General features: G+C 40.1%; 2 protein-coding genes and 2 long non-coding RNA genes across 6 annotated transcripts; 1 reads left to right on the plus strand and 3 right to left on the minus strand.

Annotated features, from left to right (window-relative positions):
- Window positions 1-365: 365 nt before the first annotated feature.
- Window positions 366-53684, minus strand: niban2b (niban apoptosis regulator 2b). The gene is made up of 14 exons (XM_084729252.1): window positions 53435-53684; window positions 32822-32952; window positions 29832-29960; window positions 29627-29732; window positions 26849-27016; window positions 16381-16517; window positions 13113-13217; window positions 12260-12422; window positions 10437-10624; window positions 10135-10290; window positions 4252-4365; window positions 3962-4069; window positions 1468-1579; window positions 366-1383 (listed from the first exon to the last, which is right to left on the minus strand). Exons 1-14 carry the CDS (start codon window positions 53487-53489, stop codon window positions 494-496), a joined length of 2562 nt encoding a protein of 853 aa, XP_084585378.1. The 5' UTR covers window positions 53490-53684; the 3' UTR covers window positions 366-493.
- A 3811-nt stretch (window positions 53685-57495) lies between these two features.
- Window positions 57496-96472, plus strand: stxbp1b (syntaxin binding protein 1b). 3 transcript variants are annotated; one of them, XM_084729254.1, is made up of 20 exons: window positions 57496-57593; window positions 70480-70529; window positions 70646-70727; window positions 72793-72869; window positions 73168-73246; window positions 76456-76559; window positions 78935-79083; window positions 80359-80443; window positions 81509-81639; window positions 84673-84780; window positions 85014-85074; window positions 86250-86315; window positions 86966-87046; window positions 88145-88283; window positions 88563-88672; window positions 90131-90232; window positions 90937-91022; window positions 91236-91390; window positions 93228-93363; window positions 95486-96472. In XM_084729254.1, exons 1-19 carry the CDS (start codon window positions 57557-57559, stop codon window positions 93335-93337), a joined length of 1812 nt encoding a protein of 603 aa, XP_084585380.1. In that variant the 5' UTR covers window positions 57496-57556; the 3' UTR covers window positions 93338-93363; window positions 95486-96472. The 3 variants fall into 3 exon arrangements, with proteins under 3 accessions (XP_084585380.1, XP_084585379.1, XP_084585381.1); XM_084729253.1 differs by having other exon boundaries at window positions 93228-93351; XM_084729255.1 differs by lacking the exon at window positions 93228-93363.
- An 18467-nt stretch (window positions 96473-114939) lies between these two features.
- On the minus strand, window positions 114940-115521 carry LOC146320844 (uncharacterized). Its single transcript, XR_014771473.1, has 3 exons — window positions 115447-115521; window positions 115265-115330; window positions 114940-115089 (listed from the first exon to the last, which is right to left on the minus strand). It is a non-coding gene; the product is annotated as an uncharacterized LOC146320844 (long non-coding RNA).
- Window positions 115522-115620: 99 nt separating this feature from the next.
- LOC146320845 (uncharacterized) lies at window positions 115621-116716 on the minus strand. The gene is made up of 5 exons (XR_014771511.1): window positions 116658-116716; window positions 116347-116514; window positions 116116-116214; window positions 115871-116001; window positions 115621-115731 (listed from the first exon to the last, which is right to left on the minus strand). It is a non-coding gene; the product is annotated as an uncharacterized LOC146320845 (long non-coding RNA).
- Between the last annotated feature and the right edge of the window lie 27463 nt (window positions 116717-144179).

Consider the following 144179-nt stretch of genomic DNA (forward strand, 5'->3'; position numbering starts at 1 on the left):
CTCAGCTGTTATTGGAGCACAGAGCAAACTGGGGCGGGACTTAGGAAGCATCAATTAAGTCGAATGATAACCAGTAAGTGAGTATTGTATTTACACCAACAAATGTCATGAATAAATCAGATTACCGAGAGTCACTGAAGGTCACACAGTAGTTAATTTTAAGAGCTACAATTAATTTACGTGTTTCACCAAAGGCACCTCAACTGGGGTGTTCTCACAACCTCGTCACGTTTATAACACACCATTAGAAACTCCAGGTTGTCCACTGTGCTCACATTTAAACCAGGTGAAGAGAGAAGAATGTGTGGAACTTGTGTGTGTGTGGATCTGTCAGATGGAAAGATGTGAAAATCATACAAAGAAAAAAAAACCAAAAAATTTAAAAATGAGGACAGCACCTGAGCCCTGCTCGGTGAAAATGATCTGAATGAAACTGGAAACCGATGGTTACAACGGCACGAAAACAGGGCAGGATTCAGTTTAGGTCATTTAATCACTGCTCTCTGGTCTCAGAGTCACTGGTTTTGGTGTCAGCTTCTGGTGCTACGGCAGTGCTCTCCTCCTTCACCTCTGGGTGCTCCTCCGCGGGCTGTGGGGCCACCACCTCCTCTTCCTCCTCTGCCTCCGTCCCTTCACTGGTGGGAGACTGGAAGCCGCTGTCGTCGTGTGGAGGTGGGGGGAAGTCGGACGTCTCCTCTGGAGCGCTCTCTGGAGACGTTTCTGTAGCCCCAGATTGGATTTCCTCAGACGGAGGCGGCGGTAGCAACTCCTCCTCCGACGCCTCCTGTTTGGACGGTGGCTGTTCCTCCACCTTCGGCTGGGCATCCTCTTCCTTAACCTTCTCTTCTCCGGCTGGAGCACTTTCTAGAGCAGCTTCCACCGTCAGCGGGACTTTCTCTTCTTCTTCTTCTTCTTCTTTTTTCCCCTGCTCCTCTGGTTTGTCCTCCTCTTTTGGGACAGAACCATTGGACAGGTCTGGAGGGTTCTCCGCAGCTTTGGGACTTTCAGGAGAAGCTTTAGCATCTCCACCCTCCTCCTCTTCCTCCTCCTCTCCATCCTCCTCTGGGATGTCATTGACACCTGGCACCTCGATACATGATTCACTGGGCAGGACCGGAGAGCCCTCCACCTGGATCATGGACACCACCTGCTTCATTCTCCTCCTCTTCTGGGACTCCTCGCCTTCACCCTCAGCATCACCCTCAGCATCACCCTCGGCGTCCTCTCCTGCACCGTCCGCCTCATCCTGCGCTCCCCCGTACTCCCCAGCCCAGTCGATGGAAGGGTTTTCCCCCAGCAGATGCAGACTGGGGTCGCTGTTGCTGAGGACGATGCTGTCCCTGTACAGGTTGTGTCTCCTCTGGACCGCCGCCTCTTTCACAGCTGCAGACACAGAGGACAGGTCGACATGAGTGATAAAAAAAATGCATTGTCTAATGAACTGCTGTAGGACTGCAGAAGACTGACCCATCATGATGTCCTTCATGACAGAGTGCAGCACCACCTCCTCAAAGATGTTCTCCACCAGGATGAAACGGGAGAAGTCCTCAAAGATCAGCTCCTGGAAGCGCGGCAGCTCCTGGTGTTCACAACAGCAACAGTCAAAACTTTTCATCATCTCAACTCAACATATGTTTTCATGAATCATCTCTCTGAACATCCTCATTTCAGGATGTCTCACTCAGGGAGACAGTCATCCTTATATACAACCAGTGGTGGAAAAAGTACTGAAAATCTGTACTCAAGTACAAGTACTGTTGCATTGCTAAAATAATACTCAATTACAAGTAAAAGTACTGGTTTTAGAAAAGTACTGAAGTAAAAGTACAAAGTATTTATTGCAAAAACTAGTACAAAAGAAAAACTACTACTTTTAACCGCTGATGTCACCTCTGTAATAGGGCTGCAAATTTTGTGCGTTTTCCTGAACCAAAATGATTTTCTTACCCATGATTCATCAGTGTTAAAGTATGGGGATAAACAGTCTGGACAAGGCATTGCTGTATGCAGATAATCCTGTATTTTGTGAAACTTTGATTAGAAATTGCAGTATAATTTAGGCATCTGTTGCCCCAGTATTTGAAACTATAAATGACTGGCAAATTATAAAATTAACTCTGATACTTATAATTTCTTTGCAGCCTTTAAAATACATAATTTCTCATCCTTATCATTTTCAAACATATTGGAAAACTCTGTTTGATACTCCTCCTCCCTGGCAAACAGTTTTTAGGTTTATTTACCAATTCATCTGGTTCTATTTATTTATGGATTTTCCAACTAATAATTTTTTTTTACAAGATGTTGCCCACAATAAAAATGCTTAAATTACGGTGAATAACTGATGATGATGTGTGTAGATTTTTTGCTGAGGTGGTGGAGGATACAATGCTTTTATTTTGGTGTTGTCCTGTTGTTTCATGATTCTGGCAGCAGGAGGCAGAGTGGTTGGCTGAACGGGCAATTTTTATATATATATATATATATGTATATATATATATATATATATACACACATACATACATACATACATATATGTATATACATATATATATATATATATATATATATATACATATATATATATATATACATATACATATATATACATATATATATATATATATATATATATATATATATATATATATATATATATATATATATATATATATATATACATATATATATATATTTATATTATACACTCTCAACAGAATTTGGGGTTTTCAGTATGATCAGAATGTATTACATAACACTAATGAGCTGTTTGGCAAAATGTATATACTCAACAATTCAAAAACATTAGTTTTGAATTATTTTGTTACTTTTCTCACACATTATTATTTGAAAGGAAGAGTCAAACATTAGGTCTCCCATTGATTTATATGGGTGGGAGTTCCTGGCAACAACAAAGACATGTGATACTGAGCTGTAATTGTTCTTTGATATCGTGAGTTAATATTTGCAGACTTTTTCCTTTTCTTATGTTTTATTTGCTGCAATAGGTTGAAGTACTCAATCTGAACTTAGGTAGAAATGATTTCTTATATAGTGATTAAGATTTATGAACATCTAAGTATGTATATATGTGTTTAGTAATTTTGTGTTCAATATATGAAATAAAAAAAAATCCATTTGGTACAGTTTGACACTGCATAAGTACACTCACATACATACAGATAAATTGCACATTTTGGATATTTTTCCAATGACTTTCAAAGGATGGAACACATTGATGAATGTTTATATTTCCTTTAGCCCTTTAACAGGAATTTTAACTGCATGGTTTACCTTTTTCACAAGCAAACTGCTGTAATGAAAAGATTACAAAACCCATATTTGGGTGTTAATCATTATTCTCCTGACTGAATAGTGCACCTGATGCCAATTTCACTTTCCTCTGTGATTATTCACCAGTTTCTCCTGATTAAAAATGATCACTTTTTGTTGCTGGCATGATTGTTAGCCATCCACTTTCAGTCCCATGACACCTTTGGTTCAGTCTTGACCAGTCAGAGGCTTTCAGTAAAATCTATACTATTATTTATGGCAGCAAAATAACAAGTAAAACAGGGTAAATGTTATAAAATGTGTAGATTCTCCTTTTAGCATTTGGCTTGTTTTTTATTTCATTTACATTGACTATTTCACTTTTTACAATGATCATAAGAAACTGTTTTTTTTTAAATAAACTGTTGAATATTGTTATCAAATTCTACTCTGTAATGTTTTTACATGAAAAAAACCTTTAACTTTGGTTGCACAAATGAAAAAAAATCTAACACTTGTTAGATCATACCAAGATTAACCCTAAATGGGAAGCCTGAAAAGTTCCAAACTGTGGAGGCAGGAACATGATTTTACACCAAAAAATAACTTTTTGCAAATGTATTTCTTATTGTGTCTGTTAAAGGGTGAATCGAGCAGGTTTCTGGAGTCGGGATGCTCAGAGACTCACCGAGGCGCAGGAGGGGCTGAGCTGCTTCAGCATGTAGGGGATGAAGATCTGCAGGAGAGCCTCGCGGAAGAAACGCTTCCTCACTGTGCTGCTGTCGTAGTCAAATTTCTGAGAAAAAACAACAACAACAAACAACAATTAACAGGTGTAAATAATGAAATAAATGATGGGTGCTTCAGTTTCAGGCTCATGGTATTATGATTTACTGCGACACTTGGACAGAACAGAGCCACTGTTAATATATTCATTAAGACTGGAACTTTCCTACTATGACAAGTCGTGTGTTTTACCTTAATGACTCGGTCCTGGCACCGCTGGATGGTCTTGCACAGGTCCTCTGTACCCTGTGACTCCAAACTCTGGTGAAGGATCTGCTCAAACGTGTACACTGCATCGTCCATTTGCTGTGGACACACACACATACAGAGAGATAAAACAATGTATTACTGTGTTCAAATATATCAGTAAGTTAAGCATATTTTTGCACTGATATAGAGTGACCAGATTCCAACAAATCAAATGTGGGACAAAGAGTATGTTTGTATGGGACAATGTGGGACACATTACCCAGTGTGCAATTTTTTAAAAAAATAAATAAATATATTTTTTTTAAAAAGGCAGGGGGTTAGTTAGTTCCCAACTGCTGTAAAATGAAAAGAACATTCTCCAAAATAAAATTTAGGAAGAGGAAAATCTGAGATTTTTTCTGTGCATTTTCCAGCAGAAAAAAATACTTTCATACTAGTATTGACCTTAATCTAATCTTAATCTCTAGAATTGATGGTTGGGTTAATTTTCTTAGTCTGCAAAGCACTGCTGGAGTTTCACAGGAAAACAGCACAGCAGAATCTCCCCAACAGTTGAAGTGAATGGAAAAAACAACTGGGGAAAAAAAAAATCTAAAATACCTTCATACTGCTCGTCTGGCATAATCCAAGTCTCCTAAACATGCCCCTTGTTGACTGTCACACCACACACCCTCAGTTCAGACAGTGTGCATGTGAAGGTGGCTCAAAACTGGATTTACAGTGAAGATTCAGACTAAAAACATGGTGGAAATGACGTCTTTCAGGTCGACTTGGCATGTCAGGTTAGGAGATACCAGATAAGCAGTATGGAGGCATTTTATGTTTTTATTCTGTTGGGGTTTTTTTACATTTTAAAACTGGTCACCATTCACTTCTATTATTTGGGAGATTCTGCAACACTGTTTTCCTGTGAAACTCCAGCAGTGTTTTGTGGACTAAAAAACTAAACCTGACCTTCAATCAGCATGACGGTGAGGAGATAAGGGCTGAATTTTCATTTTTGGGTGAACTATCCCTTTAATGCTAAGCTAGTTTTTATTGTTTTGTAAGAGTTATGTCACAATGGCAGGGAAATGGATTTATTGGGTTGTTCCAAGTGCGAGGTTCAGTCATCATCGCCACTGTAAGATGAGAGTTTGATCCACTCATGACTGTTGCACTCTGGTTGATTCAGCAGCAACAACAGACAATAGATAAATAGTTTCCCAGTCTTTGTAGCAGCAGCATTTATTTTTCTTTGTTAGTTTCCATCATAGTCCCCTAAATCTGCACACTGTCTGAGACTTTGTGATCACAGTGATTGGACAGAAGCCAGATGTTAGAATTAAGCATCTGTCCAGCAGTGGTTTGACTTCTGAAAACTAGAGCCAATCAAAATGCGGGACATGGTCTCAATATGCTGTGCAGTCCCACATGAAGTGGGACAAATAAATACCAATAAATATGTTTTTTTAAGCATTAAGAGTATGTTCAGCTCAAGCAATATTATAATCTACAGCTCTGACTCTGTAACAGCCATGTCTCTTCTCTGAAATCATGACGGTGTTACTCACAAACCTTATTGTCTAGGAACTGTTTTGTTTCTAATTCTAAGAAAGTAGTTCCAGTAGACTCTACTGCAGAAAGAAAGTAGTTCCTACATGAAATTACTTGATTTGATTTAAAATCAAGGCAATCCAAGGCAAATCAAAGCACTGCCCCTCAATCTTGCTGTTTCTGTCCCATGCTGTGCCTGTGCACAAATATCCCCTGTATAAACTTCCCATTCATTCACCATTCTGAGTCACTGATCCACCATTAGAGGGCGCTCACCTTCCAACAGTTTTACTGTGGTGGCAGCTGAACACCAGCTGAGCTTCATGCAATCCCACCACAAGAGGAAGCCACAGTATAATATGTATACGATCTGTACATGACATCTGACACCGCTATAAATTCTTTTGTCTCAAGTTACATCAGCTTTAAAACTTGCCTGTTTAACAGACAGTCAGTATGATCATGTGTATATTCAGATCAGACGAGCAGCCTGGAAACCAGCTGTTCTTTTCAGTTCACACAAGGACAAGAAATAAATTCTCCACTGAGATTTTGCAGCATCATCAAGTGTTTGATAATAAATGCAACAAACTCAAATATTGACTTCATTATCTGCTGGATTTGCTCCACTCACTGCTCAGACAGTCATCCGCTGCACAAATACACAACATCACATGTATTTTGCAGTCAGGAGTGACAACAGTACTGAAAACTGTTGGCACAAACTGAAAGAGAGCAGTTTGTCAGACTGGCTCTAGCACTGTCATCATAGTAGAAATGTATTCTTAAAAAAAATCTCACTGTACTGACAAGAATTTTGACAGCATTTGAAGGCAGCATCTGTTCAGCACCATTACATGTCACTTAATGTCAGAAAAAAAATGGAGACAGCTGCTGCGCTGACTTTTATGAAGATGTACAAGCTAATTTATTTTACATTATTTTGAGATCCAACGTTCATCTGAATTTTGATGTTGATAATTTTGTTACTTTATGCTCATCTACTACAAAAGATAAAAGTTTTGAAGTTGAGAGTGAAAGTTTATTCTTGACTTTGGAAACTGGACTCTGTTGTTGATGTTGAAGAACAAGGACTTTTAAAGACTTACTAGAGCTCCAACAATCAGCTGACTGAAAGAAAATTAGAGCTGCAACAATTAGTCAAGTAATTGATTATCAAATGATTAACCAAGTACTATGACAATTGATTAATCTGAGTTATTTTTTAAAGAAAAAAAGTCCAAATTCTCTGATTTCAGCTTCTTAAATGTGAATATTTTCTGTTTTTTTCCTCTTCTCTGACAGTAAACTGAATATCTTTGAGTTGTGGACAAAACAAAACATCTGAGGACGTCATCGTAGGCTTTGAGAAACACTGGTCAAGATTGTTCACCATTTTTTCAAGAAAATAATCAACAGATAAATCAATAGTGAGAAATGTTGACATTTTATATATTAATTGATTAGTCCAGTCATTGTGAAAAAAAAATCAACAGATTAGTCAGTAATAAAAAAAAGATCATTAGTTACAGTTCTCTTATCTTCATTGACCACATAATGTATGTGGACCATTTATGAAGTGGATGTACCGTGGAATACATCTTTTTCCTCTTTTCCCTGGCTACACCTGACAACACACGTACTGCATAGGTTTGTGAGTCTCGGGCAAAACTTGTGTCTTCAGTTTTCAGACCCATGGCAGCGCTGTGAAACATCAACTTTTTTCAGACTGCTTGTACCTTAAAAATCAAGGCATTCTAAGAGTTTGAACATTTTACCTGTTTGCTGTTTTAGAGATTTTGAAGGACTTGGATCTTATTTATTATTGTTTTTCACAGTGTAGACGTTGAGTAAAGGCTTCACAGCTTGAGTGTTCGTAGTTTCTAAACAGTACTTAAACTCTGAATGACCTTGAGTTAAAGTGCAGACCCCCCCACTGGCCCCGGGGCCCCATTGAGGAGGTCATGATAAGTGATTTCTCTATGGGGGGGTTTAAATGCCAGAAAGCCTGGATCTCTTCCCTGACACTGAGTTCTTGTGCAAGTCTGGACACATGGCAGATTAATGCAATTATTTCACAGCCCTGGGCTTTAAACAAGAAGAATTATGTTGCTGTGGTTGGATTCACATAAAAACTACATTTCACAGAGCTGCATCTGCTTTTTTTTCTCAGTATTTACATCTTAAAGAAACATGCCAGATGATCATTTAAATTCGTTCCAATCTGGAAAGCATCATGTTTTAACCTGAATGGACATATGTTTTTGATTCTAGTGAACGATGTTATTGTGTGCTGTCTCAACACACAAAGTTTATTTGTATCTACAAGAGCAACAAAATAATATTATGAGCTGTTCTCAGGCCAAGACAGCAAAATAGTTTTAAACTGTTGGTTCTAGAGCTGTGGACTCGAGACAGATGACTTCTGCAGACTCAAGTCACATCTGTCAACAACTTCCGACTAACCGGCAAATGTTAGGACTTACTTAGGACTCAAAACTGAAAGTTTAGGACTTGGGACCTGAGAGCAAAGACTTGAGACTTATTTATAACTTGCAAAACAATGACTTGGTCCCACCTCAGGTCTGACTAAATGACCAAAAAAGGACTTTCTGGTTCTAATGGTGTCTGTTCATGTACACACTTGTGGTTCTGTTTTTCCAGGTTTGTTAAATAAATGTTTGTGAGATTTCTTCATTGACCCCAACACAGCGGTGGTAAATGGAATTGACTTTGTGGTGTCTCAGTATTTAAAAAGCACATTTACAGCACAAATTCGCAACGGCTGCAACCACACATGCGTGTATTAACACAAAAACACTTTTAAGGAAGTATAAAAATGTGATTAAGTCACACCAGAGGAAAAGGGAACTCTCTGTCAAGCCCAGGGATGCCTGCCACAAGGCTCTATGACAAACTGATCATGAGTTATGACAGGGGGGTGGGGCTAAAGTATAGGCTAACCTTCAGCGATGCCTCCTACGTGTCTACAACAAACGGTTCAGGAGTTATGGAAGGACGGACCATATATTATGGACCATAATATTACAAAATAATAATTATTATTATTATATAAATTGTATAGGTCAGATTATATACCACACTATTATACAACTGGAAAATCACACTTTTACTTTATATGTTATGGTGTGATGTAGTAGCTTGGGGGGGGCGGGGTCTAACTTGCAAAATTAAAAATAGGAACTCTGCTGAGACCAGTGATGTCTCCCACAAGGGTCAACAAGATACAGTTCAAGACTTATGAAAGGGGGCGTGACTGAAGTGTAAGGGGAGGAGCATAAGTTGCTAATGATAAATTACACATCCGACAAGAGAGTTCATTACTTTGGCCATGGTACGTGAATCCATTTAGAAGTTATGCACCTTTTTATTACAAGCCACACCCACTACCACGCCCCCTTTTTTGCCAGTTGGTGTGTATGGTAACAGATGTCATTTGGCTCATGACCAAGCTTTCCATTAGAGATTCACCGATTGCAATTTTCTTGGCCAATTCAAATTTTTTTTAAATGGGTCTGACCCGCCAACTCCAATTTTCAGTCTAAGAACTATAATTGACAGAAAATACGACCATGTAATTTTTTTTTTGTAATCGGTACAGAATCGATATGTGATGTCAGGGCCAGTCACACTGATAACCAGCCATTTCTTGTGCGTGTATCTGAAACCATTTACAAGTTATGTGTTTTTTTGTTACAGACCAGCTCCCATTGCCACACCCCCTTTTAGTCAATTGCCACAACACAAACACACATTTGAAATCCATGCCAGATTTCAGCCTACTGGGGTGAAAACTGTGGCTGTCAAAGCGTGGGAACCTGGAAAAAAATTCAACACTTTCCAGAGTCCGTGTTTTTCTGGATAATCCACTTCAGGTTTTTTTTAAGGGACCATTTCTTTGAAAGAAAATAGTTCCACTGAAATCTAAAAAGTGACAAACTTGTCTAAACAAGAGAGGAAAGGTTCTATGAATAGACATGTTTGTCAGTGAATAATGACGCTGACTGTACTACTACAAATCAGCAAGTGTTTACACTTCCAGCCACATCAGACAAGAATGCTCTTATTGTGAAGGACTGCAGTCAAAACAGTGGAGACACACAGTCCCGCACTGGCCTGAGGACAGCTTCTGAAATCTGTTCATGCTTTTATTTTCAGAGTGTTGCAAAATCTAACTCACAGTCAGACAGGTGGCTTCAGAGCAGTTCACCAAATGTCTTGCTCAAAGACAAAAAGTATTTTAAAACTTTTAAAACTAGACTGAACCCAGTAGTAAAAGCGAAATGATGTAAGTAGTGGCAGTATTACCTCTCTCATGAGGATCTGGGCCCTCTGGACAAACACTGACGGACTGGAGACGTCAAACCTCTGCTGCAGACCCTCCAGACTCAGCTGCTCCACCTTCTCATAGCAGCTCTGCATCTTCACAGGGTGGAAGGCCAGCATGGAGATCTTCTCCATGTGCTGAGGAGGAGGAGGAGAAGGAGGAGGAGGAGGAGATGTTATTTGCACAAAAAATATTTTAGACTCCAAATCACTGCACAGTTGGTGGTTCATGCACGTAACGTCTTGGCTCTTGAAAGGTCTGATCCTAACCTGAACCCCCTCACCTGTGCCACCGTCTCCTTGGTGCCCTCGTTGAGGGTGTTCTTGCTCATGTCCACCAGCTCTCGGAAGAAGACGTCGCGCACCTCAGCGAAGCCTCGGCTGGTCGGCTCCATCAGGGCGTCCAGGATGGAGCTGATGTAGGGCTGGATGCTCACCTTCAGCAGCTTCTCTGCTTTGTGGAGGACCACCGCTGTGAGGGAACGAGGAACACAGAGGTAAACATGGAGGGTCAATGTTTCAGACAAACCTCTTCCTCTTTGTTGTTGAATCACTTTGAAAAGGCTGGTAATTAAATCAAAACTGTTACTTTTGAAGGAGTAGCTCACACAGTAATTTACAAATGAAAAGTTGAATTTATGATCAATAAAATGCTATAGGTGAAAAAAAAACACTCTGCCTTGTTTGTATTACTTTAAACCAATCACAAGTGTCTTGGGCGGAGCTAAGGCCAGGATGCAGTGACGGTGCTGCTGCAAAAAACTGTTGAGGGGGAATTTGTGGTGGAACATCTGCATGCTGGGAGGTGAACTCTGGCATTAAAATGACCACATCACTGCAAAAGAAAAGCTTGTTTCCATTCGTACATTAGCATCCCAGGTATTGTTGCAGCCCTACTGACAAGCCTTTTTTATTTATTTGACAGGACTGTTTACTCGTCTTTCTCTGGGACTCTTTCCATACTGTCACTGCAGCACAGCAGCAGCAGAATTCTGTCATCAGACATAAACATTGTGAGGAATGCTGCAGGTCTGCCTGCTGTGTGACAACGATGGGAAGCTGTCAGACTGATAGTAAACACTTGTACAAACGCACAATGGAGGTTAAATCCAGTGTTATGTGTCGGTGGCTCACAGGCAGATGTTAGATAACTTTGTGTGGAAATCCTCTGCAGTACAGACGTGATCATCATTGGCCAGAATTTGCAGTGGTACCTCAGTTCCTGTTTTCACAGCAGCTTTTCTGAAAAATTGCGACGCATGTTGCAATGTTTTTAGGCATTTTTTGCAATTAAATTGTGAGACCAAGTGAAAATGGCAAAAAAAAAAACAGTTGCAATTTTTTTTTGTTCCAGGGAGAACAAAATGACTTGACTGTTCTAAGTAACCTTACTAAAAAGGCTCAGGATTACAAACTAAAAAACAAAAACGGCACAAAATTATAAAATATAAAAGTGTGCAGAGCATTTTCAAATGCTAACAACACTGACAGATGTTGTGCTCTTTTCAGTAAATGTGATAAAATAAAAGATATGTAAAAATGTGAAAATGACTGTGAATAATTAAACGAAACACTGAGTCAGTTCAAAAATTTGTACATGCATGATGTTTGCATTGTTGGGAGACTGCTATGATTGGTAGAACTCGCAGGGAGCAACAATGATTGGTCAAATTTGCGGAAAAGTTTGGACAAAATTGTCAGATCGTGCAGATTTCACAGGGGTTGGCTCAATTTGCAGGAACTGTTGCGATGGCAACATTTCAACTTCCTGGAGGGACTGAGTAACTAGAAATAATTATATGTACATGCAAGTCATTTCTATGGAGTCTGAAGTGATGTGCCACTGGAATCTTTTTGTTTTGTTGTGTTCTTAAATTGTAATTTATAATAAAATGACAGATTTAAACTAAATTAATTAGCCAATGAATTACATGTCCTCATTGACTAGTGATCTGAAGTATGTAATCAGTCTTCACTTCATTTAGCTGTGAAGAATAATCAACAGAGAAGTTAGAAACAATCAGAAAAGTAGGGACTGAAGGAAAAAAGGTGTGTTAATGTGTCCCACAGTGTGTCAGCAGGTGATCATGGCCGCTCGGTCTCTAACCTCTGATCTTGTTGGTGACGTGCTCCTTGGAGGTGATGATCTGGTCCATGTCTGTCCGGATGGAGGCCTCCAGGGAGGAGCGGGCCGCCTCGCACTTCTGCACCACCGCCTCGTACTGGGCCTGACACTGCCCCTGCACCAGGCTGTACACCGCGTCACTGATCTATACATATATAAGAAACACACAATTAAAAAAGGTACAACCTCCCACAACCTCCTCCACACTTTTCATTTTGAGGTGGACAGACTGGTCTCATCATCCTGGTCGTCTCTGCAGGGAGCAAACTTTGAAACAGTGACAAGGGATTGATATCAAGTTGGAGAACAGATCTGTATAAGAGCATAAAAATAAATGTGGAAATACAAAGAGAATAAAAAAATAATGACTAAGTAAATAAAAATGTGGAAACATCAAAATAAATAAATAAATGAGGAAATATAAAGAAAAATAAAATATAAGCTAATAATATATGCATTTTCATCTATTTCCACATTTATTTGTTCGTTTATTTCTTATATGCTTATTTTTTTAATCATACTTTTTGTTTTTGCATGTAAATATAATATATATATATATATATAAACATTATTATTTGATTTATCCAGGTGATTGGCAGCTTGGCCCTTGAGGAAATGACAAAACAAATTTTGATAAGACTCCACACAAATATGTATGGGTGTGTTTGTTTAAATTATTACTAGTATTATCTTTTTTTCCTGTGACCTAAATGCCGTTTCTTCCATGAAAACCACAAGTCTCCAGAAAAATGTCAGATTTTAGGAATTAATGTGATAAACATATCTGGAATATGAATCATCAGCTGCTGAGTGTTGGTGTGCAGTAGTTTCTCACCAGCATCCAGTTCCTCTGCCTCTCATGCAGTTTGCCTTTGAGGCGGGGGGAGATGAGCTCCCTCAGCTCAGGGAGGAGGCCCTCCATCACCAGATTAGACAGGATCTACAAGGAGAAGACACAACAAACGCAATCAGCTCCTTCTGGACACACAAGCAGCCTTATACAAGATTTTTTTTTTTTACATAATCAACACTTGTGATGAGATGTGTAAAACTGACATAACCCCTTCAAGTTTTGTGCAGACAGTGATGTGTAAATGACTGAGCTATATGACAGCCTAAAGGTAAAACTCTGAAATATTTTGTTGAAAAAGAAAAAGGACTCCCGCACATCGTTTCGATGCTAGACCTTCAATTTGTGTCAGTGAAAAGCCACCTTAAATAGGGAGCGGCTGTTAATCTGCAACCAATCACACTTGTCATTAATAAAACAAAGCCATATCACTTGAAGACAACACCTCTTGTTCCCCGAGACTCATGCAAAACATTGACTTCCACTCATTGAGTGGACTCCAAGGGAACCAATAGATCTCAATTTGTATCAGAAAGTCCAAAAGAGACGTCTTGGAAAAAGCAACACGACTCCTTTACGTAAAAAGTGTGGGATCCCTCATAAGAGATGAAATATTCCTTTATTAGTCCCACAGCAGGGAAATGTTCAGTGTCACAGCAGCAAAGCAGATGGCAAAAATATAAAGAAGCATCAATAAAAATATAAAATTAAAAATATAGCAAAATATGAATTTAAGCAGAGGAAATAAAAAAAATAGGAACAGTATATACAGTATAAGCAGACTCAGAAGTTGAATGAAAAGAAAAGATGACATTTGAAATATATTTAAACATACACTACTCACAAAAAGTTAGGAATATTCAACTTTTGGGTGAAATTTATGGAAAATGCAAAAAGTTTATGCTACAGTGATATTTTATCATGAAAGTAGGGCATTTAAGTAGAAGCATGCAAAGGTGATTTCTTCATCTCAAACAATTTATTGAAACAACACAACAAAAAATGTCAGTGTCTCAATAACTTGTCATATGTCCTTGAGCATCAATTACAGCTTGACAACGATGTCTCATGCTGTTCACAAGTCGACTTATTGTCTGCTGAGGCGTGACATTCCACTCTTCTTGAAGGGCTGCCCTCAGGTCATTGAGGTTCTGGCGTGCAGGGTTACGACCCTCAACACGATGACTCAGCTGATCCCATAGGTTTTCTATGGGATTCAGGTCTGGTGAAAGTGCAAGCTACTCCACTTGAGGTACCCCAGCCTCCAGCAGCCATGCCCTGATGATGCGACCTTGATGAGTTGAGTCCATGAAGATGAAATCAGGCCTGTGTTGCTCATGCAGAGGCACAATGACTGGATTAATGGTGTTATTCAAGTAGTATTGGCTTGTCATGGTACCATTCAAAAGATGTAGGGCAGTTCTATATTGACTAGACACACCTGCCCAGACTGTAACACCACCATCTCCAAAGACTCGTCTGATGACAACAGTGGCTGATTCACAGTGTTCTCCTTGATGCTATCATGTCTGCTCAATGTGAATGGACTTTCATCAGAGAACAGCACTGAGGCCCACTGGTTCCTCGTCCAGTGCAAATGCTCCCTGGCCCATGCAAGACGATGATGCCTGTGTCTGGTGGTGTGGTACCCTCGCAGGTCGTCTAGCACGCAGAACATGCTGATGTAAATGGTTTTGAATGTGCCCCTCACCTTCCTTAAACGTGCCTGGAGTTGAGTGGCATTCATCATCGGTTCCACAGGGCAGTGTTCACAATGAAGCGGTCATCAGCATGGGATGTGGTCAAAGGACGTCCACTTCTATGCCTTTCTGTGACTCTACCAGTCTCTCTGTGTCTCTGTTGCATCCTGCTGATGACGCTCAGTGACAGCTTCCCTCTGAGAACATCCCGTTTGAAGCCATGCAATGGCCAGGTACTCTTGATTGATTGTTAGGTGTCATCTTGGTCTCATGATGTCAAAATGTGAACAGAATGATGAAGAGGACTGTTTAAATACAAACTGTCATTAAACCAGAACATTTAATGGTCGACTGATGGATCAGACACACTCACCTTGTTAGAGAACAGCATGTTATGCAATAAGCACTGAAACACTGAATAGTTGGACACGTGCATTCAAACGTTTAGAGAAGGTCAAATTAAGTTCACCTGTAAAGGTTTTAGTGCATTTTAGGTGCTTTCTGAAATTTCATCCGAAAGCCGAATATCTCTAACTTTTTGTTGTTCAACTTCAAGAGGGAAAATCACAGAATACTTCTCCTCTCCTCAGTACATGTCTAATGTTAATAAATATATTCCCCTGTGACTTACAGGTACGTACCTTAGTGTTATCCATCACATCATGTCAGCCTGATTTTCAGGCAGCAGAAAAATTGAATTCAGGCTGATAGTTGAATAAACCTTTAAGATATCATCGTATCAATTTATTGCTTTACTATTGTATGAATACAAACTTGTGCAATTGATGAAATATTGATTATGTGCTCATAAAAACACTAGTCTTTGTCCATCAACTGCAGGATCAAACTTTACAGCACAGCTGAGATGGTGTAAAGGCTTCAGTCCATCACATGCCGGTTCAAAGAGAAGCTTGTTTTTTACCACAGTGAATGAACAGACAACAGAACACAGGTTCTGTTCAAAAGAAAAGTCACTTAACTGACCACAGGAGAGAAAATCTAGGGTGGGAAATTCACACCACTTAGATGTTACAGATTGCCATGTTAATTCTTAAGGCAGACCTGCACCCAAAACAATTCTTTTAGGGGGGGTTATAAAATATAAAGAGTTATAAAATCTCTCACGTCTATAAATCATGTTAATGATGGGATGACTGTGGGTTTGCAGCATCCAGATAAACCTGTTCAGTGCCAGAGGTATAGAAACCTGGTCCAGACCACGCCTGTGAGACGGGACGCACAGTCTTTTAATCACGCTTCAGGGCACACAAAGCACAAACAGGTCTGAAGTGGAAACACTTAGCAGACAGTAAACAGTCTCACTATGTTTAGATGCATACAAGAAATCAGGTTAAAGCAGGAATTTGGAGAATGTGTTTACAAGTGCTGATTTAACCTGATTTATGTTTGCACGAAGCGTGTCGGGAGTCAGATTTCTGCTTTATCCGCTACAGCCTGGAAACAAGAGATTTTATCAGAATGATGTCATTCTGTCTCGAAAAGAAAAGGCAGAGCCCAGAGGACAGGATAGATGTCACTGCTCTCATGCTTACCTGTGATGGAACGCCACACATCATCTCCCAGGTGCCGTAGCTCCCTTTAGACTGGCGGTAGAGTCGGACTGCATCAGTAAACGCTGGTGTTTGGACTTTATTCTCCTCTGACAGTCCTGCGGTGGAAAGATTAGAAGCTGTTAGCGTTTAACCACATCATTGATTTGGCAGTTTAGAAGAAACTTCCTCACTAAAATAGAAAAAAAAGACACACACCCACTTCATTAGGTACACCTGTTCAACTGCTTGTTAACGCAATTATCTAATCAGCCAATCACATGGCAGCATCTCAATACATTAAGTCATGTAGACATGGTCAAGACAACCTGCTGAAGTTCAAACCGAGCGTCAGAATGGGGAAGAAAGGTGATTTAAGTGACTTTGAACGTGGCATGGTTGCTGGTGTCAGACGGGCTGGTCTGAGTATTTCAGAAACTGCTGATCTACTGGGATTTTCACACACAACCATCTCTGGGGTTTACAGAGAATGTTCTGAAAAAGAGAAACTATCCAGTGAGCAGCAGTTCTCTGGGAGAAAATGCCTTGTTGATGACAGAGGTCAGAGGAGAACAGCCAGACTGGTTCAAGACAACAGAAAGGAAACAGTAACTAAAATAACCATTAGTTACAACCAAGGTGTGCAGAAGACCATCTCTGAACACACAACACGTTGAACCTTGAAGCAGATTGGCTACAGCAGCAGAAGACCACACCGGGTGTCACTCCTGTCAGCTAAGAACAGGAAACTGAGGCCACAATTCACACACACTCACCTAAAACTGGACAATAGAAGATTGGAAAAACGTTGCCTGATCTGATGAGTCTTGATTTCAGCTGTGACATTCAGATGGTCGGGTCAGAATTTGGTGTAAACAACATGAAAGCATGGATCCATCCTGCCTTGTATCAACGGTTCAGGATGCTGCTGGTGGTGTGATGGTGTGGGGGAGACTGGAAACTGGTTTCCTGAACTTGACAGTGAGTTCACTGTACTCCAGTGGCCTCCACATTCACCAGATCTCAGTCCACTATAACACCTTTGGCAGTGATTCAAATGATCAGGTTGTTGTCAGGCTTCTGCAGAGGCTTGATGATGAGCTGATCATTTGAATCAGGTGTGTTGGAGCAGGGAAACATATAAAATATGCAGGACAGTGGTCCCTGAGGACCAGGGTTGGGCACCACTGACCTTTGGGATGTGGTGGAACAGGAGATCCACATCATGGATGTGCAGTCGACAAATCTGCAGCAACTGTGTGATGCTGTCATGTCAATATGGTCCAATATCTCTGAGGAATGTTGCTGAATCTATGCCAGGAAGAATTATGGCAGTTCTGAAGCCAAAAGGGGGTCCAACCCAGTACGAGCAACATGTATCTTCAACTAAAAATCATGATTTTATTATTTAATCAGGCATAAAAAGGGTGAGCTATGCCCTAAGGACCCCTATCTCACTTCCTGGTTCAAAAAGGTCAGAATAAGGAGGACAAAGTCATTAAATAATATTGCTATCAGATGTGTCTCAACAAACTCCAACAAAAATAATGAATACTATTACATGTGTGTATGGACAGGAGGGTGTTTTATGGGTTTGTGCTCAGAACCCATGTTCATGATAATCAGTTCATTAGTGCAGCTGGACTACATTCTCTCACATGGCAGTGATCATATTGGCTACATCACGTCTAACGTCTCACCTTTCACACAAATGTTTCACTGTCAGATTTCAACATAACTCGATGAGTAACTGTGTTGCATTAGTCTCATGTATACTGTTCTTTGTTTTCCTAGTGTCTGTTACCATAGTGACATGTTAACAACTAAGCAGATTATGACAATTTCATTTATGGTTCAAGAACGGCTAATCACAGCCTGAAAACATGTGGCACATTCATCTTTACCTGAATGAAGCAAAGTGTGTGTGCATGTGCTGTTTAAAGAGATAGTTCACCCAAAACTGAAAATTCATTCACTATTTACTCACTTTCCTATTTTCAATAGGAGTGAGGGTGAGTAGATAATGATTGAATTTTCATTTTTGGGTGAGCTATCCCTTTAAGCTTAACTGGCAGAAGTCAACACCGGAGTCAAATGGTGCGTGAGAAAGACGGGGGCCTCTAAAAAAAAAAGTGGAACTTTTCTACATTCCTCAGGTTGTCTGACATCCAAAGAAAATAAAAATCTGCTCAGAGCCAGAAAAACACATTAACACAGAGCCCTGCTGTGATTAAAGAAACTCCGACAGGCTCTTCAGTCTAATTGGACAGTGGGAGAACTCCCAGCTATGACAATGCATGTTAGGGGGGAGGGGGTTCCCTGTAGTAGCAGGGACAGGAAGTGCCAGACCCTCTCAGAGAGGAGGGGGTTATTATTTTGACTGAGCCTCTGGTACATGAGGGGATTTCAAACAAACCAAAAATCAGGATTTCAGTCTCTTCTTCCATCTGAACAAGCCACAAAACTGTTTCTGCCTATATATACCACAAGACATCAGTCACACCTTCCACATTTAGCCTCTTCTTTCAACAGTGACTCAGACTGACGTTAAACTATTATTCAGTGCAGCTCAGACCAAATGACTGCTCTTAAGGAAATCCTGCTGATATTTTTGGCGTGTACAGTGAGAGATGGAGAAAAAAGAGAGACTCTCAGCATCTACTTAGTTCCACCTTTCTTAAAAAAGGTTAAAATATTCAGTGGATTCCCCTCTTTTTATGTGCATTTTCATTTTGCTCTAAGAACAGAAAGCTAAGGGAAAAGATGTCAAAACGTTCCTGGGGTGAGGTAGAAAAGTTGGCATGTTGAAAAGAAACAATAATGGTACTGTCGCCGGACTGCTGCGGCTCTTTCTGCTGAAAGTTCAACCTTTCTACAGAGAATATGCAGAAGAGTTTAAAAGAGAAAGAGAAAATAGCTGTTTTCTGAACGCAATCAGTGATTTCCCCCTCATTTAGACTGGGAGGGAGGGATGACACTGAGCGCCTGACACTGTGTGAGTCATGTTACTCAAGCTGGCTGTGCGGTTGCTCTAACTGGTTGATATGGGTGAGGATATGAAAACCAGCAGGTAAGACCACACACACACACGCACTGCTCAAATGTGTAGTGTGAACAACCCCTAAAAATTATTATTATAACATGTCAGAAAACGGGGAAAAATGTTAATCAAAGTCCAAGATAACATCCTCAAATATTTTGTCCACAACTCAAACATATTCAGTTTACTGTCAGAGGAGTGAAGAAACGCAAAAATATTCATATTTGAGAGGCTGAAATCAGAGATAGTGGACTTTTTTCTTTAAGAATTACTCAAACTGATTAATCAAGCATTAAAATAGTTAGAGATTAATTTAATAATTAATAAATAATCGATAATTCAGTTATTTTTGCAGCTCTTCAAGATTTAAAGGGATTTATTGGCAGAATATGGCAGAAATATAATATAATATGTTTTACCGTATAACCTGATCCTAAAATAAGAACTTTTTTTCTCTGACAAAATTCACTTAAAACTTGCACTTTTAAAGATTCACTAATCTACATTTTTATATTAAAAAGAGCAACTTTAAGCCATTGTGTGTGCAAAAATGAGAACAGCATCCAAACTGCAAGTTGGAGCCGCAGACTGTAGAATAAATGGGTTCAGATCCTCTTTAATACACATTCTATGGAGTCGTTTCCCCGTCCCCTACTCCTCAGACCTGAGGAAATCTCTGCAGGCTGCAGGAACACTGCAGGAATGCAGGATGATTAATGATTAACGAGGATGATTAATCCATTATCATAATAGTGAGTTTACCAGACCCAGGTGAGCGGGCAATCCTCATTGTTAAGGCCTAAATAACTGCAAACTGTGTGTCTGGGAGTCCAAAACCCCAAAGATATTTGAAAAAGAGAAATGAAGCAAAGCTTCACTTTTGATTAGATGGAGGCTGTGAATGATTAAAATTGTAGCTTCATGAATGACCTAAATGTTGAACAGATTATCAAATTTTATGTTAATTAAATTCTATTATCAACTCTCAGATTCAGAGCTACATATATTACTGGATACATTTGGGCTAAATTTGTTTAATTGAAGAAGGGATGATGGGGCAGGACTCATGAGGGGCAAACAGCTCATTTTTACTCCACATTCCAGCACTACACTGTGACAGGAACCTCTGTATGGACAAGAATGACTTGTTGACCCGGGGTGAGGCCGGTGCAGCCACACCTTGACTTTTTAACAGCTCTGTTAAAAAGTCGGCGCGGGTCTCTGAAGAGCTGCTCTGTGTGGCACAGAGAACATATGGAGTCATTCAGCCACTCATACGTCATGCAGCTGGCCTGTGTCACGGCTCAGGCATGTTAACTATTGGTGCCGTTTCCTCTTTCAGGTTCCTCACAGCTCACACAGGTTTTCAATCCACCATCTGTACTGCAGCAAATAGAAATTTGCTTCTTACTGTGTTTTTTTTTTTTTTTTAACCGCACATATTTATGTTTTCCTGCTTTTCATATTCAAGTTCAATGACTGAAATTACATCAAACAAAAGATCAGAATGATTATGATGTTTAAGAGACATGAAGAGAAATGCTGTGAAATAAACAGAAGGAGAAACAGTCAGAGGTAGAAAGGCTGAAGGGATTTAAAGAAATGAAATAGTGATAGAGAGCAGACTTGGACACAGTGCAGTCTAAACAATGTGCTGTTGTTAACCCTCCCTGTAAAAACCACCCACTGCCTCTGGCACTGCCATCAGATTTCTCAGTGACCGAGGAAGCTGTCCACGTCACCGTGAAGCCAGATGAAACGCCGCTCTGACTGTAGCTGTATTACACTCCGTGTAAACTGCTCGCTGATTCATGACATGAAAATGACAAGCTGTCAAAGCACTACACTGGTTTAAAGAGCGACTGTGATGGCGCTCAGGTCCAGTGGATCAGTTTCAGTCAGCTGGAGGAAAACCAAGCAGAGGTCTGAAGCTGAAGAAAACTCAGTGGTTTGGATACACCTTAGCGCTGGGCGATTGGATGAATATCTTGTCCATCGATGATGGGCTGAATCCATTGCCGGTTGGTTTTTTAGGCCGATTTTTGGGGCGATATTTGTGCGCTGAGCTGGGTGAGGAGTGAGAGGAAAACAACCTGCAGAGTCAGAGTCTTTGCACTCTTCACACCGTAAATTAAGGATTTAATTCGACTAAACCAGAGTTGGTGAAGTGTACGTGGAGTTAACAAGCCAATTAAGCTCATCTTGGTTCGGTAAAAGAGAGAAACTTGAATTCAGAAGGTGTAAGGTTGTATTTCTCTAACTCAAAAGGAAAACAGGTATGAGAACATGCAATTTCATGGCACTTTGTGAGTTTCAGTTCGTTTACTGGGCATAGTGAATGTATGTAACGTCCGTAACATAGCGAATTCACAGCTTGTGCACATCTCCCAGCTGAGACTCGAGCGGACGGGAGGTGGGAGGAGGGACGAAGATATTTGCCATCGCTGATAGATGGGCTGACGATAGTTGTCCAGAAAAATTTAACATATCACCCAACCCTAGCACACCTACTGCCATTTAATGAGCAATTCCCTTAACCATGCTGAACCATATTCTATGTTATGTTTTATTCTTAAACAAAGAAGCATTAACAATAAATGCTGTTGTATTAACAACTTACAAATGTTCTAGATGTTTACCCTAAACAGTATAGGGGTGGGGGTTGGGGGGTTCAACCTTTGTTGGTCACTCCCATTTTTCACGAGTTGAAGTAAATTGATCTTAAACTTATTCTGAGCACACAAAAGTTCACGTCTCTCAAATTTTGTTCTCAAACTTCTCCTTTGCAAAGATAATCTATCCACCTGACAGGTGTAGCACAGACATGCTGATTAATCAGTTTACATGTGTGTCTTGGACTGGTCACAGTAAAAGTACACTTGAAAATGTTTAGTTTGATCTTTTAAAAAAAAGGCATTTACTGGGCACTGAACTATGGCTATTTCACATTATAGATACCAATGTCACCCCTGTTTGTCAAAGTCATGACCCACCCTACTAAGGCCCTGATTGGCTAGTGCCCACTGACTTCATTGGCTGGGTTGATTAGGTTTAGGCATGAGGAGTGATTGGTTCAGGTTAGGGTAAGAATACCAGAATCAGCCAGTCAGAAGCAGAGTAGGGCGGGTCATGACTTTGTCCTCTTGGAAAAAAAATCATATCTGTTGCATTTATATTTTTGTTGAGTGTCTATTGTGTACATTGTTTTTCTTTGTTGGTGTCACATGACTCTAAATATAGTGATAACTTTGTCACTAAGGCATGGCAGCATATGTTTAAACTGGATCTCACGGTTTACATCCAATGCCAACATCCAGGCCTGTATTTGGTGCTGGCCTTTATTTGTTCATGGCAACCATGTTGCTGACTATTATTTGAAACCCAGCTTTTATTTGACTAGAAAATAATCATTTGTATGTCAAAATTTCATGACTGTGACAGCCTCTGGCCAGAGGAGAGTGCATATATAAATGAGATAACTCTTTTAATTAGTAGTAAAACTTCCAGTCACCAGTGGCAGCACGCCAGTTTGTGAGTGTTGAAGAAATCCTGTGAAATCTGTGATTACATGGTTTGTTTTGACTTTAATAGAAGAAGTCTGAAGCAGTCTCTGTCAGAATGAGGATTTTTTTCAGTTTTTGTTGCTTTAAACCCATCTTACATCCTTGAGTCGGTAAGAAGACTGCCTGTCATCTGGTCATATTTTCAACCCTGTTAGCTGTGACAAAAAATATGAAAACCTGAATGGCTTTAATGTCCAGGTTCTGGCTCTTCAGGACTGTGATCTGTAGTGTGACGGTCCTTGGATGTGTAGCTTCCTGTGTAATGTCAGGAAACAGAGCAGAATGCCACTCATGCAGTTCCACTGGCTTTGTCTGTGTGTAGCTCACATAAAAACACTGTTTGTACTGCTGCAGAGCTGTACCTGGTGATCTACACTGATTTATTAACACACACACATACGCACACACGCACACACACTACACTCAGTCCCAAACACCTATTTGTGTGTTTGTGTTTCCACCCTACAATAACTACAAACTGTGTGTCTGAGAATGTAAGTGCAGGTCTGCTGTATAAACTGCAGCACCTGTCAGTTAATAAAGCCTCTGCTAAAGTAAACAGCAGAGGTGAAGTTAGAACAAAGCTGCTGTTATACGTGACAGGTTCTTCCTGGGTCCTGCTTCTTGCACTATGTTAATCTGAGCTGAGCACCATGGTAACCAGGTAAATATGTCATGGCATGACGCCATGAAGTATTTACCTGGTATTAGTCAATTTCACATTTGCCTCTGACTGTGGCAGCTACACAGTCAGAGGCTAGATAAAGTACACCAAAACCAGGTCTGGAATTTTCTTTTATCTTTACTCCTTAACAGTAAGGTCACTGAGGGACTAAACTATTATGTCAGAGATTACATCAAGAATCAATTTTATTTTTTAGACTTTTACATGGCAGCCTGCTGCAGACATACAGCACCTTAGTGGACAGCAAACCACAGTGGAGCAGGCCAAATGAGAGTCATAAAGAGACACTGGTTGTTGTCCCCACCAGGTGTAAGCTGGGAGGGGACCATGCGATCACTTGCATTCGTGAGTGTGCGGGTGATCAACAGACCTACCGCTTGTCCACAGCTAAACTCACATGCCACTGAAACGATCAGCCTAATTTTTTTTGTGCACATTCATGGCTGTATGCTGAAGGACCTCTATTATCCAGAATTTTTTGAAAAACCTTGAAAACCTTATTTTTATTGCCACACAGGTGATAGCTGTGAACACAGGTTTTATGTTTGTTTTATCCCATTCTTGTGAACCTGGTATCTCAAGAACACCAGAGGGAATTTCTTCAAACTTGGCACTACTTAAACTTCTTCGACACAAGGATGAACTAATTTTGGTGGACCTTACTTAACACATTTTTAGCCATAACTCAAGAATTAATATGCTAATTATGACAAGATTACACACAAATATCTAACAGGATAAAATGATGAGGTGATGACATTTTATGTCCAAAAGGTCAAAGGTTAGCTTCACTGTGACATCATAATGTTCAGCTCTCTATCCTCCTCTGTAAGTGAAGACAGCATGTTTCTCAATGGAAATTATTCACTAGAATCACATGTATAGTGAGATCTTCAAATTTTCCAAAAAAATGCACTTAATAAAGTTTTTATTTAATTTCTCCAAAGTTATAGGTGAATATAGTGGTAAGTTCCATATTAAATTCCTTCACAGTCCAGTGTTTCCTCTAGGATTTTTTTCAGCAGCGGGGGCAGGCGTTCCGTTTCTCTTCTTAGAGAAATATTTCAATAAACTCATCTGAAAAATGCAGTCAGTTGTTACATAATGGTGTGTAGATATTAACATTAGCCTAATACTATCAATTAGTTTACTCACGTTAGCGACACTGAGTTGGCACCAGGCCAAATTAACTTAAACTACCGATAAGTTACGTAACGTTAGCTGGTCATCAACATATTGTGAACGTCTGTTTAACTTGTAAAATCTATGTTGAGTTATCTCAAGCTAATAACTTACGTCTACCTCTTCTCCGGCCGGTAATTCGCTGCTTTATTGTTTATTTGAAATTCGGGAATTCGCTGCTCTGACTCTGCCCTGTCGCCTAGGTGCTTGACGTGCTTGACGACCATGACGATCATGCAAATGAGCACGCGCAAGTATATTTCCATACTGAGCAAGATAGTTATCTGCAGTTTACCTTAGTGCTCGCAAGTACCCGACAGGACTCTGTTTTGAAGGTGGAGAGATGCGGCGGTGGTGTATTTGCATCAACAATAAAAAAAAAAAAAAAAAAAAAGAAACGAAATTTGAAGGAGTGGCGGCTAGGATTTAGGAGTGGCGGGTCGTCACTCCTAAATGAATGTAGCGGAAACACTGCAGTCTTCACTACATACATTATATGAGTGTGGACGGACATGGAACTAAACTGTAACTTGACTGGTTGGTGGAGACAAATAACTGTGAGGCAGTAATTCAGTTTTTCAACTGCTCTGTTTCATATTGTTGAACATTGACAGCTGGCTTCTCGCTCGTCTTTACCTGACCGCTAGGGGCTGCAAGTGATCAACAACTGCTTCAGTTTCAAATCTTGTTTCACCTCAGGACAGCGTATGTGGAGGTCATGTTAATGTTGTAGTGGCATTGCAGTAAGTGCTTCACTATCTGTTGCCTGGCAGGGGGTCTGCACTCTACTGAGTGACTTCCTCTAGTTTTCCTCTCTGTTCACTTTGTTGTTGAGCTCTGTGTTTACACCAGGGCTGTACTGAACTGAATGTCAGGGCACTGGGGAGCGCTGGGATGAAGTGCTTGTTAGTGAGAGGAAAAAAAAAAAAACTGCGCATGACAATAAGATCTTGACAATTTCTAATGCTTCACTCTTAGCAAAAAGACCTCCAGAAAAAGCAGGTGGAATCTCTTTTTTCCTTTCCCTCTGCCTCTGTCATGCTGTCTACTGTGTGTGTAGGAACTGCTTAGGAACTTCATTGCAACATATGCTCCAACAGTATGTACGATGCATGGAGTAGTCATCAAGTACACGTGAATGCATGGTTTTATAGAAAGCATATCAGCATATCTGGCAAACAGCTCTGACCTCTGATGGAGCAGATTGTATATGTTCAACAGGCTCCCACTCAGTAGGAGGATATCTGCAGTGTGGGTTCTTGCTTTCTAACCATGTTTGGTAAACACACTCAACTCATCAGTTCTGATGCAAGACAGAAAAGTGCATCCAAAATATCACTTTAGGAATGTTTCCCAAAACACATGGCTTCATGTTGCAGACATAGAGTGCTTGGACTGAGTCTCTCCACAATTCAGAGAAAAAAAGCAAACAAAACATGAAGAAATGATGCACTGAATAAAAGTGAATCCATGCTGGGTCAGAACTTGTATGACAAGATGAGACATGCTAATTCAAGGGGATGGTTGCATCATCAGGTATTATTTTGGAAACTGAGACAAACTTGTTGAAAGGTGACAATTTGATTTCCATGAACCGCAAATCGACTGCTTTTGAAGGAACCAATTCAGGATGAGAGCATTCTTGCTATAACTGCCATCTCCATTTTTCCAAAAAATGTCTCTGCATCAAATAAGGCAAGTAAACAGAGAGCAAATTGCCCAATATGTTAAAGCCACAGATATTCTGTCTCACGGACTGCTCCAGAGGCAACTTGTGGGGACGCTTTGATCCACTCCCTGCAGCGTGCAGCCCTGAGCAGCCACAGACTAAATCAAAGGACTCAAATCCGTATTTATCCCATAAACCTGCCCAGAGCATCAGGGTAGGCTGATGATGTGTCTTGGTGCCGCCTATCTTTACTTGTTTTAAGAAATTATAGCATTGCATGGCATCCACAAGAGTGCAGGAATGTGTGTTGATCATTAGTTGGCAGGACTCACCATCGTTGGTATGTCTGACACAGTCCTGGAGGACAGCGTGCCACTTCTGCTGCTCCTTCTCCGTCACCACACAGAAGTAGTAATGACGTCCGTACGGGTGCCAGAGGATCAGAGGGAACTGGGTGGCACACTTCAAGAAGGGGGAACTTCCTGTCTTGGCTTTCACGCCTTGAAAAAAATTGAGACAACGTAAACACACTGAGCAGTCAATTTGAACTTTTTGAAGGTCTTCTGAAACACACAGAATATTATAGCTCCTACAACAAATACAAAATGTCTTCACATGCATTTGGAGAGTTTTTTAATGTGGTCTTCAGCAGATTCAACATTATTCATGTGGGTTGTGCAGTCCAGCACTAATCAAACCCAAAGAACATTATTTTACTCTATTGTGGTCTCTTAGAATACTTTACTTTGGCATCTGTTCTGAAGGTTAAAGTTAGACCAGTGTCAATTGGAGTCTAACTGATCTTTAATTGTCGAGAAGGGAGTACCACAAGGTTCATCTCTAGGACCACTTCTTTTCCCCATTTTTATTAATGACCTTCCTAAAGTGTGTTTTCATTGTGAAGTGCACTCATATGCTGATAATACTGTAATCTATATATCTAATACTTGTAACAGAAAGATCCTACAACGTGAGTTTGCCTCTGTTCAGAAGTGGTTTTCATCCAACAAACTATCATTGAACAAAAGGAAATTGTGCAGTATGTTGTCTGGAACCAGACTGGGTCTAGAAGACTCCTCAGATCTATTTCTTTTAATGATGGAACACCCTTGAATAAGTGACTTACTTTAAATATCTGAGCCTGAAGTGCTTTCTTTTAAACAACACATCGAGTCTAACATAAACAGATTAAGTTGCAACCTACTACATAGTGAGTGTTGCAATTTCTCGGTGAGAAAAACAATTGTCACACAGTTATATCTAATAACATACCATCCTCATACTCTCTAAGATATACTTGCCAACCTTTCTTTTTTGTTCCCAAAACTAATAAAGAAATTGGCAGATGCACCTTTAAATTCAAAGCTCCTTCTGACTGGAACAATCTGCCCATTGACATAGGAACAGTTAACTTATTACACCTCTTTAAGAATTCATTATTACGCTCTCAAAACATCATGCTGCTTAATGATAATGTCTTCTCACTCTTTAATATTGTATGGCTTTTTGTTGTTGGTTTTCTTTGTATCATTATTGCACTAGAAAAAAAGTTTTGTGGTATCTACTCCCTACTTATTTTATGTGGCTGTTGTGGGTTTATGGGAATGATGTGTGGGTGGGCTGGTAGTGAGAGCGTTTATAGACGTGTTTTATGTGATTGTATCAGTTGTATTGCATGTTTTATCAGTTATATGTTTTGTGTTGGAGCACCACGAAAATAAGATGTTTCATCTCAAAGGGCATTCCATTGATAAACAGCAGTCAAGAACCAATCATTCACAGTGTTTAATGCTAATGATCGCTGTAACATTTTGTGATGAGAACACATACAATAACATCTTAAAACCCATGAGCAATGTTCAGCTGGCATTAAATGTGCAAACAGAATAGCCTGTTAGCATTTGGTACTGGCACATCTAACCCTAACGGTGGCACAACTCTGATCTTGCAGGTCACAGCAGTCCTTCAAATACTGTGAACTACCTCTTCGACTCTTAAAGTGGGGTTGTATGAAGTACTTATCCATAGTCAGTGTATTACCTACGGTACTCTTGCTGCCTGGGGACATGAACGGGAGCTAAGCAAAGGACTGCTGTGGACAGGGTCAGCAGCAAAATGTACTCTATAAGTTTAAGTTTAAGCTATATTTAGAATATTTTCAGCACTTCACCTTACTGTCAGACAGCCTTTTCTGATTAGAAACTGTACATACAAAACCAAAATATCGCTCTCTTAAAGCAACCAGACTCCATTGGCAAAATTAGTCATTTTATCTCACAGAACACAGGAGTTGCTGGTCTACCACTGCCTTGATCTGTTTGTGTTGCTGTGTGACATAGGGTTACTTCGGACTCCCAAAAGTACCACAATAATACCAACAAACTAACAGATCGAGGCAGCGGTAAACCAGCCAATCCTTCGTTCTCCTTGGTAAAATTACTGTTTTTGCGAAGGATGCCTGGTTGAGCAGGTGAAAGAGTGATATTTGGCTTATACAACAGATTTTTCCAAGGTAAAGATGGTGAAAATATTCTAAATATAGCGAACACTTAAACTGACAGTTTTTTTTTTCATGTCTAAAATGCGTTTTGCTGCTGACCCTGTCCACAGCAGTACATTGGTTAGCTTCCTGCACCGGTCCCCCTGCTCCTTCTCTAAACTAGGGGTGTGTCAACCGCTGTTTACTGTAGTGACCATGGAGCCAACCCACTTCAAAAAACCCAAATGATCCCTTTAAGGTAGGTTCTAAGCAGCTGCTGACAGGTTCAAACACAACCTGTTTGCTCTGTTGTTTAAAGGATTATATTTGACATTTAGGTGAACAACAGTCTGCCCTACAAACACTGTAGCTCTATCCCTCTTTCCATAAATAAACCCTTCAACCCCCAGCTCAACCAATGTGCAGCCTGTTACACATTTATAAACTAGTCAGGACTACACTGATGATCAGTAGAAAGGCTCCAGATGTGAGCATGTTTCTATCACCTTATCAACCTCATTATGAATAAATGTTTCTTATTACAACTCTGGGTTTTCCACGAGTACAACAGTTATTTAAAAAATATATATATTCATTTCATTTTTTTTTCCAAAATCCTCCTCCTCCTCACCAGGCAGGCTGTTGCTGATCAGATCCATGTACTGCTCCATAGATGTCAGCACTTTGTAGCCGGCACAGTTGATGGTTCCTTTGGGATGGAGGCGTCTGTCGTGGGACTGGTCGTGAAGACAGGGAGCAGAGTTAACACGTTAAACTGTGACTCTCAGCAGCAGCAGCAGCATCTCAAACGGACAGTTCGATTTCCCCTCACTCACCGCTTTGTTGTCGTAGTAGTTGATGTTGTAGGAGTCTGGGACAAAGAAGAAGCGGTTCCTCCATTTCTTGTTCTCCTCCAGGTACTGAAAGAGTGAGCCGGAGAAGATGGACTTGTTCTCCAGGGGAACCTGTGGGTGAAAACACATTTCAGCACAAACTTGACATGACAACATCACTTTTCATGCTAGAGAGGCAATGGAAAAAGCCAGGTTGAGCGTACATTTAGGAAAAATACACATCCCAGGTAAATTCATTAGCCCTGAGGTTCTCAAAGTAAAGCCCACGGCCCCAAGATGTGACATGAAATGCATGCATTATATCTTAGTTCTATCACTTTCAATCTGCACGAAATTTAATGTTAAATATCATGATGAGACAATCATAAATCCTTCAACAAGTTTCTTGGGTTTTCCTGTGAGGCTCTCAATTACATTCTGGTTCCCTAAATTAGAACTTTGAGAACCCAGTTTAGCTGCATCTTACTTCCCCGACACCCTGCTAGTATTGTTTTTCTAAGGAGACCTGCATTCCTCACTACCCTCTTAAAGCAGGATCCAGACCCAGCTTCCGTGTGTGTGTGTGTGTGTGTGTGTGTGTGTGTGTGTGTGTGTGTGTGTGTGTGTGTGTGCTAGCCGTGTCAATACAGTGTAAAAAGCAGACAAAGCTATTTACAAGCATGACACACTTTAATATGTTTGCCCTCTGACAAAACTGGCAATTCCCTTGTAGGTACATTTGTTGTATGCTTTTGCTATCCAGTCAAGTTTCAGTTTACATCAGTGTCTGTCCAGAATCATATAATATATGTACTGAAGACACTGAGGGAATTTAATGTTGAAGCTGACATGTCTGTGTCCAGTGAGAAACATGCTGTCTTCACTAGCAGACTTTTTTTTTTTTTTTTATAGAGGAGGACCTTGAGAGCTGAACATTATAATGTCACAGTGAAGGTGACCTTTGACCTTTTGGATAGAAAATGTCATCACCTCATCATTTTATCTTATTAGATATTTTTGTGAATAATTATCAAGTGAATGTTTGAGTTCTAGCCAAAAGCGGCTTTTGTGGTGTCCGAATTCTAATCAGTTCATCCTCCCAGTGAATGTTTATGACATTTTGGACCCACTGATTTTCTTTACAAGACCTGCCCTGCTCTTCCTCTGACTGGCTTGCTTCTGTTGCTTATGTTAAGGCATGAGGCATTTGGTTGGCATTGGGTAGTCTTCCTGCAAAAACTGTCAGGGTAAGCCAATCAGAGGCAGAGTCACAGGCGCATCACAGGTACAGCAGGATGGGTCATGCCAAGAAAAGCAGTGGGCTCCACAATAACGTGTTGCTGAGATATCATGTTCACGAGAATAGGACAGACTTGAGGTCACAGTGACCTTGACCTTTGACTAGGGCTGAATGATTCTTAAAAAATATCTATCTGCGATTATTTTGACTGCTATTACAGTATGATTTGCGATCATTCATTCATTCATTTTCTGTAACCGCTTATTCCGGGTCGCGGGGCTGCTGGAGCCTATCCCAGCTGTCATTGGGCAAGAGGCGGGGTTCACCCTGGACAAGTCGCCAGTTCATCGCAGGGCTATGATTTGCGATATCAGAGGTAATAAACAGTGTTACATCATCGTTCACATTTCCGTTGAAGAACATGTTAAAATGACTAGGGTGTGGTGTTTTTGCAGGACCAATTAAAGATATTTTATTTCAGTTTCCAGAATCTGATGTGTAGGCAAGGACATCTCTGACCACAATCATTCATTCAAGTAGAGGTTTTTCAACACACATGTTGCCTTTTACAAATATTGCATCTCCTGCGATGCAATTTGAAAATTGCAGAAAGCCAGAGATTCCAATAAAATTTCAATTCATTGTGCAGCCCTACCTTTTACAACCAAAATCTGATCTGTGGATGCTTGTTCCAAATGGGAAGAAACTCACTCAAAGCATTCTTGACATATCACATTAACTAGAAAGGGATGGACAGACAACCAGAAAACATAATGCCCCTGGTCACGGCTTTCACCACCGTCCATAGTCCAGCAGCTAAGGGGTACTTCATCTTCTCAAAAGGCTGTATTTGCAATCATGTTTAGATTTAGTGACTCAACTGAATTTGTGAGATGAACGTGAATATGATTGAAGGTCAGGTTTAGTCTTTTAGTCCACAAAACACTGCTGGAGTTTCACAGGATAACAGTGTTGCAGAATCTCCCAAACAAGAGAAGTTTTCAACCATTCAATAAATAAATAATAAAAACATATAATGCCTTCATACTGCTTGTCAGATATAATCCAAGTCACGTAAAGCCCCAACATGCCAAATTGACAAAAATGTTGTAAATGTTATTTACACCATGTTTTTAGCCTGAATCTTCACTGTAGATCCTTCAGCTTGGAGCCACGTTCACGTGCACACTGTGTGAACTGTGTGTGTGTGGTGTGCCAGTGTGCAAACAGCATGTTGGGACTTTAGGAAACTTGGATTATACCAGGCAAACAGTATGGAGGCGTTTTATGTTTTTTTCCAGTTGTGTTTTTACATTTGAAAACTGGCCACCATTCACTTCCATTGTTTGAGAGATTCTGCAACACTGTTTTCCTGTGAAACTCCAGCAGTGTCTTGCAGACCAACAAAATAAACCTGACCCTCAGTTGGCATGAGGGTGAGTAGATAGTGATTGAATTTTCATTTTTGGGTGAACTGTCCCTTTAAGTAAAAAAAAAATGAATTATTAAATCACATTATTGCCTAATCTTAAACAAAATGACTTATAGTTGCATAATTTTGACTTAGTATGTCTCAACATGTCAGAATTTTTGTATTCCATCCACTTTTTTCTTTTCCTGGCAGGACTGGCCTAACATACATCTGTGTATTTAGAAAAAGTTAGGAAATATTTTGGCAGGATGTTTGGGGGTTAATGCAGAGGATGGAATGTGTGCTCAGAGCCTTGCAGAGTGGAGGAGGAGGATATTTTACCTTGCGGTGTAGCAGCTGGGGTTGAGGGCCACCTCCTCCTTCTATGTCAAAGCGAACTTTGTTAAAGAGAGCCACTGCATACTGCTGCTCGTACAGACGCCCGAACTCCCCCATCACCTCCCCCGTCCGAGCTGAAACACACAAACACACACACACTGTTAGGACTGTACTGGCACTGTTCAACAAATGTTTACGTTGTGGGTTTTTTAGGCATTTTTTCATATTTACACAATGAACTTGCAGTGACTGTAATGCTCATTGTGTTTCATATTGTGTTTGAAACAGTGAATACAATGAGCATTTTGGCTAACAAACAGCAGAGTCTTATCAATCAACCCTGTAAGTTTGAAGCATGTGCACTGATTAGATCTTTTAAACTTTTCCTGGACCTTAGAAATGTTCTCATTTTGAGTCACTGTGTTTGTTGCCGTGTAATATGAAATTTACACACAACACACTTACCACACTAACACACACTCGATATTGAATTGGCTACCATTCATTGTGGTCAGCCTAACCTAAAACCTGTCCTTAACCAGAGGCTCATAAACAACATTTTTCCTCATTAGGACCAGGCTTTGGTCCCCATGAGGTCTACTGGTCCTGACAAGGCTGGTTTTTATAACGGAAAAAACTCCCAGTAAGTAACAAAAACACTTGACTAGGCCTGGGTGATACAGCTGAAAAGCTTATCATGAGAGTGAGGTTTCATATCAGTTGATATCACTAATTATTGATCATGCAGGTTGTGACTGAAAGCACGTTGTGTACTCTAAGGGAAGGAAGTGGCTGAAGGGATAAAATGAGTAAATATCACAATATTTTTGACAAAATACCTTGATATTGCAAGAATATGGTAGTGATGACTATTAGTGCCTTCACAAAATATAAATGAGTTTTTTTTAGTGAATAATCATCAGTAAAGTGGATATAATGACTAACGGGTAAAGACAAATAATAGAACAGTCTGATAAGTTCAGAAAATTACATCACTTTACTGTAATGCAGCCTTCAAAACCAGGAACACACAGCACATGTTGGATGTTTGGGAGGACTTTGCTGCGCTCAAAGACTGAGTGGCTTTGTTGATGGTAGAAAGTTTCAAAAAGTATTAACTTTTGATGGTTGCAAGCTGGGCTTGTTGTTACCATGGAAACATACTGACAGCAGGAGAACAAGTCCTGCATCAGTTAAAAATACAAGTGGGTAACTGAATGAGTGTTTAATTATCAGGGATGTGCATGATTAGTCGAGTATATGATTAAACGTCCCCCCCCCACACTAGTCGGCACCAGAAATACTAGTGTTTAAACTATTTATCAGTGTTTCATTCATGCACAATGACAGTTATCTACTGCCTCTAAGATGTTATGCAGCCGCCCGCCAATAGTTGGGGCTGTGGCACTGTCAGACAGCAGCCCCTCTCACCCAGCCGTATGCCCCGATCGCCGAGGCAACACCGGATGTTTATATCAGCAAAGTCAGACAGATGACAGCTTGTAAAATCAGTGTGGTTTGGCAGTGTTTAAATCAAGAGAATGGAAATAATGTTGAATGTAGACTGTGACAGAATAAGCTGATATATATTCGCTCGACAGGAGAAACGTGACCACATTAAGCACAGACACAGACATAAACCTGCAAGCGGAGCTGCTGCTGCTGCTGCTGCTGCTGCTGCTAGCACTGCTAACGTTAGCCACAGTGTGTGTCAGGCTGGCAGCTAATGTCAGCTCTGGGTCCTCTACCTGCAAACACTGTAACCCTCTTCGGTCTGGAAGGGTGAAGCGTTTATTGAGCTGTTGTCATGTTTTGTACATTAATGTGTAAGGCTTGTATTGCAAAGCACAAAGTAGCCTGCATTTCAGCGGCATTTAAAGTACGATTTGGTGATTGTAGACTGTGATTAACGTCTTCAAATGACTCTTAATACACAGTATTTTTTTCGGACAATGTTTAACAATATAGATTAATAAATTCTGCTAAATTTTAACTAGTCGACTAGTCTAAATTAAATTTTGCACTTAATCAACACAGTTCCAGGTGGATTTGACTTAGATATAATTGCGAGTAACGGGTTAGTTCTGGTTCTCAGCTTAGCAGGTGCAGGCTGTTTTGCAATATTGGACCCATGCAGGACTCTGACTGGGCTCATAGAGCTGATGTTGATGAGCCTATATTGTCTCCTCTACTTTCAGCTCTACACCAGAGGTTAGTTAGATGGGATTCTTGGGAATGGTCTGCTCATTGTGGTTGAAGCTGGATCCCAAACAAACCTAAGGACAGATGCTACCTGAGCTGGACTGGATCAATAATTTGACAGAAATTCTGTACGGATCTTTCCAGCATAATATCACTAGCAGAACCCTACCATCACCCAAAGTCTGGGACAAGAGTTCCAACATACCTCTTCTGTATTTGCTTCACTTTAGACATCTTCCATTGAAGTCTTAAAAAGGGTTTACAAGTGTCTTCAGTCATAGAAACTTGAATGAATTTGATAGCAATAAAATGGTTTTGGGAACAAAGATTGTAAGACGTGCAGTACTTTTAATGAGTGAAATGGAATTCCATCTGGTCTTGGTGGGAAATATGTCCAACAGTTGCAACTATTTGATCCCATCTGCTCTGCATTGTGGGTTTTTTCATTTGGGCTGATGCAGGACGTATATCATTAAGCTTTCTGGTAAAAACATTAGGAAGACAGCCACACAACATTATAAGTGATTCTAGGTATGAAAAGGGAAATTACCCGCAGAATGTGTCATTTTGCTTCACCAATAACTGTCTCACTGTGAATTCTAACATGTGGCTGGTGAAAAGGCACATAGACACCCACACTGCGAGATTACACAAGATGGATTCAGGTGAAATGGGCCTGACGTCATTGTTTGAACAGTGATGATTAAGACAAACTCTCTTAAATAAACATCCTGGTGAGCAAAGAGAGTGAACCGCTTCTCTTACGCACCCCATCAGTGCGAGTCAGCCGCCTCCTGTCCGACTCTCTCCCACAAAGAATGGATCACACTTGATGAAACACTCATAACGTCAGAGGAATGTTACTACCACAGAGCTGATCCAGAGGTCAACAAATAAAGTGACAGCCAGCAATCAACGACAGGATTTTTCCAAGGTTAGTGATCCTTCAAGCCTTCAATCTCTGGTACCTGCCGCTCTCAGGCCAAATTGTGATTTTCCCTGAAAATAAGTGTGATTTCTGCATCAGCTCTTGCACAGGCACATGGAAAAGCACAAGGGAATTGTTTACTGGCCCTTTGGACAGGAAGTCTCAAGAAGAATGTGACCCTTAGCAAAGAAAATGAGAGATGGAGGAAGGGGAGGGATGCCAAGAAATAGTCCTGAGCCACAGTTTTCAGACATTTGCCATTTTCAATTACAAGGGTCTTTCCAGGCATGTACTGTTTGCTTGGATAGCACTAATGTAGTTCTACAAATACACAAAAGCTGAGTGATAAGTATTTTCCCAGATACCTTTCTCCGCTTTCAGATTAGAATCTGAATTTAGGGGTAGAGTGAGATATGCAAATCAGTCTGTGGTGATAACAGCACACAATTTTAGACAGACAGTTTCCTGGAAGACTTTCACATTGTTCAGGGTTTAACATTAACCACGGCGTGTGGCCACAAAGAGTTACTCTGTGGCCACCAAATCTTTCATGTAGGTGGCCACCATGTTATATCCTCATACTGTGAGCCTCCACCAACTAGGGTTGGGTATCGAAATCCAGTGCCCATATGACTAAAACCTACAATACCGAATCACAACGCAGATTAAAGAGCCTCATTTCGGTGACACACACCTGAGCTGTCGACTGGCATAGTTGCCCTCTGCCGTGGACGCTGCGTCATGCCTTAGCAATAAAAAATGTTGCTCTATCATGTCACTGACTGTCACTTTGGGCTTCTTTTTGAAAAAAAGTATCACTTTAGACACTGATTAGTCATTGGTACCATTTTAAAAGTGCCATTTTAGGACTGGTTTCAGAAAAAAACAAATAATACCCAACTTTCTGTGCCTTTTAGTCCAAGATCCTTAAGAAACAGTGCACAGTACTCTTCACCTTCTAGCTGAACTGAGATGTTCAGGCTACTGAAGTCTACTAAAACTGCTGACATGATTTTTACAGGAGTGAATGGAAGCAGGAGTTTAAACAGCTATAACGTAAAACATCAAAGGTTATAATGTACTGCGATGTGTGCTGTGAGTTTCCTCAACTAGCCAAGAAGTCTAGCTCCTTTTTTTAAATCAAAATCCATGCCTTCAGAAAACATCAAGTTACAATTCATAAGAAAAGTAGACAGTGTCACACTTGAGGAATGCTATGTTAAACTCTGACATTGCCTTTACTGCATTGTTTTCGATAGATTTACATTTGAGACACCTAAAATGTACTTTGGCTACCAAATTTAAAGGTTTGGTGGTCTGTGGGGCCAGGGCTTAAAATGATTAGCAACTATCTCATAGTGTGGAATATGATTGTCCAGGTTTCTGCCAGTGTATAGCAAGCTTGACGACCCAGCAGGCCTAAGCTGAAATCACATTTGCACTGCTTTCCAGACCTGGAAACATGCTCCCCTGACAGTGATTTGTGCCAGGCTTAGTGAATATCCCTCTCAGTCTTTTGTCCTAGAAGCTCAAAGCAGTCTTTATTTCAGGAGGTAAAGAAAAATAGCAATGGCTGAATGTTGTAATTGCTATAGTTTTTTTTTTTTTTTTTGTGGTATCGAACTGACTATAAACAACTAAATTTGTGGTATCATGACATCCCTAGCCACAACTCAAGAAACAAACTAAGATGCTGTATCTTGCTTGATGATAAAGTGAGTTAAATCCAAAGTTAGTGACAAGATCTGCTTAGGCTCCCTTACGGTGGACCAGTCCCACTCCTCTGAATTTTGCTCAGAACATGAACTTCAAGAAAGTGAATGTGGGAAACAGGAGAAGAGGCGAACTGGGAGGAGATATCACTCAGTTTTTCTCTAATAAGATTTGGCTCCTCAACCACAAAGAGTTCATCTACAAAACAGCATCCAAGAGAAAATCCTGCAAAGCAACATTTACTGAGATGCTGGGACCATGTCAAACTTTTATCTGCAGAGTAAAGAAAGGTAAGCTAAGTGTGAGACTAGCAAAGCTAGGTAGCCAAGTTATATTTTTGCCTGTGATAAACAGTGGTGAGACAGGCCACATATTGCAAAGCTTTGTAGATAATGTTACAATATTAATGCCATGTAATGTAATGTCACATCAATGTCAAGCTGTCAACTCCGACATAAACACAAACATAAATATGTAAGCGTCATAAACACTAAAGGGTCTTAAGTGTTAAATATTACCTAAAGCAAAAAGCAGCTCTACAGGAACTTAGTCTTAGTCTAAAACTGGAAACATGATGACATAAAATCAAACCCTAGTAAGTAAGCAAACCAAATTATGGGTCTGAGCATGCACTCAATTCTAGCTTTCAGTATTGTGTCACAAATATCAAAGCTGTAATGGCCATTGTGCTGTTTAACACTGACACAACAACAAACTGTATCATGTTGCAGACACGTTTCAATCAGTACGATAACTATGTCCAGGTTGGATACCAAGCCTCGCTCAAGAGTTTCTATTGTCAATAGTAAGCTCTATCCTAACCGTGATCTTGGTCAGTACGTTACCTCTCACTTAGTGCACTTTCAGTTAACTTCCACCTTTTGTTTGGGAGGGGCTGGGCACTGTGGGATGAGTGCATCATGGGTGGGGGAGCAGAAAACAGAGACAGCAGGACTGACTCATGTAATACCCACAGCAGACAGAAACAATGCAATCATCTGTATGGGTTTGACACTCATCTTAGTCACACAGCAGCACTAAGCTCCATATGATTATGACTACACATGAGAAAGCTCCCTCCTCCTTCACTCTTATTTAAGGAAGTTCTAGAATAACTTGATTGAGTGTTTAAAAGGCTGTGATATTAGTTCTAATATTTGACAGCCTTTGAAAAGTCATAAACTGAAGCCTGTTCTTCAGTTCCATCCATCTGGCAGGACTGACAGCAGCTGCTTCAAAGTGGTTGCTTTGAAACACACCATGGTTGACATGCTTCTTTTGGAAAAACCACTCAGCGTGATCACATGACAACCAGACCGCATCACACAGCTGAGGGGCATCAAAGACCTCATTCATTTCAGACAATCAAAGACAGCAGGAGATACACAAGTTGATGCTGCCCTTATTTTACTGTCCTAGTTGCACGACTACGTGTCAGCAAACTTTTCAATATTTCCACTGACCGTCCACTTTCCCGACTGAGAACATCCCTGATCAGGCAGATTTCATGGCCAAAACAGAGAGAGTGCCTGCTCACAACAATGTGAGGCTGTGTCACAACTCTCTGAGGTATTCGTCACTGGGCAGTGCTGGCTGGTCCTATTCAGGAAGCCCAAACTTAAAACCAAACCTGTAGACTCTACAAATGCAACTTGATGCATCTTGTTAGAAAAGTTCAAAGTTCCAAGCCTGTGGATGTAAAAACTTAAGAGGAGAAGTTAAGTATGATTCCAGGGGAGCATTTTGGTAAGAAACAGTCAATCACTAATCTTTGGTGCAGACTTCCTGCACTTCAGTCCACAATGACACCTGAGCAAGTTACATTTGCAAAGAAGGTGAACCTGGAGTTGAATATTGTATCAAACACCACATTTACACCTGATATTAAAATATGATCTGTATCTGGATATGTTATCTGGATAAAGAAAAATGCATGTTAATGCAAGGTATAAATGCTTCATGATTTGAATGTGATCACATCTGCCTGACCACATCTGGAGGTAGTCTGGCGGCTTACATTGTGTTTGCATCTGTAAATGCAATCTGTACAACAATCTGGATAAAGATCACATTTTAACACCAGTTGTAAATGCAGTGTTAGATCAGAGCTCAACAGTAAGGCTCATAAAATGCCAAGTTGGGCAAGAATTACATTAGTTCCCATCTTTTTTTCATTAATTATAATATTAACTTAATATCTTTGAATTTTAGACTGACAAAACAAGACATTTCAAGACATCACCTTGGGAACTCTGGGAAACTGGGATGGACATTTTTCATTATTGGCTGATATTTTATACACCTTGCAGCCCTAGATTAAACACAAATTAACTTTAGACTTTACTGGTATTTGATAAGCACCAGTAAATAAAATGATATGTTTGGGGCAAGTAGATTTATGACCCACTTGCTCGACCAGGCAAGTGGAAAAAACACATTCACTCTGAACCCTGTAGATTTGTTTTCCCATTACCTGACATCAGTGGTCAACTCTTTACACTCACAGTTACAGTTTACATTTACATTTCAGTGTGACATTTTCCCTCACCAATCACTACAGACCAGCATCTAACATCAGTTTGACTACACTGTTAGTCCACCCCAAGGCACTGATCTAATCTTTGACAATGCTTATTGGATTGATTGTGGTTCAACTGAGAAAAATCTGTTTCATGTCACAATGCCAGACATATCAGTCAGATGTTCCCAAGGCCAAGAACAAACCTTCAAATTTAATATTCTGTTAGTCTGCTGCTATCAGTGAGCTGATCCTAAAACCTGGTACAATTCCAAAAATCATGACCCGGTTACTCAAGATAATCCACAGACCTTGATGTGAGCAGTTTCATGTAGGAACTACCTTATTTTTAGTGGAAAGAAGTTCCAGTGGATTCAACTACAGAAAGAAAGTAGTTCCTACATGAAACCAGGTCGTGATTTCTGGAAAGAGAGACTGATGTTGAGTTTTTCAGTTTTTTAGTGCTTTGACCACAGGATTGGTGGCATCTAGTTCCATTATATTGGAGAGAAGACAGACATCTCTATGGTTGACGTCTCCAAAATAAGGTTGCAAATCCTGATTATTTTCATCATCGATTAATCTATCGGTTATTTTCTGTATTAATCAATTATTAATTGATTAGTGGTTTGGTCTGTAAAATGTCAGAAAATGGTGAAAAATGTTGATCAAGTTTTCAAAAGCCCAAGTTGACGTCCTCAATCATCTTTTCACGTCCAAAACCCCAAAAATATTCAGTTTGCTGTAGTAAGAGGAGTAAAGAACCTAGAAAATATTCACATTTGAGAAACAGATATCAGAGAATTGGGACATTTTTATTGAAAAATAACTCAAAACAATTAGTCGATTATCAAAATATTTGGCGGTTAATTGAATAACCGATTAATAATTGATTACTACAAAACTCTGCAACTCACACCAAAACAGTACCACAAACAAAACAAAAGTACCACAGACTTTTAACTACTTTTTCCACCACTGCTCATGTGAACTAGCTGCCATAACAAAAAGAGAAAGATGAACTTTCTCAGAAACAAAGTGGAAACATTTATAACTGATGGCAATAACATAAACCTATTACACTGTTAAATTATCCAGGAGACTCAATTATTTCCATGTTTAGGGACACTGAAGATATCACCTCAGTAACAGAGCTTTACAGTGGTAAATACAGCAACTTCTCCCAGTTCACAACTCTACACAGGCACAGAAAATCTGTTTTCATTAAGTGGAGCTGTATGAGCGGCTGCTGAGAGTCTAGCTGACTCTTTGTTGTGCTGCAGCCGACTTGCAGTCTAATTGTCCGGGGGGCCTCTGCAGTGCTGAGGCCAGCTATCAGCTCTAATGATGAGGACTGCTGTGCTGTGTTGCATCGCTGTGGTAATCTCATCCAGCAACACATTTCATTTAAATGACAGCTCGTCTTGTCGCTGACGTCAATTCGACAGTTCATACAGATCTGATCACAGAGCTGACTTGTGAGCTCGGAGACGTTTAATAGACCCAAAAGAAGAGAAGCCCCCTTCCACCCACCCTCTCCTCATTTCTCCACGGTGCCTTAACAAAAACATTCCTCTGAGATAGACCCATAGCCTGACTCATAAATTTAGACTGTGTTCCCATCAGAGCTGGAGCGAGAGCGGCGGCTACGCTTTGTGCAGGGAGCAAGGGCACAGAATGAAAGCAGATTTAGTTCAATTTGAACATGTTTACTGAGGTAATTAGAGGCAGGGTAGGAGTTTTACTTCAGTTTAGTTTTCTCTGGAGCAGTTTTTTTTTTTTTCAGAGTTCACCTCAGCCAGTGGGGGAAACTTTAATGCTCCGGGCTTTTTCCTGGCTCAGAGAGATGGAGCATCAGCACTGATCAGTGTTCAACTCAAGACTCAAAATCTGTTTGGATCACTTAAATCTGTTAGCAATAATGTCATGAGTCATACAAACAGAGGCAGCAAAAGTCCACACATTCTTTATACAAGTACAGACACTTATGTAAAAAAAAAAAAAAGAAAGAAAGAAAACAAACCTAAGTACTGATTCAACTTCTGTATTGCAGTAAAAGTGAAAAAGGACTCTGAAATGTACTCAGAGTAAGTAAAAAGTAGACCAATCATGTGTTCTACATGTTCTAAACCTAACCAAGACGTTCTGTAGCTTACACCTAACTGAAAATAATAATTAAAAAGAAATAAAAACAATAAGTCTAAAGGCTGAGCTACCACTGAGTTCTACTCTACTGTGCTCAACCCACTGATCTTTACTTTGTGAGGCAGACGGATTTGTGAGATCACATGAAAGGCCTCACGTTATCTGTTTGTGTCCGCACCAAAAGTGGTGAAGCCAATCATGGCATCTACAGACGTAGTTTTAGGTGTGACAAGAGCAAAGCTGCTTTCTGCAGATGATGTGGTTCTGATGGCGTCATTGGTCTGTGACCTCCAGCACTCGCTGGTTTGGTTCGCATCCAAGTGTGAAGCGGCTGGGATGAGGATCAGCATCTCTAAGTCTGAGGCCATGGTTCTCAGCAGGAAACCAGTGGATTGTCTACTCTGAGTAGGGAATGAGTCCTTACCCCAAGTGAGGGAGTTCAAGTATCTCGAGGTCTTGTTTTTGAGTGAGGGGACAATGGAGCATGAGATGAGCCAGAAAATCAGAGCAGCAGGAGAGGTATTGCATTCGCTTTGCTGCACCGTTGTGACAAAAAGAGAACTTAGCCAGAAGGCAATGCTCTTGGTCTACTGGTTAATCTTTGGTCCTACTCTCACCTGTGTTCATGAAGGGTGGGTCATGACCAAAAGAATGAGATTCAGGTTTTCTAAGGAGGGTGGCTGGCATCTCCCTTAGGGATAGGGTGAGAAGCTCAGTCATCCATGAGGAACTTAGAGAGCCGCTGCTCCTTTGCGTTGAAAGGCGCCAGTCAAGGTGGTTCGGGAATCTCATAAGGATGCCACCTGGTCGCCTCACTAGGTGTTCCAGGCATGTCCAGCTGGGACGAGGCCACAGGGCAGACTGAGGACTAGGTGGAGGATTATATCTCCACCCTGGCCTGGGAACGACTCAGGATCCCACAGTCAGAGCTGGCTAATGTAGCTGGTTTGTCTGGGGTCCTCTGCTGGAACGGTTACCTCCACAACCCGATTTTGGATAAGCGGTTGAAGATGGAACATGGACAGCGAGAAGAGTCCATGGAGGCGACTCGTCTCGAACAAACAATGGTGGCTCCTGAAGACATCAGCATAGATACTATGATAGCATCAGTTATATCAGAACTCAAAAAGAAGCGCAAGAACGGCGCTGAGGGCTTTTCTCTATGGATGTTTCAATTTTCTCCCTGTCGGTTTTGGCAAGAGTTTGATCTGATTGGTTGAAATTAGCCTGTGTTGGACAGATTCAATCACCTGCCAAAGGTTTTTGAAAGTGCCTGCCCTTTTCCAAACAGTTTCTTGAGATGACTTCCCAAATGGTTGTGTGTAACCAACCATCTGGCATGTCAGGTTACACTGATTCAGCACAACTAATTTTACACAGAATTTGTCGCTCTTTGTACATAAACTAATAGACGTGAATAGCTAAATGGCTGCTGTGTTCCTATTTTCATGCAGGTGCAAATAGAGCCTGTTTGAAAATGCAAGTAGTAGAAAGTGCAGATATTTGTATTAAACTGTAGTGAGTTCAAGTAAAAGGTTTTAAGAAAATTAATACTCAAGCAAAGTACAGATACCTGAGAACAAAGTATTTGTACTTTACTTCTTGGCTGCTGCAACAACAACAGTCCTCAGAGTCAAATGAACCTAACATATATAGTACGAACAGCATGAAACATGACAAAGCATCTGTTCCATGTTCTTAAAAATCTGTACAATATGTCCGCTATAATGAAAGAGCCGTAGTTTGTGCAGGAATGTGAAAAACTTGAGACACATCTGGCTGGTGACCATACTGGAGCAGCTAGAGAGAACTTTTTTTTACTTCAGGAGTGGAAGCAAGAGAGAATATCGTATATTTAATGAGTAAAAATACATAAGCAACTGTTAGCGACACATAGTGATGCCAACTTCAATGTGTCAGTGTTGTGTTAACATCTTGCGTGTCTTTGAAGTGGTAATACGGCTCAAAGTGGAACAATTTTGTTCAGGCAGCCCAAAGCTTCCCTTGGGTGTCCACCACAATATCCCCTATTCAGGAAAGCCCTGCAGCATTGACTCAGCTGTAGCTGCAACAACATTCGAAGACAATAACATATTGTCAAAATACAATGTTCCCTGATTTTTATCCATCTTTTTTTTTTTTTTTTAAATGGCAGTCTGAAATTTGCCTCAGGACCCCAACATTTCCTGTGCAGGAAACCCCCTTTTATTCCCAAAGGAGGGAAAAAAAGTGAATGATGACATTTTAAATTATTAACTCGGCACGCCGGAGTTATTTAGTGGAGTTTAGAGTCTATGGTGTGGAAGCCCTTTTCTTGCTCTGAAAGAAAAAGTATCGCCATGGTAAATTGTAATTATGAGATAAAAAAGCCAAAAATATGAGATAAAAAGTTAATAATATGACTTTGTGTGTGTGTGTGTGTGTGTGTGTGTGTGTGTGTGTGTGTGTGTGTGTGTGTGTGTGTGTGTGTGTGTGTGTGAAGTGTCAGTGAGTGTCTCCCGGTGTGTGAGAGATGTATCAGCACACAGCCACAGTAAAGAGCTTCTAAATGCTGATAATACTTGATATACTTGAGAAAAGGTTTTCTGTTTTTTCCATGTGTAATTCCAATTTTGGATTCCTTTGTCATTTGTGAAATATGTCCCACACATATTCCCACATATTGACTGGACTGAGGACAAAAAAGGACAATGACATGTGAATAATGGAACTTAACCTAAAACTCTGGTCTTAGGGCAACTCTGAGGGGACACACTGCTTCAAATACAAATACAGAGGGTTTTTAAATCATGACGTTTTGATGGTAGAGGGCTCAGTGCTGACTGTCAGCCTTCATGATGGACACTGGAATCATCCATCAGCCCAACTCTTGTGGCAAGATATTTTCATGAAGCTAACCATCACTTTTCTCTGGGTTTCAGTGTGATGTAACCTCACCATCAACACTCTGTGCCTCGATTTGTTGAGTTTTACCTCATGACATCATCTCTACCTCTGGACCTGCTCTGCCTCCCAACACAAGTCCATGTGTGAGCACTGTGGGGTCCCTGCAGCAGGTATTTCCGCTATCTGAACCTGCTGAAAACAAGCCTCTGTGCGCTGAGCAGGGTGTGTGTTGAAGGTGAGAGTGCCACGCCTCGCCAGGCCACAGAGAGCCGCCCTGTTGGCTCAAGATTTAAACACAGGCAGGGAAAAACACTCTGTGTTAGGATTTCCTGTTTCCTGGCCCCTCACCCACTGACCGAGCTGTAGCACAGCTCTGTGTGAGGCTGCAGAAAGGAACTCTGTGTAAAAGTGGCCAATTAGATGTGTGGGGTTTTTTTGTGAGCTCCATTAGAACAAATAATGAAACCCTGACTATAATAAGTGGAGCACATGAACCCATTTAACATTTTTTGTTCATTCTGGGTGATACCCTGAAACTGTATTATTAACAGCATATTTACAAGAAATTTACAAGAAAAAAAAAAGCTATAATATGAAACATCTCCATATTAAAATGCCTAAAAAAGCTAGATATAAGTGATATTTATTGGTGAGTTATGTACCTACATTATCCCAAATGTTTCCAACAAAATCTGTAATTTATATCAGGTAAAGGTGCGTTTTCTTGCTAGATGCTATTTGCTAAGACTTCTGGGAAAACACAGGATATGTCAGAGACTTCAGAGAGTGAGGAACGGAGTCAAGTCAGCGAATGCGACTAACTTGCCCATGAACATGATTTCCATCCGAGTCGTGTCGGAGAGATTTTCACGGGCAATGGTGGTTGTTTAACAGTGCAGACAACAACTCCCACAATCCCATGCTACCTCATGACATCAAACTACATCTTTCGTTATCATTTTAATGTGAGAGAGATGTGTTGCAGCAGAACTATTGTAAGTTTAAAGTGCTAAATTTACAAGAAAAAAAGCAGATTTACTAGAAAAAAATTCAAATATTCTCTGAGATTATAAAATTTGCAGGAAACTGACAAAAATCCAAATCTATATATTATTGTGTATGAAGAACTACAACACAGCAGACAAATGCAAGGATATTGCTGGTTATATTTACGCACAATTCCAATGGTATTTGTGGCACAGGAGAACACAATACAACAGATTCAGAATCAGATTAATCAATGCTGAAGTATTTCCATATTGCTGATATAGAATCTGATTGCAAAGTGTAATTTGATTGCAGACATAATATAGAGCAAGCGGTAGCGTGCGTGGTGTGAACAGGTTAATCCAACTTTGCACAGTGAAGCGATATGGGATGTGGTTCCTTGACAAAAAAAAGTTGTTTTTTTTCTCATAAAGTGGCATACATGCCAACATTAAGAGCTCAAAAATCGGGAGGATTTTGATACAAAAATAAAATTGCTGCCTGTAATCTGGTGACACTTAAAAAAATGAAATTAACAAAATATTAAGCACACTGCAACAGCATTTTTTATGTTGAATATTTTTTTATTTTACTTTTAAGAATATTGAATAATTTGCCCCTCTACTGTGAACTCACATAAATCCCTGGCATAAACTGTTTTCTTTCTTTCTTTCATTCATTTATTTATTTATTTAGTTTTTGCCCCAGCTCCTAAAAGAAAACAGAGATTTTACAAAATGCATGCCTCTTCCTTTAAAACCTGCCTTAAAAAAAAGGGGAATTCTTCTTAGGAAGTCTGGTTTGGTGTAGCTGTATTGTTGTCTGGGTGGACACAGTTGATTTTTAGGGTCATATGGGGCTTAAACTAGAACTTAAGCCCCATAGAACCGAACCCGTCCCTAATTAGCATATTTCAGCCCGACCCCGATTACAGCCTGACATTTTTCTCAACAATCTTCCTGCTTTGTACCAAAGAGTAGAAGTTTTTAGTGACAGGGACAATACATGGGGGGAAATTTCAACTGGAAACAGCAAATTTTGGGAGAAAATTTTTTAAAAATTACTAGACTTACTATAACATAAAACAATAATGATAACAATAATGATAATAATAGTACAGCCCAAACATGACATAGGCCCATGAAATATGTGAGAAATACAGCCTGGCCCGATCCAAAACCATCAGGTTTGGGCACAAATTTCAAGCTCTAGCTTAAATACGCTGTATGGCATCAGTAACAGGCTGCAATAATGAAAAGAGATTTTAAAAAAGGTGGGAAATTTTGTCAAAAATCAGAATAAATACAGGATAATTTTCATCCTGGAGGAAATAGGGAGAGGGCAATGAAAAATGGGAATCTTCTAGGAAAACTGGGAGGGTCGTCAGGTATGTAAATTGTTGACTTTAATCCAATAGAATATCAGAGTTTGTTTCTTGCAGATTTACAACTTTATAATCTCAGTAGGGCTGCAGCTATCGAATATTTTAGTAATCGAGTATTCTACTGAAAATTACATCGATTAATCGAGTAATCGGATAAAACATATTTTTGTTTAGTTAAAGAGCAATTATAAATATACATGAGAAAATAAGACATTTCACCTAATAATGAACCATTGGTTTCCTTTTTTAGACAATCAATGTCTTTATTTTTAGATGCACATTGTTTAAAAACCCTGAACTTACACCAGCTGACCAAATTCACTGCCTTCACTCAAAAAACTAAGGATCTTACCAAGAAATTTTCTTATTTCTAACCTAAAAATGTCATTACACCTGATAACACACATCACTTAAAAGGTTAGGTGTTTTTCCCACGTGTTTCAATTGAACTTTCATTTGTGTCAAGCACATTTTAAGTTCTAGTTAAGTTTTAAGTTAAAGTCTTGATAAGATTTTGAGTTTTTGCAGTGCTCAAAATAAAATTATGATACCTGCTGTACTGGAGCACATTAGGCACCAGTGCTACTTGATGTTTTATCCATCAATGACTACTGAGCTAAAATTGAGAACTACCCAGTTAGCTTTATAATGTTTTTATTTTTCACCCTCATCACTCTACAGCGCTGTGTTTTTACAGATGAAATAAAGCCTGTATGAAAGGCACGTTAGCCACGCATCGACAGTAGTCATAATTAATAGAAACCTAGTCCTCCGCAGGGCTAACGTTATGTTAGCAAGGTACAGTAACGTTAATCTCATTAATTAACGCAACGTGTCCAGCCTGAAATGCTCCCACACTTGTGACATTTTCTGCCTTTTCTTTGTGCCTTTCTCTTCGCTTTCGTCGCCTTCTTCGTCGTTACCTCTACATCCATGGTTAAAGCCGAACATATCCGCCGCCTCTTTCTTCTTCTTTTACGTGCGTGACGTCAGCGCGTTGTGCCGCATTAAAAGTAGTCCGGGCGAAATACCATGCTTTGAGCTGGCAAAATTAAACAATTCCTCGAGGCAGAGAAAATTCCTCGATCATTTTTTGTAATCGAGTTACTCGAATTATTCGAGGAATCGTTTCAGCCCTAAATCTCAGAATACTTTAGTTTCATATTTGACAAATTTGCAACTTTTCTCTTTTGTATAATTTAACAAAAAATACTTCTGTTCTTTTTTCTTGGAGCTGCCGACTTATTTTGATTTTGGTCATTTGTTGTTGTGACTGTGACTGAGTGAAATCTGAATTAATGTTAAAAAATGTGAATGATATTGGCTAAACTAAAAAAAAAACCCGACTATTTTCAGACCAAAAGATTCAGATAAATGCAAATATTATAAGTTCCCGTTGAGCACTTGATTTTCACTGTCAGTTGTCAATAAAAGCCACAAAGCCACACCATGCAGAAGTCTGACTTCAGCACACACGTGCACTCATGCCAGTCCAAAGAGGGAAATGAGAGGTTAGCCATGTGATCTGGGTCATTTCCACACTCCACACACCCCCACATCTCCCCGCAAAGCTGACCTCATGCTGGAGGTTATGAGGGAAGTCGAACATGCTGCTCGCTGGTTACATATGACTCCGCTCTCTCAGGGACTCCCACAGCTATTCTTATCAGCGATCAAAGCAGTGAGATAACAAGTGAAGGTGCGGCCCATTCATCAGCTGGTCATAAATCATCGCCTTTATACAATGGCGCTGAGGAATGAAGCTGTCTATGAACACAATTACCTCACTCTGATACAGTCATGTTTATGAAGTGGATTTTACCTGATCTGATCTCTGGCTCAGGGGTTTATCGTCTTGTGAATGCATCAGGAATATGAACTAAATGAGTGAATATGAGGACGTGTGTGTGTGTTAACGACAAATCCAGGCACTTCCCTTGAAGGCAGCCAGGCTCTGGGCTCGTCTTGGCTGCAGAGACTGTGTGGCGCTCGCTGTGCAGCTCAAGGCCTGGAGGAGGTTTCCATCCAGCCACACAGACACACACACGCTTTTTCATGCATTCCTCAGATTCCACATCTGATTTGTGTGTGCGTGTGTGTCTGTGTATATACCTCACTCTGAATTGACCACTCAGAGCATTAAAACAGAGAGATGACACTGACTGTAACATAGCTTTCTCTCACTAGTTCTTCCTGAGAAGTAGTCAGCTCTGTGTGTGGTAAAACTTTATGAAGAAACGTCCACTGAACACAGAAAGGTCAGTGACTCAGCAGGGTGTAGGAGGGTCAACAGGCCATCACTTAAAATGGGGTGAAGTTGTTGTTTTCCCACATGATTTTGAAAATGTTAAAATACAGTATGGTGCAGTACATTGGACTGGGCAGGGGCGGATCAACCCCTCAGGTCCCCAGGGCAAAATTAAGCTTTGTCCCCACCCCACCCCACCAATTCACAAGTCAGTCTCTAAATGCTTTGGTCATTTCAGACTAGGGCTGCACAATTAAACGCAATCACAATATGGCCAATTGCAATATCCAGCTCGTAGAACCAGAACCAAATCGCAATTATTTGAAAAAGGAAAAATGTGAGAAAACAGCATTGTAATGAGTTAGTGTAGCGTTGCACAGATGACCTGGCCTAAAAATCTTGTATGGTTCTGAAAATTGTAATGCAAAACTGATCATTTACACTAATTGCACTGCATATCGCAATTTCAGTCAAAATAATCACAATACGACTTTTTCACCGAATCGTGTGGCCCTATTTGAGACCGAGGACAATTTACCAGCTTTCACTGCTAAAACTGGAAGGAAAGAATTAGAGTTTTAAAAAACCTGCACTACTGAACCAATCCAAAGCTGTTCAAGTAACCGTGCATTTAGAAATCCCCAGACGATCAGTAGGCAGCAGGCTCTCTGACTGTCTGGTAATTTCAGGACTAGTAATCAATCCTTGGGGCTGGTGTCAAGTACTAAAAGCTGACATGAAATGTCTTGTGAAATTAATAGTCTCCCCAAACTTGAATGGCTGCTTGAGTTTAAAGAAACCTTTCACATTTGAGAAGTATGGCTTCTTTTGTGAACTAAAAAAGCGAGAAGAAAAAAGTTTACAGCCAAGCTAGCAGCTAAATGCTAATGTCAACACAATCTCAGAACCCATCAGTCATCGTCTGATGACTACTTAACTGATCTTCTGCTGTTTCCGAGCTTCTGGTGTAGGAAGTGAATAACCAGGCCAAGACTTTGTCTTCCATGCAATAGTCCCTGTTTACTAGGGCTAGGCAGTTTCTTCCTAACTGCCATGTGATGATGTAACTGAGTGTCTTGGGGTCACCTAACTAATTAATTAATTAGAAAATAATAAACGGGACATAAAGAGATGTAACTTCAGTGAAATGACCAGCACCAAAAGCTTCATTTTATTTTCTCTTCCACAGAAACTTCGCCAACAACTCCGACTTTACAGCAACTCTGAGGGGACATCAAATATAGAAGGCTTTTAAACCACGATGGTACAGTAGGAGGGCTCAGTGGTCAATGGCTGACAGCCATCACAACAGAAGATACCATTTCCCATCGGCTAAACCCCAGTTTCATTGGCAACTTCGGACATGAGAATGGAGTTGAGAGGCAAAAGCTAAACTGTTGTCAGATGACAACTTCTTGGACTACAAACAGAAACCAGACATTTCTAATATCAAAATCTTGTCACTTGCCCGCAGATTCTGCATTCATAAGCAGATATCTGTTTATGAAGATTAAAGTAGAAATAGAAAATTCAGTCATTATCTACTCTCTCTCAAGCCAACTGAAGGTCAGGTTTAGTTTGTCAGTCCACAAAACACTGCTGGAGTTTCACAGGAAAAGAGCATCACAGAATCTCTCAAACAGTGGAAGTGAATGATGACCAGTTTTCAAAAGGCAAATACAACTGGAAAAAAAATAAAATACAATACCTCCATACTGCTCATCTGGTGTAATCCAAGTCTCCTAAAGCCCAAACATGCTATTTGCACACTGTCACAACACACACACACACACACACACACACACACACACACACACACACACACACACACACACAGTGTGCATGTGAATGTGGCTCCAAGCTAAAGATCTACAGTGAAGATTCAGGCTAAAAACATGGTTAAATAACATTATTTTGGTTGACTTGGCATACTGGGGCTTTAGAAGACTTGGATTACACCAGACGAGCAGTATGGAGGCATTTTGTTTTTATTCTGTTAGTTTTTACTTTTTGTTTGTTTAAAATCTGGTCACCACTTACTTCCATTGTTTGAGAGATTCTGCGATACTGAATTCCTGTGAAACTCCAGCAGTGTTTTGTGAACTAAGAAACTAAACTTCAATCAGCATGAAGGTGAGTAGATAATGACTGAATTTTTTGGCTGAACTATCCTTTAAATGTCAGCTTAGCAAAGGTGAATCTAGAGAAAGATTCATGGGGTGGCAAGAGGTGGCAAATTATAATGCAATCAATGAAATTTTAATTGCAAACAATAAAAAATATCAACATTTGCATGGAAAAGCCCCCAAAGAAGATATTATTGTGGCACTTGAGCAAGCAATTGAATTGAATTCACTTGCTCATTCAGACTTTAGAGTTTCAGCCTTGGTAAATTTCCATCCAGCCACAACTTTTCATATATATATATATATATATAAGAACAAGAACAGTCCAAAACTGGGGTGGCAGGGCATCTTTTCCACCCCTGCAGCTTAGCAACATGCTCACAGTGTTGATACAGTTTGATTTAGTACAGTAGATTTAACATTGCAAAAGTACAAAAGAAGCTGATTCGAAATGTCAGCCAAAGTGATCAAAACTAAAACTTTGACATGATCCTCACCAATGTCAGTAGGACATTCATTTCTGTAACAAATTTCATGTAAGATAATTCAACTGGACCAAAGGCCACAGTTTAAGTATCACATCAGCAACACTAAACCCTAAAAATTAGTCCATGAATAGTCCAGGAAGGACATCCATGATTCAGAGGCTGATCACAGGCTGGCTGTCAGTGTTAGCAGCTTTTATCCCATTACATTCACACATTCATCAATAGCTAAGAGTCAAAGAGGTTGTTCTGACATATCTGGAACACTGCCATTGATACCCAGGGAGGATTAGCTTTTCATGTTCCCTCCTGAACACACTGTACTGTACCAGACTCAAGATGTGACTTCACCTATAACAAGTTCTAACAGGCCAAATAACGAGGTCAGCGCTCATTTATATTAAGAGCTGTGACTGATAAGGCTGCAGCCACCATTTCTCCAGGCGTCTTTTCATATCTTAGTTTGATAAGTGGAAGAGTCACTGTGACTGCAGGTCACTTTTCACATTAAAGTGACAACAACTCAGGATAAAACGAGGCAATTTTCAGGCCAAGGCTAATAAGAAATACAACACGTTTCCTCACAGTAAAGTTTAAAAAGCTCTAAAACCGTTTTTAAAAACTTTATAAGAACTGTCACAGAGCAGATGGATGGGATAAACAGGGAAATACTAACTTATTTTGATTAAATCAGTGTTTATGGCTGTTTTCACTGTGATCTGCAGAGATGGGGAGTGGATTGATCAGACTTCTACCTCGACACCTCGCGTTTTCTGCGAAAGCAGATTAATTTTGACACCACAGGAGATTAAAGAAGTTTATTAGAGAGACTTTCAGTCTGTAGAAAGACAGTAAGAAGTGCCAGCGTCACACCAACATCCTGCGAACATTTCTTTAATTCTCATTTCTCCTAAACCATGTAGATTCTTTCGGATCGCTGCGTAAAAACGCACATGTGCCAAAACGCCAAAAACAGCACGCACCACACACTCACCTGTGATAATCTCCCGCTTGGCTTCATCCAGGTGACTGGAAATCACGTCCCCCATGCTGGATGAAACTCACAGTCCCAGGCTGACTCCTCTGGTCTGCAACAAACGTAGTAAATCCGTTCTCAGAGCTGGAAGTGAGCCTCCTGTAAAGCCTCTCACGTCCTCTCCAACATGAACCTGAAGTGAGTGAAGTTTGCAGCAGAGACGGGCGGTGGCAAACGCTCAAACCCGGGAGGTGGAGGGAAGAGAAAAAAAACTGACGGATATTTCTCGGAGAGACACACCCTCTTTAAAAGTTGGAGAAGAACTCCCACCTTCCAGCGGCGCTGCGTTCAAGTCACATGGGGAAAATGGCAGATACTAGCTTCCTAGAAATGCTGTGGTCATAGGCTCCCACAAGCAAAAGATAAATGTTTGAATAGTTGGATTTTGCTTATTTTTTCAGTTTACTGTTTTCTATAAACTTTATTTCTCAACATGAAGGTTTAAATGTGTTTCCAAACCTTCTCGACACTGCCATAATACAGTTCTGGTGGTGAAACACTGAATCCTTCAACACTATTTATTTCTTTAAAGTAAAAATTCAAGTAATTCAGTCTAAAAATACTGCTTTAAAACACCTATAATGTATGATGTACATTACCAGGTTGCTAAAACTCTTAAATTCTCAGAAAATTGACAGCAGACAATGATCTCAGTGCACTTATTTGATGGTAAATATGACTAGAAAATACAGTTGGCCTCACTTTAAAGGCATAGTTCACCAAAAAATGAAAATCTACGCACTCATGTGCTGATTGAAGCTTGGGTTTAGGTTTTTTGGTTCACAAAACACTGCTGAAGTTTCACAGGAAAACAGCACTGCAGAATCGCCCAAACAATGGAAGTGAATGGTGACCATTTTTCAAGACTTTAGGAGACTTGAATTACACCAGATCAGCAGTATGGAGGTTTTTGATATATATTTTTTTCTGTTGTTTTTCGCTTTGAAAACTGGTCAACTTTCACCTCCATTGTTTGGAAGATTCTGCAACACTGTTTTCCTGTGAAACTCCAGCAGGGTTTTGTGGACTAAAAAAGTAAACCTGACCTTCAATTTGCATCATTTTTGGGAGAATTATGCATTTAAGGTGAAACAACACTAACTAATTTGGGGGTTTTACCATTGCAGCCCATCTTTTTCTTATTTACTACTTCGGTAATTAGGCCTAATTTACTTTAACCTAATTTATGGGAAAGTAGAACATCTTGCGACATGGGTAAGCTGTAACACTGGTCATATCTTAAACACCAGAGGGCGCTATCTAAAAAAAAACAGCTGCATGTACAACTCACTGAACACACACTGAAGGCTTTTTGCTCTTGACATGCAGTATATGTCACTGTAATCTGAAGTGAGAACAATTTTCATATTTTTTCAACCATAAAAGTAAAAAAAAAAAAAAAAAAACATTACTACACTATTCATGTCATCAAACTTTGACAAAGTTAATATGGTCAATTATATTATTATTTATTTATTTATTTATTTATTTTTGCACATATAGGGATGTAGTTTGATGCTTACCCCACTGTCCTGTACTAAAGCTAGCTTGTTAGAACATTTGTCTCTCCAGGGCAAAATATCACATGTGACAGTTTCTGTCAGTATAGAGAACACAGAGCAACATTATCAGCTGTAGCCCTGCAGAAGCTGACTTTACTGGCTGCAAAAGTTGGTGGTTGCTATGCAACATTTAGCCTACTTTAATTAACCAGCAAGAAAATCATCATTGTCAAGATTCAGCCATGTGTCTGTTTGACTAAAAGTATTTTTATTACTATTATTATTATTATTTTTTTTTTTTTTTGCTGTTTACATGTGGCACAAGAAACACAGAGAGGAATTAGAGAAACTAACTGTAGCAAAGTTACTATAAAAATACAGAAGTTCCAGTGAATACTGCAATTTGCTTTAACAGCGTTTCTCAAACTTTTAACACCGTGTACCACCTCAAGTTACATACGGATTTTGTGGTATTTTGATAGTATTATTTCTTTTTAATTACTTCTATTTCACTTTCAAATACTTCTGACATTTCTCCATGTACCACTGCAGAGAGTTCACATGCCACCAGGGGTACATGTACCACAGTTTGAGAATAATGGCTTTGATATCTAACCAGTGCATTAAAAACAGTCCATTCAGTCTCTCTGAAAACTCTATATGTCTTAGGGTATTAAGCATTAAGTCAGTGTTCTGGTTGTTTCTCCTGAGGTCATTAACCAGCCTTCACAAACAGAAATCTGTGAAACAAAACATGGCTTAAACCTTTGCGGTGCTGTTTTTCCTTTTCTCCTCCTCTCACCTGAGGAGCTGATGTGCTGTTCCCCTCTCCTCTGCTGCCCCCTCATGGACAACAAAACAAACACTGTTTTCTGAGGTGCGCTCCTTAATTAAAAACCCCTTTCTGGTGTCCACACAGATGTGACAGCAGCCTTTTCTTAACATCTTACTCTGCACCTTTCTGTCAGTCTTTCCTAACACCAAATCTTCAGCAGGTTTTCATCAAACTTAACATCACCTTCCAGCAGATGGTCCATGCAATTATTATATATTAATTATATTTAAAACGAATATATAAAAATGTATGTTTTAATTTATATATGTTCACTTTTATTGTGCTTTTTAATTAATATTTTATTTCCCTATATTAGCCTTTCGCCCAATAAATCAGAGCTGAATGGCAGGCATTACGTTTCCGGCTTTGTAATGTTCTCTTCAAATTAAAAGCCTCTAAACCGTAGACTGTTGTAAGAACACCTGTTGGCGTGTATTCAGCAGCACAAGAGCCTCACTGAATGGTGTTAAGAAGTCACATGTAAGAACTCCAAATGTAAAGCTCAACAAAATGCACGAAAGATTATGAAACAAATGTAACCCTCTTTTCTTGGTTGTTTTCACCACTTCTTCCAGGCTGTGGGTAATAAGTGGGCTATAACTTTTCTTTCTTTCTCTTAGTTTACACTAAAATGGCAAAGCAGTACAAACAAAACCAACTAAGGGGTTACAGCAAACTTCTCCCGCAACTGTCTGCACAAGGCACCCTCCTCTGTCACACTCATACCTGTCCCCACAAAACAAAGGCAGGTAGGAAACAAATGGCTCATAGTCAAAGGGACATGATGAATCTACTTAAATACTGCACATGAAATAAGTCAAAGTGCTATAAATGTCAATGAAATTATCATTTACCAGTAACCTAATTTTGCCAGTGCATAATAATGCTGTGAAAATATTACAACTTAAATATATATAATGTACCCAGTACCTAAGAAACACAAAATAAACACAGAAAATTAAGTAATGAAACTAACCCACAGTAATTAAGGTTACACAAGTATTGAACTTGAGTTTGATCTGGCACAATAGCTTAATTAAAAATATCTCCAGTGCCTGATGTCAAGCAGAAGACATTTTGAATCATATTAATCAGTGTTAAAACAACGAACTCAGTTTCACTTCTTGTTATTTTTCGATTCCTCACAGTCATATTTTATAGCTCTAGTAAAACAGACATGTATGATATTTTTTGAATTTTAAATGTTAGATTTCAGATTTATATGTGTGGTTGTATGTCTTTCTTGTTACAGCTGCATCTATATACATTGTGTGTGTGCACACACATGGATCTGTATCATTCAGTCTATTCTCTGTATGTGGTTTATGAGGACAGTGTGACATCTGCACACCTGAGCTTTAATAGGGGGTTTCTTAAAGGGAAAATTCATCATTTTTTACATGGACGTCCAATCAGTGTTGCTGGTAAATGTAGTGAAATGAAGCAATAAAATCCTCAGTGCTGCTATATTGACCAAAATAATTCAGAATGTTAACAAAATGTCACCTTACTGAAACAACTCAAAAACCTTTTTTCTTAAATAGTGTGCTTCTTTTAGTTCACATTATTTATCTATTTTTATTTACTTATTTTGCAAATGACGCTACGACGCCCCCAACTGCAGGCTTTTATTTTGTAATGGCTTGTAAAGGAAGTGTGTTGCTAATTCTTCTGACCTTGACATCAGTTGTGTCAGCGGGCAGTTTTGTGTGGAGAGGTGGAAACAGCAGCAGAGGGCTCATCATGGCACCACTCGGACTAAAAGCCATCGTTGGAGAGAGTAAGAGCTCTTTATTTTATTTATGAGAATATTTGTACTTTTCTTATGTTAACATGTTGCCATGTCAACATCTACAGCTGATTATTATTCAAAGCCATGGAAAGCAGGCTGCTGTAGAGGAATGAAGGACTGTCCCCATTACCAAACCATCAGTATGATAATATTATGTAACTTGTGTGATTATTGATGCTGACAGAAGACACTGCACATCCCGCTCACGCTTGTTTTTATTTTGGAAAGTTCGATGCGTAAAAGGCGCACAGACACATCCATGGCACGCAGGTCGCCAAATGGTTCTTTCTCCAAACTGTCCTGTCAGTGAGATGAGTTATACAGATATGACGTTGTTCGGTGGTGTTCTGTTAGATTTTGATGAATGTTTCTATCGTTTATTGACTCGTTATTGGCGTTTGTGTGAAACAGAAGAGCTGAGTGCAGTCCTGGTTTGGTGTAAATCCTGGCGCACTAATCTTTGTCTGTGAGGATTAAGTGCTTTGACATCATCCTCAGAGGAAGAGGAGACATCCGACTGTGACAGCCTCACTGACAGCTAGACTAAACCAGAGGCTATTTTACTGTCACCTGTAGTAGACTACACAGTAGTCCACTATTAAACATTATGGAATCATTATTTATCATTAGAATACGGTGTTTACTTAAAAAAAAAAAAAAAGGTTTACTTCTCAACATTATGAACAATGAAAAAAAAGGCAACCAGGTGCCACAATTTCCTTGAGTTCAGGAACTCAAAGGTTGGAGGTTATCAGAGGTTAAATATTTGGAGTTCAAATTAAAATTATTCATTAATCCAATTCAATTATTTTCAGTAAATGCAACTGATTAACACAGCTTTATTTTCGAAATACAGAAGCACATTATTTCATGTTTCTGTCTTCATTTCTTTCATTTTTAAATGTTTACATGATAAAACTCAAAATCATTTACCTCAAAACTTAAAGCATGTGTTTTAGAGACTTTATTTCCCTCATGGATTAATGGAAAATGATGAGTTTAATACAACAATCAACTTTTTTTTAAATTTAGCAGAACTAAAGAAGAGTTTCTCTATGTGCCTGTCAGTTTAAAAAAAAAAAAAAAAGCTGTCCCCAATGGTACAGTTAAAACAAGTGAGATAGTTTTTTTTTTTTTTTTTTTTTTTTTTTACTTTTTAAAGACACATATTTCATTCTCAATGATTGTTACATTAAGGTCCATGATTTATTGGCAGACTATGACAGAAAGTGAATATTATATTTATTTCAAGTATGTTTTCATTAGTGTACAATCACCTGAAAATAAGAATGATTGTGTTTTTGTTAACTTAGTATGAGCTCTCTATATCTACAGAGGGTGCAGGTCCTTTTCCATGGAGTCATGCTGCATGCCCATGTCAAACACCGGATACATACGGCCTTATGCATTTTTTTTTCGTGGCCAATGCAGTTTCTCTGCACTTGTAAAGGGAGGGTGAGATGAGGTCTTTTCAGTTCCTTGCAGTCTGCGACCTCACTGCTGGATACTGCTGGATATTGGATATTGGCATTAATCAATATTTTTAAATTTACAACAGATTAAAGAATTACATGTAATGTGACAGGAGTGACAGAGAGAATCATCACCAACTCTTCAGCTCTCTTCAGCTGTAAGGAACACTGAAGCATCCTCCGGCTCAGTGTTTTGGTTTTACGCTCCTCACAGCAGCTGGTTTGGTTTAGTCTCAGAGCTCTCGTCAACCTTGTTTCAAACAGCAGCAGCAGGCCGCCTCACTGAATATAAGATCTATATTCACTCAATGTTAGCTCCAGTTTGATCTCCTGAGAACAAATTGGTTCTTTAGCTGCTAAATGATCCCCTGTGATATCAGCTAGATACTAACTGTGTGTGTCTGGTGTTTGGTGAGCAGGTAAGGTGGAGGTACAGAAGTTTTTTCAGTGAAATCAGCTGCTGCTGCTGCTGGAAACCAGGTTGATAAGAGTGACTGAACCTGAACAGTCTGAGAAGAACTGCAGAGTTGGTTATTATTCTGTGGATTCATCACCATTAACAGTTTTCATTACACATTGTCATTTGATCCATTGTTAATTTAAAAATATTGATTAGTTCGTCTTAAAATCATCAAGAAACGTGAGCTTGACCTTCGAGGTCTTTCATCTTTTAGTATTTGAATTTAGAATCTGTTCAGTGAGACTCTGAGTATAGCTGCAACCTGGGAGGTGGGGGGGGGGCAGGCCCACTAAAGTTTGGTAGTTTATCTGGCCAGTGAGAGGCAGGACCGTAGTTTGGACCAACAAAGTTTTATTTAACTTTATGGATCATTTAACAACAGGGTTGTGTCATGAGACGTTAGTTGCAGTACCCTTTATGTGACTCACAAAAACAAAAACTACTCACAAAAAATTACACACAGCAAATGGGTGAATACATGAGAAATAAAAATAATAAATCATTAAATTAAAACTATTTTTCATGGTGAAATGCTATGGATGAAGTCTGTCGAATTTGCAAGACTCTCACAAGATTTTTCATGGTTTCAGTCAAAATGTTCACTCTCATGAGATCTTGCAGATGTGGGGTTCCCCTCTAGACACAGTGTCTGCTGTTGCTTGCTAACAGTGACAGATGGATAATTGGACTGATGATGTTAAACAGTGACCCTCAGTAACTGATGAAGGTTCTTTTTAGCATGGCGATATTAATGTTCTTAAATTGTTACATAGTCGTTAGATGTTGGTTGTGGCAACGGCCAAAGATGGATGATGGAGAAGAGGAAAACCGAACTCCCTCCACCACATTTAACTGATGAAGTACTGTGTAATATATTTTTCATCAGGTATTCAAGATTTTCAGGGACAAAGTTCCTTTCTGTTGTTATTTTTGATCCACTATGACACATGGTGGTCCTCTGTAGAGTCTCTGCCCTCAGACAGCAGCTCTCTTCATCAAGTAAAGCTTTGTGTATTTTGCATTGTTTTGTTTTTTTTGTTTTTTTTCCATATTTGAAGTTTGACACGACTGTTGGAGCAGCTGAACTGCACAGGTTCTTCCTGACTTCCTAGAGATTGTTGTCAAAAGTAACATTACATAAAAAGTAAGTGTAAAGGTAGAAATTGTCCCACTCATACTATAGTGAGACGCCATCGTAGCAATGGCAGCTTATTTATTTCCGGCACTTCGTCAAATTCGTCTATAGCAGCACTGAGGAATTTAGGAATTCAGTTGACTGGTCAGAACCCCTGACTAAGGTGCTGGTGTAGATCTGGAGTTGATCCCAGACACTGTACAGCAGCTGCCCACTGCTCCTAAAACAGGATGCACTAAATGCAGAGACTGACTCTCACCGTGTGTTGTGCTCTGTACAATTGTCTATGCAAAGGCGTAGAATTGGGCAGCAACGGTAGGGACATGTCTCTACCAGCATCCAGGGATTACTGAACTGTCCCCAGCCATAATTTTGATCCAAAAATTAAAAAATAACAACTATTGAAAACCAGCATCTTAGTTAGTGAAATTCAGTATTGTAACAAAGCACCTGTGCTAATTATCAGTCCCTCCAGGATTTCACAGGCCTTTTAGGGTTTTAGGATTTCATGGCAGCTTTTCTTAAAAAAAAAAAATAAATAAAATAAATAAAAATAAAAAATTGCAATGCACGTTGCCATGTTTTTAGGCATTTTTTGCAATGAAATTGTGGGACCAAATGAAAACTGCAAAAGAAAGTTGTGTGGTTTTTTTTTGCATAATTCATTAAAAAACAATCAAAAGGCAACTTGTTGTTCTAACTAACCTTACCAAAAATGCTCAGAATTACAAAAAATATATAAATCTGATTTATTTGTAAATGAAAAAGAGCACCAGGGTGGTATTTCACAAAGAAGTAGATATTTTTTGTAGCTCAAACTCAAAACACGCAGTGCACAGAACACTGATAAATAGTCAATAACAAAGACAAATGTGTTCTGTCCCCAAGACAAAATAAAAAAAAATACAAATGCAAAAAAAATAGTGAATAATAAAACTGAACATTGAATCGTTTCAGTGAGACGTACATACATCATGTTTGCTTAGGCGATCGTATGATATTAGCGCGGGAGGAATGCTCTGATTGGTGGAATTCATAGGAAGCTACAGTGATTGGTCAAATTTGCAGAAAAATAGAGTTTGGACAAAATTGCAAGGTTGCACAGAATTAAACGGATTGGTTCAATTTGCGCAAATTGTTGTGATTGCAACATCGCAACTTCCTGAAGGGACTGAATTATTGATGCGAAACAAGTTGACAGTTTCAAGTTTTGAAAGACTGCATGCTTCTCCCCTCAAAAGCTTTTCAATGGTTTGATCCACCACAGCCATGGGCCTGTTTTTATGGCCAGAATGTTTAATTTATGAATTAAGCGATTAGTAATTATTCACATCATTAGAGGGAAGATGAGAAATATACACAAATCCATTATTTTGTAATTTGTCCCCATGCATGCTGTAGTCTCAGTCAGCACTTCTCTGGCAGCAGCACCAGTATGTCTCCATCTCTTCTTGTACTGTGCACCCTGGACAGGAGACTGACAGCTTTGACTATGCTCATGTATCTGTCACTCTGAGACTTTGCGACAACAGGAAACATAAGAACAGACAGACAGAGAACATAGCTGCAACAGACTTTGTAGTGATGTAAAGAAGTAACCTGCTGACTCATGAGTCCCCTTGTATGTATGTGACAATATACTTGACCTTTACCTGTACATTTACATTTACAACAACAACACTGACTGGACATCCATGTGAAGCATGGAGCTCAGTGAAATATGCATGTGCAAACCTGTAACAGGTTTCAGTGCAGCCTGCTCAGTAAGATCATCTGCAGCATCCGGCCGACGAGTCCTCCTCTCTGGGCCCCAGAGCATGGTGATGGTGAACCTGATCAATGTCAGGGTCACACAAGGACACACAGATGATGGTGAAACTGTGACATAAGAGTATTAGGATGTGCCCTGACAGAGAGATATGGCAGCAGGAGGAGGACGAGATTTTTTAGTACTTTGAATTATCACTTTTAAAAAAAGCACGATTGAGGTGAAACGTTGGTCTGAATACAAAGAGATTAGCAGAGAATTCAGGAATTTATTGATCCTTCATTGCCTCATTTCTGTGAAGTTGTTGCTAAAATTAATAGTCATAGCTAGATTTATTCTAATTGAGATTCAAATAGGGAGCCATACTGTTACATCAGAAATGTATCTCCCAAGTATAACAATTCTGGCTATCACAATATTAGCTTTGTTCCAGACCTCTGACCAAAGGATTACTGATAATGTGAAACAAAATGACAATGTAGTCACAATAAAGGTACCCATGTCATAAAAAATCTGTTTATATCAGGTCTAGAATGATGCTCAGGGCCATTTAGTCTATGGTGGTGTCATTTTTGATTTGAAGTCATTGATATAATGTAACTTAAAGTCCATGTAAAGGAAAAAGGGAGTTTTTCTTCTAAACACACATTACATTTTATTAGAGTAATTCCCTGAGACTGGCTCGTGACCCAAGGGTGGGTCAAAGTCGATTTTATTTGGGTCGCCATAAATAATAAAAGACTATAGAAGAAATTCTGCAAATTTAAGATAAAGTATCTGCAGTGCAGGTTTTGTAAAACATTTAAAATATGTATAGTGTTTTAATTATGGGACTAAGAAATGACAGCCTGTAAATTCTGCATAAATGCACTTATTTAGTCTCATTTATGAGTAAGCTGTAATGTCTTATATTGTTTTCCTGGTTAGAGGAACTAAAACAATGAGATGGCCTGTTACTCAGACTGAACGCACTACTTTCTCATTCATAAAATATATAAGATGTGTATGTTATGCTTTAAATAACATGCACAGTGCAAATTATCAAGAATGTTCATTTATGCACAAACCAGCTGATTCCACCAAGCACGGCACGACGGCACCATAGTTCTGATCCATCTGTCCGTCCATCCATCCATCTGATCTGTCCTCTGCACAGCTGCAAGTCCCACCAGAAGCCTTTCAGAAGCATTTCAGCAGCAGAGCGTTTTGCCTGCGTGATTATGTTTACTTGCTTAGATTTTGTTGATTAGGTCCTCTTTCCTTGCTCTTTGTGCTTCTACCATGGATAAGCAGGCTACGTGGTTAAATAGTTTCTTTTTGTCTGTCTTTATGATCATGAGTCTGCACAGGGTCTTTTATTTTGAAAATTAACCAGATTCTCCCTGCCTTTTCTGTGCCTGTCTTCCTGCCTGTTCAGTCTGCTCTATTGACTCTAATCTTGCTCTAATCTGCTAATTGACATAGCATCCGTCAAAAATAGACTTGGTGAATATTTGAAGCAGAGCAGAGAGCCACTTCTGGGACGCCCCTTGGGATCTCAAGCATTGTGTAGAATGGCTGCAATCAGCTCCAGCTGGCACAACCGTAACGTGATGCAGCCACGCCTGGTTGGATTAAGCCATAACTTGTCCCAAGATTTATTGATAAGGCCCATTGTGAAATGGGTCACGATAGTTTGTGTCTTATAAAAAGTGAGTCCCTGGAAAAAAGGCATGGGAAACACTGTGTTAGAACATAGTTGCTGAAGACGTGAAGACACTGAGAACTGTGTACAGTCAGCTACAAACGTACGTTCAGAGACTCTCTCAGTCCAAATCAGCCCAGCAGTTCACATCAGCTCACTTCAGTTCCAAATACCATCCTGTCACCATCCTCTGACTCTAGTGGCTCAAACATGTCTGGACATGTCCAATAAAGCCGCTAAGCTGCTGAGATTCAGAGCAAAGAAAACTGATCTGGGTGGTTAATTACACATGTTTCTGTGGTGTGACCAGCTCAGAACACACATTTATTGTTGCTTTACACAAACTTTAAATAGTTCATTATATACCAAAGTTGTTCTTGAAGCCATGTGTATCTGTTTTGTCCTGATTTGAAAAGACTTAGAAGAGCAACATAAACGTGGCAGGGTTGGAGAGATTACAGTAAGTCAGAGGTTGTTCCAACTAATGTCTCAATGGACAGTACAATCTCCTCTTCCATCATGTCTGCTTTCTGTTTGCCAGAGGAGAGCAGCTGCTCCTCTACACACTTCAAGCTAGTTACTGTGATAAAATACAATATTGCTGCATTAGACAGACAGCAGATCTACAATATATTCTGCAACAGCCTGTTGTTTATTCTGCCTGTGAAAGCTGCTTGTCCCATTCTTTCACAGCCACTTCCACTTAATCCTGTTGAATAATTGGATAAACGGACCATTCACTGATTTACACATCATTCACCGTCACTATGAGCTGTCCTCAGACAGACAGGGTCTGACTGACTGCGGAAACATCTCATAAACCTTTATAGAATTTTTTTCAGATAAATTATCTTTGACAAACATTAGAGAATTACCTCCAGTTTAATATTACGTCATTCATAATTATTGTCATGAGCCACACAGTCATGATAATGTGCTTATGACACTTCAGGAGCAGCTCTTCAATTGAAATGTCACCCTGACCCTCTGTGGAAACAGGACATGTTGACTTATTTGCTTGTCTGTGTATTTATCAGTGTGTATTTGTATGTGTGTGTGTGTGTGTGTGTGTGTGTGTGTGTGTGTGTGTGTGTGTGTGCGCGCGTGTGAGTGATGCTGCTTCCCCGTGATGTCACGTCCGCTGACACAGAAAGGGCCCAGAAATAGCGGAGGGGAGTGGTGGACGGGGTAAGAGGATTGGGAGCAGATTAGAGGCGGTGATTGCAGTGGGCCTGTCCCTCCCAGCAGCAGCGGCACGTCCCTGCATGTTCAGTCGGACTCACTGGACAGACGCTTAAACCCCCCCCACACCCCCCCACCCCCCTCCATTGAGGGAAACTGGGGCGCTGCTCATCAACACGAGTGACAGGATGTTGTGAAGCACAGGATTCTGTCTCACAAACGTCAGTCTGATTCACACCTCTGGAACTGACTCATGTGCTTGTGTTATTCTGTCTGTAATAAGCTCAGCCCTCCATTACTGAGGATATTATATGATATTATTTGCCTTCAGTTTCCTCCTGAGGGATCATGTTATGTATCTGTCCCCACTGTTTCACTGCTGCTCGCAGGAAAGGATTTGAGACTGTGTGATGAGATTGTGCGCTTGCATCATTTTGTTGCGTGTGTTCAGTTTTATTGTTTACCAGCATATATCAGAAATCTCTTTTTTTTAGCGGCACCAAGAGAATCATACAAGCCTCACGCCACATTATGTGAGGAAAATTGGTCAGACTTTATTTTAGAGTACACTAGTAAGAATTAACACACTGTTCTTTGTATCAAATTAGACAAAAACTAGAAACAGTATGTTCTTTTTTTAGACATTAAGCAAACACAGCTACACCTAATTAGACATTATACACCCAGTGGTACACTTACAAGACATTACAAGCTATAGACAGTATTAGACCATTTATTAGAGGGTAATTACCAACACTGTAATTAATTAAGTAGCTTTTTGGGGTACTTGTACTTTTATGAGTAGAGTTTTAAGTCTGTACTTTTACTTGTACTAAAGTAAGCATTACACCATGTAATCTACTTACTTTTAAAAACATAATTGAGTACTGAGTACAGTTTGAATTAATATCTAAACCTTTCATCTGCATTTTTGTGTCCAATAAGGTGATCTGATTCCAAAGGTGTGAATAAAAATGATGACATATGAAAAATAAAACACACAGTGGTTAATGATTAATCACTGATTGCCTCTAAGCAATCTATTAAAAAATGAATTAATTTAGCAATAGTCTAGAAATTGCAGTGTCTGGCAGAGCCATTTGTTGACTAAGCAAACTTAAAATGACAAGAAAAAGAGAACAAAAAAATTGAAAATAAGAGAAAACATGTGTATCTTAAACATTAATAATGATTAATTGATTGTCAGCCTTTTCAATTATCAGTTCAAGAAAATGCACAAAATCCGAAACCCCAGTTTGTTTGCAGAGATGACTGTGACCACTGAGCAGCAAAACAGCACAAGAGTTTGGAGTAAATTAGAAACAGAAACAGAGAAATTGAAACTCCTTTGAGTGGTTGCTTGCTATTATTGATATGTTTAAATCAGTGATTAAAAAAATAACTCATACTGTGACTAGTTTTTAGCAAGAATGCTTTGTACTGTTACTTATGTATTTTTCTAACATCTGTACTTTTACTTGTAATTGAGTAATATTATAGTAATGTAATAGTACTTGTACTTGAGCACAGATTTTCAGTACTCTTTCCACCACTGATTGAGGGTCTTACAGTCGAAACTTAAGTTTACAGTACAGAGCTGTTATAAGACAAGACAAGTAAAGATAAGATAATATAAAACTTTATTAATCCTGAAGGAAATTCTTGTGTCAGCTGAAGTGAGGACAGGACCGCAGGTGGGAGTCACACTGCAGAGGACTCACAGCTTTGGTACATGGGGTGCTTGTTCTACCAACTGAGCCATCTGGCCACCTCTATATATCATGTTAAGTGTTGCAATTATGAAATTGGACCAATGCGTTAAACTCATCATTGTACATAATCACCTCTTAATGACCGTCCCTCACATAAAACACCCTGACACATGCAAGCAGAGACATCTGGACTGGACTGACCCTGGACATTTCCTATGAATATAATGAGTGAAGAATCATACCTTTAATAACAGCAGGACAAATGTTACTTTCATTTCTCACCTGTCTTCATCAACGTCAACCTGGTTAGCACCAAGCCTTCACTGAAAATTAGCCTACAGATAAGTCTAACAGGAAGTATGCATGTACAGGTGGCCCTCTGAAAATGAATCCATTTATTAAGTCCCCAAAAAATAGGGGCGGGGGGAAAAATACAGCATAATATTGTGATATTTTGCATGAGGAAATTGTATAAATACACAGACATAAAGGATCAATCTTATGGTATAAATTGTTAATATTGCAAAAGTATTGGCACTAAAATAGTAAAATGACTTTTCAGTCCCCTAGATGGTGATTTTCTGTGTTTTCATGTCATGGTTTTGGATTTTGTTGGACACTTCCTGTTTTATTTTGTAGTCTTGGTTCTCCCTTGTGTGTCTTTGTTGTTTTTACTTCCTGTCTTTGTCTGTTTTCCCGCCCTTTTGATTGTCATGTGTTTCACTTGTTTGCCCACCTGTGTCCGTTTTTTGAGTTTATCTTTGTGAATTCAGTTTCATTGGTCTTTGGATTTTTACCTCCCTGCATATGAGTAAGCCTTTGTTTCTTTTGTTTTATTTCATTAAACCCTTTTTTGAACTGCTCCCTACTGTCTTGTGTCGTCTGCCTTTGGGTCCTCCACCTAGCTGAACTATAACATGACGTGAGATGAACAAACTGAAAACTTTATCAGATGTTGACAAAGTTTTCCTCTGGGGAAATAATTTGCAGTTGAAAAAAGGTAATAAGTCACAATATATCACAATACATCACAATACAAATGGCAATAATATTGCATAGTTATGACTTAAGTATGGTGATAATGACAATTTATTTTGATTACCCAGAAGAAACTTCAGATTTGCTTAAAGTCAAAAGGTCAGACCACAGACAAATATCCTTACTGTACATGCTTGAATCTGAGTGGAACAATTCATACAAAACCACAGAAGGTCATTTACCTTCACAGTCATAAACCTGTAATAAACTTTATGTTTTGGCGCCTGTTCAATTGTCGAAAGTTTAGAACATTATGAAGGAAGTGTGTTAGCCATTCCCATAATGCTCTATCGTGTCTTAAAAGTTGTTGCAGCAGTTTTAGTGTACAATTTAACCATTTTTGACCATTAGAGAGTTGATAGAATGGTCAAAAATTCCTCCAGGATACCACATTAGGACACCCAGACCTTGAGGAACTTTTCAGAGATTTATGTAAGAAGTGCATTTTCAGAGCGCCTCTTTTCCAGGGAGCGCTCAGAGACCCTCCTGTTGTCAGTATGCATAGGGAAGCCATCAATTCTCTGAATGCTCCAGGTCTCCAGTTTGTGGTTGTGAAGTTTCATGAGGCTGTCATTACCCTAGAGGTCACTATAGGTTAATTTACACAGTGAAGTTAAGAAAAAAAAAAAATAGTCTCACTGCAATGAAATGGAGACTGTTGGTACAAACAGCATCACATGTGAATACAGCTGGGCTCACTGAAGCGTCAAGAGTCTCAACTTTCCAATCAGACCCCAATTTATGCAATTCCTATATTGCTTATGGGCCCCAATATGCAGAACTTTTCAGACAGAGCAGGTGAAACTGCATGGTTTTTGCCCCAAATGGGATTATCATAAAGTTGGCATGTCTGTAAAAGGGAGATCCATGTACTTATACAACCTACTTTCATTCAGATATCTTGAGGTGAGACACCAAGGCCCATGACAGTTTTTACCTCGCCAAAACTTAGCCTCTCTTTGGAGCGTCAGTTAACCAACTTTCCAACAAGCTTGCATGACATAGTTGGTACCAAAATATCTAATTGCGATTATTTTGACTGGTATTGCAATTGCGATATGATTTCATACTGGAGGGCATGCAAATTGCAAAATGTTTACCTTATTATTGTCATTTTCAATGAAGAACATTAAATTGATTGAGCAGAGACATCTGTGCAGATGCAACCAACGAAAGAATTTGGTGCGTTCAAAATGATCCGGGCCTGCGCAGAATCAGTCACTGGCAATTGCCGCACAATGCCGTTAGATTTGTGTTCAACTTGATCACGACTTGCTTTGAGATCATGCACACATCGAGGCGGCTGCAGTTTGTTTTTTTTAAGCCAGGCGCAACGGTTGATCTCCACCGACTGCAAACACCTGGCTGTCACCTGATCGATGAGCTGACAGGCTCTGATTGGCTCTTAATTTTGACAACAAACATCAAGTGCTGTATAAAATACTAACTTTCTCTGTAATTGTAATATTTAATGCTAGATATATTAGTCTTATGTTGTGCAATGAAGTTTTAATCTGTTAACAAGCAGATATTTTGTGGCTGATAATAAAGCTTAAATATATATATGACGAGTTACAAAGTGCTTTATAAGGCAGATAGAAGAGGATCATGTGACAGTAGGAGGAGCTTCCCTTTTCACCTTCAGTCAGCGATCAAGAACACACTTTATTTCTACAGCTATAAACACGTTCTGCAAAATACAGGTAGCCTACAGGTGACCTAACAGGATGTTAGTGTTTTTTCCTGTATATTCTCTGAAGTCTGCAAAAATTGTCCAGCTTGACTGCAGCTTTTTGTTTCCATCCCATGCTGCAGCCCTCTGAGCTCGTCTTCTTTCCAGGCGAGGCGCAGTTCATCTCGAACGAGCCCGATGTCTTGATACACAGTCAATGATGATGCTGACTTTATCATTGACTCAAACAGCTGGCTGCTACTTAACCAGTCTGTTGACTCCATGGTTCACTTGTGGGTCACATGCTTGATAATACTGTCAAGTGGGAGCACAGTTCAACACTTGTAATACCTGCAGCAAGAAAACAGGAATATCTTGCTTCATTTTGGGATGTTGACTTTTTTGCATGATTTTGATTAACTGACTTGAATTTTGTAGGACTTTTTTATGAATTTATTTAGTTAGTAAAGCTGAAAATAGGACAGAAAAGGGGGAGAGTGGGGCAATGATGTGCAGCAAGGGTCCAGAAGCTGGAACTGAACCCATGACACACAGGAACCAGGGAACCAGTCCCGACACATGGGGCTCGTTCTCTACTAACTGATGTACTGGGGCGCCCTGAGATGTTAACATTTCTTTAATGAAAAAAACAAACAAACTACTAAATGATGCAAAAGTGTTTTGGAAAAGTGTTGAGAATGATATTGTGAAGATTTTAAGTTGATCTAAGTCCATGTTTCCTCCTTCACAGAGATAATGAACAATGTCATCAAGAAGGCAAGAGAGAAAGGAAAATGGAAGGTATGTAATGCTCCTGTTTTTTTTCATCATTCTTCTGTGATCTTGATCTGAATATGAATAAAAATCACTGAGGATATCAGAATTAAAGGCCCGCGCTGTGTGTGACTGTGTGGCAGGTGCTGGTGGTGGACAAGCTGAGTATGAGGATGGTCTCTTCCTGCTGTAAGATGACAGACATCATGTCAGAGGGAATCACCAGTAAGTACAGAAACCACACAGGTCACCTCAGTTCACTGCAGTTGTAGTTTTAAAGTCAGTTTAATCAAATTTAGCTAGGCTAAATTTTAGGTGATGATGGTTAATTTCTGGAATTAATTCAATTGAAATATTTGTGCATTAATGCTACTATATTGAACTGTCATATTGTGTTGATTTTGGGGTCCACTATGGACAAAAGGGTCAGTGTTTCTACTTTCATAACCACAAAATATAATGTCAAAGATAAAATTGTCTAAATAAAAAAAATCCTCTTTTTATGTGACTACTACTGACTGTAACTTTGCCTGGTAAATTGTAAACACCAGCTAGTTTTATCTTATTTTCTGATTTACTTGTGGATGGTTTTGTTAACTTACATAAGTCACACAGAGGCACAATCAATAAATTGAAATTGTTTCATAACCCCCTGAAAATTTCTTGTAGTAGCTTTACGTATGGAGCAGCAGTCAAAGAGACTAAAAAAGAAAGAAGGATCATTACATCATAAACCAACGCTATAATTCTCTGCTTGGTGCCACACTTTGGTGCCGGTTCTGTTGAAGCCTTTGGGTCATACATGGGGAAGCACACTAAAACCCATCATATCTACACTGCATGACCATCATGCTGATTGAAGGCTGAGTTTAAGTTTTCAGTCCACAGATCACTGCTGGATTTTCACAGGAAAACAGCATTACAGAAATTCCCAAACAATTGAAGTGAATGGTGACCAGTTTTCAAACATAAGTCACCTCCATGCTGCTCGTCTGGTGTAATCCAAGTCTCCTAAAGCCCCAACATGCCAAATTGACTAAAAAAATTTATTTACACCATGTTTGTAGCCTGAATCTTCACTATAGATTTTTAGCTTGGAGCCACGTTCACATGTACATGTACACTGTCTGAACTCAGTGTATGTGTGTTTTGATGGTGTGTATATGGCATGTTGGGACTTTAGGAGACTTGGATTATGCCTGACGAGCAGTATGGAGGCATTTTATATTGTTTTCAGTTGTTTTTTACATTTGAAAACTGGTCACCATTCACTTCCATTGTTTAGGAGACTCTACAACACTGTTTTCCTGTGAAACTCCAGCAGTGTTTTGTGGACTGAAAAATAAACCCGACCTTCAATCACCATGAGGGTGAGGAGATAATGACTGACTTATCATATTTGGGTGGACTATCACTTTAAGGATAAATAAATATTAACAAAATCTGTATTGTCCCTGCTTTAGCATGATTGACAGGGCAAATAACAATATGTAATGTTATTAGAATATCACATATTCAAATGAAAGGTTTACAAACCCCCTCTGGTTATTAATTGTGCTATAAACTAGCCATTAGCTATAAAACAACAGGGATATGTCACGGCTATCCAAAGCCTAAACAATGAACTTGATGTTGCTGTGGTTAATCTACCTAACGCATGTCACCATATCATAAAGTGTAGATTGCGTTACATAACCTTTGCTTACAGGCTCAAAGTTAATGTAGTTAGGGTATTATCATACTTAAGCAAACATTAGTGTGTTACTAATCCAATCTCATATGCATAAGAAGTTCCAGTCTGGTGCATTCATTAATGCAACCTGCATACAAACAAAGTAAATCGACAATCAAAGGAAATGTACATTTGAACAAGGCAGTGTCTCCATCACTACTTTTGACTGCATCTGTCAGCAAGAGTCTAGTTAGCAACACACTGCAGACATACTGTCAAAGTCACATGAACCCAACATCCTGTTCATCCTGTGGGCTACAAAAAATCTGATCTGCATCTAATTTAGGAATACATATGAAAGTGGCTCGATCAGATTCTATGTGATTTCTGTTGTTTAAACTCACTGGCATGAAAAAAAAGGAAAAAGATTTGATCAGATCAGCCTGCACAAAACCAAAAGTTCCTTCCACTAACCTTTTCTAAACTGAACAATAGACAGTTCTGAAACACAGGCTGATCTGAGTGCAGTGATGTTCCTACAGACTTATTGGAGATCATAGTTGTAGTCTAAGCTGATCAACGAGTATTGATTATTACTGTTTCTTCTGCTCTCTCCAGTTGTAGAAGACATAAACAAGCGGCGTGAGCCTCTGCCCAGCATGGAGGCCATCTACCTGATCACCCCCTCAGACGAGGTAACTGACACAGCTCCTGTACACTGACGTCCAGCACTGAGAAATGCCACTTTATTGTCATTGAATACTTCAAAATGCAGTTCCAGTGGGTGTTATGGTTAGTTTGAGTGCTGGAGGTTCTAAAAACCTGCAGATCTTCTTTTTTTAAATGTCATGTTTAATAAAGTTGGAAACACGCTGGATTTGTATTCAGTATTACTTTCCACTAACCTTTGAATAGAGTGAAGAATTGTCCAAACTGTCATTCCCTGTCAAACTGATAGTTTGTAGTCTAAATCATTGTTCTCTGCTGTCTCAGTCTGTCGAGGGTCTGATTGATGACTTCAGAGACCCGCAGGCTCCGAGGTACCGAGCAGCTCACGTCTTCTTCACTGACAGTAAGTAAATCCATTTCCACACCAGCAAAAATATAGACGGAACATTTTTCAAACTCAAAGTTAATAAAGAGACTTTAGAGTATTTGTGTTTTCTCCCTCAGAATACACAAATCATGTCAGGGGGGGCTTGTAGTTAAACCAAACTTAGAGTCTTTCAAAAACTTCTTAAAGGGACAGTTCTCCACAAAATCAAAAATACTTATTTGCCCCCCTGTAGTGCTATTTATCCATCTATCCCAGTCACAGGAGATTTTATCTGGATCCCCAAATCCAAAAGACTAGGGACAAAATTCTTTTTAAATTCAAATTTCTTTCTATTAGAAACAAAGTAACACCGGTAATTCTAAAGTAATTCTGGTAGATATCACTGCTGAGATAAAATAATTCCTACATAAAACTGCTCACAGCGAGGGGCATGGATTATCTTGAGTAACCAGGTCGTGATTTTTGGAAAAAGACACCAGTTTAGAATTTTTCTAATGTATTTTTTTCTTGATTGGAGCCCCATAGAACTACTGCCATTTAGTCCAATATTATATCTCAGAGAAGGCAGACGTCTCTATGGCCGATATCTCCAAAACTCTCCAACTCACACCAAAACACTATACATGAATAAATAGAACTAACAGGGCAGAGGAAAAATATGTTTTTGATTTTGGGGTGAACTGTCCCTTTAATGAGTGTTTATCCCTCTGAAATAAGGCTAACATACTGCAGCTCATAGCAGTGGAAAAAGCTAAAATAATTTGATCCCTGTACTTCTTAATCAAAATTATAATTTCTGCCATAAAAGTACATATTGTTCATTTGCTCTCTCTTACAGAACTCTTAAAATCTTAAAACAGTCGGCTTTTTCTTTGTCGACATGTGGGCACAGCTGGATTGTGTGGCTGCCCTCTCATTGGATTAAACCTCATTGGTGTGAAATGTTGGACTTTATCGGAAATGGAACAAAAACAAAATCAAACTATCTGAAATACATTTTTCAAGAGAATGCAACATCTTCTGACAAGGCCCTGAACTGTCCAATAAAATAGGTGAAGCACACATTCCTGGAAGATGTCTGAACAGTTTATTTATACTATTCACCTGCAATCAGTGACTCTGTTGACATGCACTCTAATTTTCCACTATTATACCAAATATGACAAGATACCGAGTATGATAGGGGTCATGCAAACAGTGTATTATACCGAATGTAGCATTTTCCAGTAAAGACGTGGGATATGCTCCTATTTTTCAGCTTTTAACAGCATTCTTTGGACTTGTCTAAAGTGCATTCAGAATATGCATCTCAGTTGAGGTTTTTAGAACAGTTTGTGACACACGGTCTCTTTCCTGGTTACAGGCAGAAAACATACCAACTGCCCCACAGTTTATAAGGCTGGGTTAGAGATGCATGCGCATCAAAGGCCACAGATCTTCTTTTAAACATCACGCTATGTATCTTAAGTATTTAATAATGTTTTAAAATGTGATGAAAGACTTGTATATCAATAAATTTAATTTTTGGATATGGATATGGATATGTCTGCCACCTGTGGAAAACTTGGAAAAAAACAAAATGGCTCGAGCAGCTCCAGCTGTTCCATTTTAAACACTAGGAGTATGCACAGCTGCATGCATACTCCTGTATTCATTTTCATTAGCCATGTAAACAGTTTAGTAGTCTTTTTGCAAAACAAGGGTGAAAAACAGAATATTTTATGCATGTTAACATGGAAGATAAAGTTATTGTCTCTGTGGTGACTTTCCAGAGTTATGAAGTCCCTCTTCAGTGTGTTACAAAGCACTGTGCAGTGTTTCTCTGCAGTGTCTGTTAACCCTTCAGACTCATGCATCTTTTACTCAGACTGGACCTCTGGATCTGGATCTTATTTCATGTCTCACCACACCTTTTATTATAATATTTTTTGGTCTTTTGGCCTTTATTATATAGAGACAGCTGAAGATGTTAAAAAAAGGACTAGAGCAGGGGTGGCCAATTGTTTTTCATGGGGGGAACATGAGAAATGGATCAGGCTGCTGTGGGCCAGACACAATATAAGGGCCAGATATAAGATCCTAATAATGGCGAAATCTCTAATAATGGAATGATCAGAAGTGTTCTAAATAGGACACTTCTACTATTGGTCACCCTTTGTGAATTGCATTGTTTTCAACATCCAGACCTTGATGTTTTACAGTGAACCATGCTGCTGATTACAGATCACAGTGATAGAAGTAGCAAAAGTAGAAGAAGAACAACATAAACAACAAGGATGTGCAGCACTGAGTGAATAAAGTTAACCCAGTTAATATAAAAGATACAGTTCATTATCATTACCAATGAACACAACACTGAGCCCTTTCAAAATAAAGGTCTGCTAAGGGTTTAATGGTCAGAAAAATGCTACTGACTGTCTTTGCTAGATTTTTGATCTAGGACACACAGGAGTAAATGAAAAAAAGGTAACTTTACCTAACACAAAACAACAAAGGGCAGCTGGTGAATCCAGGAGAAACACTGTCCAGCAAACAAAAATCCCAACTAGAGAGTCCACAAAACAACAAAGAATAACTGCAGAACAGATACAGAGACATTTTGGGGTAGACAGAGACAAGCTGACAACTGAAGCAGGGAACACACACTGACTACACACAATGGGCTGATAAACTAGTGAGACCCACAAACAAGGTGCTGCAGAAGACTAGTTGCTTCAGCAGACAGGGCGCACACTCTACCAACTGAGCTACTGGACGCCCAGTGTCTCACCTTATCTGGAACAACATGCTACTAACACCACACTTGTACCCAAGACAGCTGGGGTCCCTGTCCAGGGGTCCAGGCTGGTAGGAACAATGAGGGCCTTCAAATACATCTTGATGATGATGCTCCTACTTTTCACATAATGCAGCTCTATATAAACAGAACTGTACTTCAAACTCCATGTCCAACTTTGCGGGCTTTTGTTAAAATTCTCCAAAGTCTTAAAGTCCAAGCTGAGCTCCAGAGCCACAGAGGACATCATGCAACTTTTTCACAGGCTGTGTACGATTAACCTGACCTTTATGTGTAACATTGGTTCCCCTTTAAGAGAACAGCCTCTAGCAATAATAGGTCAATTGAAACATTTTCTAATTTAGGAATGTAACAAAATTCAGATTGTTTTATATAACTCCTAACTGTCTCGGTCAGTCACCGTGTTTTTTTTTTAAATCTTCTGCAGCAATCCCAGACTCGTTGTTTGGACTGCTGACCAAATCCCGCGCCTCCAAAGCCATGAAGGCCTTGACTGAGATCCACATCGCCTTTCTGCCCTATGAATCTCAGGTAAGACGCTGTCTAGACTGAGATTAGACTACAGCAGGCGCTCATAGTCGTCTGCCTCAGATATGATGGATGAGATTTGGAACGATTTCACTCAACTGTGTATCAAAGCTACAGAGGAACCCACCTCTGTTTTGTCGCTCTGAATGAAGTTTGTTGTCATGGTGAGATGTTGTAGTGGGTGATCTTATTACATTTGTCCTGTACATCATCCAAACATTTTGGAGGAGGATGGATGGAGTAAAACTTGTCTTTTATGTTTTTTAAATCAGTTAACTAAGGTCATATCCAGCAGCTGTAGCGGCTACTGCTAAAAAAGTTATCTGGTAAAACTGACATATACTATGCAACGTTTTTGTTCCAATACATGAAGCAAACTTAAAACCCTGTATTTAACCATATATGGCTTTTTTTAAACAACTGATTATGTAATGTGCATCTGGTTATAGGCTCTGTATATTGCAAGATAAAACTTGAAATTATTATTGAAGAAAACATGGTGTCAAGACTTTTATTATCCCCACAACCCAAATAGAGTTGACATCTAGCAGGCATCCTCTGTGTGCCACAGGTCTCCGATCATTTGCACTATGTCCATAATATATTAATATATGAATTTTAAAAGGGACAGTTCTTTATTTCTTAAGCCAAACAACCCATTTACAAAGCCACTGTATCATCTGAAAAAAGCTTTACCACAAACTGACAACATGGCTTTTTTTCCTGGCTTCTGAAAAATCTATATTTTGGAGATAAGTGATGTTAACTGGACAGTGATGATATCCACATATCACTGTTCAAGATCAAAATAAAACTATATTAAATCCAAGCAATTGATAGTTTGAATGGTTTACCCACAAGACATGACTAATGACAAGAAGGTGAAAGGTTATACTAAATTGCGCACATGAATTGTTAATGTAATAATTGAAATAATTTTTAAAAATTCTTATACACATATTTGTTTTTCTTTTTGTATTTATCAGTGAAACCTCCTGGAGTAGGTCTCCACAACATAATCCCACCACCATGAGGGGTATTAGCCCACTTCAGTTGTATTTTTTGCCCCTATGTTTAAGCTTTAGCAAAAATAACAAAATTATTGGCTGAGATTCATATATGTGACTGTAGCTTAGCTGCTGTTTCAGAACTATGGACAGTGCAGTTTGTCCTGTGCAGGCAACAGGGAAACAGGGGTCCAAGCTCCCCTTAGGGCAGCGCCAGAATTCACAGGGGTTCCCCAAGATCTGAAAATCAGATTTACCAAAGGTAAAGGTTCTAAGGATGGAAACAATTATAACTGATGTTGATTTTGGACAGCAAATTTAAGATAAGATAATCTTTTATTAGTCCCAAAATAAATAAATTAACAATAAGAAATAAGCAATAGGAACAAGAGCTGCGATGAACTGGCGACTTGTCCAGGGTGTACCCCGCCTCTCGCCCAATGACAGCTGGGATAGACTCCAGCAGCCCGCGACCCTTATGTAATAAGCGGTTACAGAAAATGAATAGAAACAAGGGGAAAAGAACTAAGAACAATATAAAAAAGGGAAAAGGGGGCTCAGCTTTCCTTAAATACAAGTAGGAGGGGCTCTGAAGAAAAGTAGTTAAAGGTGGATTCTACTGCAGAAAGAAACTGCTCACAACAAGATCTGTGGATTATTTTTGATTACTCCGTCATGATTGTTGGAAAGAGACACTGGTTTTGAATTTTTCAACTGTATTTTTTTTTTTTTTTTTGGTGCTTTGAGCACCGTGGAAGAGCAGTGAAGAGGAACACACCAGCAGTGTTTTGTGTTGGATCAGCGTTAGCCTTCAATCCTCTGCTGTTGTCCTGCAGGCTTAATCCTGAGAGGGAGGGACACATTACAGCAGCCCTGCCCCCCCCCCCCACCTTTCCACTCATCCCTTTACCTCATTGGCCTGTGGGCCGATCCTCACGCTCTGCAGCCAATGGGAGCGCAGATAAGATGTGTGACAAGAGAAAGCACAAGGATTGTTATCATGTGATGGAGTCAGTAACAGATGGGTGCTTGTATACATGTGTCAGTGTGTGTGTATGTGTGTGTGGGAGATGGTTTAATTACTGTCAGCTATTGAGTGCCAGTTCCAATACTTTTAGACAGAAGCTTCCGGTGGACAACATTTTTAATTTATCATTTTACTTTTAACCATTTTAACGCCCAAATTATTAATATTTCCTTGAGAAGTGATCACTAAATACAATTTAGATCATCATAGAACACAAATAATTCTTTATCAGAGTTGAGTATAATAAAGAACAGGATCAGTTCAGGTTATGTTTAGATCTCAACATAGACGCTGGGGACGACAAAGTTGAAATGTTGTCTCTCTGTCCTGTCCTCTGTGTCCAGGTCTACTCCCTGGATAAAGTGGATGCCTTTCAGGACTTCTACAGCCCCTTCAAGGCTGATGTGAAGAACAACATGCTGGAGCGTTGTGCTGAGCAGCTCGCCACCCTCTGTAACACCCTCAAAGAGTATCCTGGAGTCCGATACAGAGGGTGAGAACAGCCAGGGCATCCCAGAACACACCTCTGCCAGTTTTTACAATGATGGATTCCATTGAAAACATTATGCCAGTCTTTGGTGTCGTCATACACGATGTGATATTTATTTGTTTGTTTGTTTGTTTTTATTTTCTCTACCCCTTATTGTTTGAAATAAGAGAAATCTAACAGGGTCTTAACACTCCGGCTGTTTTCAGAGTCGCTCACATATACAATACTGTAGATTCTCAAAGACCTCAAAGCGAAGCAGGCTTTTATTTTGAACAGGCATGTTTTGAAGACATCCTTAAAGGGATAATTCACCCCAAAATGAAAATTCAGTCATTATCTACTCACCCTCATGCTGATTGAAGGTCTGGTTTTGTTTTGTAGTCCACAAAACACTGCTGGAGTTTTACAGGAAAACAGTGTTGCAGAATCTCCCAAACAACAGAAGTGAATGGTGACCAGTTTTCAGACATAAAAAAACAACAGAATAAAAACATAAAATTAAATTAAAATTAACTTGGCATTTTGGGGCTTTCAGAGACCTTTTTTTCCCAGTTGTTTTTTCCATTTGAAAACTGGTCACCATTCACTTCCATTGTTTGGGAGATTCTGCAACACCGTCTTCCTGTGAAAACTGGTCACCATTCACTTCTATTGTTTGAGATTCTGCAACACTGTTTTTCGCTGTGTTTTGTGGAACTAAAGGAACTAAACCCAACAGCATGATGGTGAGTAGATAATGACTGAATTTTCGCTTTTGGGTGAACTATCCCTTTAAGTTGCTGACACAGAACAGAACACAGATGTTTCCAGTTAAGATTCTTCCAGCAGCTCCTGCCATTAATCCTGACTAGTGTTTTTTGTGAAAATGTACCTTATATTGAATTTACCTTGTGATTTAAAGAGTGCAGATAGTTCAATATATTTGCTCGTATCGGCAGCTGCCTCATGCTGCTGGCTTTTATTTGAATTCAGGTGACTCATTCACTCATGTTATCCAATGACAGCTTTTCTAGCTAAAATTCATGGTATCATAGATTAGCTCTTGAATTTGAACCATGGCAAAAAACCTTTGGAATCCTGTGGAAAAAGATTCATTTAGCATGAAGCTCAGCCAGATACATACTGCAGTACTGAAAAGTCATTTGTAAAGTTTAAGTGCAGTTTGATGTTCTACTTATACACACATTTTTAAGGAAATTATGATCAATAGATGTAACATCAGTATGTTCATGATAAGAATGTGGTTTTGTGTGGTGCTGTATGTGTGTGTTGCTTCAGGGAGTACAAAGACTGTGCGGTTCTGGCCCAGATGCTTCAGGAGAAGCTGGACGGCTACAAGGCTGATGACCCCACCATGGGAGAGGTAAGGAAGTGCAGCATCATGACCAAACTATAGCTGGACACAAGTGAAAGTTCAGCCTTTCAGAGCGTTTCAGATAATGGACAGTGTACATTTATCAGCACTCATAATGTATGTTTTAACTTCAGCTGAAGGAACGATGCTCCTAGTAAAAGTTCTTCAGTTAAAACAAGGGAGGTTACACTTTTTTTTTATTATGGCAGCTCATAACTGCAAGCCAGAAAAAGAAAAGCAGGTCAGTATCACATTATGATGGCACAAATTTCTTGTTATAACAAGGTGTTTTTCACACAATCTTATCACACTACAGCAGGAAAGTTTTCTTGTTAGAAGAACATATTATTTATCTTGTAAAAACAGTTTCATATTATACGGTAATAACATATTATAATATAAAACATTTCTAGGTATAATGTGATAATGCATATTGTTAGAAGATTATGAAAATACACTATTCTGACAAATTCAAGAGGATTTGGGAAAATTGGATTCAGTACATAACACCAGTTAGGTCAGACTTTTTTGATATGGTGTGCAAATTGAAATACCTCTCGGTTCACAGCTACAGATGTTGAAATGTTCCTTTTTTAGCTACACTGGGAACAGAATTTTTATTTTGACAGAGGCTGGAATGACGTGTACAATGGGAATAATACTAAAATGTGTAAAAGTGTATTGTTATACCAATAAAAGTCTTTTGTTATAACAGAATAAATTTATCACAATAGCTTGAAAATATCTTGTTACAATAATAAACTTTTCAATTTATAATGTGATACTGATCCATATGTCTTTTTCTGGTGTGGCAGGAATATGTCGCCGTACTTATTAACTGCAGTTTTGAAGATGTTATGTTTTTATTCACTCATTCAGTTACACTGTTATGTTTTTTAAAGTTGAAGTAATGTGGACACCTGCAGACTGTGGTTAATAAAATGATCAGACTTCAGTTGACTGGCTGCTGTGTAATTTAGCAATATTGAACAATGTGCTCTGAGTAAAGAGTATTAAAAAAAATCAGTTTTCTACAGTGTGTGCTGTGTTTTGTTTCTGTTCTGATGCCTCCAGGGTCCTGACAAGTCTCGCACTCAGCTGCTCATTCTGGATCGAGGTTTTGATCCCGTGTCGCCTCTCCTGCATGAGCTCACGCTGCAGGCGATGGCCTACGACCTGCTGGGCATCGAGAACGACGTCTACAGGTAAGAATGAGGTCTGACAGCTCCTGAGAAATGTTGGTCTCTTATTCTTTAATATTGTGTTGATTATTTATCTTCTCAAAGTGTGTGTGCGTGTGTGTGTGACTGCAGCTAAATTTGCATACTATTGTACCCTACACTACACTGCTGAACCTAATATTTTTTGACATTTATGATTATGTGCTCAAAGATCTCATGGTTGCATTTTTTTAAAAACCCTAACAATCCCATTTCACTGGCTGCTCTGTTACATCAATAACATTCATTCATTCATTCATTTTCTGTAACCGCTTATTCCATAAGGGTCGCGGGGCTGCTGGAGTCTATCCCAGCTGACATTGGGCGAGAGGCGGGGTTCACCCTGGACAAGTCACCAGTTTATCACAGGGCTGACACATAGACAGACAACCACTCACACTCACATTCACACCTATGGGTGTGAATGAATGTACTGTGGGAGGAAGCCAGAGAACCCACGCAGATACAGGGAGAACATACAAACTCCGCACAGAAAGGCCCTGCCCCAGCAAGCCGGGGAATCGAACTCAGGACCTTCTTGCTGTGAGGCAGCAGTGCTAACCACTGCACCACCGTGCCGCCCACATCAATAACAAACAGGCCACTTTGTTGCAGGCCACTTTTTGGGCATGTTGTTGATCCCTGTTTTGTTAGCTTTGCCTGTTATCTCTGTTTTGTGTCGGCATGGCCATCATCAACTGTAACTTTCTTAATTCTGAACCAACTTTCATGAAATGTGGTTTGTTATAAACCTGAAAAATTAGACAAAATAATGTTTTACTACTTGTTGAAATTAAATTCAGTGTCTAATCAGCTCTATGCCAAAACATGAACTTCCTGAACAAATCTAGGGTTCCCTTCTAGAAACAACTTTCCAACTGAGACTCCTGACACCGTCAAACTAAGCAGGGTTGATCACAAATGGTTCAAAATTCTCTTACTGCATTACATTTTTCTGCCTAAAATGTTTATAGAAACATATTTTAGTAACTGTTTGTCAGTAATCAGTCCCTCTAGGATTTTGCTGTCTTTTTTGTGATTGTTGCAGCCTAGAATGCCTGATGTCATGACAGTTTTCTGTTATTTTTTAATGCATTCTTTAACTATTAAATTGTGGGATCAAGTGAAAGATGCAAAAGAAAAAGTTGCATTTTTTTGTATAGTTGGCAACTTGCTCCAGGGAGAACAAAAGCACACTGAGTATTTCAAGTAACCTCTCCAAAAAGGCTTGTAGATGAAAAAGTGCACTTAGGGAAGTAAAATCTTTTTGAGCTCAAACTCAAAACACCACAAAATTATATTTAAAAAAGGGGCACAGATCGTTGATTAATGCCAGTAACAATGACAAATGTGTTCCTTTCAGTATCCATGACAACATAAAAATATATAGATAAAATAAAAATAAAATAGTAAATCATAAATCTTGAGTTGTCATTAGGTCATACATGTATGGCATGCAAGACTACTGTGATTGGTAGAACTCGTAGGAAGCAAAGATGATTGGTCATATTTGCGGAAAAGTTGGACAAAATTGTGCAGAATTCACAGGGATTGGTTGAATTTGCATGAATTGTTGCAATGATAACATCACAACTTCCTGGAGGGACTGAGTAATAGAAATCTGAATAACAACAAAGATACAGGGAGTTTGATGTCATTCGCTGCTCAGAAAGGCTTTACTCCATTATATCTTTACTTTGCAAAGAGTTGTTTGCTGACAACTAATAAGGCTGAATGTTGTATTCAGCACCTTTAAATAAAACTGACATTATACTACGCAAAAACTATTAAAAACATGGTAAATCTTCATTGGGTGCATCTGGCAGTTGTGACGTTGCAGTAGGTGCCTCGCCATCTCTGAGTGACTTCTTCTAGTTTGTTGTTATATTTTGTTGATTATTGTGACTGTCTCTCACTTAGTTTGGGATATTTCAGTGGTGACGCTGTGGGTTAAATGTAATCCAACTGTCTTCAGCTTCACTCTGTTTTGATATGCAGAAACATTTCACTCTGACATATTTTTATATTAAATTGAACAAACAGAAGCCTTCCTCTCTTGCAGTGGTGTAACAAGTCAGCACCAGGCTCTAATTAAAGATGATCAAACTGGGCCCTGCCCATCACAATCAGACATAATATAACATAATGTCAGTGAATGAAAGAAGTGAAAGCATGCAGCTTTAAAACGACCAACAACAGCGAAATGTAACGCCATAATATAGAGGAGGAGTTGTAATAGCGAGACCAAGATAATGATAAACTTGCTTGCCTGACAAAATCTGGTGTTGGAGCATCATAAGAGATTAAAGCATCATTACTGTCAGCACACTTTCTCACATATAAAAACTGGTGACAGTGCACCTTAACACAGATGTGAATGCGCTGGTTGCTATCTTGTGCATTCAGACCTATTGCACCACAGACTTTGTGCTTTGACCAGGTTTTAGCCAGTCCAGGGCGCAAGTAGTTTTTACTCCAATGCGCCAAGCACAAGATAGCAAACGCACTGGGCCTCCCCTTCGTTTTGCCTTCATTTTTTTTGACATTCCACCTATGGCCACAGACCAGACACAAGTACATTTGCTATCTTGCAGACATGGCAAAAATGGCACTTGCACCGGTGTAAGATAGCAAATCCACCTACGCCACCAGTGCAACAGCTTTGCGCCAGGTATAAGAGAGGGCCCTTAGTTTGTGTTAACGTAATGTTATTGGTGAATAATATCAAATATGTGACACCATGAACTAAGTGTCTCAGCTGAATAAGCAACATAAATATCTTCCATGCCCACGTATAGAATTATGTGCTGAGAAGTGGCAGTGAGAGTGTGTTGTTATATTGTCATATGAAGATTAGGGTCCGCATCTATATAGTAAATTATTGAAGGCTTGTGCACATGGGGCCAAGTTGGTCATCGGCCTCGATGGATCTGCATTACCTGCATATATGGTAGTTCTGCCTCTGCTCTCTTAGCTGCACACCTATAGTCTGTGAACCTCTCTCGCCCTGTCTGTCAGTTTTGAGACCAGTGGAATGGGAGAGACGAGAACGAAGGATGTGGTGCTGGATGAGGACGACGACCTGTGGCTGACTCTGAGACACAAACACATCGCTGAGGTGTCAACGTGAGTGTCTTTCACTTTCTGCTCACACACACACACACACGCTCACGACACGGATAAACAGCCAGAGGAGCGACCTCCTCCATCACACACCTACAGCTGTGTCATGAAGCTGTCGCAGAGCGGCAGTCCTCTCAGGAATCAGCAAACAGAGAAGCTTCTCAGTTTTCATTCGACGCCTCATTTTCCCTGACTTTCCTTGTCCTTTTCTGTCTCTGTCTCTTCCATCTGCACAGGGCTGTGACTCGCTCTCTGAAAGAGTTCTCTGCCAGCAAAAAGATGAACACTGGAGAAAAGGTAGAGGACACACTCTTATCACTGCTCTGGTTTCAGGATCTGTTACTGAGTTTCAGCTCCCAGCTGCCCTTCACACTGTCACACAGAGGAGGAAGGAGAGCTGAAGTCCAACTGTACTCTACTTGAATTTTGATAAAGTAAAACATTTATGAAGACACCTAATCATTTCCTCTAAAATTTAATATAATATAATATAAATACACAGTGAAAATTATATATCATATTAACATTATATCAGCGACATGACACCTGTCACTGCAGTGTCAGTGTCTGTATCTGTAGAATATGTCACAGACTTGAAAAAATTGGGTGCAGGGCAGTGTTTTTCTGGTGCAATCCGTTTTTCTTTCTTTTCTTTCTCATTCTTCCTTCCTCTCCTCTTTTCTCTTTGTCTCAGTGGGGGGGGGGGGGGTCACACTGCTTTCTAGATACAGCTCTTTTCTTCTATACAAAACTCTGCTGCAAACTCAATGTAGAAAGTTAGTTTATACTGTTCTGTAGTGTTTTCTCTTGTTTGTAAATGTGGATGTGTAAAGCAACACATTCACCATATCAAGGTCCAGTGTGTACGATTTGTGTGTAGGATTTACAAGCAGAATATGTCAGAAATGGAATATACTATTCATAAGCATGTTTTCATTAGTGTATAATCACATGAAAATGAGAATTATTTTGTTTTCTTAACCTTAGAATGAGTCCTTAATAACCACAGAGGGCATGACTCCTCTTCCACTGAGTCCGCCATGTTACACCACAATGTTTCTACAGTAGCCCAGAACGGACAAACCAAACACTGGCTCTAGATATGGCGTTTTGGATTTTGCAAGAGTTTCATGGCCACTGTAGCTACTCCTACACACTTGAAAGGGAAGAGCGAAACGAGGTGTTTGCACTTTATGATCTGATGTCGAACTAGAGAATATGACTGGTCGGACTGACCAGGTGTTGACTCTGGATCTAAGCCTGCCATTGGCCTGTTCAGGCAGCATCCACTATCTGAGTTTACAAGTGTCCATTACTATGGGGAACAGCAGCAACAACCTCCAAGCTGCAGCCTACATGCTGAAAATGGCGAGTTAGCACCTGGTCCAGTTCGAGTACCTGAGTAAACATATTACATTGGCATCAGCGAAGGTAAAGAGGTTAAATATAACTCACTCATCTGTGTCTTTCAGACCACCATGAAGGAACTGTCTCAGATGCTGAAGAAGATGCCTCAGTATCAGAAGGAGCTCAGCAAGGTAGGAGCTGAGGTTTTACTGTGCATCTGTACAGTCAGAGCATGTCATGCTACTGGTTTAAGTGGAGTTTAAATGTTTTCATCCAAAAAAAAAAACACAAGGGGCTGCATGACTTCAGCCTTTGTCAGTGCAGAGTCAGTGCATCACTCATTGAGTTAGAAAAGCTAAGATAAAGGTAGATTTACATGTTGATGCATTTGTGCACGCATGTATGGATATGTGCATGTATGGAGACATCTGGGGCAGGTTGCAACAACAGGACTTACACCTGGTCTTAAGCTAAGATGATCGTAACTTTGCATTCTAAGTCCACCCTCACAGTTATACCTGTTACACCAGATAGGCTTAAGCCGTCCTTTTGCTAAGACCGGGTGTAAATCTTACTCTTCTCGCCCAGTATGCTCACCTCCCCACTGAAGGATCATCTAACTGTAACACTGTTCCAACAATCATTTAACAAAAAAAGAACATGGCACTCTGACATGTGATACTAAACAGATGTTCATAATTTGAGGTTCAGAACTTTATTTTGCAGATTAACCGAGGTGCACATATGAACAATGAAAAACATGCTGCTTTCCATTCTGTTTACAGCTGACTGTGTTCTCTGTGTCAGACCCACTAACAGCATCTCTCCTCTCTGACCTCAGTATTCAACCCATCTCCACCTGGCTGAGGACTGTATGAACCGCTACCAGGGCACTGTGGACAAACTCTGTCGTGTAGAACAAGTAAATCACAAACACACACACGCCCCTCTTATATAGTCAAATCTGAACACACAGGCATCATCCTCATATTTTTAAATTCAGTAGGATATCTATTATTGTCATCATGGAATAACGCCCATAAATCCACTTAAAAAAAAAGACAGTTTACAGCAGAGTTCTTCAATATTTTCAGGCCACGGACCACTTAGCTAATAGAGAAATGGAGAAGGGACGCCATGCTATATATACTGCATTAAATATTTTCTCTTGTTTGCTCTGACCTGTAGCTGCTGAGTCAGCAGCAGTTAATGCATGGCTAACGTTAGCTGTGTTAGCCTCACACTCTGCACTTTTGCTGGTGGTTTCTGAGGTGGAGGGGATGTCAGAGTGTCTGTACACTTGGGATAATAATCCAGCTAACTGGCCAATATGTTTCAATAATATTTAACTAGCTGGTTTGATATTATGGACAGGTGCTGTACAGTGATTTAGTAAGTTAACAAGTAATGATTATGCAAGGATTATGGGTAGCGATGTATCTTCAGACATATTTTAGTTTTTGTTTAAAAAAAAAAAAGTTTAACAACAATTTTGCCCCCCTCAGTAACTGCAGTAATGCTGAGGGCTTCCTAGGGGTCACAGACCCCCTGTTGAAGACCCAGGGTTTTCTATTTAACTATTATTATAATTATTATTAACTATTTCTTGACAAACAAATTTATCCATCAACCAGCACTTTTGTATAGCATTTTAAAGTACTAGAAGTGAAATTAAGAATCAAATTCAAAATAGTGTTGAGCGTTTATTCTGAGAGTTTTTGTTGATGGGATGTGACAACCTCCTGCTGACTTCTGGAGGTAACTTTATTGTCACATACAGACTCTCTGCTGACATCTAAGCTGGATTTCTACACACAAACATCTAGTTTGAAAATCTGTCTACGGGTTGAATGGGAACTCACAGGCAAGGGAGGAACTGTGCATATTCAGTGGGCTGTATAACCAGGAAGTAAACCCAGGGGCCAGAAAACCAGGCAATCATCTCTCATTGGACTGAATGAGAGTTCATTATAATAAAGTATATCTATGATGTTGAGCTTTGGCCTCCTCTGTTTTTCAGGATTTGGCGATGGGTATAGATGCAGAGGGAGAAAAGATCAAGGACCCCATGAGGCTCATTGTACCCATTCTGCTGGACGCCAACGTCAGTGTGTTTGACAAGATCCGCATCATCCTGCTATACATCTTCCTGAAGAACGGTCAGATATCCACTGTCCTGCTCCTCTTGTTTTTCATATCAGCTAATAACATTTAGAGCTTCTGCACTAAAAAGCAGAAAACCCCACTCACAATCTTTTGATGGACTCATGCATTCATATTTTGTTTTTTTGTTAATTTACTGTTAACCATTCTCAGGTTTCCTTGTGTTTGCATGCATTATAACATATTGATTCATGTGCATGTTCTCATGCATGTGTGTGTTGCATGAACTCAAAGTCTATGCTGCATGTGTTTGTGCGTCTTTATGTGTGTGTCAGGTGTGACTGAGGAGAACCTGTGTAAGCTCCTCCAGCATGCCAACATCCCACCAGAGGACAGTGACATCATTTCCAACATGGCCCACATGGGCGTTCCAATTGTCTCTGAGGTGAGCTGTCCTGGCCCGGGACCTCAGTGTCTCATCATGAACCATATGAAGCGTAATCTTGAGCAGGTTCTCACTGGCTTCTTAACCAGGGGTGGCAAAAGTTCACACATCCTATACAGATACTTGCGTAAAAAAAAAGGACTCCGATCAAAGTAGAAGTACTGATTCAACTTTTTTTTACTGAAGTGTGAAATTTCAGCTTCTGAAATGTGCTCAAAGTATACAAATAAAAGACGTCCTCTGAAGGACATTTCTACTGTTTCTGTGCAAAGCTAACTGAATTTCACCTTTTCTCCATGGTCAAGTCTCCTTCTCTGTCTGTCTCATCTTTTACATTGTTTTTCATCGTGTTCAGTCCTTCTTGTTTACATCTTGTTACATGTTTTACATAGCTTCTTTAATCTTTTGTCCAGTTAGGTCTTTGTTATTTGTTTCATTAAGTTTTACTTTGTTTTAATCTTGTAATTTTGTCAGTTTAATCTTTTTACATCTTACATAGTTTTTGTCTTGTTAAGTCTGTTGTGTTCCTGTTGTTACATGTTTTGTTATTTTCATATTGTTACATCTTTGTTTTAGTTTTGTTACTTCTTAGTGATTTTCATCAGGCGATGTCTTTTACGTAATTTTCATCTTGTGAATCTTCTTTTTCCTATTGTTACGTGTTTTATGTCATTTTTATCTCGTTACATCTTTTACGTCATTTTAGTCTTAAATCTTTGTTGTTGTCATCTTGTTACGTATTTTATCTAGCTAAATCTTCGTTTTCAACTTGTTACTACTTAGGCCATTTTCATCTTGTTCATCTTGTTCTCGTCTTAAGTGTTTTATGTTGTTTTTGTCTTGTTGCATGTTTTATGTCTCGTTATGTCTGTCATGGGTGCATGGATGGATATACCATTACATCTCTTTTCTATGTGTTATTGTTTTGGTTTAAATCAGTCTTAATGTTGGGAAGGTGGTGCACAATGATGCAAGATTAAAATAATCAATAATATAAAGTAAAAAGCCACTTTTGAAAATGTAAGGAGTAGAAAGTACAGATATTTGTGTTCAGGCAGGGAGTTAAAGTAAAAAGCTGTCAGAAAAATAAATACTCAAGTACAGATGTCTGAAAAATCTACTTAGTGCTGTACTAAGTACAGTAATGAGGTATTTGTACTTTGTGTACTTTCCACCTCTGTTCTTAACACTTCTGAAGGCGTATAGCAGCATGATTCAAGGTGTCTCTTCCAAATGGAAAATTTCAAAATTCCTCACTCAACTCCTTTGAGTCTGTTCAGCATGTTCACCAAAACGCTTTGTGCCTCGATGTGTGTCTAACACCTATTTCTCTCTACATAACTAAAGCTGAAAAGACAGACACAAAAAAAAAACCGACCCACTCTTTAACTGTCAGTGAATTGATGTGCTGATGTGTAAACTGTGAGCACACAAGTGATCAGGGTCATTTCCTCACAGGGCACCGCCAAGAAAGCCAAGAAGCCTGATCGCAAGGAGCGAATCAGTGAGCAGACCTACCAGCTCTCCAGGTGGACTCCTCTCATCAAGGATCTCATTGAGGTACTTTTCATGAGTTACATTACCAAGCTACACACTAATATTAGCTATTTATGCTACAGTTTAACTATTATAGATATTCATCTTACTGTAGCAACATTTCAATAATGTGATATTAAACATTGTTACTGTATGTGCTGATTCTTCAAATTTAATTTTTACAAGAATATGTAGTTGCAGACATTAAGAGCCTTTACAAAAGGCACCCCCAAAATGGATTTTTTCTGGGGGCCAGACCTCATTGATTACCATACAACAAAGACAATTTTATAACTGTATTCACTGATTTTGATCAAACTTGATCATATTTCATGGACAAAACATTGTTAGTTGCCTGATGGACCGATAACTTTACTTATTGCCAAAGTGCTAATTGTGACTGCTAGCTGCTGTTAGCTAGTTAGCTCAGTAGGCTGTGCAGCTAATGTTTGCAATCCTATTAGCTGAGCTCGGCTCCGTTCTCTGTTTGCCTGGATCCTGTTCTGGTCCCATTCCCATGCTGTTCCCTGACAACATTCCCACTGTAATTTTGAGATGGTAAAAACACAGTCTGGAAACACTGAGTTAAATCCCTGAGGAGCATGGAGCACCATTTTAGTCCCCTCTTACTACTATAATGTTCACTGTGTCTGAATGTGACTTTAGATAGTATTTGTGTGATTGTGATTGAAGACTCATGTACTCACTTTATGAATGTGTTCCCACAGGATGCTATTGAGGACAAACTTGACCCAAAGCAGTACCCGTACATTTCACAGAGACAAGCATCTGCCAAAGCCAGCGCTCCGTCAAGGTATGTAGTATTTCAGTGCATATTGTCTACACCTCATTGCTTCAGTAAATAGCTGCAGTAACTAAAAAAAGCCATTTGAATGGAAACATCTTATTTTCATTTAAATAAGAGTCTTCCAATATTGACTCAAATTTAAAAAATATCTACCTGCATGAGTAAAAATCAGTGTTTTGCAGTAAATATTTATCTGTTTCCTTGTTTGACATCTTGCAGTGCTCGCTATGGTAACTGGCACAAGAACAGGGGCCCAACAGAGATGAAGACGGGGCCCAGGATCATCGTCTTTATTATTGGAGGGGTGACGTACAGCGAGATGCGCTGCGTGTATGAGGTCACCCAGGCCAACGGCAAGTGGGAGGCCCTGATCGGTGAGTTCACTGGGCGCAAAGAGTCAATCTGTGTTTTTGCAAGTATACCAACTCTTAGCTGAACACCCGTTTATTTTATTTGATCAAAATGATAAAAACGCAGCAAGGGATGATTCACTCACAGAGAACAAAAAAAGGTTCAGGGTTTAAGTCTGGTAAATAGTTCATTTCTGTTTTTCTTTTAATATTCCAAGGGTTTTAACTAACACCCACCCAGGGGTTCTACCAAGAACCTTTTTATATTATAGTACAAAGAACCTTTGGTGACCTTGAACTTTCTTCACGGATTTCAACAATCTTTCCTCCACAAAGGGTACTTAAGTAGCAAGCAAGTAGCAGTAGTAGAGGAACCCTTATTTCTAAGAGTGTAGCGTCAACCTGAACTCATATGGTCATCACAAGAGCCTGAAGAATCGGCTACCAAAGTGGACTTATTCTTAAATGCCAAGGAGACAGAATGCCTGACTCTGAACAAAGAGCGAGATCTCCCACCCATCTGCTCCATGAACAGTGCTGAAGGTGGAGGAAAGGAAATCGACGACTTCAGATACAGAGGGTCATATGTAGTCAGCAGCAGAAAAGACTTCCTGACAAGGGAAGAGCAGGCTTGGAGTGTTTGCTACATCCAATATGGCCATCAGATGTCTCAAGAGCTGCCAAGATCAACTTTTTCAAAGCCTGTGTGGAAGAAGTCCTCCTTTGTGGGGCTGAAATATGGTCAATGACGAAAGAGCTCCAGGAGTGTCTTGATAGAACATACACAAGACTCTTCATGCCCGTCCAGAACCTCTCGTGGAGGAACCATCCCACAAAAACTCGGATTTATAGGTTGCAGCCCTCCCCTCTCGGCTGCTGTGGCACAGAGAAGAGCCCGCTTTGCTGGACATTGCTACAGCGCAAAAGACCAGATAATCTTGAACATTCTGCTCTGAGGACTTCCTTGTCCTACAAGGGGAAGCAGACCACTCACATTGCCAGATCTGCTGACTGTAGGGACGCTGGACTGACTGTGAATGAACTTGGTGAGCAACAGAAACCAGTGGAAGCAACGTGTCTCAGATCTCGAGGGCACTCGAAGGACGATGATGAGGGCCAGCCTTTATTGAAAGGGACGGAATAAAATCGACAGTAATGTAAAAGACTGTCTCTGTCTTTAGGTTTGGTGAAGAGCAAGGTGTAAATGTCTCTACCTCTGAATGTGTGTGAGAGTCCTTGCTGTGCTGCAACTTTTCCCCTGACTATTGCACCAGAGATGAGGACAAACAAAGGACAGTGTTTTTTTTTAAGGGGCAGCTCAACCCTTGTGAATCATTTCCTACAGTTAAAATCCTTTATTAGTCTGAATTCTGTGGAAGGTGTTCAGCTAGTCAAGTATTAAGATCTAGTTTTCTCTGTTATTGCTAATTTCTGCCTTGTGTTGAACTATCTAATTTAACTTGGCAGAAATTTCTACATCAACATTTAACCATGATCTAGTGTTCAGTACATATTTCATATAGAGGGTTGACAATAGCATGTTTGATGCAGCGTGACTTGGTAATGTCCTGCTATGGAAACAGGATGAATAAAAGTTGGATCCATCCTCCTGAGTGTTTGAATCTTGCTGATGTGTCTGTTTGGAAATCTTATATTTATGTTCCCTGTACTGCTGACTCAGCAGAGCTTTACTTCTGTGAAATGGCATTAATCACATTCTCTGTGAGAGCTGATATGTTGTTGTGACTCTGCAGGAAGGAGGGGAGGACAAGTGAATCTGCAAAATCATCCGCAATTCACCTTTCATCAGGCTTTTAGTAATATTGCATACATTGACCTTTGAGGCTTTTGTTCCCGGTAGGTTCCACCCACATTCTCACCCCGCCTAAGTACCTAAAGGAACTACAGCACCAAGACTTCCTGGACCCCAATGCCCCACCAGAGGGCACAGAGGAGCCGCCTGCAGAATGAAAAGACGTTTGGAAGTAAATACACAAGTAATGATGTGGTCTGTGGATCCCTGTGTTCTCCCATGTCAACCCGCCTGCCCAGTGTCCGATCTGTGAACCCTTCCGATCCCTGCAGTGTTTGCTGTCTGTGATTTTCACTGACAATCAAATGCTGCCTGATTGTGGAAAAACTAACCCTGGTCCTTGTGTTTCATGTCTATATCTCGATGGTTTAGTAGACTGTTCTGATGCATATTGTTAAAAAATGATGATACCAGTACCAATACCAGTACCCTTAAAGTGATACCAATAGAGTACCTCATTCAACACATTTTGTTTGCTGTAATTGGTTGCAAGAAAAACTATGGAAATAGTCGTTTTTTTCTAGATTTTGGTAACAAAAGGATTGAATACAGATATCAATTGACTGGAGAAATTTAAATAATACTTGATACTGGGTTATTTTTATTTTTATTTACCTTAAAGGTATTGAGTACCAATACCCAGCCCTCATGGACACACTTTAAAGTGTGCAAAAATCTCAGCTATGATTAATATTTTTTAACGTGGATTTCACAAGTGAAAGTAAAAAAAAATCTGAAAAAGGGGTTGGATCTACTCTTGAGGCCCTGTCTTTCAACTGGTGCAAAGCCGTGGGGCTCATGGCGCAGGTGGCATTCTTATCTTACACCCGTAAGACTGCAGTTGCCAGTTTTGCCACATCTACAAGATAGAAAATGAACTTGCGTGGGAGGTCTAAAAATGAAGACAAAACGAGGGTGTGACCAGGACACAGGAGCGTGGATTAGTAAAATGTCCTTGGAACATATTTTATATCAGAAATAAAGTGTTAATATTGACATTGTGTTTTTAAAGTAATCGAATGCTGCTTAGTCAAAGTTAGTAGCTATTTCTGATACTTCACAACAGTTAAACATTTGTAAAACCCACAGACAGAAATAAAGGGTGACCAATAGCATTGATTTATGAAAAAAAGAAAAAGTGATCATGCTTAAATTTACAGGTTCCCTAATTTCATGGTAAACAGGTGGTAATTACTAAGTAAAATATTTAAATTTTCTTTGAATTTATCAATAAATTACCCCCAGATTTCATGGTAAGTATGTGATAATTAATTAATTATGATACTTGCTAATTATCACATATACGTACAAATTTAAATAAATTTCAAATGTGTGAAATACCACCTACTTAGATTAAAATGACACTTGCTAATTATTGTGTACTTAACCATGAAATTTATGGCTAATTTGTAGGTCATTTGTGGGTAATTTCTAAGAAATTTCAAATATGTTACCTGGTAATTTCCACCTATTTACCATGAAATTAGGGAACTTGTAAATTAAAGTGTTATCAAAAATATTTTATTCTTCTATATACTTATATACTTCTCGAACCAGGATATGCGTCTCCTCTCTTTAAAAAAAATTTCTCTTTCATTTCTTCCTGGTAAATCTTCCGTCATGCTGCCTACACTTGCACTCCTGGCACACCTGCTTTTTAAAGGTGATGAGAGATGACTTTCTGATTGGTTTATTGCATTTTTGACCTAAAATTGCCCATGAATTAGTCAAGGAATTGGACACACCTTGAATAAATTAAATCCATGCTTAGATCAGCATAAAACATGGCCCTTGGCCTCTTTCTCCCCCAGTGAGAAAGTCCAGATCTGGCCTCATGCCCCGCCCACCACCGCAGTTTGCGCTAGGTTGATTGGTGAAGGAAGTTTGCGGCTGACAGCAACGATATTATATATGAACAATAAAAACTAGTTTGGCTATATCTATATAACACCTGAATCAGAGCTCCATCAGAACTACCTGCTTTTGATTCAGGGCTGCTGTGTCTCCAGATTTCTGTAACTTTCTGAGACCAACAATCCTTCACATTCACACCCGCTTCATGCTGTGACCGGCCAGCTGTGTGGAGATGTGCATTATTTTACTTCTCTAATGCTCTCTTTTTTTCAACCCATTCTTCACATGACTTCTTGTACATCCTCCTCTCTGACCTGTGGTGTTGTGTTGTATCTCACCTCCCTTTTTAATCCCCTCCAGGACTGTCGTCATGATGTGTTTCCCTGCCACTGTTCTGTGTCTTCCTTTTTTGTGTTAGAGCTGTTCTTACTATGTCGTCTTGTGTCTCTCAGGATCGACTGAAATCTTCACCCCTACTCGCCTTCTGAAGACCCTCAAAGACATGGATAAAGAACAGCAGACCAGTTAAGAAGCTCCTGTAGTGCTCCCTCCTCAGCCCTCATACAGCAATAAACTGACTTCTCCCTCCCTCCCCTGTCCTCCCCCCTGACACAACACATTAAGTATACACTGGATATTATATATGATTCAGCTGTTGTTAAGTCATGAATTCACATCATCATGTGTTGAATCTCATGAGTGTGTTAATGTTGATCGAAGAGATTTGATGGCTTTGTGTTGAATGTTGTCCACTACTGTATACTGTGAGATGTTTATTTCTTTGGAAAAAGTAATGTATGAATTAGTTTAGACAACTGGAAGAGATTCAGAGGTTATGGGCTGTAAAAGCAAATTGTTTACTGGGACAATTATTGTACTGCTTCACTGTTATAACAGGACAAACCTGTCTTTTTCATTGGAAAACTTGTGGATTTAACACATCTGTGTATTCACTTCTAGTGTATTCTCTCCCCTACCAATACACAACCTTCTTCTTTTATTTTCTTGGAGCATGCTATGTTTAATGTAGTGCTTTCCATACTGTAGCAACCATGCTATATATAGTACAAGTCATCAGATTTACAGTGATGTGTCTGACCTTGGAAATGCCAACGTAAAGCCACTCTGATGGTGTATTTAGCTGTAGATGAAGCATTTTGAAAGAAAAACATACAGTGTAGTCGGATTGTCTCTTGTGCATTATCTCAATAGTGTTTTTGTGTACTTTTTTCCTTTAGAGATGCAGTTTCTGATTGGTTCCCTGTGTTGGACCATCATGTTGTCATTGGTTACTGTTGTACTGTGATTCTCTAACTAGTGATCCACTGTGTATGATGAAAGTTGTCAGTGTTATGACGAGTTTGTGCTTTTATGTCCACATCCATGAACAATACTCGCTGCAGGATGTGTGTTATGCTAATAAAGTGGCTTCCATTAAACTCTTTGTCTAGATGTTCTTTAATCCTGTTATCTCCCATGTGGATAAATTAATATTATTAAAGGGACCCCTTCTCTCTGATATAATGGAACTAGATGGCACTCAGCTTGAGGTGCTTAAAACACCAAAAAAACCTCCAGAAATCATGAATCAGTCAGTAAGATAATCCACACACCTTGTTGTGAGCAGTTTCATATAGGAACTATTTTCTTTCTACTGAACTACACCCACCAACTGTATCACAGTGCAGAAGGAGACGTGCATCTACTCATGGACAAGAGGCTTGTACTCGTGATCGCATGGGATGTAAACATTGATGGCTTCTTCCTCAGCTGAGCTGAGCGTTAGCACTGCTGAGCTTGCTAGTGCAGTGCAGGTGGGTGTAGGTCTGTTTCAAGTGTAATTTCTTGGTGCTTTGATCACCACAGTGCCATCTAGTTCCATTATATTCCTAAGGAAGCAGACATCTCCAAAACTGACACCAAAACTAGAAGCATGCATTGAATAGGTGCAGATCTCCACCAGGAACCAAAAAAAAATCATATTTGGATGTAACCCTTCTGGGATAATTTGCAATTGTCATATTTAGCATATGAATTCTTGTGTTTTGTGACGTTACAGTAACCTTGACCTCTGACCTGCAGAAGTCAAATCAGTTCATCTTTGAGCCTAGGCGGACATTTCTACCAACTTTGAAGAAATTCCCTCTTGAGATATCATTCACAAAAATGGGGTGGCCTAAAAATAAAACGCCTGTGGCTGCCGCCGGTGTGGAGGCATACTGTAACACAGGTCCTTCAGCATGCAGTTATGAATGTGCACCAAAAATTTCAGCCGATGGGTCTAGTAGTATTCAAGATTAGCTGTGGACGAGCTCCAAGTCTGTTGGTCACACACAAGCAATCACATGATCCCCTCCAGCCTTATACCTGGCGGAAAGATCTTTCTAGATGGCTAAATAGCAACACAGATGGGAAGAACAGTGTGTATTTTGATTCTGGGTTGAACTGTACCTTATTCCACTCACTACCCAAGTCTGGATGACCAACCAGTGAATAGTGTGAAACTTATTCCACATTGTTACCCTGGTAGTGTGACTGTCTACGTCTCTCACATCATTTATTTGTGAGTTCAGAGACTTTGGTTGTTTGCTATACATCGTACAAATCATAGTAGAATCAACTAATCTTGTCATTAATTTAAAGTCCACGTCAGTCATGTTTTAAACAACGTATACAATATACACAATATAAAATATTCTGCAAGGAGTATTAAATTGTATCTTTTTTTTCCAAAAGAAGTTCAAATATCTCAAACCCCCACCCCTACCCCTCAGTAGCTGCACCTGTCTTCTCCTCTGTTTCGCTAGATAATCACAGTAACCAGCTCCGTGCAGCTTCCCCTGTGGGCGGGGCATCGCTGCTAATGACATGAAAGGTGCCACCCTTCGATTAACAGGATTACTTCCTTAGGTTTATTTATGATGTCATGTACCCAGCCTGACTGAATCCGTTTTTTTTTTTTTTTGAGACTGTCTTTGCTCACTGCAGCTTCAAAGAAATGCTCAGACATGGATTTTACTGCTTATTTCTCTCCTGACATGACTTGGAACACATTAAAAAACACCACATGGACATGTTAACAAGGTTAGAAACATGATTTTCACTGAAGGAGGTCTTTAATAAATATACAAGTTTTATCTGTTCAAGTTAATTAAACTTTACATGTTCTAATGAGTTGAATGAATGCACTGTACTGAGTTCAACATATAAGGAGACTTCCCAGAATGCTTTGTGTGAGAGTTTAAACTTTCCTAAGACCCTTCATTTTTATAGTTCAAAGAAAACATTTGTGTTTCAAATACACTTTAAGGTAAGACAATAATTGAATTCAGTCACTCCCCCCTTACCCCCGAAACGTAATAAGTTGTAATAAGTTGTTGGTTCAACTGAATATCAAACTTACTGAACCTTTTTTCTCAAGAACAACTGGATTAATATGTTTATGTGATTATAGAAGTTTATTTGGTTTCAGTTGTTGCAGTTGTTGTCAACTTGTCTTTAAAATTCAGTCAACTTATCATTTTAAGGCAGCCCTGACACCAACTTTTTAAAGTTAAAGTAAATAGTTTTCTTTTTTCCAGTGTAACAGATATTTCTAAAGAAACTCATTAGACTGCATGCCAACCTCTGCGCTCCTGTGAGCCGTGAGAGACGGGAATACACTGTCTCTGTACTCTGCCTCACAGCTGACAGACAGGCCGGTGCAAGCTTTATTCTGAGCTATTTAGAGCTTCGATGGGTCTTTTTTGGCTGCGCCTGACCAGACTGGTGAGCAGGTGAAATAAATAAGACTAGAGCCTGTGTCACTAGCACTGTAGAGGCAGGGGGTAAGAAAAGAGCTTCTGCTAATGCATCATATTCCTCCACCCATTTTCTCAATATTATCAGCATGCTTCACCCATAATAGCTGTCCATCAAGTGCAATACAATGCAAATTTGTCTCTTAAACATATTCAGCATTCAGAGTGATGGGCAAGGGACGTTATCATTAGTGGTGGCTTTTCTAATATTTTTGGTTTCATTCAAAACAAGTCTGTCCTCCCACATCCAGTCGACTAATAGTTCCAGTGTGTTCCTGAATTCAGGGACAGTTCACTCCAAAATCAAACAGTTTATTTTTTTCTCTGGTCTGTAGTGCTGTTTATCTGTCTATACTGTTTTGGAGGGAGTTGTCAAGTTTTGGAGAAATCAGCAGCAGAGATGTCTGTCTTCTCTCCAGAATAATGGGACAAAATGACATCAAGCTTGTGGTGCTCAAAGCACCAACAATAAATAACAAAATAAATAAAAATAAATAAATAATTAAATAAATAAATAAATACATGTGGAAGAACTCAACAGCAATTTTTCTTTTCAGAAATTGCGACCAGTTACATCCACAGACCTTGCTGGGAGCAGTTTCATGTAAGAATGACTCTATACATACCTGTTCGCAGCAAGGTCTGTGAATTCTAGTTATTATAATTGCATTTACTAATTATAATTAGTCATGATTTTTGGAAAGAGATACTGGTTTTGAGTTTTTCTAATGTATTCTTTGGGGCTTCAAGAACCAGTGCCATTTAGTCCCATTATATTGGAGGGAATGCAGACATCTCTACAGCTGATATCTCCAAAACTCTGCAACTCACAACAGATCTGTGAAGAGTTTTAGTCATCCAGGGTTATTGAAGGCAATGGGATTTGTTTAGGTTCTTGATTTGTGACTCATGAACCCACCTCTCCATCAAGTGAACCATTAGGATCACCTCAGTAAAGGTGTGAGTGGGAGTTGTTAAGGTCACCTGTAAGTTGTTGAATCACGCTGCCATCATGTGATGATTAGGGTCACATGAGTGTAGGTGGATGTTTGACTGGGGAGTGATCTCAGGTCTGCATTGAATGTGGCTGTTAAATTGTCTTAGACCTCCGCCTCTGTTGAGGGATGGTCTTTCCAGGTTAAGAAAAATGGCTTCTTTTCCTCCTCTCTCAAACCATTTGTCTTCCCTGGCCAGAATACAAACGCTGTTGTCCTCAAAGTAGTTTTTGTAGTAGTAGTTTTTTGAGGTGTTGTTGGACTGCTGGGTCCTGTCCTGAGGAACTCACTCTCCTGAGTTGTGCAACCACAGTGTGCAGCAGTTGTTTAGTTTCCCCAGTGTACAGATTTGTGCATTCCTCACTACACTGGACTGCGTAGACAAAACAGTCCAGCTTGTGTCAGGGTATTCTGTCCTTGGGGTGGACAAGCTTTTTGCCTCAGGGTGTTGCTGGGCTTGAAATGCACAGGGATGTGATGTTTGTTGAACATCCTCCTGAGTTTTATAGAAATGTGTTGAATAACAACATCTTTCCTTTTGTTGCTGTTTTCTTCTCTTCTTCTTTGTCCTTTGTCTTTTGTTGGTTTTGATAAAGGCCTGGTTTGGGTAACCATAGCCTTTGAGAGCTTTGTTAACCTGGAACCACCATCCCTCATCCCCCTATTTCCCAGGCAGATTATCACCCTTCTACACTCATGATGTCAGGGTGAGTCAGCAACTCACAAGTGACCTTAATGACTCCCACTCACACCCAACAACCAGAGGTTAAATACCTGAAACCCCCCAGTAGTCAGTTAGAGCTGAAGAAGCCTCTTGGTTGAGAGGTGAAATATCTTCAGGAACCTGCACTCAAATAAATAATTAAGCCAAAAATGTGGACTTCATGTATTTTAATTACATGTAAATTTTCCATGTAATTTCGATACATAAATTCAAGTTAAAAGATCACATTAAATGTGATGTTTTTCTGTCATATATAGTATATGTAAAAGATAACATGATTTTTTATTAAATTATGTTAATTCAAATTTCTACATGTGTTCATTTCATTAATGCACATAAAGTTAAATAACACAAACATAAACTTTGTGTTGAATAAAGGTTATGGGAACTTTTAGATAAACCTGCCAGCATTGGTGGTGCAGTGGTTAGCACTGCTGCTTCACAGCAAGAAGGTCCTGAGTTCGATCCCCCGGTTTGCTGGGGCAGGGCCTTTCTGTGCGGAGTTTGCATGTTCTCCCCGTGTCTGCGTGGGTTCTCTCTGGGTTCTCCGGCTTCCTCCCACAGTCCAAAGACATGCATTCTAGGTGAATTGGTGACTCTAAATTGCCCGTAGGTGTGAATGTGAGTGTGAGTGGTTGTCTGTCTATGTGTCAGCCCTGTGATGAACTGGTGACTTGTCCACGGTGAACCCCGCCTCTCGCTCAATGTCAGCTGGGATAGGCTCCAGCAGCCCACGACCCTTATGGAATAAGCGGTAACAGAAAATGAATGAATGAACATTACACAGGAAGCCAAGCATACTTGCACAATCAAAATGAGGAATTGTTCACATCCAACATTCAATAATGATAGTAAAGAGTGTGTGGAAATACCAGGGAAAATATGGCAAACATAGCTGTGCACATGCCAGACAAGTGTCCACCTGAATAAATCTGGCCAAGCCCTGGAGAAGGCAGCTCACAGCAGCTCTGGGACTGCAGAAATTAACAAGAGGAGGAAGGTTGACCAAAGAGAAGGGAATGAATTCACATAGGCAAACAAGTGTCTAATGACCTCTGAAAACACCAATGTCAAGCCACAATGTGGATAGCTCAATGTCCAGCGCTGTATTTGTGAGCGCTTACTGGAACAACTTTATCAAAACAGATTGGACCTTTGGAGTCTGTTTGTTACTATCCAAGGTCATCAGCACTTTGTGGAAGATATCAAATGTGTATTTGAGTTCCTGAGGATAACTTCGGTTGAATGTGTGATTAAGTCCAAAATGCATGGAAAATTTTAAGGAGATCCTCTTCAGGTTGTTTAGGCGCTCCATGCCCTCACTCACCACTCCAATAGCCTCTGGTTCGTCCTCTTCATCAGCACCTCCTTGGCAATTCTTGTTCTAATCTTTCTCTTAGCTTCCTCACAGTTTACAGTCTAATGGTGAAAAAAAGACCATTATGAAATAACGAAAACATTGTAAGTTAAATACCGAAAGCTTACACTAAAATGCTACTAACCAAGTGTGTTGTTGTCCTTCTTGAGGTTGACACGAAGACCTCTGACATAGTCTCGCTTTTCTTCAATGTTGTCTCTCTGAAAAAGAAGGCATATTAAATATGAGTCTCCAATCTTGAATTTAAGACATTTTCCTTTAAAAAAGGGGGCAGCACATTTATACATACACAAGGTATGTCTCTATTTGAACTATCAGGTTTGATTTTTTTTTTTTTTTTTAAATACACTATCCGTCAACTTGATGATTGGACAGTTTTGGCTATTGTCATCCTGCATAATCATGACCAATGTATGGGAAGTCAAATTTTGTTGACTGACAGAAATTTATGCATCACTACAATGCCTCTGATGTGTATACTTCGGTTCTATTGTGTCACACAGAACAATGTAATAAGTGATTAAGAACATTTAGCAAATCAAGAAAGAGAACACTGGAAAAATATTCTTTCGACTATTTTTTTTTTTTTTTTCATGTCTGACATTATTGCAGGATCACGTTCACACACTTTTTAATGGACTAAATGAAATGAAACAGTACACAGAGAACGACACAAGCACAGTAGTTTGACCAGCTTTTTGGCCTATTATTCATTGAGAATACCCATGCTGATGTCCATACATGTTATCCAATTATTTGCGTAAATATATATATATGGCTTATAAAGATCAAATAAACAATTTGTTCCTGCACAGATTTTTTGATTAGTTGATGAATTTTCTTAGTAATTCGTTTTTTTAATTAGCTAAAATCACATATCTGCCATCATAAAATCCTATAGTTGGTTGATTTGATTTCACACCACAAATGAACCACATCAGAATGTGCTTGGAACCAGACTGACTCATGCCTTTTCAAGCGGTCTCAGTCCATTTTTTTTCGCCATAGCTGTCCAATCAATGACTTACCTTTAATTCATTTGTAAAGTGTCAGTGTCAACATGAACCACACCAGGACTAAAATGCATGTAATTTTGTCCTTGATCCTGACCACATGACCCAGTTGTGAAAATACCCTGAAAGTTATAAACTGATTTGTATAAAACTTTGTGAAGAACATGGGAACCCTTTTCAACCAAGTGTTAGACCAAAAGGAAGATTTTACTTCTTCAATTGCAATGGTTTAATGCACTTTCCTTAGCTATCAGAGCCAAGAGCAATCGGATCTTCTTTCCAGCAGCTCCCACTCTGCTACCGAAGATCTTCATTAAGTTAGCTGTGTACTGTCAAGTTGTCCAAGGAACTTGGCTTGAAGTGGCAAAGTTGTGAAAGAAAAGGTGAAAGAAAATACATGAGATATCTTAACAGTAATGATCTAAATTTACATACTTGTAACTTGTTTGTCATGTTCATCTTTTGTTTGAATGTTAAAATGACTTCACTGAACAGACTTAGTCTGAATATCTGATCACTCACCTGAACAAAACCTGTAGAAGTAGATGCCTTAAATGCTTTCAGTGAAGCCTGCTATCCCATGGTCTCCTATATTATCTGCAGTTACTGACTGGATTGAGCTTTTCAAAAACTCTCCAAGACCTGAAAAAAAAACACCATGCTTCTCTAAAAATCCTGTACGAGGGGCTCTGAAAATTTTTCATAGCCATGTACCTTTATATCAGTAGTCTTGCATAATACAGCCAAGTAGAAAGAGCTTTGGTTTGGTGACTACGGTATATTTGACTAAAAAGACAACTCCATAATATAAATGTACAAGGACAATCAGAGAGAATGGATGCCTGAACCTGTTTCCATGGTGGCCATGCTTTAGGTTGCAACACTTAAGCTAATGTTAAGCTTACTACTGCTATTCTACAGACCTTACGTTCATTCACATATTATACCTTGAAAAAAAAAAGAACATTTTTCCAACATCGCCATCAGCTTCTCCTCTCTTGCCCGACTCTCTCTCTCTCGCTCCTCTCTCTCTCTACGCTCCTCCCTCATTCTCCCTTTCTCTCCTCTTCATGCATCTTCTCTCGTCCTCTCATCTTTCCCTCTCAATCCTTTCTTCTCTCTCCTGCATCTCTCTCTCCCTCCTTTCAGCCCTCTCCTCTGCACGTGCCTCTCTCTCATCTAACTCCCAGAGGAAAGTGACCCAAGCGTCACGTTTCCCCCGGGAGATGCCTGACGTCGATGCTTGGGGGGGAGGGGAGGGAGGAGAAGCCACTGCTGCAGGGCGTGCCACAGATGAGGTGATGAGGACAGGGGGGGTTATTGATGGCCTGTCCCCCAACACCTCATCCATGGCACCATACCACTTCCAATTGGCAGCAGTGGGTTCTCCCCCCTCCGTGCTCACCCCTGTGTGAGGAGCCTTCAGTTCCTATAATACACATACAACATGCACAGCACACACACACATACACGGTCATGGTTCTGATCATGATTCAAATGCTTAACTTTTCAATTATAGTCAAATACTCATCACCATCCTGTTCATCTAAGTTACATTGACACTGTAATGCTTTTATTATTCAACTCACTTTATACTTTTGTTTTAGATTCTCCCACTTCTTTTTAACGAAGGGAGCCTCCACCTTCCCCTCCAAATCATGGTCCGTGATGAAGGTTCTGTACAAGCAAAATATTTTTGGACATTTGTTGGCTCTACACAGCTACAACATCTTCTGCCCTCAAACCCTGCCCTTACACATATCCACTTACTAAAAAAACTTAAACTTAATTGATGTAACTATGCTATCACCAAAGAAACAGATCATAAAACTGTGATGTTTATTGAAACTTTGGTGATATCAGCTGTCTTAACTTCTACACAGCTCCTCTCTGCTCACCGGTGCAGCTCTGTCTCGCCCCGTCTGTGACACAGTGTGTCTGCTGATTGATCATGACTTCTAACCAATCAGATGTGCTGTGCTGTAGGCGGGACATTAAGCCAGACTACAGAGCATAGTTGTAGTAGCAGTAGTAGTAATAATTTAACCCTAATCCCATCACTTTTTTCTTTTTTCCTGATCCGAAAAATGATCTGGTGTTTGCAGCCAAGCCACGCTGACTGCCACGTTTGTTTACTTTAGCTTAACCAACTTTGCTTAACTTCACTTGTCCACTTGCCAGTCTTTCTCCTTCTTTCCTCCTCAGGAAAACAGTGGTGTCCATGTTGCTTCTTTGTGTGTCTTTGCCTTTACTCCTCGTCACACACTTGTAACTCTCTGAAACCATCTAATGATGCACTGACTTGCTTGTAGAACCACTCTGCTACAGAAAGCCTATAGAAAGACCTATAAAAACTTAACCCTCCTATCATCCTCAAATATCACTAACACATTTTACCCTTGGGGTCAATCTGACCCCAGGGATATTTACCTCCAGAAAATGATTTACAGAAAATTGTTGACCAAGTTTTTGTGTCAGGCACTTTGTTTATTTGTTGAATACATAAATAACCCCTTGATAATGAAACCTTGACCTGTCCTCTAGCGCCACCATCAGGCACTAGAGGATTAGAGGAAATTAATTAAAATTAATTTATCTTGAAAAGTTTTCATCCAAATTTTCTCAAATTTACTGACAACATTAATGACCACAAGAGTGCAAACCCTATTGTTTTTGGTGACGATGTGACCTTTCCTGCAGCGCCACCATCAGGTCAAATTTTCACTTTTAGAGTTAGTGTATCTTGAAAATCTTTCATCCAAACCTTTTCTAATTTGACTCTGTGTGACTCTCACAGAATGAACCATATTTATTGATGTTGGTGACCCCCGTATCCTCTCATAAACATATTTATTTATTTATTTTTATCTCCTTTTTTCATATTTGTGGTTAGTCACTATAAAGTCTCACTCACCCCTCCTTTTTTGTTATCCTTTTTTTGTTTATGATTTGTTTTGTTTTGTTTTTTTTTTGTCTTTTTTGGTTGTTTTTTTGTTTTGTTTTGTTTTTTTGGTGTGTGATGGGGTTTACATGTTTGAAAATTCACCCATTTATTAAACAGAAAGTCATAATGAGAACATTAGTCAGATAGTCAGAACATGGAACAGTTCTTTATGCCCACAGTCAAGCTTCTAGTCTGCACTACTTTACACAGGATGTGCAGAGAGTGTGTTTATGCTCCTTGCAGACATATTTCGTGCATAGTGAACAGGTCATGTTGGTCTTAGAATCATTTCGGATGGGACAAACCTGACACCTGTCAATATTGTTCCCCCTCCCCCATGTCATGTATCAACTCAAAAGTATCAACTCTGCACCTGCAGGTGTGGGGATGTAAGGTCACACATGGGTCACACACAGACAGACAAGTTTTACACAGCTAAAACAGCTTGGGGTCAAATTGACCCCAGAGGAACACTGATGCGTGTAATATGTGTTCAGCGCATTGAAAAAATATCATCATGATATTTTCTGCTTAATCAATTGTACCCATCAAATTAGGAAAAGTCATGAAATATGAAGCAAAAAACAAAAGTCAACTATTATTTTTTGAATGATAAACATTGAATGGGGTCAGATTGACCCCAAGGATAATAGGAGGGTTAAGCATAGAAATGTGATTAAAAACAAAAAGGACAGCTTTGTCATTTTCTGATGTAACTGTATTAAAATCACTGCATAAAATTAGATTGAAGCTAACTGTAAGGAGTTCTCCGAGTCTGATAAATAACTGAGATTTCTTTCTGGCTTCAGGGGCAGTATGAATTATGTGGTATTTTTCACCCCAATAAAATACAAAATTAAAAGCCTACCTGGGATTATTTCTTGTTTCCTAATTATAATAACATCTTGAGGTTTAATTTAGTCTTTCTCCTGCCATCACCATTACCACATTTTATTAGAATGAAAGAGGGAGAGCTTGTTTGTTCTTGTTACAGAGCACCTGGATGATGTATTTCTGCTTTTACATCAATCCCAGTTGAGAGCAGACTGTGATTGGTTTCCTTCTGTGAGGAACACAGCATGTGGCCAGTTGCAAAAACAGCAAAAAGCTCTGCTTAGCCTAAAATTAACAAGTAATGACAACCTTCTTAGAAATGTAGTGGAGTCAAAAGTACAATTTTTGTCTTTGAAATGTAGTTTAGTGAAAGTCAGAAGTTTAAAATACAAGTTTAGATGGGGGGGCATTGATGAACATATATTAGGGGTCCAACGGATCACAGTTGACCCGTGTCCTGTATGGATCGCCCTCTACGGTTCGGCACGCATGTGATCTGTGGACCACATGTGAGCATCATAGTTTTACTGTCACTGTTAGTTTTGTATAAGTTATAATACCTGAAATCTCAATGCAGAGTTGCAGTGAACAGACAGGACAGATGCTGCTGTGTGCAGCTCATCTCTGTGAAGAGCGACTGATTTAAAAGCCGTCACATCGCCTTGAGTGAAATCCAGACCATAACTTTTTTCACTGATGTAACTATGCTATCACCAAAGAAACAGAAAACTGTGATGTTCATTGAAACTTTGGTGATATCAGCTGTCTTAACTTCTACACAGCTCCTCTCTGCTCACCGGTGCAGCTCTGTCTCACCCCGTCAGTGACACAGTGTGTTTGCTGATTGATCATGACTTCTAACCAATCAGATGTGCTGTGCTGTAGGCGGGACATTGAGCCAGACTACAGAGTACAGTTGTAGTAGTTGATCTAATATATATATAGTATATACATAGTACAGCGCTGTATAAGTTTGAAATTTTTAATATTATCATTACTATTCATCATCATTCATCATTATTATTACATTACATAACTATGGTGATAATTACAGACAAAGATTAAAGACAAGTGCATTTTTAAAATAATTTAACCCTAATCCCACCACTTTTTTCTTTTTTGCTGAGCCGAAAAATGATCCGATCCGTGACTCAAAACTGTGATACGATCCAAACCGTGAGTTTTTTGATCCGTTGCACCCCTAGTTAATACTGTAGGTAACTAACTAACTAACACTGCCTATCATGTTAGTGCCATTTGCCTCATTGTAAAACCTGCTATTACTAACTGTTAACTGTTAAGGTTAAATGAATGCCTTCTCATGCATTATATTTAGATGACCATGATGAGAGACAGAGTCTGACTGGCTCAGAGGCTGGCAGTACTCGCTCCAGTTCACGTCTAGCTTCCTGTTTGTTCTCCTTTTTTCTAAATGAGAATCGATAAGAGAATTGATAAAAAACTGAATCGTTTAGCAGAATCGAAAATGGAATCGGAATCATAAAAATATTATCAATTCCCATCCCTACTGGTGTTGTCTGCATTTTGGTCCTCCACCTTGTTAAATCATAACTATGTACAGATCCAAATTTGATTACTAAGGAAATTACCTCTTTTTACAGTAAATTATACTCGTCTGCCTTTTCTGCAACTGATGCAGACTATTTTTTCAACCATATCAAAGATCTTATCCCCTGTTATAGATGAGGAGTTTGAAAAGTTATGTGAAGCTGATATTACTATTTTTGAACTGGACAAAGCTGTAGACAGCCTATCTTTAAATAAATCTCCCGGCTGTGACACTTTTGGGACCTATTAAAAAATCCTTTTATTCTTATGTTGACGGAAGCAACTAATAATCTGTAATTTCCTCCCACTATGAAACAAGGTATAATTACTTTAATCCCCAAACCGAGAAAAGACTCCAAAATATTGTATAACCTTAGACCTATCACATTATTAAATACTGACTATAAGATTGTAACCCTTGTTTATGCCAATAAATTAAAAAGTAATCTAGACAAAATTATAAATGACTCTCAATCTGGTTTTATGAAAGATAGATCTATTCACAACAACATCCGTTTGATTGATCTCCTAGATTATAAACATCTAACAGAAGACAATGGCTTTATTTTGTTTCTTGATTTTTATAAAGCCTTCGACTCAATTGAACATCCCTTTATTTTTCGATGCTTAAAACTTTTCGGCTTTGGGAATAAATTTCGTGCCACTGTAGAGTCTCTTTATGACAATGCAAATAGCTCTATTTCGTTACCAGGAGGTACATCACCAAGATTTGCTATCAAACGTGGAGTCAAACAAGGCTGCCCTATCTCTGCATTTCTTTTCATAATTGCCACAGAAATGCTTTCTGTTTTTATTAAGAATTCAGACATTGCTCCTATAAATGTTATTGGGTTACCTGTTGTCATAAGCCAGCTTGCAGACGATACAACCATTTTTATGAAACACCTAACCCAAGATAATACAAGCAATTAATACATTTTCCAATGCTTCGGGGCTTAAACTTAATTTGAACAAATGCAAGTTGATGCCAATTCATCAAAGTGATTTAACAGAAGCATACAACATTCCCATAAAATCAGCTGTCAAATACTTAGGAATATATATATATCTAAAAACCCAACTGAAAGAGAAAATATGAATGTGTGGAGAGTAATAGCTGAATGTCAAACTAAACTCAATTCCTGGTTATTGAGAGACATCAGTTTACTGGGTTGAGTCTTTATTACTAAATGGAAAGCATATCGAGATGTATCTATCCAGCATATTCTTTAGCCATTCCTAACAGAGCCATTAAAAAGGTCAGCCAAATCAATTTTGATTACATTTGGAAGAAAAAGATGCACTACATTAAGAGAACAGAGATGACCAAAGAATACAAAGATGGGGGCCTACAGGCTGTTGATTTTGATTTTATCAATGGAACACTGAAAATGAACTGGTTAAAATCCTTTCTAAACAATAAGAGCTTCTGGTATCATATCCCCAGAGAAATCTTTAAGAAACTTGGAGGCATCGACTTTTTTTTATTAAAATGTGATTTCAATATTCAGAAACTTTCTGTTAAATTCTCCGTTTCACCAGCAAGTCCTTTTGTATTGGAAACTTTTGTACAATCACAGTTTCACCCTGCACAACACACCGATATGGAACAATAGATACATTACAATTAAAAACAAATCTTTATATAACGAAGACTGGATGGATGAAAATATTTGGCCTTTAATTCATTTGATTGACAAAGATGGGCGTGTGTTGACAAATGAACAGTTTTTCCTTAAATATGATATAGTAGTTGACCGTAATTTCTTTGCATCCATAATGAAAGCCATCCCTAATCCTACTTTAAGTTTAATTCAGGGGATTGTTTCGAATTCGACTCACATATCTTCTAATCTTCCACATCTCCTAGTTGGAAGTTGTGACGTTGAGAGTGGTAAAATTCCTAATAAAACAATTAGAAAGATGTTTGATGACATCACACATCCTTTATTGTCTTTTCGAAACTCCATTAAACAAATCTTTTCCAAAGACATTATATATTCTTTACGCTCTAAATACTTAAAATTTTCCATAAATCCAAAAGCAAAAGAAATTCACTATAAAATTTTAAATGGTGTGTATCCATCTGGTGAACTATTACGACAGAGATTTGGTTTTGAAACAAATAAATGTGTATTTTGTGTTGATACTGAAACCTTGGATCATATATTTTTTCAATGTATGTTTTCTGAAGCACTCTGGACTGATAGACATGACTGGATGCACACAAAGATCCGACTCGAACCCTTTTCTCAAAAGGACATTATTTATGGTGTTGTTATGGACAATAATGAATGGGACTTTCTGGTAAACAATATTCTAATACATGGAAAGTTTTACATACACAAATGTAAATATATGAAAGTGAAACCTAGGTTTAATGTATTTCATAACGAGTTTCTTTCCTTCATCAAAGCCCTTAATATAATGAAAGGTAAATATGCAATGAAACTTTTCAATTTATTTGAAAAATATGATCTAAAACAAAAGCCCGAGCTAACTTTTTATTTGACCATATTTTATTTTATTTATTTCTGGAATATTATATTCCCATGTAGATTGTCTCTTTTGCATTATTCCTGTGCACCTGCTCCTTTGAAACGTAAAAAAAAAATATAAGCCATGTTGTTTGTACATGATTTTGTTAAATAAAGTTTAAAAAAAAGTATGCCATGCGAAGAGGTCGCAGGGTCACCAAGCGGTCTTCCGGTTTCGGGTGGGTTACAACCAGCGTTAAGACACACTACCGCCACCTACTGTGCTGGAGTGTGCACACAGTCGCCTTAAAAATCTGGTCTAGTAAAGGTTACATGATTTGTTTACATTCACACTGTGTTTATTTATTTTCCATAATAAACTTTTGATTTCATATATTTCAGTTACATTTTACTTAAATATATTCCTTCATGTTAATGAGGGCCAAGACTTAAAAGTTTTAACGTGCATAGGTTTTCAATAAGACATCAAGATAATAAAGGGTGATGCAAAAATCACAGCAAATCTAGTCAGGAATGTTCATTTATGCACAAATGAAGTCTTCCTAGAATTTATTGATAAGGTTTTAAAAATTGGGGCAACAGGACTGTCCCCTAGGAGTCTGGTGTGAAACTAAAAGTTGATAGATAGATAGATAGATGCCTTTATTTGTCATTACACAAGTGCAACGAAATGTCATTTGGTTACAACCTGTCCCAGAGGACACAGAAGCACAAAGACAGTACGAATAATTGACATGGGAGGACAGGGACAGGAGGACCACGGTGCAGCCGATCCAGCGCCTCGCTTACTTAGATCCCAAACTATGCACCTGTTGAGGGGGGACACAGTGTGGGATTTGGAATAAAAAAAAAACACCTCAGCATAAACAACAGTTAAGACATTATAACAAGGAAGTGTGTGTGTGTGGGGGGGGGTCACAGCGCAGTCGCCCCGGGGAGGGCTCTTCAATTTTATTTCTTATTATTTCTTATAATCTTATTATTTTCATTCATTTTTATTGTTTTCAGTCAGTTTTATGGGTTTATGAAACAAGAATACTTGGTTAGGTTAAAGAAAAGTTCATAGATTGTCCCTGCCACGTCCATAAAAACAATTAACCAATCACATGTAAATTTCCCATGTAATTTTATTACATAAGTTTAATGTAAAGAGTTGCATTTAATGTTTTTCTATCATGTTGAGTTAGTGTGAATTAAATATCTGAAGTCAGATTTGATTAAGTTAATGCAAACTTTTACATAAACTTTGTTGAAGTTTAAAACACAGCTTTCTTATGTGATCTATTAAAATGAAGTTTACATGATTTTTTTTACATTCAGTTTATACTAAGCATATTCACATTGTTTAATTCTTTTGGGTAAATAAACTTTAAATTTTACATATTTTAGTTACATTTTACTTAAAAATATTACTCATGTTTATTAGAGCCAAGAATAATTTTTTTGACAGGGGCCAGAGAGACGTAACTTAGTATGCAATGTCTGTATTATATTGAATGAGATTTTCGTATTATCATATACAGCACTTACAGCTCATCATCTGTTGATGTTAATTTCCTAGACTGCTTTGACAATAAGTAAATATAAAATTTTATTTGAAAGAAACTGATAGCTATTAAGCCCATCTGTAACAGGAGTTCTAAGGACCCAAAAGCAGCACATTGAAAATCTGGGACAGTTGGTAATGACCTTTATTTTAAACAGGAAAAGCAGGAACTTGTGCGGCCGCAGAAACACAGGGAACCGTTCTTTCTTCAGGCTCAAAGCCCCCACAAAGTCTCTGGAGGGAAAGCTTAGGGAATATTGAGCCACACCCGGAAGCTGGACCAAGGACAGGATAGTGAGTCCTCAGAACCGGACTGTACAATACATAAACAGGCGTCAGTACCTGAGAGGAGCTGGTTGGAGACAAGGTTGACGAATTGTTGAGTCCAGAACCAGGAGGGCAGGCTGAAGAAGCAGAGGAGCAGACGAGGAGCATGCAACAGGGAAGCCAGGACCAGGCAGAGAAGTCAGGACCAGATGAGCAGACAGACCAGCCAATGAGGGACGAGCAACAGGCAAGTAAGGACCAGATGGAGAAGCCGGGACCAGGAGAGACTTTGATGACATACCAAGCAGCCACAGGGACAGGCAGGCAAAAACCAGGAATGCTGAGACAGATCACAAGGTCAGGGATCAGGTTGTGGTGAATATCCAGGAACCAGGCAAGAGAGGAGAGTCAGAGAGAGGCAGGGTAGGCAATAGGGAAAAGAGTGGAGCAGAGGCAGGAAGAGTGGAAAATTACTGAGGCAGAGTGAGAGGAGGGAAACTGGGCCTGCAGAACTGTGACACCATCTATATGACTTATAGACGTTTACCCTACAATGCAGTATTATGTTGAGAAAAACAACAATGATTACAATAGGAAGGGCTGAAGGATACATCAAAAACATAAATCATATTGCAATTATCTTGACAGATGTTGTGATATGACACATTATCAGTGTTGATCTTTTCTTCATTTTCACAAAAAAAAAAGCTTCAGTCATGATGATGTGACATTTTTGGAGGTCTGTACGAGGATTTTTAGGCCAGGGCATCTCTGCAGCACTCCTCTACTTCATTATAATGCATTCATAATAAGGTGCTTCCTGATAAGCAATTTGTAGATTAGATTTTGATGATAGAAATGACTCATTTATGGTAATTTCTATGTAGTTTTATTTTGTTATTTAATGTTATACATTAGTTTTGTGTCTTTGGAGGAGCACCTCCTATTGCCTCAGATGGCATCCCAACCCAAGCAGCACCACACCATGGAGATCGATGGTGAAAAATATTGATCAGTGTTTCCAAAAGTCCAAGATGACATCTTCAAATGTCTTGTTTTGTCCACAACTCAAAGATATTACATTTACTGTCAGAGAGGAGTAAAGAAATCAGAAAATGCTCATATTTAAGAAGCTGACCATAATATATGTAATTAAGATTGTCTTGTATTCATGGATGTGGGTTTGTTTTTTATTTAACCTCAGGAGCACAGAGTCAGAGCTGCTGCTGCTGGTCCAGCTTCTTCAGCAGATGTGGGTTCTGCTGCAGTTTCTCCATCTAATGCTGCAGCCTCTTCTTCTACAAGTCATGTTTGACCCAAACTAATCCTTCAAATGGCACTTAAAACTGTTCTTCTCTGAAAAATCAAATCAAAATCAGAAGCTTACACAATGATTAAGTTCCACTTTTTAAGTACATATATTTAGCTTTGACCTGTACACCTCAGTGGTTGTTTAATTTGTGATATTTTATCATTCCCCAGTTTGTCAAGTTACAGAGTGCTGCACTCAAACCTAACCTCAGCCTCTCCAGAAACCTCAGGTATGATTCCATATATTGCTTATGAATGTGGAAACCATTTTCTAATGTTATTTACAATACTTAAAGAAAAACTAGGATCTGCTGTTGTGTATCTCTTCCAAATTCTGTCAGTCTCATAGTGTCTGCTTTCATTTCACCTCACTTTATTATCCCTTGAAGAGGAACTTTCTTATGTTTTTTTTTATTATCTTATCCATTTTGATACATGAAAGTTGATCTAATATGATAAATGACTTTGTATTGAAATTTTTAAAATGTGTTTGAATAATTTGTATTGTTATGCCTCTCATAGATGTCTCATTTTGTATCACACCATATATGTAATTTCTCTTTTCTCCCGGCTCCCATCCAGCACTGTCACCATCTCATCTGACAGTTTGACCTCAACAAATCCCAGTGTCCCTGGGACAGTGTGGACAGTTTGGGACTGCAGAGACTGGGCACAGCCAGTATCAGGAGATAAACATGTTTTAAGACTTATAAATTATTAATTAATCAATTGTAGGATAACACAACATTTGCAACCCTAGTCTGGAGAGGTGGCATGACATCAACAGTTAAAGGTAACTAATACTCTGAGTAGCTTTTGCAACAAGTACTCTGTACTTTTACTTGAGTATTTTTCTAACACCAGTACTTCTTCTTGTAATTGAGTAATATTTTAGCAATGCAACAGTACTTCTACTTGAGTAAAGATTTTCAGTTCAGTCCCATAACCCATTTTCAGACAAATAAATTGAACACAAGAGGTACAAAAGGCAAGGCAGATTTATTTACAATTATACAACACAGGGTTGTATAGTGAGGTTTTGTTGTAGTTGGATGTTGCATGGCAGAGAGCTGAGGATGATTGAGGCAGTCTGTCAGCCTGAGGGAAGAAGCTGCTCCTTAGTCTGGGAGTACAGGAGCGAACACTTCCGTATCTGTGAACAGGCTGTGCATTGTTCCTGTAGAATGACACACATCGTTTCAGTGGCGGTGGCACAACATCATGAATTAATTTATATCAGACACATATCTTTACTTCTTAATGAATGCAGGATTAAACTTAAGAATCTAATATATTAGAATATTATGTAGAATATTATTATTCTAGAGGTAAAAAGTCCATATTAAACTTACATTGGTTCTCTCCGTGTTCTGCTCGGAGAGAAAAGAGGCAGATCTCAGAGAGCTGAGCAGAGGCACCTTAATAAACAGACAGTGAACAAAAGATAAAGTGAGACATACAGCCCAAAATCTTAATTTCTCAAAATGATGCAGAAAATCTTAACATTTCACAAGTGAGGCTTTGGCATACTTACGAGAGGAATAGTGTAGTGGAGCACAAAGATTTGGCAAGATGTTGATGACAATGATGATGATGATTGTGGCATCAACCGAGGAGACATACAGCACAATCCTTATAGTTTTTCTTGAACCAAAAGCATTATTTCTCAAAATGATGCAGAAAATTTAACATTTCACAGGAGAGGCGTTTAATACTTACAGGAAGAGGAGGAGGGCAGAAGCTCATAGTTGCCAGTTGTGGCAACAAGCTGCTGTGTTTGCAGCGGTGAGTACAGTGAGAGAGGAATTCAAGGTGGTACCTTAAAAAATGGTAGAATACAAAGAAGAAAGATAAAGTGAGAGATACAGTCCAGTCCTTAATGTTTCTCTTAAACCAGAATTTCTCAAAACAATGCAGAAAATTCTAACATTTCACAGGAGAGATGTTTAGATAGTTACAGGAGGAGGAGGCTGAAGGCTCACTGGACACCAGTGTCAGATGATGAGGAGCTGTCAGATGTTTTGAGGAGCTGTAGCTGCTGTCTTTGCTGAGGCAGCGGGTTTGGTGAGGGAGGGATTCAAGGAGGTGCCTTAAAAATTAGAGTGGACAAAAGATAAAGTGAGACATACAGCCCAAAATCTTAATTTATCAAAATGATGGAGAAAATTTTAACATTTAACATGAGAGACTTTGAGATACTTACAGCAGGAGGAGGAGGCCAGAGGCTCACAGGAGCTTGTTGATGGATACCAGTATGAGAGAAGGTCAGCTGAGGTGTTTCTGCAGGAGCTGTATCTTGTGTCTGTGCAGAGAAAATGGGTATGATGAGGAAAGCCAGTCAAATCCTTAAGATGTTTCTCAAACCAAAACCATAATTTCTCACAATGATGCAAAAATTATTGACATTTCATAAGAGAGGCATTAAGACACTTACAGGAGGAGGAGGAAGCCAGAGGCTGAATGGTGCCTGTTGCTGGACACCAGTATCAGAGGAGGCCTTGATGTGTATTCATCAAGGTCAGAGGAGACGTTTACAGAGTAGGTGTAGCTTTTGTCTTTTCAGAGGTGATGGGTATGGTGAGGACGGCATTCAATGAGGTACCTTAAGAATTAGAGTGGACAAAAGATAAAGTGAAACATACAGTCCAATCCTTATTTTTTTTTTCATCAAACCAAAACCTTAATTTCTCAAAATGATGCAGAAAATCTTAACATTTCATTGGAGAGTTTTTCTAAGATACTTACAAGAGGAGGAGGCGGCCAGAGTCTCATTGGTGCCTGTTGCTGGACACCAGTGTGTGGGGCAACGCAGGGCAGCGGTGGAGGGAGAAAGGACCACCGTTAGACACACAGCAAGATGACCAAGTCAATGTTCTAAGAGGTTACCACCATGGTAGTAGCTGCCAGAGGAGCTTAAGTTTGTCTGGCTAGGGATAAAAAAGCCTTACAGAGGTCAACAGTGTGAACAAGAGTTCTGCGACTCAAGAGCTTGGAGAAACCCCTGATCCGGAACTTGCTCACCCCCATCAAATCCAGTGTTTCATTGTTTCGTGTATGCCACTTCCCTCTGGCCCCAATGGGGAAGCCTCGTACCCGGACCGTTTTCACTTCCGGGAAGAGGCGCTTCACCGAGTTTGAAAAAGGCAAGTATTTATCTGTCTTACCTTGTTCCGATTCTGGAAGTGTGCTCCGGGATGTCTCAAATCTGATGACAACGTCAATGATCAGGGCCCTGGATCCCCTCACCATGAGAAGATCAGGAGTGCCAACCCTGCCGTGAGCCGTCCAAAGCCTCCGCTCTCGCCAAACCGTCCAGCCATGTTTCTGTGCCTCATCTCGCAGGAGATCACAAATCTTATTGTGATTCCTCATTCTGTTCACCTTGAGCGCAGCACACTTCCCCACAATATGCCTCGTAGTTTCCCTCGCCTCACCGCATAGCCGGCACATCCAGTTGTCGATAGATCCCCCCTATCTTCGTGCAGGAGGGTGGTAGTAGGGATAGTGTTGGTGCGCAATTGGAAAGCTCGAATGAATTCCGACTCTCGAAGGCGACAGTTGAGCCAAGCGTTGCTGGTTTTGTCCTCCTTAAACACCATTGTGTCTATGCCCTGGAGCTTGAGGGTGCACCACCTCTCAAACTCCCTTTTGCGCCATGCTTTGGAGGATATCTCATCACCATTGATATCCTCCACGCTCTTAGGGGGAGTTCCACCCCCAGCATGTCCACGACCGGTCACCGTCCGCCAGAGTTTGAGCCATATGCTGCTAGGGAACAGTGCCCTAGCAGTCAACCTAATGACTTCGTCATCAGATTTATGTAAGACTCTTATTTGCCGCAGCTGGGTTGCAGGGACATGCACCTCGAGCTTGACAAGACCGAGACTGCCGTCCCTGAACGTTGAGTATAGGAGTCCGTCAGCGGCAAATTGGCCAAGGTGAAGCCATTTTTTGACCCAACCCCGAATGTCCCTGTCACAATGGGTGAGTGTGGCTTTTCCAGCAGAGCCATGATCTGCTACATATAGTATTCTGGGGAGAGCGTAAGACCAGAGCAACTCCAACTTTTGGGACGGTTTTAGTGGGGCGATTTTCATGGCCAAATCATTGATGATGTCCATCAGAGAGGGTTTAAAGATCCCTTTCCAAGGGTTTATCTGGACGCCCAGATAACGCTCTGACTCGTCTACACCAATGAGGTGGATTGGGAAACCGTTAAGTTTCCATGCCGCATGTGCATTTATTATGATCCTGGGGCCATCGATACCCACTGAGAACCCGTGACATTTCGATGGGTTCACCTTCAGCCCTGTCATACCGCAGAATCTCTCAAGGATGGTTAGATTCAGGGACATCCCCTTCCATGAATCACTTAGAAGTACAAGATCGTCTGCAAAGGCCAGGGTCATGACGTTAGTTCCCACTATCGTGGAGCCGAGTCCACGCTCTTCTAGCAGGTACAGCAGTGGATCGATTGCTAGGCTGAACAGCAGAGGGGACATGGGATCCCCCTGCTACACCCCATGTCGGAGCCAGATTTTTCCAGTCCTACCCCCTGATGTGCAGATGTTGGTGTAGCAACCCCAGTAGGAATCCCTGATGAGTTCCCGTATGTGCTCATCCACCCCTCTCCTGTGGAGCACCTCCAGGATATGTTCGTGGGCCACAGTGTTGAAAGCCTTCGCAAAGTCGATAAAAACCACAAAGAGCGTTTTTTTGTTGCGTTTTGCCAACTTAAGCATCCCCCCCCAGGATACTCAAGTTCTCCGAGCAACCAGGGGATTGGATGAAATCCCTCTGCCGGCAGTGTACCCAGCATGGCTCCGTCAACCTGTTGGTTAACACACCCGAGAAGGTCCGAAGTAGTATAGAGCCAATGGTGATCGGTCTCCAGTTATTCAGGATGCCTTGCTTGGAGACATCACCAGACTTTGGGATCAGAGTTGTTCTGCTACCTTTAAGGCAACCTGGAAGCCTACCACTGAACAATATGGCATTGAACAGGTTGGCGAGCTTCTCTCCCTTAGCGTCCCATGATAGGAGATCTGCTCTCCCAATCCTGTCCGGACCAGGGACAGTACCCCGCTTCATGAACCGCATCAAAGCAAGGACTTCCGAGGGGGCTACTGGACAACACACGCCCCTGGGAGGGACACGAATTGACAGAGACCTTCATACGTACCAGCACATTCCCAAATATCTTGGTAGTGCTTGCGCACAGTCACAGGGTCGATCGGGCAACTATGATCCTTCGCTCCATCCAGTACCAACCTAGCCGCCTCCGCAAAGTTGGTCTGACACAGAGCTTGTAAGGTTTGATATCTGGAACATTTCTTGTTCCTGGGCCGTCGCCCCATACGAGTGCCTAAGACTCCAGTGCGCCTGGGACCACTCAGTTTCTGCTTCGTCTGAAGCAGTTTGATTACAGATTTAACATATCTGTTAATCACCTTGGGACTGTTGGTCAAGGGCGAGATGCCACCAACTCTCGCCTTGTCGTCTAGGCTGTTAGAAAAGGTCTCCCTTAGGTTTGATACCCCAGGCATCATGGGTATGGGGGCATCAAGTGTCTGCAGATCACTCCCAGATGAAACCAGTGTTGATTGGCTTAAAGTCATTCCTGCCGTTCTTGCAGTAATTGCCCGAAGTGACCTGCATTTCTCACGGACTTGCGATCGGGAGAATCTCTTGAGATGAGTCACAGCTTTGGTGTACAACTCAGAAGAGCAAGTGTTCTCTTCCAAGAGTTTTCGTAGGTAGGCTACCTCAGCTGGGTTCCATAGCCTATTGGGCCGGGTGTTGCCCTCAATGAAGTAAAGCTCCGGGTGTTTCAATCGTTTGTGGTTGGTCAAGCCACTACGAGAAGTAAACATAACGGAGGGAGGAATTCAAGGAGGTACCTTTAAAATTGAAATAGACAAAGAAGAAAGATAAAGTGAAACATACAGTCCAATCCTTAAAGATTTTCTCAAACCAAAAAGATTATTTCTCAAAATTAGACAGACAACAGAACATTTCAGTTCTGACATACTTACAGGAAGAAGGGATAGTGGAGTCTCCAGAAGAGCTGCAGCAGTATGATTGCAGCTGTGCAGAGGCAATGAGGAAGGAGAGGCAGGACTTTGTCTCGACTTTTAACAGTAGGAGAGCATATAGTGGGAGACTGGACAGATTGCAGTTTCTGTGGTTGCTGAGGTGAGAGCTGCTTTGTTCTTTGTTCTGGCACAGAGGTAAGCCTTTCTTCATAGTCGGTCGGTGGTAGGAGGATTTGTCCAACCAAAATGCCCTTTATGGCCTTTGTAGAGCAGATAGGGATCTTGGAAGGCTTTGAGGTACAAGGCCTTTATACTGTCAAGGCATCTCTAGTGCCTTGCAACCACTCCCAAGCCCGGGCATTTTTTTTTTTTTTTTTTTTGTAGTCTATGCCTTACCAGACTACACTTTGTGAGTGAGAGCACAAGGTAACTGAGGAGTTGGTACAGGATATATCTTTGCCAAAGCCAGCGACTGACCTGGTGCTGGCGGTGGGAAATTAGAAGCCAGCTATTCATTAGACAAAATGCATTAAACCTAGCAACCCACTGAATCAGCTACTGGCTTGACTGATCACGAGATTCCCAGGATGGTAACCAGCACACTGAGGCTAACAACCCGCTGACCAGCGACTGGCTCGGCTGGTCACCGTCTTCTGAGGATGGTCACAAACAAGCCAGGATTAGGCACCTGTTGAAACAGCTACAGGCTTGGCTGGTCCTTAGCTCCTGAGGCTAGTTACTGGCATACCGAGGCTAACCAGATGAGGAACTAATGGTTGCCTTCTTCTCTTGTATTCATGAGAGCAGAGCATCTCTTCCCTGCTCTCATGTCTGTGAAGATTCGCAGTCACCCAGGTCATGGCATCACTGTGTCTCCTGTCGGATGCTCCATCGCTCCACCTGCTCGTCGCCCATCTCCAGGGGGTCTGTCCTGAGGAACTGGCTCTCCCAGTGTACAGGTCTGTGCATTCCTCACTACATTGGACTACATACACTACATTATCCTGCTTGTGTCTGGGTGTTCCATTTTGCGGCAAAAGCTCGTTCACCCCAAGGACAGAAAACCCAGACACAAGCAGGATAATGTAGTGTATGTAGTCCAATGTAGTGAGGAATGCAAAGACCTGTACACTGGGGAGACAAAACAACCACTGGACAGGCATATGGCAGAAGAGCCAGTTCCTCAGGACAGGACTAAGCAAATCCACCTACACCTCAAGGCCAAGGCACACTCCTTTGAAGACAACTGACCTTTCTATGAATGCCATGACCTGGATGACTGAGACTAAGGGCCCTATCTTACCCTCAGTGCAAAGCCATTGCACCGCCAGTGCAGGTGGTTTTGCTATCTTACACCAGAGCAAGTGCCATTTTTGCCATGTGTGTAAGATAGCAAATGCACTGGCACCGGGTCTGTGCCGCTGTGGGTCTAAACGTGAAGGCAAAACAAAGGCGTGGCCCGGCATGTTTGCTGTTTTGTGCTCGGCGCACTGGAGTAACAATCACAATCACAACACAACTTCATTCATGGTTGTTGTGCCGTACAAAAGATTTCTAACAAAGGCCTACACTTTCTCCATAAACTTTTGGGCCTACATGTAACAATCAAAGCCTGAGACCACATGTTGGCACCCAAAATAACAAAGGAATCAGTCAACCCCCTTTCTCTGTGTGAATCAGCTGATTCAACCCCCAACACAGAGCCCCAGCTGACCAGCAGGGGTCCTGTGAAATCCACAGCTCCCATTGGGTGAAATCCGCCATGGCCAATGACGTCACGCAGGCTATATTATCACGAAGCGTACCTGAGGGAAACGCTTTCGGCTGTGACTTTCATAGCCAATGGAAGTAAGCAGTAACTGTTCCTAAAGCTTAGCAACTCGTCCCACGCAGCGAACACTTTAGAACGAGTTATTACTGTGCAGATACAGATACTAGCTAGTGTGTGTTTTCTTTTAAGATTTGTAAAGGGCTTGTGTGATACGGACCACCGCGTCCGTATTGCCTGTGTTGCTGCTGTCATTCTCCTGCTTGTTTGTGTCTGCTTGTGTTACATAGTGATCCGACCCACTCGGGCTCACACACCCACTCGCTCATACACACACACACACACACACACACACCCTTCTTGATGCTTGCTGGTTTTGTAAGAAGTTCATAGGGTTTATAGAGCAATGTTGATGTTGGTTGTAAATTAATGTCATCAGTGTGAATAAACCCTGTTATACTGCAAAGAGAAGTTGCCCTGGTTTTTCGTGTGTATTATGATGAAGCTGGTTGACAAAGTCAGTGCCTGAGCTCCACTCCTTCCTGTTCATCTTATAGTTGCTGATATCTCCCTCGAATCAGCTTCCTAAATGAACACTTTGAGACTGAATTTACATCTGATCATTGGTCCGGGTTTTCCCGGTGGTGCCCCGTTGTAAGCTAATTTGATTATTATGCTTATGTAATAATTAATTAATTATTAATTAACTAATCAAATATTTTAATAATCCATAATTTAATTATTGATTATGAATTATTGCCAATGATCATATGTAGCTCCTCCTCTTCCCAACAATGGTCATTCTCTTCCTCACACAGGAGTGTCGATTAGTTAAGTGTTATTATGCCTCTGCCTGCCGAAGGTGCCAGGCCGGAGGCATACTGTTCTCTGGTTGTCCGGCCGTATGTGAGTCCGTCCTTCCGTCCGTCCTTCCGTCACAGATTTTTGTTTGCACGATAACTTTTGAATGGGTGGACGGATTTGCACCAAATCTTGTGTGCTAAGACTCTATAACAGGTACATGAACTGATTAATTGACTTTGATATATTTTTGAATAACTATGTTGGATACTATTAGGTAATAAAGGTAATAGCTCTTTCCTTGCAATCTTTTCTCATTAACTGTATACTGTATCAATAGAGCAATAATTCTCAAACTCCTGGGACACTTGGGACACTTAATAATCAATGGTTTCAATCAGTTGTAGGGAACACAAAAAGTCACAGTTGTATGAAACTGTTGCAAGCGGAGGCATCAGAATCAACGCTTTAGCGTCGACTTCTACCCATTTTCATTTCTTTCCTGTACCTTGTACGTCATACTTCCTCAGTTAACCTTCCATTTAATGTCTTTATTCTGGGTGCTCTTCTTTTTTTTTTTTTTTAAAGAAAGTCTACCAGGCGTGTAAAGAGTTAGTGGGAGAGGTAAAATTTAGGCCTACCTCTGTGCCAGATCCCTGCTCTCCTCCTGCCCTGTGTTTACAGTCTCCTCACCATTGTCCAACTCCATTGCTCAATCTCCTGCTCCTGGTTAGTTGTGTCAGCTGAAAGCTAAAAATGTATGAAATGTTAAGTCTGACGTTCAGTTGCACACCTGCACCCCTCAAAGCACAACAGATTTGATTCTTTTGTTTCGTAGCAGGTTGTTACAGAAGACATGCTAAACAAGGGCAAGTAGGTCAAATTTGCACTTAAATGTACATCCATCACTGAGCTTCATGCATCCCTGCACACACAATTCAAATTTTTAACGCCTGTATAGTGTAGAAAGAACATCATATATGGTAAATAATTTACATAAATGGTGTAAGAGCCAAAAAGTAATTGATGAATGTCGTAAGGATGTTCAAAAATCAAACCATAATTTGTTTTGTTTTAAATTAGAAGAAAATTGCAACTAATTGAATTGAAAACAGCTGTTTACAGTTTTCTCTTTGAATTTTCTCTTCTTCATTTCAGTCAAGATAATAATGAGTAAAATGTCTCAAAAAATCTATTAAGTACACATCAAGTATGGAAATTTAAATAAAGCACATCCCAACTCAAAATCAAGCAGCCTGCCAAAAGCCAAAGACTTCAATATCAGACGGTCAGCAGTAAATGATCAGTTCAAAAAAGAGGAAAGCAGCACAAACAACTTTGACACCCTGAAGAAAGCTGTTTGTGCCACTATAAGTGGGATGTGACCCACCTCCATTTTAACCTGTACAAACATTTTCAGGGGTTTTAGACTTTCATTTTAGATTTTTTTTTTAGAAGCAGTGTTTTGTGGGTGGAAATGCAGTTGTGACAGGTTGTTCTTCGCCTCTTTTGGCTGCTTTTCTCTGTCCTTCCTCTCGTTTTTGAGTGCCTTTTTCTCCTCTTTTTCTTGTGTTTCTCTCTCTTTCTTCTCCCTCTTGTATGCCTCTTTTGCCTCTTTCTCTTGTCTTTTTAGCTCATCCTTCCTCCTCTTGTGTGCCTCTTTCTGCTCCTTCTCTTGTCTTTTTTTCTCCTTCACCTCCTGTTTGAATGCCTCTTTCTCCTCTCTCATTTGTTTTTTCTTTCTGGCCATCCATTCTTTTAGGGTTTCCTCTCTTGCACCCTCGTCCCTCAGCTTGCTGTCTGATGACTCTGCCTCTGGCCTCCTCCTGGCCCAGTCCAGGACAAAGGACCAGGCCAGCCTTGTTCTCTCGTCCTGTTCCTGTCTGCGTCTCTCCTCTTCCTCCTGCCTTCTCTGTATCAGCTTCTTTATGATAAGCTCCTGGATCGTGGCTGTTCTTATGGCCCTTCTCTTTTCCAGCTCCTGCTTTTCTTCGTCAGTTAAAATTGGAGGCTCCTTCTTTTCCAACTCCTTGAGAGCAGCTCTTATCCTCTCAGACCTGTTTTCCTCCTGCTGCTCTCTTTTTAACTCTTCTTCCCTCAGCTTGTCCTTTTCCCTTTTTGTACTCGTCCACTCCTCCTCAAAGGAAAGAAGGACCTTGACCAGCTCTTCCTGCTCCTGTGTGCGACAAGACGTGCTGGTGTCTACATGTGCGATGGTAGACGGGCTGATGTCCTCAGGAGGCAAAGGGCTGTCACCCCTTTGCCCCGGTGCCCGTGTGGTGGTGGACGGGCTGGTGTCCTCACAAGACAAAGGGCTCTCACTCCTTTGCCCCAGTGCCCGTGTGGTGGTGGACGGGCTGGACGGGCTGATGTCCTCACGAGGCAAAGGGCTCTCACCCCTTTGCCTCGGTGCCCGTGTGGTGGTGGACAGGCTGGTGTCCTCACAAGACAAAGGGCTCTCACTCCTTTGCCCCAGTGCCCGTGTGGTGGTGGACGGGCTGGACGGGCTGGTGTCCTCATGAGGCAAAGGTCTGCCACCCCCTTGCCAGTGCTCTCCCACGGTGGTATAAGGGTTCGAGCCTCCACGAAACAAAGGTCTGCCACCCCTTTGTTCGTGCGCCTTCATGGTGGTACGAAGGACAAGGCCTCCAGGAGACAAGGGTCTGCCACCCCTTCCTCCAGGCTCCTCCATGATGGTAAGAGGGCCGATGTCTCCTGGAGACCGAGGTCTCTCAAAGGATTTCACTCGAGAACTCATGGTATTTTCACTAACCGACTTTGAAGAACTGCAAACACAAACACACACACTGATTATTTCACTGATAAACAATTTGCAAACATCCTGCTTCACTTTCCTCTTCCAACCTACAGTGACTGTGAAACAAGTGAAAAATGAGACAGGCAGTATCTGAGGCCAGTGTTTGTTTTGTCTGTTCTGGGCTACAGCAGAAACATGGCGGTACAACATGGCAGCCTCCACAGAAGACTGTTTCCTCCAGGATTTTTTTCAGCAGCAGGGGCAGGCGTTCTGGGGAACCGTGGCGGTGTAAACAAATGACACTTGACTGCAGATTTTACTTTTACAACAAATGGCCCGCTGAATGTAAAAATAAAAAAAGTGAATAAAATAAATAAATAAAACAATATAAATGAAAATAAAAGTAAAAACAATAAATAATCATTTCTTTACGGGGCCTTGGAATCAGTGGCACAGTTTGCACCCTGCCTCAGAACAATGAATTTGTCTTTGTTTTTTAATGAAGAGGTCTAAGGCTCTGTTGTATGGAAACGCTGCGAGAGGTGGCCCTGTCCTATAGGGACAGAGTAAAGTGGCATTATTGATCATTACTCTACAATGGAAATACACTGAATTTATTTATTATTTTATTTAGTGAACAGCAATATTAACATCATGTATATTATGCAAAAAATAAAAAATAAAGTGAAAAAAAGGTTCAAAAACACTCACCATTATCAGTGTGGTAGAGCCATGACTGGTACCGGCTATTTTTTTCAACCCATGTAGGGTCCCAGCCTGATAGCCTGTGCTTCCCTCTAGGTTTCTCTCCTCTACTCTCATCTCTCTCTCCTGCACTATCACTTTGCTCCCCTGCTCCGTCACTTTGTTCCACTGCTCCCTGTCTAATGTTACTTGTCTTGTACGATTACATAAAACATTAACGTTAGTTAGCCAAGTGTGAACACATTTTTTTTTTTACTTATCATCATTTGAGTCAGTAAAAGGCTAATGATACCTGACTAGCGTCATCTTGATCAGGCGTCTTTCTCTTCTTAGAGAAATATTTCAATAAACTCATTTGAAAAATGCAGTCAGTTGTTACATAATGGCGTGTAGATATTAACGTTAGCCTAATACTATCAATTAGTTTACTCACGTTAACGACACTGAGTTGGCACCGGGCCAAATTAACTTAAACTACTGATAAGTTACGTAACGTTAGCTGGTCATCAACATATTGTGAACGTCTGTTTAACTTGTAAAATCTATGTCGAGTTATCTCAAGCTAATAACTTACGTCTACCTCTTCTCCGGCCGGTAATTCGCTGCTTTATTGTTTATTTGTAATTCGGGAATTCGCTCCTCTGACTCTGCCCTGTCGCCTAGGTGCTTGACGTGCTTGATGACCGCGCCCCCCAAACAACGCTAGCATCATGCAAATGAGCACGTGCAAGTATATTTCCATACTGAGCGAGATAGTTATCTGCAGTTTACCTTAGTGCTCGCAAGTACCTACAGGAGTCTGTTGTGAAGGTGGAGAGATGCGGCGGTGGTGTGTTTGCGTCAACAATAAAAAAAAACAAACAAAAAAAAACAATAAAAAAAAAAAAAAAAAAAAAGAAATTTGAAGGAGTGGCGGCTAGGATTTAGGAGTCGCGGGCTGCCAGTCCTAAATGAATGTAGAGGAAACACTGGAAGAGAACCCCCAAACTCTGTACATATTACAAATGATTCTTATGTTCAGGTTATAATACCCTAATGATAACATGCTTTTAAAAAACATACTACAATTTTTCCCAAGAAAGTTCACAGAAGTACACTTTTCAAATTTGTTTAAATGCAAATCCTAATATGACACAGTCCCAAAGAATTAACAGCACAGCTGTGAGGCAGCTCTGAAAGAGTTTTATTGAGGTGAATTAATCTATTTCAGAGACATGGTAGATGGTGGCTGTGGTCAAAGCAAATTTCTTCATTTATATTATTGAAAAGGAAATAACAGAACAAATTTATCGGTAGAAAAAACAAAATCTGCCACCCTAGCTACCAAATTTAACACTTTTTATGTGAGATAAGTCAGCTTTTTACTCCATATGATATTACCTATAGACCTATTAACCCTTTAACATCTAAGCCTCAAAATGTCCGCCTGGACTTTTTTGCTTATTTTAACTATAAAAGGGCCTGAAAATGTCCTGTGAGTAAGTGATTTTGCCCATTTTTCCAGAACACTTAAAACTTTCAATATCTGACAATTATTTACAATTTACTGCATGTTAAAAGAGTGTATTAACAGTTCTAATGTCATGGTTGTAGGATTTGTTGGTTTGTATGGGTATGTTTTGTGTTTTCTCCCTGTCTCCCTTTCCCCCCTCCGTTTTCTCTCTAGGGCAGTGTGTGTGTGCAGCGGCAGCAGTGATTGGCTGGCTCGGCTCAACGAGACACACCTGGTGCTCGTCTACTCATTCACCTGCAATATAAGCCTGGTCAAGACGCCACTCCTGCGCCGGACTATTCCGTATCAGTCGGTAGAGTAGTGACAGCCCTTCTCTTTTGCACTCGTGGATGTCTTGTGTTTTTTCGTGGATTTAACTCGCCTGTGTTTTTTGTCCAGCACCAGCGAACCTTCCAGCCGTTCGTTCGTACAATAAAGTTTTTTGAGTCTTTGTCTCTCAATGTGCAAAAACAGAACAAAATGAAAACTATATACAGGCGTTTTTTCCCCAACTTTCTCCTCTCTGGCTGTAGACACAGTCCCTTCAGATCTAACTGCCTTGATGGTACTGCCAGTGACAGTTCCTGTCTGGTTGCAGACACAGGCCCACATCACAGGTCTCACGCCTCCAGGCAGTGCTCCTCTTGCACAGTTTGCAGCACCGTCACCCCATGCTGGCTCTCTGGGCTTTGGTTTGTCCGCTGCTTGTGGGGACAGGGAGGTGTTGACCTCCTGGGGTCTTCTGGGGCTCCATTTTCAGTGAAACTCCCAGGAGGTGTGCAGCAAGCTCCTCCTGGAAATTCTGATGTGTCATGGGTTTCCGCTGCATGCTGTGACACTGATCTTTAAGGATAACAAATGAGTTTGTCACAGCAATATCGACCAGATGCTGGAACACAGTGGTGGGCCACCTCCTGGTTTTCCGGTGGACTGAACTAGTTCCGATCATCTGGTCGGAGGTGTCCACTCCTCCCATGTACTTATTGTACTGGGTCACTGTGGTGGGCCTGGGGACGGAGATCTTCTGTTGTGCCCCATCCTCTTTTTTGTGCCAGCGCTGTACTGTGTCCCCAGTGTATACTGGGTGGATGGTGGAGCACAGGGAGACTTCTCTGGTATCCATCCACTTCACAAAAACAAGATCCCCGTCCCTGATCCACTGGATGCTGCCTCGTGGGGATTTTTTGGTGAGGGCATTCTCACGGCTTGTGGGGACACCAACTCTCCCCTGCCCTGTATGTCCCACAAGCTCCAAATCCCTGCTGACTCAGGTGTCGGAAAAGGAGGGGACTGGTGTAAAAGTTGTCCATGTATATGACATAGCCAGACCCCAGGTAGTCTTTTTTGACCAATCCAGTCACAACATCAAAAGACAGCCCCTTTCCTGAAGCCACCCTGGACTTGGCCTGTGTAGAGCTGGAAGTCGATGGTGTAAACGTTTGTGTCAGCTAGCACAAAAAACTTCACTCCCCACTTTGTTGGCTTAGCCTTCATATATTGCTTGATGCTGAGCCTGGCTTTGGTTGCAACCATCCTCTCATCCACTGAAAGGTGCTGTCTCAGGTGGTAGATGGCTTTGCTCCTCATGGATATCATCTCCATCAGAGGTCTGACCCGGTGGAGGTGGTCATAAGCCTCTGTGCCCCTTTTCTCCTCATTTATCTTGTCTTCCTCTGGGTCATTCATGTGCAGATTGGCTAAAATGGCCAGGAAGCGGTCTTGGGGCATGATGGTGGCAGGAAAAGGCACATGAAAAATGGTTTCTCTGCGCCAAATGTCACTAATCTTTGACAGGCGCAGGACTGACATGTATAGCATTTTAAATACTTTAAACATGCTTATTTTATATATAAGGCTTTGCGTGGGCTGCCCCCACCTCCTCTAAATGAACACATGAACAAAAACACTGTAGTTTGTCTTTTTTTAAAACCTTTTTTGTAAATTTGTATTTGTACATTGTCATTGTAAGGTCTCTTGTTGTTGTAACCCCATGGATTAAAGATGAAAATTAGCATTTTTGCTGTAATGTGGCAAGTTTACCTTTTGTATTTTTAAACTGATGTTGATTAACATTCACTGATGCTATCAAATAAACAAATCAAGTAAACAATTTAAATATTCAATGTCTGCCATAATCTGCAAATAAATCCCAGTAAATTTTAGACACTGGACCTTCAGTACGCTGCACATCAACAAGTTCAAATTCAGTTTTAGAATAAAAGCAGGTCAACCAGAAAATATCCCTCTAAAACACTGAAACATATAAAGACCAAAAGGTTTCATCTAAAGACTAGCTGGTTTTAAACCAAGTATTAGAGTACAAGAAATCAAGTATTAATAATGTGTAAATGTAAGTGACATTAGTGGACATTTAAAATCATTCTATTTATTAACATAAACACTTATTTTTGAAACCTTGACTATTAATGTAACAAATAATGCTGATAATAATCTGCCAAATATGTAAATATACATTCATATAAACAAAGAGCATGACAAATTATTACTAGGTGCATTCTACAATATTTTGTCATTAAAAATAATTTTAAAAAAATCACGGTTGACACGTTGATAATATTAGTCTGTCAAGTTTCAGACTATTCTGTGAGCTAAGTGGAGTCAGACACTGGAAGAAGCACTAATATGAACAGCATTAGTAATTTTTAATTAATCAAACATGAAAATCATTGAAAAACTGCAAACAGGGATTTAAAATAAGAATTTCGGAGTAATATTTACTTAAATACACATTAAATTATCTTCAATTCTCATAGCATTTGTAAAAATACCAGCACGGGGACACAAGTGCAAAGACTGCAAACATTTCACTCAACATGAAACTTCCTCTAGTATAAAGAAGAAACTATAAATGCAGTCCGTTTTGCATTTTAGACAGCAAATAAAACAAGTTTGCTAGTTTAAGTTGTGTTGTGTGAGACAAAAACTGCAGTTACATTTCTCTGATTACAGACAAAAAAATGTACATTTTGCTGCAATGTTATTTGGAAAGCAACTCATAAAAATGTATTTACTTCACATAATGATGCAAAGAAAATACATTTACTCCTTTCTGAGCAGAATACACTTCAATAAAACCAAAACACACGAGCAAAAAAATCAGGTCTTACCTCATCAAAGGTTGGTTTGGGAATGAGGCCCAGAATTCTCAGAATTCTATTTGCAAAAGGTTCTGTTGTGATGTCACTGACCCTGACGTGATGTCACTGTCAGAGAGAACACATCAGTTCTATTTCCTTTTAACGACTGGCAACCATCTTGTCACAAATCCATATAAAAAATATTGATTTTTTAATGACTTTTTAAAGTGTACTTGCTATATTAAATCAGTGTTTCCTTCATCTGTCTTTGAGTAAACTGCCAGCCCCTGACTAAGTGACATATTTAAGCATGTTTCATATTATATTCAATACATAACAATAACCAGACAGAACAACTGTTTAACTTTACAATTAACAAAAATAAAGAACACAGTCACTGCAGGAAGTTTAAAATGAGAGATTTTATTGCAATTTAAGCATATATTTTCCAGTGAATATTGCATCAGAGATGGTTTTTTCCTGATATTTTAGGAACATTTTCTCCAATTCTATAATACAGATGCATTATGTTTTTGTTTTGTTTTTATTCTATTAAGTATTTTTAGTATCTTTTCTTTTGACAAATTTAGTTTTTTCTTTTTTTTTCTTCTTTCTTTTCTACTGTTCTGATGCAAGATGAGGCTGTTTATCAGAGTGTGAATAGCTCTGTGAAGTTTATATCTTAGAGTGCACTTTAAATTTTAAAGATAAATTCATTGATTTGTCTTCACAAGACAATGGCAAGTTGTCCCTCTGTGAATCTTTGGCAGCCCATAGTGGGGGTCAGGACCCACAGGTTGGGAACCAGTGTACTAAATCACCACTGTCACTGTCTGAATCAGTAGCTTTTAAAAATGGAGTCAATAGTTGTCTTTAAAGGGACAGTTCACCCAAAAATAAAAAAATCATCATCCAATCATGATACTCGCTGTTGTCACATTGGATTGGGGCCAATCATGATACTCGACGTCCAATGTCAAATTGGAAGGAGACCAATCTTGCCGTGGGGTGACATTGGACGTAGCCAACGTAACTTCTACATAGCCAACTTAACTTAATTTTCTTTGCGTACGTCTCTGCTAACAGATGGAAAGCTGCCCAGCAAGTGAATCAGGAGACAACTCAACGTCAAAGTAAGTTACTTAACTACTTCATGTTTTCAGTCTAGCTCTTAAATAGTCATAAATGTTATATTTCCATCCGTTGAGTATTTTTTATCATTTTGTTTGAGTGCCATGTTACTGTTATACGGCAACCACAGCATTGTTAACACTACCATTATCACTAATATTGAGTAACTAATAGCCTGCTTTTTTCTTCTTAAATATTTGGCCATGTTATGCTAGTTATATTTCTATCTATATCAGAAAGTCATTTTATCATTATGTTGTCGACTGTCATATTATTGCTACACAACATCTTCAGTCAGCAGACAGCAACCGTTTTTGCTAGCTTTTTGGTAATGCCCGCTTTTTTCTTTAGAAATAGTGCCTGTCACATAAAGTTGGTTTATCATTATGTTGTCGGGTGTCACAGATAGCTATTGTTAACGCTACTAACCTTAATACCTATAATATTACTGTGAGTGGACAGCCATGTGTAATTTACTGTAACCGTCACAGTATTACCATAATTGAAGAGACTGGTTGTGGCGCTCTCCTGTCATCCCGACCGTTTGGTGTAAGCTGGTCACAACCTTGTGATTTATAACGGTGGCCTTACATGAGTGTGTGTATCTGCTGCAGTGTTCAGTGCATGTTCCCATTCAGTGTTTACTTGTTGTCAAGAGCTGTTGTGGGTGTGTTTACAGTACCTACTGTTCTACTGCATTTATTAACTGGTTATCGAGCTACTTCACTAATGACATTATTTTAAAGAATAATGGGATTTACTAGCTCACCTGTAGGCTAGGAAAGAATGACTGTACTGTAAACTGTTTTTCTGCTGTATTTCCATGTCATTGGTGGACCTGAATGCAAAGAGAGTGTAGCTGGCTTAACTTATAATGTCACTGTACACAGGTATCTACCTGTTCAGCACATCATGTTTATGCTGCAATATACTTTTTTCTTTAAGAAAAATACCACAGCATATAAAGAGTTTAAAATGTTTCAGGAGTGAAAATGGGTGCCTTAGAATTTTGTTTGGTTTTCCCTTTTTCTCTTTTTTTACCTCTGACACGAGGATCAGAAGAGCGAGGGTCTGCTGCCTGAGGAGGGTTGTGTCAGGTGAGGTTGGGGCTTAGGGTGTGTGGTGAGGACGTGACGCTCCTCCCAGCAGCGTCACGTACACCAGGCCTAAAAGCACTACTCTAATGTCCTTTCTGACTTAAAGTTGTGTGACCACATCCAGTGGTGATATCATGGCGTACTGACACACCCTGTAGAAGTACACTTCTGCAACACTGCTGCAAGGTAGGAAGTTAAACCACTGGTGTCCAATCATTATGTCTAGATGCCACTAAATCTGGCACACTAGTTCTTTAAGTTGCTAAGTGGTGCTATCAAAAGATGAATTGGCTGAGATGCTGAAAGTAACACTCAGGCTCCATTAAGTTGTCCCATTTTTTTTTTTTTTAACATTATGTTAAAGTGGTCTATGTATTGTGTTGCAGAGATACCTGCTGAGGTAAGCATGCTAACCAGCTAGCCCTGGCCTGTCCTGTCTCGTAATACCACTTTGGACTGCAGGAGGTGATAGTGAGACATCCATTGTGTTTTCAGTCTGACATGAACAAGAAGTAAGTGCTTCCCCGAGGGCCAAAACCCCATTGATGTCTTAAACACAGATACTGGATGCAATGGTGTCTTCTGGTCCACTGAGGACTGCCCGCCCTGTGCATATGCCAAAAAAGTTTTCTAGCTTACTCCTAGGGTATGCAGCCCACTGAATATGCACAGTAGTGTTTCTCCCACTGGCCCTGTGAGATGTAGTTTAAATTGTGAAGAACTGTGTGAGGGACTGTGCATTTCCTTGTGTCTTATAATGAGGATGGGCATTGCTTCCTCTGTTGAATATCAGTCTTTGAGAGCAAAATGTGCCACACATTGCTGTAATTCCTACTGTTCATCTACAGGGTGATAACATTAATATACCTGTAAAAAATGAATCAAAAGATAAGCTTTTTCCCCCCAGTATATCCTCTATTGCACTGTAATACATTGTAATACTTACAGAGGGCCAAATACTGTAGCAGTTGGTAGGGACAATGTGGCATATTGTCCAATCTGATATGGTGGACATCCTCGCTCATCTTCTGTTGCTGCAATGAGTGGCTGACTGCATGTCCAGCAGCTGCAAAAGATCCACTTCTGCAAACACAAGACATAGACTAATGGGCCACATACAGCCTTATTAGATCTCAATTTGGCTGGACCAGTAAAACCATAACCATTGCAAATAGTTCCCTTTCATCTGGTGTAAAGAAGTACAAGTACAATCTAAATATGTTCATGTACATTTCATTTATTTTCTCTGTTCTCAGTCGTCTTGCAAGTTTTTTTTTTTTTTTTTTGCCATGTTGAATTTGATAGTGGTGCAGAATATCATATTCCTCGAGCACTGAAAGGTACTGTGAACACACCAAGCACACCGGCTTTCTATTTATCTCTTTGCAGAAATAGAAACCAGTCCATTTTTCTTGGAAAATCCAATAGCCTGTGTTCCCTTTTCTCCTTTTTGACAAACACATTTCCATCAATGGCTCCTGCATGAACGGTAGCTTACACTTGGCAGCGTTTTGTCTCATGGACTTTATGTAAACATGTGGGATCTGTGCAAGCATCGCCTCTGCTACTCTTATTAGACAGCACAACCCACAATGGACAACTTAGGAACAGCAGTGCATTTTATTCAAAAACTGGAATCAATGACTTCTCTAGATTTTTCACAAAATGCAAAGTCATCCACTGAGCTGGATTGGACTCTTTGACAGGACAGTTCTGCCCCCCCCCCCACTTACAACAAACATTTGTGGAGGCTTTGGTGAATGCTTTACACCTCACATTGACAAATTACAAAAGATTCAAGGCTTTTCTGCACTCTTGATGTCAAACTGATGCTTCTGACTGATGAATCACGTTACTTCTACTTTCTGACCTCAGAAATGTGTGGTTAATAAATAAAGAAAATATTGACATTAGCGGCCAGATGACTCCACGTTCTCTCAGCAAAACACTGGAAATTGATGTTTTTGACTAAAGTGGATGAGCAATGCTCTCAGTAACAGTCAAAATGTTTCTGTATGGTGAAAATAATAAAGCGGTTTCTTGTCAGAGTTGCCCAAAATCTTCCTTTGAGTATCACTGCTTCTAGACAGAAATCAGTCTCAGCAACAGTTTTCCCAACACTCAACCATCAATAAATTTAACTCTTCCTAAGTTTGCTTACCTTTTCTCACATGTCCCCTGGCCTTCCCATGATCCTTTGCTTCAGGATGGAGATAACACTTCAGTGGTGTGCTCACTTCCTGAGGCAGACCGTCTGGTTTCACTACGAACAAAAAAAGCTTGGACCCAGCAGAGCAGCAACAGTAAAAATGAGCTCGGCATCATGCCATGAGCAAATGGCAGAGAGAGAACTGATGCTGGAAGAACATCTCAGCTGATATTACACATGGACCAGAGGGCCGGGCCTAACTGGAATCTCTGTCTTCTCACAAACACACTCAGTTTACGATCTGATCTCTCAACAACAAACTAGACATCTCACCTACGTCTCTGCTCTGATTACAGGGCACTGAACCCTTCAAAGCTGGTTATTTCAGGAATATGAGAACATACACACAGAAAAACACAAAAACATGTTAGCAGAGAAGTTAGTGTGTTTATTGAAAACCGTAGTTGTAATATGAGGCATCAACCTATGTTAGTCATCCAATAACTGAGTATGAAAGATAGACGGATTATAAATGTATTTTGAGGCACTCCTCAGAAGAATCACTACCTGAATGCGAGGGAGGGGTTTTTGTGTCCCTGTGAGCCTGGGAGCTGTGTTGTTGGGGGCGTTAGTCCCTGCTAGGGTCTCCTAAAGCAAACTGGTCCCAGGTGAGAGGCCAGACTGAGAGCTGTTCAAACAAACTCAGGCATGAATACACTCTGTCATAAACCCACTTTTCAAGGTGACAATGCAGCACTAGTCAAAACACATTTAACCAGAGAAACAGAAGAGAAAAGAGAGAGAAAGTCACTTTCAAGTGCAAAATAAATATTCCCTGCTACTCTTCAGAGTTCAACATAAAAACACAACTTTTCAGGTTTTCAGCAATTATCAGCACAAAGAACTCAGTTTGTTCAGTATCTCAAAAGTTGCCCTGAGTAAACCCTCTTCACCAAAACAAATCAGGATCTGTGGGAAAGTTTTAGCGATTCAGTTTAGTAAAGAGCAAAAAGAGTAAATCAACTCGCCAACAAAGTTAATTATAGATCTGTGGACAGGTGTCAGTTGTTTGGTCCATGCTCAAACAGAAAGTCAAACACCAAACAAAGTTTGTGAAAGAAGAAAATAAACAGAACAAAGGGGAAATGAAGACCTGGCTTTCACCAACTCACTTGCCCTTAATGAACTCACACCAAAAAAATCTAGATGGATAAACAGCACTACAGGCCAGTGAAAAAATATTTCATTTGGATTTTGGAGTGAGCTGCCCCTTAATAATGAAATTCAAGCAATGTAGGACAAAACTAGATTTCTGCTCCTCCTCCAGAATCACTTACAGCACCTCTAACAATATAGTTCGTAATTTCATGCAAACAATTGAAAATGCACCAGTGAGGAAAATAAAACTGAACTGAGATTTGAACTGAATGTCCTGCAATTTTCACAGTTTTGCTGAGGGGCTCTGTGTCAAAATCTAGCTTTATGACCCTTTATTATCTTCCTACCTATGAGCTTACTGAGTACATATTCCTCAATAATGTATCTGTCAGATTGTTCCAGCTTTTGCAAATAGGACTCCCACACTTTGGAATGACTTGCCCAAGCAGATCAGTGTTGTTAATTCAACATATAAAAATGTTTTTCAGGGAAATATGAAAAATATAAATATGTATATTTACTCTCTTTTTTTTTAATTGTAAAGCACTTTGTGTTTTGAAAAGTGCCATTTAGATTAAGTTCTTCTTCTTCACTAACTTACACAATGTAGTGGGAGGGACAGTTCAGCAGCAGGAGATAAGAGAGTCTCAGCTAAAATTTGCCCCAGGCCTGCTGGTGGCTTAATGCGACCCTGATACTACACAGTAAATATAGCTGTCTGTAACACTTTTTTGTTTTTGCTCAATTACTCAGAGATTACTCAGTGTCACTTTCACATATTCCATTCCTGAAATCTAATTGGTCAGTCCATTATCCTCTTGTGATTGTTTATGTGTCCAGTAAGAGGCAGAACCTTGATTTCAAGCAACTATTTGACAAGTATTTTTACATGTGCTTTTTTGTATATAGCCTACTTTTAATTTTTACAAGGTTAATGTACTTAGAAAAATTAAAAAAGTGAAAGTAATTTTAAAAGCATGGAGGATGAATTAAGGAGTCTCACAGCCTGAGGACAGAATTACAATTTCTTTTGAGGACTTCAAGAATAAAGTATGGAAACTTTGTATTATATTTTTATGTGTACATCCTATTGTTGTTGTTTTGATTGCCAACACCATTTATCTTTTAGCTAAAAATTGTAATCACAGGAATGTAAGAAACTATAAGATACTGTAATGTTAGTAATTAAAGCTGATATTTAAAAAATGGTACATTAAATTGTGCGTGTGCATATTTCCCGCCACCCCATAAGCCAGTGCCAAAGTTCGGTTTTTGCACCTGCCTGAGTGAGTTTGAAAGGAAATTCATGTCCTGATCTGTCAAAATGTCAGGTGGAATAACATCCCTGGAGAAAAGCTGCAGCAAGGTGTATGCTATTAGTTTAGTAGTGATGTCTCAAAGGGGAAATGCTTCTGGATAACTAGTAATGTAATCACAAATTACAAGTACACAGCAATGTCCTGACTGTTTTCGATCTAATGGGCCAACAATGTTCATAGCTGTTGGGCTGAATGGAACATCAATGACTGGAACTGGCTGCAATGGGAATTTGGGAAACCTCTTTTCCCCTGTTAGCTGACACACTGAGCAAGACTGGCAGTACTTGTGTACCTGTGTGCTCAAACCTGGCCAGTAAAATCTGCTTGCAACCCTGTCCAATGTCTTCTTAGACCTTAGATGACCTGTCCAGGGAATACTCTGGCCTAGTTTTACCATGTGTCCACGGAGCCCCTGTGGAACCACTAGCCCTTCCCTGTCATCTAGATCTGCTTTGTAGTACAGCCAGTGGTGTAACGAGTCAGCACCGGGCCCTAATGCAAGATTATCAAACCGGACCCTGCCCATAACAATCAGGCATAATCTAACGTGATGTAAATGAAAGAATGTAGCTTTAAAACAGCCAACAACAGCGAAATGCGCTGCCATGATATAGAGGAGGAGTCATAATAGCAAGGCCAAGAGAGTGATAAAGTAACCTACCTGACAAATTCTGGGGTTGGAGCATCATAAGAAATTAAAGCATCATCACTGTCAGAGCAAATTCTCACATATAAAAACTAACTGGTGACGGTGCACCTTTACATGAAAGAAAAACATAGGATAACAGATGATGGTGCACCTGTTTGCACAGATGAAAACTAACAGGTGACAGCACACCTTAACACAGATGAAAATACAGTATTACTTGGTGCACATTCACATTGATAACAATCGTCATGTCTATATGTTGGCATTAGCAAATAAACTACATACTACTACACTCTCCTTTACACATCCAGGGGAACAACTTGTGCTGCTCATCTTTCTGAAACTTTCTGAAAGAAAACTATTTTTGGAAGCTGCTTTTTCTTTCTCTGCTGCTTCTTTTTCAATTCTGGCTTCTCAAACTTAGGTTTGTGTTTGCTTGTTGACTTGCTGTCTTGACGTTTCACCAGCTAACTTTCTGCTTATTTTCCCTTATGGTAGTATTGCGTACAAAAACTGCAATAACCCAGAATTCCACGCGGGCACACTTTGTACATTTTTGAACACGAAATCGCCCATTAATTCTTATTTAAAGTTAATTTAAAAATTTGACATAGATGTTTGGGTCAATAAACTATAAGCTTGTATATGTGAAACTTGGTTTGTGTGATTGTTATGTTATTTATTTGGTGAATGATATCAAGTATGTGACACCATGAACCAAGTGTCTAGACTGAATAAGCACTATAAATATCTTCCATGGAATTGTATGCTGATTAGTGGTAACAACAGTACATTGTTATATTGTCATGTGAAGATTTAGGCCTGGATCTACATAGTAAATTATTGGAGGCTTGTGCACATTGGCCCTAGTCAGTTGCAGGCCCAAATGCATCTTCATTTCCTGGAAGTTCCACCTCTGAGTACAGCACCTGGTCTCTGAGGAAATAGCCCTCCCCTTCCACTTGACCCTGTTGCACAACAGTTACCTGTTTAAAGATGTCCTGCAATGACTCATCCTGTCTTTGAAGCTGTACAAAATCACAACCTTTGTCAGCTTCACAACCCTCTGGCTCAACTAGTCCTGAATCTGTTCTCACTGTCCCTGTCATCTTCTGTTGCCTTTTCTTCTCCTACATTTCCCATGTATCTGTGTAAGAGTGAGGCAACTCTAAGAGAATATTTAGATCCTCCTCAGCTGGACCCTGAATCTCTTGCTGGACCTGAACTGGGGGTTGGGTAACTAGCTCCTCTGGACCCTGAACATTTTCAGCTGCCCTGCCTGGTCCCCATTCACTCCCTCCATCTCCAATACCTGGGTCTGTGACACTGTGACAGTGTTAACTGGCTTACATGACTGAACCAGCTCCTGCAGGATGGCAATATCCTGCCTCAAGATAACCTAATGGGTTGAGCTGACACAAGGTAAGTTTGCCTTGCAACTTCAAGATACACCACTGTAATAGGATAAGCTCTATAGCAGTGGTGCCCAACCCTGGTCCATCCTGATCATTTGAATCAGGTGTGTTGGAGCAGTGAAACATCTAAAACATGCAGGATAGCCATCCCTGAGGACCAGGGTTGGGCACCACTGCTCTATAGTGACCATGTACACAAGAAATATGAAGGACTGGCTTCTCCAGGGGACCCTCCATTGGGTCTAGTGATAGTTGGATTAGTGTCTGCGTACTACCCATAGCAAAGAGAGCCTGGGCTGGTTTACCACTGATATTAACTGTAGTGATCTCCTGTTTCTCTACCCAGCATTTTTCACTCTAACGGGGGTGAGGAACAGTGCAAAAATATGCAGCTTTCGCTTTTTTGGCTGGACACTCTGGCTTAATATGACCTTCCTGACCACAGTAAAAGCAAACAGGCTTAGCCATTGACTTTGACTTAATAGGCACTACAGGATTGTCCAGCAGTGTAGGTGGCTCAGGCTCCCAAGGACCACCCTGACCCCAGTGGCTTACCTCAAACAGGGTGGGACTTCTGTGGTGCCTCAAACCGGCAGCTCTTGGACCCTCGTTGGGCTGCTAGTAAGATCTCCACCAGTTGAGCTGTTTGTTGTGCTCACTCTGGATCTTTTTCCTTCACCCACACTCTCAGTTCTGTAGAGAGGGAGTGGTAGAATCGCTCCAGAATGAGGATCCCTCCAACATGGTCCTTGGTCGTCTTCTCCGGGTGGGTTCATGTGATGTACAAGTCCTCTAGTTGATTGTAAAACTCTTGGGTTCTCATGAGGGCAGATGTCAGGCTATGTGAACCTCTGTGAAGACCTCTTCATTGATTTCATATTTGGAAAGGAGGGCTTCTTTTACCTTCTTATAGTCAAACGTGTCCTCTGCTGCCATGGCCACATACGCTGCTTGTATCTTCCCCATCAGCCTTACTGGCCAGTCCACCTCACCACTGATATGCTGCTGCCAGGTGCTCAGAGGTAGTCAGGTACTGCTCAGTGTCATCCCCCTCCTCCAGTCAGGGAACTGCTGCCTGCACCAAGCCCCTACCCGCTGGCTCACTGCGGCCCTGGACTGTGACACCCGCTCCTTGTCTTCCTGCTGTGGCAGTTGTGATGTGCTCAGCTGGGGCTAACTCACTCCTCTCTGCTGCTGCTCCAGTTAATCTCTGAGGTTATTCACTTGAATCTGCTTTCGATGCCACCTTTTGTGAAGACATTGCTGCAACATGCCAGTAATTAAGTCCATGTCTGCAGGCCCCATCCTTAGGGTTTGTGGTCAAGGGCCTTCCTGCAGCACCTTCTTCTGGGCCGTCTTCAGCAACTTCCATCCCTGGAACTTTGGCTTGAGCCTTAGGTCCCATGCTATCAGCTCTCAGAGCTTTACCCCTTCAATTTGGCTGCGTCTCATCCCACTCCTGACACCAAAATATAAGGTTTTGATGGTGGTGAACCTCTGCAAACAGGATGAAACCAGAGGTGTACAGTGTAATGGAGAAATGAGGCACATCAGACGAGCAGGGACTGTTGATTGCAGAGCTCTGAATTCTACTAGTGTCCATACAGAGAGTACAAAAAGGTCCACATCTCTCCCCAAACATACAGCAGACTGCTGGATAACAAAAGCAGTCAGCAGAGGAGACACTCCACCTGCCCCCCTCCTTCTCACACCTACACTGACTTCTCACCTGGCCTTTCTATCCACAGCCTCCTCCCACACCAGTGAAAGCACTAAGACACTCCCACACTAACATTAAAACATTTATTCACAGAGCACCACAAGCTGAGTACCATTTAGTTCCATTATACTGCAGAGAAGTCAGACACCTCTATGGTCAACATCGCCAAAACTCTGCAACTCACACCAAAAAAATATAGATGGATAAATAGCACTACAGGCCAGGTGAAAAATATGTATTTTGGGGTGAACTGTCCCTTTAACTGCTCTTACTTTTGACCAGTGGTATCTGTTCATTATGTATCTTCTAATGTAGACTGATTTTAGTCATTTTTAAATACAATGCATGTGTTTGCCTCAGTATATTGTGGTCAGACCTCCCTTGAGTTTCAGTGGGATTAACATGTTGTTACTCCTCATGAAGCCACTGGAGGGAGCCTTTGCCAAGTGCTGATGGAAGCTGTTAAAAGCATGGGGCAGATTTTTCATTATGAGAGCTTTGAAGCATGTGAACTCAGCTGTGAAAGATAGAAAGACTATTTTTAGAGTCATTTCCCTCTGAAGCTGCATTGATGTTTTGATCAGTGTGATGTCTCTGGTGAAGGAAAGGGGTCAGAACCAAAAAGCTGTGAGCTATCTGTCTGAGCAGTGACCCAGGCAGGGCAGCGTGGGAGAGGTCAGTGCTCAACAGCAGAAATCCTCACCAACCTGTATTATCAGCCCAGTGGGTGCTATTCTGCAGCAGCCACAGACATTACATTTCCTTTCAGAGGTCTCGTTGGAAGAACACGCTGCCGTCTATATGGTACACGTTCTGTTTATGCAACGCCGTGGTCCGCTCAAGGCCAATGGCAGAGTGGCATGATAAAATGTGAGTCATTTTAATGCTATGGAAACCAATATTTTCCAGAGACAAAGCTCAGAAGAGCTGAACACGTCTACCTCTGCTGAGGTGGCACAACACCAGCTTATATAACCAGAACATCTTGTCAAGGATATGCAGAGGGAATTCCACAATGCTCGAGTTTCGACTTCCCCCCACACAAAGGTGGGTTTTCTCTTATGCATTGCTACATAAGTCTGACAAATGAGCTATAAAGAAGTGGGAGTGCAGTTTAAGTTTAACAGTGTGATCAGGACCCAAATGCAGCACACTGTATAACAAGGATATCTGGTAATGACCTTTACTGATGACCTTAGCAGACACCGAAATGAGCAGACAGGCTAGAAAACAGTTCACTTTAACACTTGAGGTCTTGGACCTGCTGTGGCTCGAGGCAGACCTGGAGGCTTTGGATGTGTGAACAGGGGACTGGGGAGCAGGAGAGTTTGGAGGAGCAAAGCACACTCACACATGGCAGGCAGGCAGGAGGCGTTGTTAGAGAGGCAGAGGACCAAAAACCAGGTAAGTATACAGTCCAAACAAACAATCCAGCAAGAAGCAGGCAGAAGGCGAGTTGAGGCCAGGCATGGAGTCACACAGTCAGTCAGGAGAACTCACACTGTTACGTTGCCAGAGGGAAACACCAAACAGCCACAGGGACAGGGATAGGCAAACAATAACCAGGAAAACTGAGGGAGATCTACTGGTCAGGTACAGAAGGCTGTGGTGATTTTCCTGAATTCAGAGAAGGCAGGTGAGTCAGAGACAGTTGAACAACAGGGGGGAAAAAAAATCCAAGAATGAGTGCTGCAGATTCTTGCATGGAGATATTGAAGAACAAGCTGGCAGTGAGTGACTGGGGGTTTAAGTATTGCCCTGATTACTGATGGGCTGCAGCTGTGTGCACAGGTGAGTGGAGTTGGGCTGATGAGGTGGGCGTGGCAGGCAGAGTGGAGCAGAGGCAGGGCGAATGGAAAAGTACTGGGAGAGCTGGAGAACTGAGCATGCAGAGCTGTTACATAAAGGTCCACTTTGTAAGACTTAGGCGGATCTGTTGACAGAATATGGCAGATATGAGTGAGGCAAGGTGCTTTCAAACACAGTCTCACACCAGAATGTGTACTTGCTAAGTTTGTCTCTGGCACAAAATCTATTAGTTTTACAATAGGGGCTCTAAAATTCTGACAAAAACATTTTCCTGATGAAACCTGAAAGAATCTTCTTTATAACTACCAAAATGAAGATCATATAATAATAATAATAATAATAATAATAATAATAATAATAATAATAATAATAATAATAATAAAAAACTTTATTTATATAGCACCTTTCATACAAAGCATGCACCTCAAAGTGCTTCACATAATAGAAACTATGAAGAATAGGAATAAAAAGTATGAATATATATACATACAGTTAAAATTAAACAAGAATAGCACACATTTAAAGAGGATTAAAAAGAATATATATGCATATATATATATATATACACACACACATATATATACACACATACACACATATTCACCACATACATACAAACATACACATAATAATGATAATACTAAAGATAGTAGAAAATGACAGTTGAGAACAAGCCATTGGGCATGGATTAAAAAAAGAGGAACTAACTAACTTAGCGTTTCTACTACTTTTCAACTGCTGTGAAGGCTTGGTTGAAAAGATGTGTATTTAACTGCTGTTTGAACATCTCAACAGAGCCTGCCTCTCTGATGTGTTTGGGTAGGTTATTCCACAGTTTGGGAGCAGAGCTGAAAAAAGCTGCATCTCCAATTTTCTTTTTGTTATAGTTTTGGGTGTCTAAGAAACAGCACTGGAGGACCTGAGAGGTCTTGATGGAACATAGAACAGCAGAGAGTCTCTAATGTAGGATGGTCCTAGGCCATTGGGAGCTTTATAAACAAGTATGGACACTTGAAAGTCAATTCTGGTGAACACAGGAAGCCAGTGCAATGTGGCTAGAACTGGAGTGATATGTTCTCTCTTCTTTGTTTTGGTCAGTAATCTAGCAGCCAAATTTTGTATTAGTTGTAGCCTGTCAATGGACTTTTTTGGAAGACCTGTAA

This window comes from Lutjanus erythropterus, chromosome 10 (assembly GCF_056507025.1).
Source record: "Lutjanus erythropterus isolate fLutEry1 chromosome 10, fLutEry1.hap2, whole genome shotgun sequence".
Classification (NCBI taxonomy): Eukaryota; Metazoa; Chordata; class Actinopteri; order Lutjaniformes; family Lutjanidae; genus Lutjanus; species Lutjanus erythropterus.

Excerpts from the sequence above, each read along its gene's own strand:
- niban2b (XM_084729252.1), bottom strand. The coding sequence starts at position 53,489 with ATGGGGGACGTGATTTCCAGTCACCTGGATGAAGCCAAGCGGGAGATT. Across the intron at positions 10,625-12,259 it reads CGTCACCAACAAGATCAGAG|CGGTGGTCCTCCACAAAGCA; the intron begins GTTAGAGACCGA and ends GTTCCCTCACAG. Across the intron at positions 4,070-4,251 it reads GCCAGGACCGAGTCATTAAG|AAATTTGACTACGACAGCAG; the intron begins GTAAAACACACG and ends GTTTTTTCTCAG.
- stxbp1b (XM_084729254.1), top strand. The coding sequence starts at position 57,557 with ATGGCACCACTCGGACTAAAAGCCATCGTTGGAGAGA. Across the intron at positions 85,075-86,249 it reads AGATGAACACTGGAGAAAAG|ACCACCATGAAGGAACTGTC; the intron begins GTAGAGGACACA and ends TGTGTCTTTCAG. Across the intron at positions 88,284-88,562 it reads ATACATCTTCCTGAAGAACG|GTGTGACTGAGGAGAACCTG; the intron begins GTCAGATATCCA and ends TGTGTGTGTCAG.